General features: G+C 43.2%; 6 protein-coding genes across 14 annotated transcripts in view; 4 read left to right on the top strand and 2 right to left on the bottom strand.

Moving 5' to 3' along the window:
* Nucleotides 1-7,785, top strand: part of LONRF3 (LON peptidase N-terminal domain and ring finger 3) — a 21,612-nt gene extending 13,827 nt beyond the window's left edge. For both annotated transcript variants that reach the window (XM_054996817.1, XM_054996816.1), the window contains 5 exons: nucleotides 776-897; nucleotides 2,183-2,341; nucleotides 3,913-4,075; nucleotides 5,144-5,293; nucleotides 6,466-7,785. In XM_054996817.1, the coding sequence (XP_054852792.1) occupies nucleotides 776-897; nucleotides 2,183-2,341; nucleotides 3,913-4,075; nucleotides 5,144-5,293; nucleotides 6,466-6,624 (753 nt within the window). In that variant the 3' untranslated portion in view covers nucleotides 6,625-7,785. The remainder of the gene's footprint in view (nucleotides 1-775; nucleotides 898-2,182; nucleotides 2,342-3,912; nucleotides 4,076-5,143; nucleotides 5,294-6,465) is intronic.
* A 17,081-nt stretch (nucleotides 7,786-24,866) lies between these two features.
* On the bottom strand, nucleotides 24,867-72,827 carry KIAA1210 (KIAA1210 ortholog). 6 transcript variants are annotated; one of them, XM_054995757.1, is made up of 12 exons: nucleotides 72,746-72,827; nucleotides 47,792-47,868; nucleotides 45,145-45,319; nucleotides 43,027-43,153; nucleotides 40,101-40,259; nucleotides 38,439-38,504; nucleotides 36,007-36,216; nucleotides 34,591-34,696; nucleotides 32,902-34,437; nucleotides 31,163-31,347; nucleotides 28,742-28,847; nucleotides 24,867-26,867 (listed from the first exon to the last, which is right to left on the bottom strand). In XM_054995757.1, the coding sequence occupies exons 2-12, from the start codon at nucleotides 47,856-47,858 to the stop codon at nucleotides 26,704-26,706; spliced, it is 2,901 nt and encodes a 966-aa protein (XP_054851732.1). In that variant the 5' UTR covers nucleotides 47,859-47,868; nucleotides 72,746-72,827; the 3' UTR covers nucleotides 24,867-26,703. The 6 variants fall into 6 exon arrangements, with proteins under 6 accessions (XP_054851732.1, XP_054851734.1, XP_054851733.1 ...); XM_054995759.1 differs by having other exon boundaries at nucleotides 47,807-47,868; XM_054995758.1 differs by lacking the exon at nucleotides 72,746-72,827 and adding an exon at nucleotides 72,358-72,510.
* Nucleotides 72,828-83,232: 10,405 nt separating this feature from the next.
* On the top strand, nucleotides 83,233-92,086 carry PGRMC1 (progesterone receptor membrane component 1). Its single transcript, XM_054996365.1, has 3 exons — nucleotides 83,233-83,644; nucleotides 88,693-88,848; nucleotides 89,740-92,086. Exons 1-3 carry the CDS (start codon nucleotides 83,329-83,331, stop codon nucleotides 89,841-89,843), a joined length of 576 nt encoding a protein of 191 aa, XP_054852340.1. The 5' UTR covers nucleotides 83,233-83,328; the 3' UTR covers nucleotides 89,844-92,086.
* A 2,615-nt stretch (nucleotides 92,087-94,701) lies between these two features.
* LOC129341253 (A-kinase anchor protein 17B-like) lies at nucleotides 94,702-110,155 on the bottom strand. Of its 2 annotated transcripts, none has more exons than XM_054996363.1 (7): nucleotides 109,885-110,155; nucleotides 107,627-107,739; nucleotides 104,700-105,480; nucleotides 103,293-103,423; nucleotides 100,582-100,828; nucleotides 97,830-99,363; nucleotides 94,702-97,545 (listed from the first exon to the last, which is right to left on the bottom strand). In XM_054996363.1, exons 3-7 carry the CDS (start codon nucleotides 105,465-105,467, stop codon nucleotides 97,418-97,420), a joined length of 2,808 nt encoding a protein of 935 aa, XP_054852338.1. In that variant the 5' UTR covers nucleotides 105,468-105,480; nucleotides 107,627-107,739; nucleotides 109,885-110,155; the 3' UTR covers nucleotides 94,702-97,417. The 2 variants fall into 2 exon arrangements, with proteins under 2 accessions (XP_054852338.1, XP_054852339.1); XM_054996364.1 differs by lacking the exon at nucleotides 109,885-110,155 and adding an exon at nucleotides 109,793-109,852.
* A 3,558-nt stretch (nucleotides 110,156-113,713) lies between these two features.
* SLC25A43 (solute carrier family 25 member 43) lies at nucleotides 113,714-135,629 on the top strand. 2 transcript variants are annotated; one of them, XM_054997025.1, is made up of 5 exons: nucleotides 113,714-114,094; nucleotides 117,679-117,920; nucleotides 118,422-118,594; nucleotides 133,717-133,851; nucleotides 134,486-135,629. In XM_054997025.1, exons 1-5 carry the CDS (start codon nucleotides 113,823-113,825, stop codon nucleotides 134,660-134,662), a joined length of 999 nt encoding a protein of 332 aa, XP_054853000.1. In that variant the 5' UTR covers nucleotides 113,714-113,822; the 3' UTR covers nucleotides 134,663-135,629. The 2 variants fall into 2 exon arrangements, with proteins under 2 accessions (XP_054853000.1, XP_054853002.1); XM_054997027.1 differs by having other exon boundaries at nucleotides 134,407-134,493.
* Nucleotides 135,630-136,894: 1,265 nt separating this feature from the next.
* SLC25A5 (solute carrier family 25 member 5) lies at nucleotides 136,895-141,857 on the top strand. The gene is made up of 4 exons (XM_054996422.1): nucleotides 136,895-137,127; nucleotides 139,348-139,834; nucleotides 139,943-140,083; nucleotides 141,467-141,857. The coding sequence occupies exons 1-4, from the start codon at nucleotides 137,017-137,019 to the stop codon at nucleotides 141,622-141,624; spliced, it is 897 nt and encodes a 298-aa protein (XP_054852397.1). The 5' UTR covers nucleotides 136,895-137,016; the 3' UTR covers nucleotides 141,625-141,857.
* The last annotated feature ends 868 nt before the right edge of the window (nucleotides 141,858-142,725 follow it).

Genomic DNA, 142,725 nt, shown 5'->3' with positions numbered 1-142,725 from the left:
ATGGAAGGCAGATGCTAAAGGCAAGAAATTGAGTGACTAGTGGAAGTGTATATGCTTGGACTGTGATATAACGACTGCCAGGATGAAGAGATGAAACGGGCAGATTGCTGGCTTCCCGTCACACATATATATGCTATAAATTTGATTGAATTATAACAGAAACATTTATCAGTTAGATTTCACGGCTTGTTTGCTTATTTTCTCTTTGAAAAAAGTATACAGGTTCCTGGCATGTTGCCTTTATTGTGTTTCCCCTCCCCTTGTATCTTCAAAAAGCATCGAATGATTCACCACTGTTACAATTGCATTGTTTGATCTGATGGCCAAAGTCAGGGGTGGGTGAAGTGAAGATGAACTTTAGCCTGGCAGGCCCTTTTTGTCCCCAAACTGTTGACTGCCAGGTGTAAGACTGTGGGGGCTAAGGAGTGAGACAGGTTGGACACTTGTCAGCTTCCCTCAAGTTTTGATGGGAAATGTAGGCAGCTTGGCGGAATGTTGGACAACTGACAGTTGAAAAGTCCATTGGACAGCAGTTGGAGAGCCAAGCTGCAAGACCAGGACACCTACATTTCCCATCAAAACTTGAGGGAAGCTGACAAGTGTCCAACCTGTGTCAGGCATCACTTGTAGCTTGGCTCTCAGAAGAGCCTTGTATCACCAGCCCCAGTGATCCAGTAGTTATGAGAACAAATCGCAATGCTGAAGTTTTTTTTTATGGGAGGGGGGACTTCCATTGCCGAACCTGTGCCTGAGAGAGATGCCATTTGTTTTTCAGTGCTTGGCAATGAGGAGGCACTGTAAAACTGTGCTGATGGAAGAATTAATTGCAAAATACCTCCCTGATGAACTCACTGAACGGAGAAAGCTTCACGAAGAGGAAATTGCTGAACTTTCCAAGTAGGTTGTTGCCATGAGATGATTCTCCCTATTCCCAACTCCACCACTATTTAATTCTTCACCCTTTTGAGGAATTAGGAAAAATTCTGTTACAGAATTAACCCTGCACAGTTCAGGAAGGGCAGAAGTTTGCAAGGCTGGCTTTGAGGAAGTCTTGCCTTTAGATTCGGCCCTGGAGGGGAGGGTGCCTGCTGCTAATACAGAGCTATGCTGAGTAATGTTCTCTCTGTAGCCAGACCCAGTCTTATTTCCTGAGCATGCCGCTGGCAAAGACCTCCTGCCCTCAGGAGATGGGAAGCTAATGGAGCTGTTCTTGCATTGCATTGCATTCTGTGTTGGAAAGATAAGGGTGCTTTACAGTGGCTGCTTATGTAAATGATTTTTATAATGAGGATAGCAAAAAGAATTTCCAGAAGAGTAGACAGGTTAGTCTGCAGCAGCCAAAATAAGGAGTCTTGTAGCACCTCAAAGGCTAATGGACTTACTGTGGCATAGCTAGGCTCTGTGAACAGTCACTTGCACAAAGGGACGTTAGTTGGCAGCCATGGCCATTGAGAAAATAGTAAATTAGGGAGTTCAAAAGGCCATGAGATGCAAGAGGCCTTACCTGTGACAAAACTCAGATGTGTACAAATAAGCACAGTGACCGTTGTGGCAAATAACCCAATTTTTGCTTTTGCAAAACTTTGTTAAGCAAATTTAGCACCTTAAATGGATGAGATAATATTTGACTCAAATGAGTCCTTTTTATTATCATTTTATCATTACCATTGTTTACTTCATTTATACCCCACCTTCTCCCCAAAGGGGGCTCAAAGTGGCTTACATCATTTTCTTTATTTTATTCTCCCTACAACCCTGTGAGGTAAGCTAGGCTGGGAGTGTGACTGGCCCAAGGTCACTCAGTGAGCTTCCATGATAGAGCAGGGATTCAGCCCTGGGCCTCCCAGAGCCTAGGCCGACACTCTAGCCACTACACACCACTGGCTCTCTAATTCAATAACTTCACACTCAAATGTCTTTCTGAATAAGTGGTTTTTTTTTTTTTTTTTACATTCATGGGAAAACTCATCCAAGTCATTTCCCCAGCCAAACCCTAAATCTCCTATCTAGTGAACAGACAAAATGTAGTACTAAGTACTAGAAAACCCCTTTCCCAGAAGTTATTTTCAGGTCTGAAATATCTTCTTAATATAGATCCTTTTCTGTTCTTCTTCCCTTATCTGCATTTGTAAAAATCAGTTGTGCCCTGTTCAGAGTATAATATGATGGTTTTGTTCTCCAGCTTGAATAAGAATGTTCCCATATTTGTATGCACGATGGCCTACCCTACTGTCCCGTGCCCGCTGCACATCTTTGAGCCATGCTATCGACTGATGATCCGGAGATGCATGGAGACAGGCACCAAACAGTTTGGAATGTGTATCGGAGACCCTGTCAAAGGGTGAGTGCTGTCAAAAGGCCTGCACAATGTCGTGGTTAAAGTGTTGGCCTAGAATCTGGGAGAACCAGATTCGATTCCCCGCTCTGCCATGGAAGCTTGTTGGGTGACCTTGGATCAGTCACATACTGTCAGCCTAACCTACTTCACAGGGTCATTGTTGTTGATGAAGGAGAACAGTGTAAACCAACTTGGTGCCTATTGTGGAGAACAGTGGGGTCTAAATGAAATAAAAGCTGGCTGTTGCCTCAGGCCTTCCTCTCTTATGATCCTCAATACCTTTGATCCATAACGTTGACAGCCAGTATCCCAAAGGGTCATTCCAATCCTTAACAACATGTTTGGTTAATAAAGTCTGTTTGCATAGCCCCATTACACTGGAGGTTTTAACACTGCTAGCTCATGCTGCAAAGTCAATATTCCTAGTTGCAAAGTAGCATGTGCAGAATTTAGAGGATTAAAAAAAAAATTCAGCTGTGAATGCATGCAGTGTTGTCACCTAGATTGTAGATGCTAAAGATGTGTTGCGGCAGATGCTATGTCGCTAGACTTCTCAAACATGTAAACACTTGGTTTGTCCAACACCATCCATTCAGATAAAAAATGTAAGCTGTAGATACTGAACACAGTTTCAAAATTTTCATAGTAATTTTGAGGACTGTATCCTGAATATATTTTTACAACAAAAGCTGATACTGATCCTTGTATGCTATGCCTCCAGCCTCTGAGGGTTAATTCATTGTTTAAAAATCAAATACATGCAGACCATTTCTATATGAAAGGGAGCTTGATAGATGAAGCACTCAGTTTGAAGACTGAGTCATGCAACCACTTCTTACATACAGGAGCTTTCATTTACAGTACTAATAGGTAGGGACCATGCAGCGTCTGTGGGCTGCTCAGCATGTAGAATATATAAACTAATCTACAGCAAAATTTCCATTGGAGCTAAAACATTGCCCAGTTAGTCCTCGTTATGTACTTTGTTTTGCATACAGTTTTTCTCTGGATTTTTATAATCTTTATATGAAATTGGATCCCGCCTGTAATTCCCGTGGATGGAAGGCATGACGTCGCTGCCTCCCTTTCCTCACTCTGCAGCCCCAAATACCCCTGAAATGCTTCTCCTGGGGAATGGGGGAGGGAATCAGGAAAATGCACCCCACACACATACACACAGAGGGGTGGAAATTCTAGGCAGGATCCAACCCATAAAGTAGTTACTCACCCTGAGAGACCATGGAATGTTTGGGGTTCATAGTTTAATGTAAAGTAGGGTAGAAAAGCAGAGGGGTCCCCTAGCAGCGATCCTTCTCTTTTAAAAAAATGAAGCATTTGTTTAATTCAATTAAGAATTACGGCCTGATCAATTTGCAGTGGTGATCTTGAAGTTCTATTTTTGAAAACTACTGCTACTTAGTATGCACACCCAAACAATAGAAAAAATAATTCAGATTTACAGGTGGCCATAACTGACCCTGTGAGATGTTTCTGTAATAGAATGACTCTGTCATTAGCCTTGAGAACTGCTGCTTGAAAAAAATAAACCCTGTTGCTTTTCCCTTGGTAAACAGATTTGCAGATTATGGCTGTATGTTGGAGATAAGAAATGTGGAGTTCTTTGCTGATGGCCGCTCTGTTGTTGACAGTATCGGGAAGAGGAGGTTCAAAGTGATACAGCACAGCCAGCGTGATGGATACAATACAGCTGATATTGAATACATTGAAGATCAGGCAGTGAGTTTTTATTTGATATTATCCATAGGAGGGGAGGCAATTTGGTCAGCACCAATTCAAAACCAGAAGCTGAATCTCTGGAACTAATTTGAATGTTGTTTATTTGAGGGTTGGTGCAATACTTTGCTAAAAGAAAGATCAGGGAGGTTGCTGGTTTCTCTCTGGCATCAGCCCTGTCTCTTGGTCTTTGTTTCCACCCCACTCCATTGCAGTGTGGGGGACATTGGCCTACTTTTAAAGGTCGTAAGAATTAATGAAATGATGTATGTGAACTCCATTGACTATGCAATTTGGTGTAGTGGTTAAGAGCAGCAGGACTCTAATCTGGAGACATGGGTTTGATTCCCCACTCCTCTGCTTAAAGCCAGCTGGGTGACCTTGGGTCAGTCACAGCTTCTCGGAGCTCTCTCAGCTCCACCCACCTCAGGGTGATTGCTGTGAGGATAATAATAACACACTTTGTAAACTGCTCTTGAGTACGTGTTAAGTTGTTCTGAAGGGTGGTGTATAAATTGAATATTATTATTATTAATATTGAAAGTACAAATGAATCACTAGTACAATTCAAACTAGGATGGTCATTGCAGTAAATCATAAATTAAGAAGACAATATATTAAGCATCTATGAAGTCCCGAAAATTAAAATCATTATGCCTTCTTCATAAGAGAAATATTCCAAATGAAGTTTTGTATCCTGTTACCAAAGGAAGCTTTGTTTCTTGTTATATCTTTAAAGTAATTAACTCATTATACAGTTTTTCCTGTTCATGCAATACAAATTGAGTGTGTTGGATTAGAATCTAGAAGAGTCGGGTTCAGTTCCGCACTCTGCTAGGAAGTCAGATAAGCTAACTTTCTTCCATGTATCTCAGAATAACGCAGAGATGGATTATCTAGTTTTATCCTCATGGCCACTCTATGTGGTAGGCTAATTTAGAAGGGAATTTATGGTGCTAGACTTCCAGAATCCAGCTGGTAGCTATGAAAAGAGTGGGATGTGTCTGGTTCTCCTTTAGGTTCGCAACTTAAAACTCCTTTTCCATTTTCTCAACCTCGTGCTTATTCCAGGTGCAAGGAGAAGAGTATACAGAGCTGATTGTCTTGCATGATTCTGTATACGATCAAGCCTACATGTGGTTTAATTCTCTCAAGCCGGCACTCAAGAGTCGTATCCTCAGTCATTTTGGCGCAATGCCTGCTAAGGATTCGGAGCCTCAGGTATGGGATGTTGGACCAGCTTTGATCAAATTTTGACACTGAATTAAATAAAAACAGTTTGAGATAAAAGAAAAACTTGCATTTGGAAGCCCACAGGGGAACAGCCACTTGGGCAGAGCAGAGAGGAGCTTTAGAACAGGGAAACAGCTAACTCTGCCTAGGTGCTGCTTCTGCAGGTAGCATCTGGTTGGGCCCTATTGGCAAACCTAGTGTAAATAAGACCATAGTTGTGGTTTGGTGCCCCATGATGGTACTAGGAAGCCCTGGGCAGAGCAGACTTTGCTTTGGGAGCAGAAGGTGCACAAGGCTTTTACTGCCTCTGTAGCCATGTTCATTCTGAACCGTAGAGATTGAGCACCTGTGAATTGAGGGAGTGGCAATTGGTGCATAGGCAGTTCTAGTTGCAAATTTCCAGGGCTCTTGAAATTCAACTCCCTACCCCCCCAACATGTGTAAAAGCTATTTGAGTCCTTAGCCAATTCAAACACAGACCAACATTTCTGTACTATGCTTCAGTGGTTGGACAGAGTTTATTCTAGCATGCCACTTGACATGTTTTGTTGGGGGCAGGGTGGAATTAATGCAGTAGGAGTTAGTTTTGTGCATTTGGGCATGCAGGACTTAATAAGGAGCCAGGATGTTTCTTTAAAAGCAATTGCAAATAGAGAGGAAAATGTTTTTTTCTCTATAGCTTTTTCTTTCCTTTTAACTAGAGAATGTGTTGTGTGGCTCCTTGATTGTGGGACAGACACTGCTTGGGCAGTGGTGGGGAAAAAAGCTTAAGAGTAAATTAATTATTAGAAAAAGCTGAGGGTCTCCTAATGCAGTTAGAACAGCAGGATTTGAATCCAGTGGCACTTGAGAGACGAACAAGATTTTCAGGGTACTAGAGTATATCATTCTTATAGATCTTTGATTGTTGAAAGCTTAATGCCCTGGAAATCTTGTTTGTTGCTAAGGTGCCACTAGACTCAAATCCTGCTGTTCTACTGCAGACTGACATGGTTACCTAACTAAAACTAATGTACATAGAATATCCCTTGAATCAACTTTGATTGTTGCATTCAGCTAACAGGTTCCACCTTGCAAAGGACAAGCTTGTAATGTTTCTCCACTTTACGGCACAGATCACCAGGCGTCAGAATAACCACTAGTTCTTCCTTCTCCTCCAGGCCAACCCCAATGGCCCTGCCTGGTGCTGGTGGGTGCTTGCTGTCTTACCCCTTGAGAGCCGAGCTCAGCTCCCCTTTCTTGCCATGACATCCCTGAAAGAACGCTTGGATGGAATCCAGAGAATCCTGACTTTCATGTCCCGTGCGAAATCCCGCTGAGGCCACAAAGAGTCCTGTGAATCATCTTGCAATACTTGCCTGGTGCACTTGAGTATCTGTCTGTTAACTGTGGCTGTTTTCACATTCTGAGGCTTAAATATGCTCTTGAGACTATCTCGGGGCCAGTCCAAGTTTCAGAGGACCCTTCAGCAAGATACTGTCCAGTGGACCTCTTCTCAGGCAAGGCTGTGATGTTGAGTGGACAGGCAAGTGCATGGCAGCAACTTCTTCCTATCACTGCTGCTGCGCACCCACATGGATGAACGAGCAGCTGCTGTCACTAGACATGGTGGCAACTATTCACTCACCTTCTGTTGGTTTGCAGCTGCTGGTAGCAGCCATCACTGCTTGCTTTGGCAGCTCAGTGAGTGGACAGTGCCGTGTAGCATCTACCTAATAGCTGGCGGAGAAGGATGGAAGGACGAGGAGGAGCCACGGCCTCCATTTATGGTGATGATGCGGCTTAGGGAGAAGGGTTTTTTCCAGGTGATCAATACAGTTGCTGCCATCACCTCTAATACTAGCTAGAGTTGTCGGGGGTGATTGCGTTCTGGCTACTGGAGTCCCACTTCAGAGTGAAGCAAGAGCGACTTTTAAGCCCCGTGTGTGAAAGAGCCTTGCATCTAAGCTGCAATAATGTTTGGGAGAAGGAAACCATTCCATTCCAAGTTTGTCAACACAGCAAAAAACCACACTGAGCCTTCAGCAGGTTACCATGTGCAATGTGTAATATTTGTGACGTTGGTCTTAATTGCTGCACTATTGAACTAATTGCTTAAATGTTTCGGGGGAGGGCAAGAAAGTGGAAAAAAGAAGTGAGCATGTTTGCCATAAACCTCTTGCAAGGTTTTCTAAATTTTTATTTTGCTTTGGAAATAGTTGCATTTGAAATCAGTTCAATATGAAGCAGAAAGACTAATGATATTGATGCATAATTTCAATAAATTGCAAATGTCTTATTCCAAAAGGGTTCTGATTTTACATATGTTTATATAACAGTGTTCTTAAGTTTTGTTGGATAACTTTGTTTTTTGCACTAAGATTTTTTTGTGTGTGTGTTAATTGTAAATTGTAATTATGTGTACATATTCTCCGTACTAATTTGTGGTGTTTTTATACTGAATTGGGGGAGGGAAGTAAAATAGTGCAACAGACTGGTCATTTGTGGTGGTCTAATATTTTTCTACATATCTCCAGTGTTAAATCTGCACAGATATTTCCAAGCAGCCTGCCATGAAGTCTATTTTTTTTCTTAAGTAGATTATGAATATTAAAACAGCATATATTTTTCCAGTCTGGAGCCAGATATTGTCATGTCAAACCCAACCTCTTTTTTTAGTTAGAGACCTAAAGCGAAAGCCCAGGGCATGTATGAACCACGTGTTCCTGAGTGGGGACTGCTTCATGAGGAACTCGGTTTGAGATTTCTATATTGTGCCATGTTTGTTCAACTTTCTAGCCTCCAAAATCTCTTTCAAACTGCGCAGGTAGTTAATGTCTGCTGAAATCTCTTGCAAGATATGAGGGGAGACTGGATAACATTTTGAGGGACTGGAAAACGAGCCTTGCATAGCTACTTAGCAAAACCTAAATTATGCAAGATCATAAACAGTATAATATGCAAACTAAATAATTAGACAAATATGCTCACTTAATTTATGCATGTCCTACAACATGGCTTCCCTGTTGAGTGCACAATTATGACTGGGTGCAACTTTTACTTGTGTCATGAAGCAGTTGTCGTCCTACCTGAACTGTGGCATGCATGCCACATGAGCTTCGATCAACGTCATCAGTATAGTCTGAAAGTGAAGATTGTGGAATCCACCCTTTTTTTTCTTTGCAAATTCTGAAGTCTCCAATACTGCTGCAGGTCTCCATTGATTTGCATGCACCTGATGAGTAATTCAGCCAAGAAGTCCCAGCCCCAACACAGTTTAAGTGTTTCTTGCTTCCAGTTGGATGCAGCCATTTCTGTGCCCTCTGATATCACCCAAACAGGAGTAGCCTCATCAAGAATAGTTGCTGTGCCTATCTCTCTCTATATCATGGTCCTGCCACATAAATCACTACTTTCAGATGTGAACAGGGAACAAAGGGAAGGTATTTAATCTAGGTTTCAAAGCGATGTACCCATAGAGATAGGAAAACAGCTCAAGGTGAAACAATCCTCCCTGTTGCTTCCTAACTAGATGATTTTGTTCATGGGGTTTTTTTGTTCACATGACCATGTTTACCATTGAATAAAGTGCAGGTAATGGCTTGGTTATGGGAAAAGGCCATTGCTGGTGGATTTTTTCTTTTTTTTTTTGTCCCATAGATGACTTCAAGTAATAAGCTTGATTACTGCCCTTTAGCTAATTGTGTGGATTGGTTTGTCTTGACTGAGGGCACCACATGGCCTTCCTAGTAGTTTTCTACATATGTAATATGAGCACCACACTCCTCCTGCTTAGATTGGTGACAGTTGGAAACCAGGCCTTGTTTCTAAGGTAGGGCTCTTGGAAGCCTTTAGGTAGTAAGAATAAACAGTACTGGTTCATCTATGTGAAGATTTAAGGAGATTCCTGTCTCTGTGTGTCTGTGGGTGTTTTAAGAGAGAGAGCTGCTGTGAAAATCTATGCTTTTTGGATTTAATGACCTAATTATGGTTTTGCCTGTGTAGAACTCCAGGGGCCATTCACAGTGGGTATGTAATATTTTTTCAGTTGAAAGTATTTTAAAAGCTCACTCACAATGGGGTGTGAGAAAGGGAAGACATTTTGTTTTCCAGTCTGGAGTCACAGAGGAAACCTTTCTGGAGGGGGGCAGCATCTTAGTTTATGAAAGTCCCACAGAAAATTCTTAATTTACCTCCAAGGAACTGTTGGTTATCCGTGTGTGTGTGTGGGGGGGGTATCCATTTGAAAATGGGTTCAGTATTTGTGCTTCAAGAGCTTTACATTAAAGCTATTAGATTGAAAATGCTTGTTGTTAAAGCAGTTTAATTAAAGCCATTGAAAAAGTGCTCTAATTGCCTTAGTAGGAATATATTATTTCTCTCCATCCACCCAAGTTTAATCTATGAAGCATATTTGTTTCTCATACACTCCAGTTTCTATATTTTTTTCCCTTTAAGGTACAAATTCCTACTCCCAAGTTTTGTATTTCTCTTTCCTACCCACAGTCAAGTCTCTGAGTTCCTTGGTAGCTTTTGTTTTAAAAGCCAGTGGTTTTTAAACTTCAGAAACATCTTTCCACAGCAATCTGTCTGCCAAGGAACATACACATTTTTGTGTTGAACTTCTGTGCATTGTTAAGAATGCTGGGATGTCAAGTCCATACTGCACATGCTCGGTTCATGAATGCTGGCTAGATATGGTGATAGATCCAGAGGAGTTAGCCGTGTTAGTCTGTAGTAGCAAAATCAAAAAGAGTCCAAAGGTGCTACTGGACTCTTTTAGATATGGTGAGGCTCTCTGTTAACTTCTAGGGAATCTCAAAGTTTTATGAAATAACTGGTTTAAATGGAGAAATATCAAAAGGGAAGGGGATTTGTTGTGTTTTCTGCATCTTTTGAGGGTCTGATGAAACCTGTTTGTGTTGACTTCTAATTTTTGCAATATTGTGTTTTATTTAAGGGTGAATAATGTTACTGATAAAGGATTGTGCTTTTTTTTTTTAGTTTTTGAAAAGTTGTGACTTTTCCTTGGTTATACTGTGATCCAGGAAGTGCTGTAAATTCTTTCTAAATTTTAATGAAAATTCAGAATGAATTGAATAATGTCTTGGACTCTTTTTTCCTGTAAAATTTTCTGCTCTCTCATTTGCAAATCTAATACAGACTTATCCCCAAAAAAATGTGCTGTAGCAATGTGGGAAATTTTAAAAGAACCTCTTGTTGGTCATATTCTTCTTGTGAGCAAAATGTACAGATAACCTCCCTCCAAAACATATTTTCACGACAGACTTATGGCAGCCCTAGCAAGGGGATTTCAAGGCAAGTGGGCAGAGATGGTTTGCCATTGCCTTCCTCTGCAGTCTTCCTTGGTGGACACCCATCCAAGTACCAACCCTGCTTAGCTTCCAAGATCTGATGAGACTGGGTCATACCATGCAGCCTTCTTTCCCTCCAAAACAGTGCTTAAAAAAAAAGGAGATGGTGATCAAGTGTATTAATTGGTTAACTATCCTTTCTTTTTTTAACTCAATCAAATAAACACAAGATTGTGTTATGCAGGTTTTACAGAAACCTCTCTACACACGTGTACTATTGACAGACTATTTACATTTTCTGAAATATGCCCCAAAGAGACCAGATTACAATCTGAAATGTACTGAATTTATCTAATTTTGTGGAATCTGAATTATTGTAAGAAAAATGGCTGACGCCTTGTGTGGCCCTTTGTGTACTGAAAGTGAGCCTTGTGCTTTGTACAAGACAAATGGTATTTATGTTTTGAAATACTAGTGGTAGAGGGCACAGTAAGGGCAGGGTGTGATATTTCTGGTGATGACAGAAAGGCAGCATATAAATTCTGTAAATAAAATAATAAACTGAAGCTCTTTCCCCAGCTAAAAAAAAAATCTGCCGCCATGCCTAGTCATCCAAGCCTTACTCATAAAGATAGTGTCATAAAACTAGGTCAAGCATTTTTAAAAAGTGAATTCATTCCAATTACATTACCAGATGAACAATGTGCAAAACTAATAGTGTCAAATCTTAAAGGGGAAAGATAGGTCCAAACCATTTCTGTGTTAGATACATCACTATTTTTCCATTGAAGGTACAAATTCTTATCTCCAAAGGCCACAATCTACTTGTGTTCTGTGCCTTCTAAAGCAGTTTCAGTTGGATATCCGTGTTGTTCTGCCGTCAAAGAGCAAGACCACCTGAAACTATTTTCATTGAAGGCACCACATTCAGCCTACTGGAATGGAATCAAAGATAGTGCTCTTCTCCTAAAGCCGAGGCTTTCTCAGTTATGTGTTAAATCTCTTCTTACTTCCCAAGCTGGAAGAAATACTTAGCTACTTGTGTCAGATCCAGGGAAGAATTTTAAGCTTATTAAAATTTAAGTGCATATCAAGCAAGGTTGATGAAACATAATATCCCAAATAGTTCAGTTGATGAAACTAAAAATTCTTTTCATGCATTAAAAAGGTAGTCCTCAGTTTGATAAGAGAGCAGATTTTAAACATGTTTAAGCATTTGTAATATAAGGACTTCCACAACTGCTGGTGGTGGGTGGCATTTTAGAAGAGGCATTCCCCTTCTCCATTACATTCACACAAAGCATGTAAACACCGCTCCTCCACCATCAATGCCTCTTTTAACTTATATATATGCAACTAAAAAAAGATCCTTGTTTCATTAGTGTGACTCATCATATGCAACTTTCATTGACTAAAAATCTTGCTTGATTTATATGCATCTTAATCAGGTGTCACAGTCTCACAGTCAACTTGACAGAATATGCAGTTGTTCCAGTGATGAGTGGAGAGGATTCCTTATTGTCTTTACAATAAAACTAAGGGTACAATACTTGATTGTGAATATGTCCTATTGACTAAAGTGGGTGAACTCTTGTAGGGTTGGGCTGCATATCCTCAGGGAATGCAGAACTCAAGCAAGTTTGGCAAATTAGGAGCCTATTCTCAAGCAACACCAACTGGAGAAGCCCAGTGGTTACAAAGTTGTCCCATGTTACGAGGCTCTTTGCAGTGAAGAAACTTACCTTCCTGTGGATGAACGCTACAAAGATTGCCTTGCTTTCTCAAAGTTCCTTGGTTTTGAGTCATTTTTAACCTGCAAGTTTCTGTAATATGTGAACACAGCGTCAGATCAAAGTGCCTATAACCTGACTGCCACTTCTATATTTCCCAGAATCTTAGTCTCTCTATACATTTTACACTTGTTCTCGCATTGTGGTGACATGTGCACTGCTAGGCAGACAGTGTACACTGGAATGTAAGACCACACAAAGTCACTTGAGCATCCCTGTGTAAGATGTCTTGTGTAGAGAGACTCTTAGCTGTAGATGTAGATTTTTATTGGAACATGAAAAAGGAAAGTATCCTAATGCTGAATTTTTGAGAAACAAACGTTTACAAAGCCCTGTGGCAAAAATTAGGTAATAGTTTTACCAGTTTTCTGGCAAGGCCAGAACATCAACATGCCATTTTTTAAAATGCCCTGTGAATGTGGCATACAATGCTCCTTCTGTATAAATCTATCTATTACCTAGTGCCAGAAATACATCATGGCCCCACAACATTTCAAAATAACCAACTTTTTATAGGTTTGCATATTCCATTTCTAATAACATCCATTTTTTAAAAAAATCTTCACAACGAACTTGAAGTGAAATTGAGTTAAACTTTTATCATTGTTCACTACCTCTTTTTTTCAGTAAAATTAATTTTTCTCCAGTGTATACATCTCATTGGAGATACATGTATTTCATGGTCTTGTAAAACCTGTATGTGTATTTACATGTACTTCTAATAACATTATTGGACTGACAGCTGGTGTAACTGGTAGTTTGCTAATTAAAAGTTGTTTTATCTTGACTGTAAACCAGCCATAATCCATAGTGGTGGTGTGTATTTACTTTGCGAACTGAGATCTCATTCATTGACACCAGCAAACACTTATCGTTTGTTGCTCAGCCAGTACTGGGCACTTGGCAAAACTTCTCTACTGGCCCTTAGTTAATATGGAAATTAAGATGCAACTACACAAAACATGAAAAGTCCATGACTGGATCTCGAAATATATTTTTATGGCTCCTTCTCTTATGCTTCTTTGCCTAATGGTTAGGAGAGCGAGATGTGCTACCTGCAACCTCTTTCCATCTGAGCCTAGATTGATGACAGCTAGAATGTTTTATATACCTTTCCTTTTCTAGTACGCATTTCCTTGAAGCAACCAACCTCATGTGAGACCTCATGCTGTGCACGAACCAGCTCTAAGCCAAAAGACTTGAGAGGAGAGGAAAGGCATCTCTTTGCCTTACAGAATGAGAAGGGGTAAAGCAAGCAGGCACGCTAGAAGTGCTGCAGCAGCAGTCAAAAACCAACTTGTCCTTGGCACTCTACTTCCAAACCCTTGGCTTTGGCCTGCTTTACTGGTGATCCTGCCTCCTGCTCATCCCCCATTATGCCTGGTTGGTCTGACCTGTACCCTTACCAGAGCTCCTCTGTCAACACTCAAGGTCAGCGGTGTGTGAGAGACTATCAGACTGGTGCGAGAGAAATGCCATCCTGGGATGTTGTGACATAATGATTGCTTATCCAGAAGTGACCTCACCATGTCAAGGGATGCTGTAGGATTCACTCTGAGACTCTATGGTTTTAACCTGTAGCATCCCACAATGTGGTGATATCATTTTGGCTATGCAACTGGAAGTGATGTTGCAGGATGCCATTGGGGTGAGCTTCACACTGGCCAGTCTCCCAGGGGTTGCTAGCCAAGGGAGAATAGGGCTGGCAACTCTATTTTCTAAGTATTGGTACTTATATATAAAGTTGCACTGATTTCCACCAATTCCCCCCTCAGGACATGGGAGAGCCTCCCAAAGTTGCTGGTACTCAGTACCAGTGAGTACCACCACACCGTCCAAAACTTTGATACATAAAGGTTCTCATCATTTGATCATCTCAGTAACCAGGGTTCATTTTGAGCAGGAACGTGCAGGAATGCAGTTCCGGCAGTTCCCCAAAGAGATCACATGTCAAGTGGCCCCGCCCACCTTACTCTCGGCCATTTAGGCCCATTTCAGCCTGGATTGCTGAAACGGCCCAGATCGGGCCTCTGATGGGTGGTGGATCACTCTCCCGCTCAGCAGCAGCCTGATCTTGACCATTTTGGGCCCCTTTTCGGGCATTTTCAGCCCCTTTTTGCCATTTTGGGCACAATTTTGGCCCTGAATGACCAGGATTGGGTCCAAAACAGCCAGGATAGGTGATGTCAGGGGGTGTGGCATATGCAAATTGGTTATGCTAATGACACACTTCTGGTGATGTCAAGGGGCAAGGCATATGCTTAATGAGTTATGCTAATGAGTTCCTCCAGCTCTTTTTCTACCAAATGACCCCTGCCAGTAACCCTTGTAATTGCTGTGAGAGAGAGTACCTCTTGTCCAACATTTCTTCTGAGGGCCAAGCTACAAGTGATGAATGACACTTGAACGGCAAGTGTATTTCTCCCTGTTCACTTGCCCTCCACTCAATCCACTTGCTGTTCAAGTGTCATTCGTCACTTGTAGCTTGGCCCTGAGTTTCAGAGGGTTTTGAACTGAGGTAAATTGAGCACTCTTACCCACTGTTTCAGGCTGAGTCCAGAATCTATGGAACAAAATGTATGTTCTGAGCCTCAGTAGTATCAGTCAACACTGCTGCAATGCTTCCTGAACTTCAGCTCTGTTCAGAGGTTGTTGGTTTTCAAATGCCCTTTTGGTTTATGTTGTCTATCCAACTTGGAATAACTGGGTCAGTAGAGTAAATGCTACTTTGTAAGTTAACAAATAACACCTTTCATAACTCATGAAATCACTGCACAGTAGACAATCAAAAGTGGGTCAGAGGACAACACTGGTGTGAGGGAGAGGTGGCCCAGTTACATAATATGGGTAACTAAAGGGTAAAGAGGCCAGTTGAAAACAAACCTTTCCCCCCAGAAATAATACAACTTAAAATACCCAGCCTTGCCAAAGGCTGCCTTCTCAGCAGTTGCATGGATTTTTCTGGTTAGTTAAGAAACCAATTCCAAAGAGAACTTGAAGCATTAGAACTATGAACTATGGAAATTCAATATACAAAGAGAGAGCATACAAAAGCAATATTATCTACCACAAATACAGGTATAAGCTTTCTTTTTTAAAGAACTCAGTGACAGGATTATAATCTTCATAAATCATCCTAACTAAACTATGAAGCTGTTTTTTATTTTTAAAAAAAGTTTTAGATTTCCTTAAACAATTTAGAAGAATGGTTCCTGAACATTGCATGGAAAGGACTCAGGATGAAGAATGTAAACCATCTGACAAAGGGGGCTCTTGGCTATGCACATTTGTGCAATAAATATTTCAGGCATCAATACTTCTGTATATACTGAAGCACCAGGAATTCTAGTCCATCAAAAATATGCAAAGCACAGGGATAGGAAGTGATGCGTTTATTGGTGTTAGAAACAGGAACTTCTCACTTTTATTGCTGATCAGGACAGGAAACAAAACATAAATTCTTTCAACTTGCAAGACACCTGCATTCAATGTAGCACAAGGAGTGCAGTTGTAAAGCAAAATGGGCAACCATTCCCCCTGCAAGCAGAACTGCTGTATGGGGCAGTTGGATTCCAGTTTATATAGAAGTTTGAAGTGTTTTGTTTCCCTTGGGCTAAGCAAAACAGGCAGGCAAAAAAAGAAAGCATCACAGTTGTAATAGTTTGGTGTAGTGGTTAAGAGCGCGGGACTCTAATCTGGAGAGCCGGGTTTGATTTACCACTCCTCTACTTGAAGCCAGCTGGGTGACCTTGGGCGAGTCACAGTTCTCCGGAGCTCTCTCAGCCCCACCCACCTCACAGGGTGTTTTGTTGTAGGGATAATAATGACATATTTATATCTACTCAGGAAGGTGGGGTTGGGCTGAGTCATCCTGTAAGCTGAGTCATCCTTACAGGATGACTCAGCCCAACCCCACCTTCCTGAGTAGATATAAATTACCTGCCAACATCTTTTCCATACTGTGACACTGAGAGATCTCTGTCTTTTGGTGCTACACCTCTGAAGACGCCAATCACAGCTGTTGGTGAAACGTCAGGAACTACAATGCCAAGACCGCAGCTATACAGCCCGGAAAATCCACAACCATCATTCTCCGGCCGTGAAAGCCTTCGACAATACATCAATAATGACATACTTTGTAAACCACTCTGAGTGGGCATTGAGTTTTCCTGAAGAGCGGTATATAAATTGAATGTTATTATTAATAGTACCTAGCATTTACATAGTGTTTTCACTGTTCAAAGCATTTTACAGTATCTTTTATAATCCTTACAACAGCCCTGTCAGGAAGAAAGATGAGTATTATCACAGATAGGGGGCAGAGGCTGAGGGGAGTGGCTTGTCTAAGGTCACCTAGTAAACTAATGACAGAGATGGGATTTGAATCAAAGATCTTCACAGAGCACATCGTTTTTGCCACTGAGGTACACCAGCTTGCAGTAGGATGGGTGGGAAGAGAGAGTAATTCTGTTACTGAATGCTGGTAAGTTAGAATGGCTTCAGATGCTTGGAGAACAGGCAGTGCTTGTTCTTTGCTGTTTTCTAAAATGGCGGCTAGTTTATGGAATCAGCAAAAATGAGAAATTTTTTCCTGGAGTGTACTATTTAAGAATATAAGAGCCCTGCTGAATCAGACCAAAAGTCCATCAAGTCCAACATCCTGTCTCACACATTGGCTAACCAGTTACTATGGAGGATCAACAACAGAACAGAGAAACTGAGGGCTTCCCCTGAAGTTGTCTCCAGGCACTGGTATTCAGAAGTTCACTACCTCTGAATGTGGATGGAGATTCCCTTTGGTCACCATGGCTAGTGGTCACTGATAGACCTATCCTACATGACCATCGAAACCCCTTTAAAGCTGTCGATACTTGTGGCCATCACTACATCCTATGGCATAATTTTATAAACCTGATCATGCCCCCCCCCATTTAGTCTTCTCTAAACTGTAAAGTCTCAGACTCTTCATCCTTTCCTCATAGGAAAGGTATCCCAACCCCCTAATCATCATGGCTGCCCTCTTTTGTACTTTTTCCAGCTCTGCAAAATCCTTTTTGAGATACAGTGACCAGAACTGCACATAGTATTCCAAATGAGGCCACATTAATCTATACAAGGGCATTAGAATATTGGCAGTTTTATTTTCAATCCCTTTCCTAATAATCCCCAGTATCGTGTTTGACTTTTCCACTGCTGCGACAAATTGGGTTTACGTTTTCTCTGAGGTGTCCACTGTGATCTGATCCTTGCTGGCTGAATATCCAGAAAACCCGCTGTAAAGTTGAGCATGCAGAAGAGAGCACCGTCTCCGAAACTTCGGGCCCCGTTAGTATACATTTGAAGCTGGGATTTTTTTTGTTCCAAAGTGCATCACCTTATACTTGCCTACATTGAAAGTAGGGATGCCAGGTCCTTTGACCCTCCCAGTGGGAGGACAGGGGACCTGGTGTTTACCTCTTCATCATCCTCAGGTGCTCCTTCCGGAAAGTGACATCATCACGCAGGTGTGGGAGCACACACTTCTCAGAAGGCAGATTTGGACCCCAAACGGGCCTGTTTGGAGCCAAAATTGGCCTGCTGAGAAGCGCAGGAGTGTTCTCAGGAGTGGCGCGATGACATCACTCCTGGAGGTGACATCATCATGCTGCCCCAGGAGCGCACCTGTGGCAGCGTTTCCCCCCCATTTCCTCCCCCACCAGCCAAGTTAGTAGAGATGGGGAGGCAGAGGGTGGGAGCAGGAGATAATGGCATCCCTAATAGAACATGATTGTTGCCCACTAACCCAATTTGTGGAGATCCTCCTGGAGCTCTTCACTGTTGGCCATGGGTTTTCACCATCCTGAATAATTTTGTGACATTTGCAAACTTGGCCACTACACTGCTTACCTCCAGTTCCAGATAATTTATGAACAAATTAAATAGTACAGGCCTCAATACTGATCCTTGTGTGACCCCACTGCTTACATATCTCCATGTTCTCTCTCCATTTCCAGCTGCAGGTGTGTAGAGGTGTACATTTTTTAATTATCCATGGGGGGATCTTTGCAGATTGAAAAGAAATGAAAATATCAAAGGGAAAGCAAAAGCTGACTTTTCTCCCAGACACGCTAGCTTCCTGTTCAGGGTACCTGTTCAAGGCACATGTAAGTATCGACTGAGCTGGAAGTGGCACAATCCAAGCAAAAATGTTTTTGATTCTGCTACTTGTATAGACTGACCTTATTTCTCATTTGCTCCTCCAGTGAGATATAAGTGTGTTGTTCTCTCTCTTAATTAGCAATTGCTAATAATAATTACTTTAATAACTAGGACATCTATACTTTGCCAAGTTATAGAACGTTCTCCCTCTCAGGTTAACTTTTTCACTAGGCCACTCCCAGCTGCCTCATTTATTCCTTCTCCCTCTCTACAGCCCCAACAACCAAGATTGAACAAATCCTAAACCCTCTCGTACCTGCACTGATGTAAACTGGGCTTCCTTCAAAGCAATTTCCCTTTCCAAACCCAAGCGATCCATTAAGAGCTCTCTCAGATTCTCACACCTGCTCTGGCCCTGAGGGATAACACTGTAATTTCTTAAAAGAAACAACAGCAGATTAACAGGATTTTTTTTTCTTTCATAAATATTCCATTTCAAGGCCCTGAGGATCTGCATGCCACATGTAGTCAACCTGCAACATGCTTTGATTTGGAGAAGAAAAAACAGAACCAGGATTAATTCCACCTACTTTCCTTAAATCGTTAATGGGTACGGTCACAGCTGATCACACCTGAACAGCTGTTTTGGGCTGGAGGGAGAAGCGATCCTGTAAGAATCACTTGGCTTAAGATGCTCCACCCAGAACGCCAGACTTCCCCCCCCTCCTCCTGCCCCGCTATTCTGCACAAGAGCTAGTCAAGCATGGGGATCTGTCCAAGAGTACTACACAAATGCAAAAATGATTGCTCTTGCAATAGAAAAATCTCTCTTTACTTCACTTATATCCCACATTTCTTGCTGACATTCAAGGTGAATTATACAATTAACAACAATGCAGTAAACACAACGCAAAACATACAACCTCTGTGAGATTCTATCTACTGCCCTTTCTCCTAAGGGGTTCCGGATCGCATACATAGTCATGTCCCTTTTAATAAAGTATTTAGCCTCTCCCAAAGGACTTGGCCCAATAACATTAAATTTACCACATTCTTAGATCTGAGAATCTGAGATTTAAAATGATGCCTGGTAGGAAATTCTTGGCGCAATAGTTAAAGCAAAAGAGATCAGCAAAGAGGCAAAAGCAAAAGAGGTCATCTAGAAACTACTTTGCACAGTGAACAACATTTCACATGGACTCTGATGCTTAACATGTGACACTAACTAGCCAAACCTTGTTAGCTTGACTTGTAAAATGGGCGGGGAGAAGGACAAAATGGGAGGGGAGGAGAGAAGGACAAAATCAAACTGCTGAAGTAGTGTTTTGATTTGCAACATATAGGGGATTATAGTGATATCCTGTATGGATGGAGGGAAGATTTTCAAAGGTTAGTATTTCTGTCTACTAGGTTACTCAACAAGTCTCTATAATTGTTCTCTTCCCAGAGAAATACCCTGGATCAGTTCTAAGTCCCAAAAACCCTGTTCTAATTTCAGATCCAGTATTAATTTTAATTAATAATTCCTCTCCTCTGCCCACCTTTCTGGGTTGTTTTGGTCACTGGCTTACAGAGCATGATCATATCTAACCTACTTTCAGTCCTGAGTTCCTTATTTAGTTCAAGAGCTTCCCTCCCCCTCATTGTAACCAATTTGTAGTTGATGCTTGTTACACTATATTTGATTGTTGTTTTCTAGGTCATGTCGCATTGGGAACTGTAGTGAGATAACCTGTGTGTATGTAGGGAAGATTTTCAAAGATTAGTAAGTTACTCAACAAGTCTCTATAATTGTTCTCTTTCCAGAGAAATACCCTGGATCAATTCTAAGTCCAAAAAACCCCGTTCTAATTTCAGATCCAGTATTAATTTTCATTAATAATTCCTCTCTCCTGCCCACCTTCTGGGCTGTTTGGTCACTGGGTTACACTGCAGGATCATATCTAACCTACTTCCATTCAAGAGTTCCTTATTTAGTTCAAGATGTTCCTTCCTCCTCCTCACTATATCTGCCTTGAAGTTGATTCTTGTTGCAATCAATTCGAGTTTTGTTTTCTAGGTCAAATCTCATCTTGTTTTTTCATGCATATGGGCTAGTCTCTAAAACCCTCAGGCACCAAGTCTCCATTTACAAACAGTTCAAAAGTTCATGGATTTAACTTTCTGCCACCCAACAACATGAAATGAAAACTGGAGGCAGAGGAAGGAGGCAAAGTGACATAAATTCCCTTCAGAAATGGCCTGGAGAGGGGAGAGAATACAAGCTGGTATGTTGCAGCTGTTACGATGTTGAACTGTAACTTGGAAGTGCCAGGTTCAAATTCTACCATGAAGCTCATGTGGCCATTCTGAGCCACATGAGCTTCATGTGGCTCATAGATTTATTTAATCCATGTTTATGTTGCCCTTGCTTTGAGGAGCCGGGGGCGGGGGGGAGTGTACATGGTTCTCCCCTCCTCCATTTTATCATCACAACAACCCTGTGAGGTAGGTTAGGCTGAGTATGTGTAAGTGGCCCAAGGTCACCCAATAAGAAGGAAGAGTAGGAGAAAAATGTGATTGTTACAAATGTGCTTGTTGTTAAACTGATAAGGAAGCAAACAGAGGTAAAAATAAATGCCAGAGAAGTTAGGCTGGTGCCCTTGGAACAGGGAGGCTTGTGTTCAAATTCCTCATAAAAATGAAGCTATTTAGCAGCATGTCATACCTCACAGGGTTGTTGGGAGGATAAAAATCCTCATGTATGCCACACTCAGCAAGAAGGGTGGGATAGAAATGAATCCTCCTGTAAACTAGCTCCTGATGACCACTGCATGATCAAGGTCACAGAGGGGATGTGTGTGTTAATGAGCGGCACTGGCTAGCTTTTGACTTCATGTTTCTGGCCTGATTTTTCTACATAGGTTTCAAGAAGAGCTAAACACACACACAAAACCCTGCTGGGATAGTATTTCCTCTGCACTGTTGTTTGAATACAGCAATGCTACGTTTTTCTCAAGCACAAAACACATTTCTCAAATGAAGCCCTTGAGATGGTCACAACATAAACAGAAACATTCACTGGATCTGGAAATGTGTACTTCAATATAGATCACGTAAGCCTTTTGGATCAGCAATAACAGGTTTTATAACTGTATTATGTAATCCTGTTTTTGGAGCTGGCAGCACAGCAGCCCCGGACTCAGAGAGAGGGCAGCATTGCCTTTTCCAGCTTTCAATACGGCTTTTCTGTTTTGCTGTCTTTGCATGAGAATGCATTTTATTTTGCTGCTTTGAAGGTTTTAAGCTTTGGGTTAATGTGTGCTTTTGTTAAGTTTAAGAGTAGAGAACAGCTGAAATCTGGAAGCAAAAGATCTAAATGGGAATGACAACCCAGCTCAAGGACAGAGGATCCAAAAATGGTGGGTGAGCAACGGACAATACCAGGGCCAGTTAGTAAGTCTCTGTAGAGCCTCAAGCCACATGATCTGCAAATTTCCAAGGGCAAGCCTCTTCCCCCCACCCCCACCCCCGCGCCCCATCAGGACTGTAGTTTACATCCACTCTCTTTAATCTAGTCACTCTACCTGGAAAACAGCAAAATAGCAATTAGGGCACATGCTTAAAAGTTGCCAAGTTTTAAACTAGTTCCTCTAGCCATCCCTTTAATACCAGTTCAGTCTTCAAGCAATGATGAGATCTTACGATTTAACTTTGTTTGTGCCAAGAGAGTCTTTAACTGCCCATTTCCACACACTGAGCCTCTTGTTAAAAGGAGAGCTCCTCCAACTCTGTCCAGTTGGCAACCACCTTACTCATGCTGGAATGAACATTTGCTTTGGAGTACCTTCAGCTGACTCCATGACCCATGCTGGCAAAAGAAGTTCACCATCTAATGGGGCAGGCCAATCTCCACAAAAGGGTTACTATCTGTTAGTATTACCCAAGCTTGGCCCAATGCAGTCTGAAGCCCAAATTTGCCCACTGTTACCCTTTGGCAAGAAACCATTTCTATGGTTCCCCAGTATGGCTCACAGCACCATAAGCCATACAAATGCAAGCCACTATGAGAGATAGTGCACTACAGTGAATAGCAATGTGGTCTAGGGTCCAAAAGAAAGGTCACCCTTCGGCCATGAATCTCATTGGACGACATCAGGCTAGTCAACTTCTCTCAGCACAACTTGCCTCACAACTGCCGCTTAAGAACAAAATGGAGGAGGAAAACTGTATGCCACCCTTAAGCTCCTTGGAGGAAGGGCAGGATAGAAGATATGCTTTTAAAACTGCCTTGAAGGTCATTGGAGTTAATCTAAACTTATGTAGCACCAATTCCATATATGCATGCTGTAGATATCCCAGCAGCCATGTGTAACTTTGACTATGCCAGACAGTCTTTTGACAGGGGCTCCAATGCCCTGCCATTTGAAAGTCATCCACTGTGGAATTTGAAAATTGGTTCAGGATTTTACAGATTGGCCAGGCCTAAACAAAGCCATAAAGTTCCCAAGATACATGAGTTGGGGATGCTGTTGGCATCCCTATAAAATATCAATTTAGACCACAGCAGCAACTGAGATCTCTGTTGACTCCGGATTAAATATTATCAAATAAGTATACGCAGGACTGAAGCCTGATACCATGCATTTTTACACTCAAGCAAGTCCCAGTGGGGCTTTCTGGTTGGTACTTGGGATTGCAGTTTGTACGGATACCAGTGGATGAACAAGGCTCAAGTCAGGTTGTTTAAGGAATTATGCTGGCTGTGGGGAAAGAATCCTGGGGAATGAAACTTCTAGTTCAGATCCTTGGCTAAGGTTCTATCGCCCTCTGCTGGCAGACAAAAAACAAGAGCCCACAGCATGAATGGGGTGCGCATGGGAAAAAAATATTGTTTTAATTCCATACTGAAATTTAAGAAAGGGAAGTTGTATTGGTTTTAAGAACTCTTGGAAACGTTGTACCATGAAGACTCACTGTAGGCAGTAACACCCTCCCCCCCCCCAAAAAACCCTCCACCCTACAATGAAAAACAAGAAACAAACTCCTCAGAAGCACAAAAAAAGACAGATAATCAAAACAAACCAAATATTAAACAGTTCAGAACTATGACTGCCAGTCCCCCGGTGGTAGTTGGGTATCCCTCGCTTCCAGCCTCGGCCACCCGTTTCCACTCACCTGTCCAGTGAGGGGAGAAAGGCACGGAGAACAGGCCCAGGAAGCAAAGCACCTCCTTGGCAAACCCACAGCTGGTGCACTCCCAGCAGGGCGTGATAACATCACTTCCAGAAGTGATGTCATCACACAGGCCATGGGAATGCTCTCATGCTTTGCTTGGCGCTTCTTTGGGTCCCAAATGGGCCAGTTCTTAAAGGGTATTCCCAGTGCAATAGCATCATTTCCAGAAGTGACGTCAGTGCATCAGCACCAGGAGCGCATGCACACGAGGACCTTCCAGGTAAGTGCCAGGTCCCCCACTCCCATCAAGAGGGTAAGGGGACGCAGCAACCCTACTCAGAACCCAAAACAATACATCTCCCAAAATCCCTCCCCCAAGGGAAAAGGTTGCAGGAAAAGCTAACTAGTATTAATAATAAATAAACCAGACCAGTCCATAGAGAAGTGCCATCCAACAAGATCTGTCCGTCTGGCATTGAGGCAAGGTGTCTCTCCCAACACACAAAGAGCAGTAAGTGTAGCTCATATGTTTTAAACGATCAATGCAGTGGATGGCTGCAGTTTAAAATTTCCCTCCCTTTCAAGGAAGACTGATTGGCCAAGGTCACTCACCTGACTGGTCCCAGGGCTAAGATTGGCTGGGGAAAATGCTATTTCTGGGGAGGAGGGGGGTTGTTATGGTACTGATACTGAGTACTGGCGCCTTTTTTCAGGGCTCTCCAAAGTGCTGAGGGGGAAATTGGAAGAAATCGGCACAACCTGATATATGAGTACTGGCAACTTTTTGTTTACAAAAAAGCACTATTATTTCCACCAGAACAGGGAGAAACATTAGCAAAATGGCAGACTGGCTTTGTTAAAAATTCTGACAATTCATTCATGACATTAAGGGATCTGGGAGTCATTTCGGGAAGTTTTTGACTGCCTTGGATATGGCCTTCTTGATCTGATGCCAGGAAAGTTGAACTTTTGGGATCAGCAGTATCCAATTGCACACTTCTAACTATGAATTCTGTATGAAGGAAGAAGCCATTTGATGTGTTTTGGTGGGAAAAACCCCTAGGTGATATATTTGTTGATGTAACAAATGCCACCATTAAAGGTATTTGATTTTAAAAAAGGGATGCACACTCTCCATCGCCTCAAACACACCAGAATTCCTTTATGACAATAGCATTTAATAGTAAACAAAATACGGGAGCGAAATACAAAAAGGGGGTTACTGAAATGTGAGGATTACAAAAACGTATATACATACTATACGTTTAAAAGGTATTTAGAGACAAATATATATATATATATAAAGGAATGCACTGCTTTTGGTGTCCTTTGCAGAGCCAAAGGGGATTAAGAGTTAGGACAGCAATCCAGATTAAGTTATGCCGATGGAAGACTTGCACAGCACCAGCTGGGGTGATTTCCAAGTTAGAATGGCACTGCTGCTTCCTTAGATTAGGGATCAAAAGGCCATTAGGAACCGCGGAGTGCTGGAGCAATGAGGGGGAGGGAGATTCAAGTAAGAAAAGTTGCATGGTGAAGTTTTCTAACTTTCCAGAGGCTAGGCCACCAAGACTGCTCTCAGGTTCAAAGGATACCCAAAGAGAGACAAATCAAAGAAAGGCTTCCAGCATCCCTTCAGCACCGGGGGGTGGGGTGTTCTTTTCACAGTGGATGAACTCCAGGGCCTTTAGTGCTAGAACATGTCTGTACAGTTCCCCGTTCCCAGTGAAGTCCACTGGGTTACAGGCAACAGTGGATTTTATACCTCTCTTTGGGTATCTTCCAAATCTGAGAGCGTAGTCTGGCTGGCCAGGCCTTGACAATAAAACAGAAGTTTTCCATGTAGGAAACAGAATCCTCACCCTTCATCACTTTGGTCAATGGTGAGGGTACAAGATGCAAAAAACATTGGTGGAGCTGCAGCACTTGTCCAGGACTGGGGCGCTCAGCTAGCACATCATATAACATCTATGGGATTTATAACTGCTCTGACATTTATACTGCACAGCCCACACAACCAGCTGCATGTGAAGATCTTTAGATAGTACTGGCCAACCATCACGACTCTGAGCCTGATGTTCTTTTTAAATGATGAATGACTAAGACAAGCAATACACAGAGGAACTCATGATGTTTCGTGGGAGAAAATCATGCACAGCTCACGCATGCACATTGTTTAAAGGGGTGCCGCCATCCAACCATCTGCACAGGTACAATCACACCTGCACGGCTGGACAGGGCTATAAAAAGAGAAAGAATCCTATTGTGCATTTGACTGCCCGGCCATTTTTGGGTTCTAAGTTAGCAAAAGTAGCAAAAAGGGGCACGAGTGAAATTACTACAAGTTGTTGCTGTAGCAACTCCTCCCCTTTTTATACAATTAGCTCCTTGGACTGACTTAAAGCCTGGAAGCTTCTGGATGAACTGGCACAAGGCTGCCCACGGCACTGCCGTCTCCTGTACAACAGGAGAGAAAGAAGAGGTGTGTTTGGTCATAAGCACCTGACGTATGAATGGCAGCTACCTGCCATGGCATCATCTTCACTGTTGCTCCAATTTAAAAGAAGAGCCACCCCCAACCAACCAGTCTCGCCTTCAGCCGCCAGAGACCCAATGGCAACACAAAGGGAGGGAGATGCAGAACCCCCCTGCAGATCTCCCAGGCTGTGCCTTCCACCGTGCAGAAATACTGTTTTAGATGCAGATTAAGCTTCTTTTTGCAGGGAAAAGCGGAAGGTTCTTGTCACAGTCTTTGACCACCCCAAATATTCATAGAAAGCGTGAGCAAAGTTTCCTGGAGCATTTAATGTCTTACAGTGAAAAGCACTCAGTGTATTAATACTAATGGCTGCCGCAGCTTAAACACTTTGTTGAAACTTCGTCTTCAAGTTCAAAGGCGCCTTCCCTGACTCTCCCATCCTTTCCTTTCAAACCACTAAAAATGCTCACAGTGGACACATTATTAAATGCTATTAATACAGCTATTGGTAGTGTGGACCACACCTCTGGAAGAGCTTTGCTACTGAACCATCTGAGGCATTTCGCTCCATGCTTTAGCCTTTTTCTTGGCCAGAGACAGCCAGGGTGGTTCTGCAGGGCTGCACGTGGATATTGGCAGGCTCGGCAATGCCCTCTTTTCCTTTTCCACACAAGCAGTTTCCTGAGGGACCATTCTGATTGGTGCTGTCAAAAGACAAAAACACTGTAGTGAGCAGAAAGGCAGGAGGTACAGAAATGTCACAGAATTCTCATCCCATTCCTCCTGATGAAGCATTAAGACGGCTCTTGCTTTAAGAACAGCTTTGCAGCAACCAAACAGAACAGGACTGTAATCCCATCTGCTTCTATTAACTTGCTCTTACCATGTCGTTTTCTCCTTTTGTAATTCCATTTTTCACACTTCTGTTGACATATATCTGATACTATGTTGTTGCATTGTTTCTAATTTGTGTAATCCTAGTCCTATTGCATTGTTTACTGGATGTCTCATGTTATTTGATTGCGTTATTTTACATTGTATAATCTCTCCAGAGTCTCAGCGAGAAAGGTGGGACATAAATAACTATTCAGGAATAAAATAGGAACCATTAAATGGATTGCTGAATTTTAGAAAATTCTCTACATTACGATGTACAGAAATATCTACAGAAAGCTGTTACTGAGTATCACATTGTCCTTTGATCTGTCACTCATTGATTTGTTTGGCATTTACCTGACTGGTGCACTGCACTATACAGAGGTGCACAATTAACCAGCTTATCTAGTAATCAGAGCTGCAGTCATGTGCTACAATGCCACAGGAGCCCCCACAAAGGAAATAATAATAATAATAACTGTGCTTATATACCGCTTTTCTAGACAGATTAATGCCCCACTCAGAGCAGTGAAGAAAGCCAGTGTTATTATTATCCCCACAATGCAGCTGGGGAGCTGGGGCTGAAAGAGCTTACCTAAGGCCACCTGTTGAGCTCATGGCAATAGCAGGATTTGAACCAGCAGAGAGCTCATTCACATCCCAACCACTTAACCACTGTGCTACAGCAGCTCTCTGGTATCAGATTCAGGGCCTCCTCTTGTGCTGTTTCCCTAGAACAGCTGCACTCTATACGCAGAATGTCCTGAAAGTGCTACCATGCAAAAAGGTAAAATGGGCAGCTGCCCATTCATGCGCATTATCTGGGGGGGGGCACAGTGGAACAGCTTGCCTGAGGCTATCAGGAAGGCCCCCCATACTTTTGTCATTTCACAGAATGTGTAAAACAGAAATATTCAGGAAGGAATTCTTACAAAGAAATCAGAGCTATAGTATAATAAATCAGCTCTGGCAATTGCTTTTATAAGTATTATAGCACATTGCAATGTTTATTGTATATTTCACTCCCCGCCCCCCCTTTTACTGCAGATTAATGTTTCCTACCCTGAAACCTCTCTTAAGTATGGTATCTCAAACCAGATAATATTGTTGCCTCATACAGGTTTTTTGTTCGCTTGCATTGTTTTCCAGTGCTTCAATTCTAGCCCCGCCGCATTGTTTTGTTTATTAGGATTCTTTGATGTTTGATTGAATTTTGGTGTAATGGTTAAGAGCAGCAGGACTCTAATCTGGAGAGCCAGGTTTGATTCCCCACTCCTCCACTTGAAGCCAGCTGGGCACTCTTGGGTTAGTCACAGCTCTCTCAAGGTTCTCTGAGCCCACCCACCCCCCGCCCACATCTCACAAGGAGATTGTTATGAGGATAACAACAACAACAACCGCTCTGAGCGGGGGTTAAGTTGTCCTGAAGGGACAATCTGCCTTGAAACTCAATGAGGAAGGAAGGCTACAAATGTAATTAATAATAGTAATCATCATCATCATTCAGATTCCAGCTTCCTGAGTTATAATTTGAAGCCTGCGAGCCCTGTGAAGTTTGTTCTAAGATATCAATGCGGGTCCCTGATTTCTGACCAAACAGGATATGATATGAAAAGGTAAACAGCCCAGCACGTTAGCTGTGCTTGCAAAAAAAAAAAAAAATAGTAACACCCCCCCCCCCTTCCTTCTCGCTTTCCAGTACCAGTTGGAGAGGATGCGGGCATCTCCTGTTGTACTTTATTCTCACGGGCACATGCAGTAGGAGTGCTGCTGTTTTTTAGCAAGTTCTCACTAGGAGCATCTGGTTGCTAAAAAGCAAAAAGAAAAGACTATAATTTATACAATGCATAAGGAATGAAGAAGAATCCTGCAGCAGCAGGCCAACTGCCTATCTAATCCAACATCCTGTTTCTCACAGTGGCCAACCAGATGCCCTGGCAAGGCCTTCAAGCAGACTGTGGAGCCCAAAGCTTTCTCCCAACTGAAATTCAACCACTACGGATAATAGCCATTGAGGGATCTTTCCTTAATGAACTTAGGAGTCAAAACACTAGATGTGGTCTCCTGATGGAGGCGGAAGGAGAACTGAGGCCAGCAGGCACCTCTCCCTCATGGCACATGACCGTTTCAGCGGGAAACCATGCTGGGGGAGGGGCACCATGGGAGCCTTCTAGAAGTCAGAAAAATCTCTCTGTGGCTAGTCTGCACCTGTGCAGTCCCAACGTGACTGTTACAATGTGTCCCAATGTTATTTATTTATTTAATCGCATTTCTAGACCACCCTCCCCGTCAGACGGGCTCAGGGTGGTTTAACAACAGCTTAAAACAATAAAAACATTATAAAAACATTAAAACATCATATCAAACAATGAAAATTGGCGGGTATGAAATATTAAAATACAGCATTGTCCTGCATGGGTGGTGGAAGGTCTTCAGTGGTATGGCCGGTGAGAGGACAGCCTAGCCCCCACCAAATGCCTGGTGGAACATCTCCGTCTTGCAGGCCCGGCAGAAAGATAACAAATCCTGCCGGGCCCTAGTTTCCTCAGACAGAGAGTTCCACCAGGTTGGAGCCAGAACTGAGAAGGCCCTGGCTCTGGTAGAGGCCAGGCGGACCTCCCTGGGGCCAGGGACCATCAGCAAGTGCTTAGTGGCTGATCGAAGCGACCTCCGGGAACATATGGGGAGAGGCAGTCCCGAAGGTATGCTGGGCCCAGTCTGCATAGGGCTTTATAGGTCAACACCAAAACCTTGAACCGGACCCGGTACTCAACCGGTAACCAGTGCAGCTGACGGAGGATGGGTGTTATATGAGCCATGACTGGTGTTCTGGCAACCACCCGTGCAGCTGCATTCTGAACCAGCTGCAGTTTCCGGATCAAGCCCAAGGGAAGCCCTGCGTAGAATGAGTTGCAGTAGTCTAATCTGGAGGTGACCGTTGCCTGGATCACTGTTGTAAGGTCATGGGTCAATAGATAGGGGACAAGTTGTCGAGCCTGTCTTAGATAGAAGAAAGAGGATCTAACAACCACTGCAACGGGTGCCTCCATAGACAGGGAAGCATCCAGGACCACCCCCAGGCTCCTCACTCTCAACACCAGCGTAAGTGGCACTCCGTCGAGAGCAGGGAGCCGGAGTCCCGCACCCATGGACCCTAGACCCACATGCAGGACCTCCGTCTTCAAGCCACCCAGGCTATTGGCCATTATAGTATCAGGTGACAGTCAGTCCAGCAAGTTAATTATGCATTGCCTCAACAAGTACTTTCTTTTTCCTATCTTATTGTCAACTTCACTGGGTTCCAGAGAGTTCTAGTATATGGGAGAGATAGAAAAAGTTGTCTCTCCATATCATGCATTATCATTTAAAACTCTGCCGTGTTCTTTCCCGTTTCTTTTCAAGTGAAAATCCTGTCCCCCCCATCATTGCTTTTCCTCCAACAGTCACATGTAAGACACAAGAGATTTTTCTCATCTTTCATAAACTGATCTGTTTGAAATCTTTTGTATCATGATAAGAGATAAGAGATTATGCTTTTGCATGAACGGCTGTTGGCCAGAACGTAGGGTTTTTCATCCCTCTTGCTGAGGTAAAGATTACATGCAATCCAGAACATGTGGGTGTATATCTTACAGCAAATGAAACTGTGTGGAGAAATACTCTCCACCCTAAAATCCACTTTGATATATTATCAATTGGGGCTACATCTACATATGTTCCAGAGATTGCAATGTTGGTAAAACACTGGCAAGGGGGGAAACTACAGGAGATTAGTATCATGCCATCTCTTATTTATGCAAATAGATCTGGCTGTAGTAAGAACAATAGGATTACTATCTCACACTTAAAGTGGGCAGAGATTGGGACAGCCAATCAATTACTCCCTCGTCCCTTTCCAAATGCAATTTCATCCTATTAATCCTGATCTTCATCTCCTTTGCTGCTTTCTCACTGTTAAATTTTGCACTGTAAGCACCCTTGGGACACAGCCTGTCTGTCTGAACTTGGCAAACTGTACATGGAAAACACTCTAAAACAACATTTTAAGAAAACCCAAAATCCAAATCTACATGGGTCAAGATCCCTCACTGCAGCGACCTGCTGGTTGTCACACGTCCCTTACCTTTTCGAGCTTCGAATTACCCACATTCTTCTCCTCCCCTGGCTCAGCTTGGGCCAAGGCGTTCTCTTCATTTTTTGGTTCTTTGGAAAAAGGGAGATCCTGGAAGCCCCTCTGCTTGAGTTTTGCCATTGATATCCAAGCTGGTTCAGAGGACCGAGTTTCCAAATAGGTCGGTGGAATTTTCTCTAGGAGAAAGAGGTGGCAAAAAATTTATCAGGGCTTAAATCTATTTGTCTGCACCTTAGGGTGCAAACTGCACATCATGGAAGGGATTCAGGAAGTGATCTGCCTGGAGGCTTTAATTTTTTACTTAAAAGTTACTGCACCGAGTGGTAGTGGGAAGAGGAGGACTTAACTCTTTTCTCCTTGGACTATTTTCTCCATGTCAGTTGTAACATGGCAGCCAAAGCTGCTATTAGCCCTACAGGGGGGAAACTATTCAGGAACTTGCAATTAAAACTGGTATGCTCTATACCTTTCTTCCCCCGCTGTCTTTTCTTCCCCCACTTCTGGAGTCAGCCATGTTATTAATAATAATAACATTAGATTTATATACAGCCCTTTGGGATGACTTAACACCCACTCAGAGCATTTTACAAAGTATGTTATCGTTATCCCCACAACAACAATCACCCTGTGAGTTGGGTGGGGCGGAGAGATCTCCTAGAAGCGGTGACTGACACAAGGTCACCCTGCTGGCTACAAGTGGAGGAGTGGGGAATCAAACCCGGTTCTCCAGATTAGAGTCCCACGCTCTTAACCACTATACCAAACTGGCTCTCACCCCACTAGATGATACACAGTAGTCCCCCTCAGGTGGTAGACTTCAGATGTACCATTAAGGAACAGGAAATTGTCAATGATTTTAGCACAATGTGAGATTTTTACCACAATGTGATGATATATTTTGATTTCCCACCTCAAGTTCTTAAATGTCTTGAGTTGCTAGCACCTACTGCATCTTAATTTCCCACCCCACCTCTTACCTGATCCTCTCCAACATTCATAACAACATTTGATTTATATACCGCCCTTCAGGACAACTTAACGCCCACTCAGTGCGATTTTCAAATTGTGTTATTATCCTCAGGACAATCACCCTGCGAGGTGGGCGAGACTGAGAGAGCTCTGAGAGATCAGTGACTGACCCAAGGTCACACAGCTGGGAATCAAACCAGGTTCTCCAGATTAGACTCCTGCCACTCTTAACCACTACACCAAACAAGAGAGCTGCACCCCCAAATTAAAGCAACAGGGTAGAGGGGGTATTCCTGGGGCCCAACCAAGAAAAAGAGTTTTGTGGAATGATCAGTTTACATCACTGTCCATATCAACAGCACATACTTAAGTTGGTTTAACATTCATTCCCTCTATTCAGGGAACTGTAGTTCTGTAAGTGGGAGGAGGGGAGAAGAAATCTAGGATTCTCTATACCTACCTCCAAACTCCAGTTCTCAAGATTGTTTGGGGAGAAGCCACAAAACCATCATAATAATCTATATGTGATAACATAGCTACAACTTAAAAGGCTATGCAGGATTCTTGGATACATGTACATGCAACACGCATGCAACACAAATGTGTTACTTCCCCATGTACATGTTACATATTTGTTGCAAGAAATACTAATTCATTGCTAGCACAGTTATAACATGCCTGGAGTTTCCCCCCTTCCAGGTTTCTGTGCACACACAAGAGAACAAAAGCTACTCATCTGAACCAGCCTCTTTGTGTGATACCTGGAAGTCTGCTCGTCTGCTGCTTGGCTGTCTCTTCTTCTGATTTAGGCTTGCTGGCATTTTTCTCTTCCTGGAAGCTGGATTTCATCACCAATGATTTAGCACTGCTGCTAAGATCTTGTGGCGCCTTCCTGAGCTCAGGCAACTTTGGCTCATCCTTGGCAGAGGAGATATTTGAAGCAGCTGGTGGACCTGGCTTTGGGAGCTCACGATGTTGCTGTTCAGTTTGATATTTTAGCAATGAGGATGTTCTTCTCAGCTTAATTCCAAATGGGCGCTCACGGCTCTGTGGCTCCTCCTTCGTCCCCTCCATGGCAGCAGCATTTCTATTATTTCCACTGAACCTTTCCAGGCTGTTTGGGGTACATCCTGGTGTGGCTGTATCTGGTATTCCTTCAAAGAACTCTGATTTTACTGGTGAGGATGGGGAGCTTCTAGGGCACGAACCATCTAAGGAATTTGAACCCCCAGAGAGAGACCTTTGCCAGGCAGGTGCAATGGTGAACCTGACGGGTTTAGTAGAACTGGACTTTAGCTGGATCTTGACAACCTCGTCTGATGATTTGCTTTCTTCTTTTACTTTCATACCATCTGATGGATCTTCTCTGGCATCCTCATTAGGAGGAGTGCTTTCAGAAGCAACCTCAGAATATCTACAGCTTATTTCGTCTTTCACAGTAGAGTCACATGCTTTTTTGAGGAGCTCTGTCTCTTGACTGCCCAGAGCGTTGTTCAGAGCAGAGCAGCAAAGTTCTGCTGGGAAACACAGCTTTTCATCCTTTGTGCTGTCTAAACTGATGTCCAACATGGCCAATTCTTCCTGCGGGGACACTGTTGGCTTCAGGCAGTCTGCCAAAGACTGAGATTCCAGATCTGCTGCATCATCTTTGATGGATGGGCTCTTTTCAAGCGATGGGACTATGGACTTCCCCACTTCTGAGGGAGTCTCTGAAGCAGATGGAGAAAACTGTGGAATGTACAACTGAGAATCCAATCCAAGGGCAACACAACTGCATCCACCGTCAGGCCTTACTTGTGCTGTTGCATTGCTGCCATTCCCAAAGCCTTTTGCTTTTTGATCTACATGTTTTGGGCACTGCGCATGGATACGTTGTGCTGGCGAATCAAAGTCCTTCTCCCTGCCGTTACTGTGCAAGGCAGGAAGTAATACATCACAAAGCACTACAGTTTCTGTTTCTGTCTGTAAAGGTTCAGAAATCTCAAACTCTTCTTTCCGATTTTGCTTGAGGCCATCAGTTTGACACTGAGCTTGACACCGAGACATTTTTACTCCTTCCTCCTCCATTTTTAGTTCAGTCTCTGTAAGTGAAGTCTCTACATTCGGACAGGGCACTGCTATGTTGTCATCTTGGAAATCCGTCTCTATAACGCAGCCCTCTGATGTAGAGATACAAATCCCACCTGGACCAGGGAGAAAATTCCAAGAGTAACGCAAAGGATTGGAGGTCTTTGGCTTGGGCACTGCGCTGTTAATTTGACTCTCATTTAAGTGATTTGTATTCTGGATTGATGAGCCTATGCAGAAAAAGGAGGGAAATAACAAGATAATGGCGTATGGTTTTCAACACAGATACACTTGTCTTCCTCCTACATCTTTTCCCTTTATTTCTTTTTTTCTCACCGCCCTCTGCCCTCCCCTCCGCCCCGCCCAAACCCTGCTGCCATTACCTTCCCAAGCCTTTTCTGGATGGTTCGCATCTTCAAGTAATTTTGGATGGCTTGCTTTGCCTGCAGCAGTTTTGAGAAGACACTGCTCCTTCTCCAGCTTTTCCACCTGGCATGATATAGAAAGACCATCTTTAGAATTTGCCAAGGACAGGCTGCTTTTTGAAAAATTTAAACATAGAAATAACAAGAAGTCCAATAGATGTATCTGATGAAGACAGCTGTGGTTCTCGAAAGCTTATGCCTCAATAAAGTTGGTTAGACTTAAAGGTGCTACTGGACTTTTTACTATTTTGCAACTACAGATTAACATGGCTAACTCCTCTAGATCTATGACCACAGAAATAACAGTGTCCAACCAATGAAAGGAGCTGTAATTGATCAACCAAATACGACCAAAAATCACAAATCTTTCACAATAGTGAAGGATATATTCAGGATTACAATAGCTTGGATCCAAAATGTAAAGTAAAACCCAAAGAGGTCCTCCTGCTCATGAAAGGGGCCCACCTGCTTGTAAAAGGAATCTTTGGGTTCTGACCCTGATCATTTAGCTCTTACTCAAAGAAAAGCCCCTTTTCACGTTTTCATTTTATTCCCATTTCATTTCACCGGAAATCCATAAAAGCCTCAAAAGACAAGCCAATGATCTATTAATTAAGAATTAAAATAGACTCTCAAAGAGTCTTCCTTGTTTCCCATAGCAGCATCATTTTGTGAAGAAACCTTCACAGCATCTAAAGAAAATGTTGCTGATGGATTGAGGGGAAAGAGGAAATGTATCTGTGTGCACACTTGATTATTATTTAAAATCTCTCTCACTTTTGTCCCACCCTTTGACTTACTTGTCTTAAAATTGGAAATGCAGAACAGAAACAGTGACATAAAACTAATCAGTACAAAACCAACAGTTACCCATTGCTCCAAAGGCCAAAAGCTTTTCTGCACATTTTAACATTCAACAAAGGATTTGCCTTGTGGAAATCCTGAATGACAGCACCGCAAGGAAGTTGGAAGGCATTTTTGGACTCTAGCCTAAGGCTGGATCTACACAGGCAGCACAAGGTAGGAAACCCTCGAGTTCAAAGAAGAGATTCTATCACTTCAGACTGCTTGGGGGAGGGGGGAAATCATTTTTAAAACTCTCCCTGCAAGTAGAAAACTAGCACAGAAAAGTGGCTAGTTTTCTACTTGCGGGGAGGTTTCAGAATGTTCTGTTGTGTCAACCATGTCCCCACCACCCTGCTGCAATCTAAAGTTCAGTCTTCCTTCTCAGCACTGGACCAGCTCATTGCATTACATGTATAGATCAGATCTTACTTCTGAAGGAGAATGCGGTTAGAGCCGAGTCTTATGCACAGGTTGTAATGAACGGGGAAGGTCATAAGAGAGAACCACCATCCTTCAGGAGATACTTACAGCCAAAGTCTGAGTTCTGTTGTTAAAGGCTTTCTGCTTCCGTGGATTAAGTGCAATCTTGTGCCTGGCTGCTGAGGTGTCCAGGCAGCCCACCGGAGTAGCTGGAGTGTTGAAATCAACAGATAGCAAGTGGCACGTTGGTGAGATGGGGCTCATGAGGACACTGGAAGAGAGTGGGCTAACAGGCCTGGAGGATGCTTCCGAGGGCACCTGGAAAATGCAGGCAGGCAAGTCAATTTACCATGAGCTCCCCTGACATTGGGGAATCGTTGTGCACAATCAAACTGTTATAGACAGTTTTGACATCAAAATGTTCAAACACAAACATGTAACATTATGAGCAAAAGACCCTCTGGATTTTCTCTTAACAGGTTTAACTCTGGTTCGTGTGCAAGCTATGCCCCTTCCAGAGAAAACCTGATCTTGACACTGCTAACCATATTTTGATTTACTATCTAAGAAGGCTTGGTTCAAACACGTAGGAAAACGAGGTGGCAGAATGGCTGTGCCTCTTTCCTGGCAGGGGATTTCAGCTCTGAATGTTCCTTCTTATTTAAAAGAAACTCCATAGGAAAAAAAATAGCACAGCAAGCAGAAAGGATCTGCTCTCACTCTTTGCTTTTGTGCTGATTTTCTGCTTGCAGGAACTTTTTCCACACTGGGAAGCATTCTCAAATGTGATCATTCACCAGCTGCCTGAAGTGATGCGGTCCATGATGTTACCACAATTTTGTTTTGTTTATTCTTAAAAGATCTTCACTGGCTACCAGTTTGCTAGAAACTGGGACTTTTCCCTGGTAGTACCCATATTTTGGAGTGCCAATCTCCCTAGATACATTTCTCAAGTGACAACTGAAAACATTTTTATTACCCAGATGATATCTGATGGCTACTTTTAACAACTTTCAGCTCTCTCCCCCCTCCCCCTTTTTATGTCAACGGACTTTAAAAAAAAAAGTCATAAGCCACCTTGCAGGGGGTCCAGCCTGGATGGAAAGAGAGCCAGTTTGGTGTAGTGGTTAAGAGCGGCAGGACTCTAATCTGGAGAACCGGGTTTGACTCCCCACTCCTCCACTTGAAGCCATCTGGATGACCCTGGGTCAGTCACAGCTTCTCAAAGCTCTCTCAGCCCCACCCACCTCACAGGGTGATTATCGTGAGGATAATAACAACACATTTTGTAAACCGCTCAGTGGCGTTAAGTTGCCCTCAAGTGCAGTATATAAATAAAATGTTATATGTTTAAAAGGTAAGAATGTACATTTTTCATTAAAAAGGGAACAAGTTATTCTCCAAAGCGCTAATTTTTATTTTACTCTGCCTTATTGTGTCTCAGGAGCAAAACAAGGGGGAAAGTCATAGCGAAGGAGAAAATGCAGGAGAGGAGCATTGAGTAAAGATAGCCAGTGTGATGTAGTGGAGTTATCTGTATCGTCGCTTATATTTCTGCTACTGTTTTATCGTTTGCAATGGCCTTTGGCCCAATGCAATAAATCTTGAACTTGAACTTGATGTAGTGGAGTTGGAACAGGAAGAGTTGGGTCAAATTCCTGTCCCTACTTAGGAAGCTGAAGGCTCAGAGGAGATGAAGACAATACATCTCAGTCCATAAAATGCACTTGGCAGGCTTGCCAAACTTTAATTTACCATAGGACGTTCAGGGAAAGGGGAGGGATTAACTCTTCAACCTGCAATCAGTTTTGAGCAAAACCAACTCCCCCATTCTGTGATTAGTATTTTAACAGCAGAGCAAAAGAGCCGGTTTCAAAGAGCCAAAACCAAGCAGAGGCTGAAAGGCTACCCCTGCACAGTCCTAGGGCAGTGTACACATTAAAACTGCACATGCAACACAGTTAGAAAATCAGGACAACAACATCACAAGTATACACATTAAGAACAACAATGTAAAATGAGCCACATAACCAGACAGCTGAAAGGCGGAGTGTTTTTACTTTTGTTACATTCAAATTCAGCTCACAAGAGGATACAGTGACTTTATTAGCCAAAGTATCCCTACGCATAGATCAGAGCTACCAAAAACTTTAATTTCTGGAGACTTTTTGATTTCATGTAATGGTTACATTTCTTCTCCTTGCTCAGGATGACTTCAGACACATTTCTCTTTTTTGCAAGTGTTTCACCCACCAAGATGTTTAATGGCAGTGTCTTTTTCTATACAGGAAAATAATGCCAAAACTTATGGCCTTAGTAAACCCTTCAAAGGCCCATAACCTGGTGACAGAGCATAAGCTTTGCACACGGAGGAGTTTCCCCAATTCTACATCAGATCCTGGGGAGCCACTGCTAGCTCCAGTATAAAGCACGTTCACTTAGCATTAAGTCCCATTTTACTCCTGGATAATACAGGATTACAGCTTCAGTACAGCAAGCTCTGTATGTTTATTTCAGCAGCAGGAGAAGCAGCCATTTACCTGGTCATCTTCACTGTCTGTCCCACCTAAACTCAAAGAGCTATGTCGCTGGACGGGGTTGGAGGACTGCGGGATGAAATAAGGGAAGAGGGTAAGTCAAGGGAAGCACAGCAGACAGCCTTTCAAGGTGGCAGATACAAGGAGAGTCATAAGAAAAAGACAAGAGGAAAACAGGAAGGGTCCACACAACATCTCTCTCTACTACACACGCATTCACAACATTCATTTGTACCAGCAAAATGATCTCCATTATGATGGAGGGGGGGTGGGCTGTACACCAAGCCTGAGCAGTAAATGTAAGAGTTAAACTTGTAGATCTGTCATTGAGGCTTCTCCCACAACACTAGTGTGGCATGTCAAAATGACTGACCCACTTGGTTGAGGATTACAGGAATTATTGTTGCAGTGGAAGTTCCCAAACAATGGAAACAGTGACTACAGTGCAGATGTAGATCTGAAATTGTCCTGCAGATATAAACATGCAATGCAACAGAAATCCGCAAGAGTTTTCACAATGGGCCTGTGGATGCTGCCATTCCAGGGAAGCCCAGAATGTGGCATTGGCTGTCGATGGCATCTTTAAGTATCTGTGGGATATTTAAAAGTCTGGTTTTGCTCTTGCGAAATTTGGGTTACTTTGGTACAAATTTCTTCCGTTTTTAATGCAGAGTATAAAGGGCCCTGATTATTGCTTTCAGTTCTTATTGGATACACTAGAAATGTAGCCAGGTGTTTCTTTACAGTTTCATAAGGCAGGCATCTCCAAGTCAGGCTTGCAGTAAGAAAGAAGAAAGGGCACAGGAAGTTATAAGCCTCGGCTCTGGAAAATCGAGTTGGTCTTTAAAGTGCTACTGGACCTGAATCTTGGTCTAGTTAAACAGCTATTATTTTTCTACTCCAGTCCATTCTGAATGGGAAAAAGGCCACTTCCAACACAGAAGTGGGAAATGTCACCCCTGCTGTGGAAGCAGCAGCAAGTAGGGTGAAGGTGCATGGGGACTATTCTCCCTGCTCCTCCCTCCCTCTTGTGATCTGTCAGGTCAGCACATTAGCACTGACCGTGACAACAATTGCATGCCCCCTCTTCCAGGCACTCCCCCCTTCTCTCTTCACAGCTGAACTGCAGTGCTCAAAGCACCACAGCTCAACTGTGAAAATAAAAAAGAGCCCGTTCAGGGGCTTAAAGAGGAACATGGAGAAAGCAGAGCTTAGCCTTTCCCCAGACTGGATTCAGGAAGAACATTCACATGGATGCTATCACCTGCACCTAACCCAGAATGGGAACAAAGAGGGTTTTTTTTGGTTGGGATAGGTTGCTTTGGCTCAAAGGGAGAAAGTATTGGAGCCCTGTGAGTTGTGCTTGGAATAAGCACAATGTTGTGTGGAAGCTCACACCCCCAAAGCAGGGGCATTAAGGTGACTCGTGGAGCAAAATCCCTGTGTGGAAGTGGCCCATTTTATGAATCTCAGATCTGTCATTTCCAAACCTAAATGGTTTGGAGAGCTGTAAGATTTTGTCCAAACAAACATTTTAAAAAAGCGACAGGAAAGAAAGAGAAGTAAACTGAGGCCTAATGTCTGTGACTGACTCACAAGCTGAGAAACCAAACAGAACAGGCAGCCTCATCACCCCCTCTCACCAGAAAGCCGTAACGTGCCTACCTTACTTGTGGAACACGTCAGAACATTATGGAGAGTGGAGATTTCAGGAGGGCTTCTGGGTAAGCCGTCATCTTCGGAAATGGCACCTGCATCTTCTGTTTTCTTGCTGGCAATCACCAGAGGTGGAGACCTCAGTTGAAGAGTATGTTGGAACTGAAGCTGTTGGGTGGCAAGAGGGAAAGGAATTAAATCCCATGGACTTAACAAAAAAAAAAACACCGGGGGGCGGGGGGGGGGGGGACACAGCCTTCTCAACAAGAACAGTTCTGCTCAGGTGGCTTCAGCTTGCCTACCATGCTTGCAAATTCATTCTTCCACCATGATGTCTGGGGAGCAGGCAAGCTATTGCCCTTTTGACCTTTAACTCCAAGAATTCCTAGCAGTAAGCAGGATCTGCTGTGCAGTCTCCCTCAAGCTCATGGGCCATCGCCTCTGCTGGCCTGCAGTCTTTGCAACCAGTAGTGTTTACACTGATTAAAAGAACCTGCACCTCTTTGGATGAATAGTGATTTAAAAGGAGGCAGAAGTGAACCAGCCCTTGTTGTAAAACTGTTTTTTCAGAGACATCCTCGAAACACATCCAGTAAGGAAATGATAAAACTTCCATAAATTGCAGGCACTCAGGAAAGTAAACTGTGTGTATGTACGGCTAGCTCTTGGGATTCTGTCTACAATGCTCTAGGGTGACAAAAAGATGAATCTGTAGATTATCTATGCTGTAATTCAGAATGTCCACAACACACTACAGGAACCAGTCTTGTTTTTTCCTAACCAAGCTCTCCCATTTTTTTTCTCCTTGCTTGGCAACTGTATTGTAAACAAGCATTCTGGATTTAAACTAGGCCTAACAAGTCCCTTGTTTGGCAGCAACGATTTAGACGGATTTATGACCTTCATGGTTTTGCTCAGAGTTGCTTGCATCACTGACAATCCTTTGAACTTCTGCCCTTGGGCTTTTAAGCCAGCTGAGCACAGCTGCTGTCAAGAAAATGATAAGGAAATTGGTCAAGGAAAGATGGGCATATGCCCTGGAGGAAGGAAAGAGCCTGTGTCCTTGCCTGATAGTGACAGAAAAGACAAGGATGTATACAGGGTTTTTTTCTGGGAAAAGAGGTGGTGGAACTCTCAAGAGGGAAATTTGAAAAAAGTACACAGGATTCTTTGAAATAATATTATTTTCACGCACTATTGCCAAGTATTTTCAAGAGGTGCTAGAACTCTGTTCCACTGCGTTCCTGCTGAAAAAAAGCCCTGGATGTATAGCCAAGACATTTATGGGCCCAGTGAATGGTTTATGCTACATACTGTAACAGTGTAATCTGGGTGGGAAACCAATGGAAGCCAGGTATAAGAACAAGATAAACCTATAAGACAGAGATGTTCCGCCAGGCATTTGGTTGAGGCCAACATTAAATCCATCAAATGAGTCTCCCTGCCGGCCTCCCACTTGTGGGGGGGGGGCCCATATGGTCACCTGCCCCCCTCGCATATGAGCAGCCGCAGGATATCAATCCACACCATCACACTTTTTATACATGATGTGCAAGTGAATTGCTGAAGTTATGTATTGTAAGATTGTGATTTTATTGTTATGCCTGTATTTCTTATTTTTGTTGTAACCTGCCCTGAGCCTGCTCACAGGGAGGACGGGCTATAAATCAAATAGTAACAGTAATAGTAATAAAGAAATATTTTAAACAAGTCAAGATAACTGTTGTAGGGCTCATAAGAAGTTACCTTGATGTATATGCATACACATTTTCCCAGATTCTATTCCTGGCATCTCACATAGAATTTATCAAGAAAGGACTATTTCTTTCAGGAGAGCCACTCCCCACTGAGTAGATAACACTAAGCAGAATGAATTGGTCTAAGGTATGTTCAAATAATGTAGACAGGTCCATGAAGAGTTCTTTGCCACTCCACATAGGAGAATCACCAATGCATAGGTTAGAGAGCAAGGCCTTCTAGAAAAGACAGGAGTTCCAACTCACCTTCTCAGCTGGGAAGTTATTATGACTCTATGGACATTTTGAGAGCGAGAGAGAAAGAGAGAGAGAATGCGATAGGGTAAACTTCCATTTCATCCATTCCCTTCCACTGGTCTTGGAAGTTCCTGGTCTTGGAAATCTTCTAGACAAATTCTTCCACTTCCTGACAAAGTTTGCTCTTGGAAAGTTCCTTTTAAACATCAGTAGCCCAAAACTACCTCTCTTGAAGATTCAAATCTACACAGCACCTCTTTTGAATTTACATGTTATTGAAACCTTATGTACACAGTGCTCCCATTTGTTAATGCGCCCAGAAAAAACGCCCATCTCATCTATTATGTATTTATCTGTTTACTGAACTGCCCTTTTACATCTGGTATTCAGAAGGTTACTGCCTCAAAATATGGATGTTCCATGTAGCAATTTCACCTACTAGGCGTTGACTGACTTAGCCTCTATGACTAGACCTTTTTAAAGCCGGCTAAACCAGAGGTCTGCCTAGGTGTGCAAGAAAACACTGGGGAGGGTATCAAAATGATACTAATTCCTTCCCCCTCGAAGCTGGCCAGAAACAAAGACCGAGCATGCAAATGCATTCACGATACTTTGCAGCCTTGATACAAGGAGCAGAACACATCCATGAGCCCTGAACCAGCAGGGACCAGGATTCAGGGTCTAAAGGGAAGGGAACTTACACTAGAAGAACCTGAACCAATTTCTACATGCACAAACATGAGGAGCCTTTCAGGGGGGAAGTACTTTGTTGCAGTAGAAGGGTTGCCTGGAAGTGCAGTGTTAATTTTCCGACGACATATTTTTAGCAGGGGAACAAAGATGTCTGGACAGACAGAGGGGCAATTTTTGTAAAACTTGTGCCAAGTGTGCCTCATAAAACAGCAAGCAAGGATCCTCATAAAACTTGAAGGTCCTTGTACCTGCAAAGCTTTCACTTTCCCAGAAAGGTTCTCCTGTGAGGATGTTTTGCCAGCTGTATCTGGAGATGATTCAGAAATGAAAACACTGTCGTGCGATAAGGCTTTATTTCCCATGCTGCTTTTGGATCTGAAAGAAAAAACTTGATTTGTAATCAGATGAAACACCTTTTTTTCTAGTACTTACAAGAAACTTGTTTATGTAGTGCTTTCTCCAAATACACGATAACCCTTATGACAGCCCTGTAAAGTAGGCCAGTCTTAACTGCACTTTGTGGATGATGGTCTGTGTGTATATGTGAATGTGTCAGAAAAAGAGAGAGAAACTGTAGCTTTCATACCTAGTCAATGAGCAGAGATTAGAACCAGCAGTGACTTAGCTCTTAGTTCATGCTTGTAACCATCACACTAGAAAAACACTGGATGAAACAAATTGCTATGGATCATATTTATGGCCTCAATTATAGTACCTGCAAGGAATCCAATCTGGTGGTGCCCTACTCTAAAGCAATTAGTCGAAGCCACTTAGGAGTATGACATACAGAGAAGCAGCTATCCAGTGGCCTAATAATTATTATGTATTTACTATTTCTGTAGTACTCTCTGTGCAGAGTAGATGTCAGATCTCCACTATGAGCAGCTTAAGGTCTAAAACTAAAGACAACATACCATATATGTACTTCATCACAAACAATATAAAAATCTCTACTCAAACAAGCCCTCCCCAATGCAGAACTATGACAATGAAGGAATGAAGCTAAGTAGGTAAGAGAACTGGCTTGATTCTCTAGGGCTCCCTTTCAGTTCTATGGAATGAAGTAAATGGGCTACAGTCAGAGACCCAGTTTAGAGAGAAAAACAGAGCTGTTGAACCAGATACAGGAGTTACTAGGGCATGTTTACACCTCACTTCAGTGGTGCCACTTTCAGTACCTTCCTTAGCAGAGTTAGACCCTTCTAAGCCTCCTCTGGTTCAAAACTCTACTCTGCCATGGAAGCTGGCTGGGAGACCTCGGGCCGAGTCACATACTCTCAGCCTAACCTACCATACAGGGCTCTTGTGAGGATAACGTGGAGGACAGGAGAACAATCTAAGTTGCTACTGTTCCTCAGTGGGGAGAAAAGCAGGGTTTAAATGAAGTAAGTAAATTTGAACCCATGTCTCCCCTACCTAAATCCAACAAGCTACCCAATATACCTCTCTGACTTTCTCATTGCTACCAAGTTGCCATCTACATTTTTACACTGCACTTCCTTCCAACGGCACATGGATCTCCCCTCCCAGGTGAGGATTTGTGATAGAGTGGGGTTTTGAGTAGCTGTATTAAGCAGCCCTCTCAAAATAAAACAGAAATCTAGTGCTACCTAAACATTCCCCGGTACAGTTTCCCATCACATATCTGAAGAAGTAGGCTGTGACCCATGAAAGCCCATACTGAAATAAACATTAGACTTTAAGGTGCCACTAATATTTTGGTTTTGTTTGGGGGAACTGGTGCCCAGTGCCACAGTATAACTGCTGCATCACACTGACTCTAATAATATGCTTCTTTGAAATATTTTTTGAAACCTCTCATATACAACAGAAGAACCAAGAGGCTCCCACACTGCAGTTTGCAAAAATACTGCACAAACAAAAGCAACGTTGTGTACATCTGCACTACTTATAAGTCTAACGCAAGCACAAAGTTTGAACTGGGAAAACGTCTTATTTATTTGGGACAAATTCTATTCGTTGAGGGGTGGGGGGAGAAGGGGGAGTTCTGAGCCTTCTCTCACAAACAGACCATGGTAGCTGCTCAGGGTATTACAGAAGTCATATTTTCATCGCTCGTGTAATAAAAAACAAAAAAACCTGCTTGCTAATTAGTACTGTCTGGACGGATTTCAAACGGTGGACAGTCAAAGCCTGTCGCTCAGCACTTCTGTGAGCTTAAACAGCCTCAGAGGGCTTTGACACCCGGCTCTCTGTCAGGAAGGCACGTTGCAAATGGAAAAAGAGGAAATTCCTGACATTCCAGCCACAGCAGTGGGATTTGTTTTTGCATCAACTTGAATGAAATATGTTGCTGTGGGACAATTCCTGCTTTTTAACCTGTTGGTACAAGATGACTACCTTACCCAGGTTCTGTCGGCAAATGCAGCATGCTGGAGTCAAGGTGAGGGGTGCTGCTGACATCGCTACTGGACTGGCTCGGTTTCAGCGTGCTCTCTGCCCCCGGTGAGGAAGGCTCTTTCTTCTTCTTCTTCTTGGCAAAGAAGTTCTTGAAAGTCTGAAACTTGGATTTTTTCTTGCCTGTGAAAGAAAAGGAAAACATACTTTGCCAAAAGAGTTTATCAACACTTATGTGAACCACTTCTGTCTGGAGTTATCAGCTACCACTGAAAAATGATTGAGAGGCCTATATTAAGTCTGAGTTGCACACGTTAGGGAACAATCCTAAGCAAGTCTACTCAGGTCTATTTAATGGGGCTTGCTCCAATGAAAGTGTCTGGAGTTATTCAGTGCAAAGTACCGATTTGTCTCTGCAAATGAGAATCAGACATTTTTCTCTAGACTTGCTTCCATTAAGTACACTTTACAGCAATGGATGTTTCTTTAAACAAGCACAGAGGGCCTTGGTAGCTACAAGCTAGCCAGGAGAGGCAGATGACTTTGCAGCTGGTTGGCAGGACCAGGTGGCGTGCTGTTTGCTTTTAGGGGGACCCCTTGGAAAATGAACATCATATTGTAGACGCTGGCCTACTCTCCCTCCTCCATGTTCAACTTGTATATCTCTAAATAAATAGATGCTATAAAGGCACTGTAAGTCTCCCAGGACGAAGCATCTGTGCTGCTATGATGCACACATCTGGGATACAAAGAAGTCCTGAGGTTAGCAGACCCTGATCTGACACACATTCTATTCTTTGCCCAATGTGCCAGCTGAACGGGAGGCAGCTGACATAATAAAGACCCACAACTGGACAACTTTGTAAACAAAGCCGCAATTCAGTGGGTATTTGTCTCCCCCGCTCCTGACAATTTTGACAGCAATGGCACAGTCTTCACTGTGCCACCATGTGTGACATGGGCAAGACGGCACCGCCATCCAATGCAAAGCAGGGCAGACAGTGCCCACTTTGAGAAAAGAACAATGACTCCAGAGTGGGACCCACTTTTTTTCTGCTCTTCTCTATGGGAGAGAGATGTCAGCCACAACCAAGGTGCTTAGTATGACTTCAGTTCATGTATTTTAATGCAGAGTGATTGCATTATGATTCCTGGACAACAAGAGACAGAAAACGAGGAAAGTGATGCCTTTCCACTGTATTGTTCATCATCATCATCATCATCATCATCATCATCATCATCATCATCATCATCATCATCATTATTATTATTATTATTATTATTTTAATTTATAGGCTGCTCTCCCCACAAGCGGACTCAGAGCGGGCTACAATCAAAGATATGCAGGCTCAGGCCAGGCTACAATTAAAAATATGCATGTTTTTGAGTTACATGGAACTCAAACTTGTAACGTATGGGTACAAGAAATGCATGTTTCTCCCAGGCAATTGGGCATCTGATGATACACTTGGGTTTCAACTGACTTTCAGATGCTGGCAGAAGAGCCAGAAAAGGCTAAAGTGGTGGAGGAAAAGCTTCTGAGAAAGCTCTTTGTTTCTGTCGGACAGCCAGTGTGGTGCAGTAGTTACAGTTGTATACTAGACTCTGGATTCGAATCCACATTCTAACATGGAAGCTTGCTGAGTGACCTTGGGGCAGTCATACAACCTCAGCCTAACCTACCCCACAGGGTTGTTATGAAAATAAAAATGGAGGAAGGGAGAACAACATAAGCTATTCTGGGTCCTCTCTGGGGAGATAAGTGGGGTATAAATGAAGTAAATCAATTAATTGAATGAAGACATTGAAAATATCTAGATTACAGATATAGTCACCACGCTACAACTACTAGGATTCTTTGAGGGAAGCCATGACACTTCGGCTGGTCTAAAATCGATGTATTTGTAGCACAGACAGGGCCTCTGGAGAGAAGGGTGAGCCAGTGGTTTATTAAGAATGAACCCTCGCCTATTTTCCAGAGTTCTGGCCAATCGATGCAAAGCCCTGGAATAACTTAATAAGCACATGGTTCTCAATTTCAAAATGTTACAAAATTAAATTTTATTTTATCCATTTTCAATTTAATCGACTAACTTTAAACATACCAAGCCGCCTTTATTTTGTTTCTGGCAATACTGCATTGACTCAAGCACACACCTTCCATACCTTAGCCCTCTCAGCACAAAATTTCTGGCAAAAAGGTCTGAGGACCAGGATCTCGTCTGGCAAGTAATTTTTAACAGGGGCCAAGTTTTGACCTGAGCAGGGGCCCTGCCCTATAATACTCCCTTGAGAGCCAAAGCACAGGGCTATTTAACCCCTTCCTCCCCACTCAGAACAGCTCCAAAAATGCTGTCAGAGCTAATAAAGATTAGCAATAAGCCAAGCTCAGAAAAAAGGCATACAGGAGTGAGGGGCCTGATGAGGGGCAACAGAGCCTGTTGCTGGCCACAACGCCTCTCTGCAGCAGCAGAGGTTTAAGCTCTTTGCTTTTATTTTACATGGGAGAAAGTCACTGAAATGAGTAACGGGGCAATTTAAGGACTATACTGGATGGTAAAGGACCTCCATTCCAGTTGCCTACCCTCCCCTGCCTACCCTCAAACTAGGATGTCTTTAAAATAGTCATATCATAGTTGTATTATATTTACTCACTTGAAAATTGCTCACCTGTTTCTTCAGCCTCAAGTGGCTCTAGGACATCTACTGGTCCAGATGCCATGATGCAATCGCTGAAAAAGCCCAAGTTTAAACAGTTGGATAGATTCAATGCAATACACTGTCTAGTCCTAGCTAGAGAAGGACTTTGAAAATCCACTAGCCAGTGGAGAAGCCGGAATAGTGACTGATGCTTTCCTTACAGAAACATCGCACATACAAAACAGGGAATGGTGGGGAGGGGGGGGGGGCAGGATTTCACAGATATTTTTGCGCTGAAGCCAAATGGATTTTTCCTCACTTTTCAACAACACCCTGTTCTCCAGCCAAAACTAACAAACAGCCTGGCTTCTCAAGAGGACACATCCCACTTCTCAGGAAGTCAGGATCAACATTTGCATTAAAGGAAAGAAGTTGCTGAATAATTAGGTGGTTGTTTTTTAAACTGCGGCTGGAAGAACCTCGTAGGTCTAAGTTTATGTTTGTACTTTAGACTCTAAAACTTAGAAGGAACCTGTGTACATTATGGGATTCTGGAAAGAGGATATGGCCTTTAACTCGCTGTGCGGCAGTTTAAATGAAGCCATAGCAATCTGAACTTTTATTATTTTTCACATTACTACGTTCGTAGCCCTCATGAATTTTAGAAAAATATGAACAAGTATATGCCTCTTCAATTAATACTATTTTAGAAATTACACTATGAAATTGTGTGAACAGTGTGGTTCTTTCCTCCACTGCCTTGCGTCTTTGCCTTCTGCACCTATGCCTCCATCCCCCACCCCCAATATTTTAAAGCCACAAATCTCCTCCCCCGTCTGTTTCTGGCAGCTCATTACAGGGTATCCATGACTTCTGTGGTTGCACAACATACAGACGGCAAATGTTTTCTTAATGAAATAAATACACTGCAATAAATAAACTGCAAATACCCAGCCGAGATAGAAAATACCAAGACTACATGAGTAGGAAATAGAACAAAAAATTGGGGTTTTTTCCCCATATGGGTCAGATGACAAAATAGTTAGCAGGTATCCAGCTGGAGAAAAAACACACTACGAATTGGTAAAAAGCCTAGGCCAATTATTTAAAAATATTATATAGGGCTATGAGTTTCTTAGCTAGTATACCCGCCAGGATCAGTAATGGATGAAGACCAAGTATCACGGTTTTGGTTCCAACAATACCCTTCAGTCCACACAGTTACAACTAGGACCTGATTCAAGGGAGTAGGAAAATCAAAAAAACAGCTTCCAACATTTCACTAGGGACAAGGCATTACAAAAGGGGCAACTTTTCAACACCCCATTTCAAACCACAGATCACCGCCTGAATCACATGAACACACACACAAGCAAACATTATAAACTGCTGAAAAGTTCTTTTCTCGGCCTGCTGTATGTTGCATTCCATTACCATGCAAAAGGTTGTTCTTAACAGATTTGACATACATGTCCTACAATAAGTTATTGGAAGTTCAAAACATATCTCGGTAACTTTAGGGTGTGAAATGGAGGGCTGTGCACTGCATCATACCTTAGTGATCATGCGCAAGTACTAACGTTCCACCTCTGTTAGTCTCTTGCTATGAAAACCTCACCAGGGGTTGCTATAAGTCAGCTATGACTTGAGAGCACTCCACCAGAAAGACAAGAGGCATCCACTTACCACTCAGAGGTTTAAGTGGATGACAGCCTGTCCTGAAGAATGACACAAAGCTAGCAAACTCCCACTCACAAAATTTTAATAAAGCATCCACAAAACACACAGCAACTGACCAGAGAGATAACACCAGAAACCAGGACTGGTCTCAGGTAAATAGGGAAAGCTGGAGTGCATGTTAACATTGGCTATTGAAGGGCTCAAGTGAGACCTCAAAGTTCCACCACAGGAACTTAATCACTAGACTAATTTCTTGCATTCGCACGCATAAACATCAGTGATTCCCAGTTGCTACATACACACAACTCATGTGCCTTCTGCTGCAGCAGCACAGAAATACACCCATGAACCTTGAATTAGCAAAGTGTGTTTTTGGAGGACCACAACAATGATATGTTGACAGGACTAGCTTGGTGACTACAATGAAGGAGCATTACAAGATTTATAGATCTCTGACAGAAACATAGATCCAGAGCAGTTAGCCGCATTTAGGGCTTTTTTTCAGCCGGAACTCCGTGGAACGGAGTTCCGGCACCTCTTGAAAATAGTCACATGGCCAGTGGCCCCGCCCCCTGATCTCCAGACAGAGGGGACTTTAGATCGCCCTCCACACCGCTGGAGCGGCATGGAGGGCTATCTAAACTCCTCTCTGTCTGGAGATCAGGGGGCGGGGCCACTGGCCATGTGACCATTTTCGCCGAGGGCAATTTAAACTTTAAAAAACTCCCCCCTTGTTCCAACTGACCCAAAGTAACATCATTGCGTGGTCCCAGAAGCGTGTGCGCACTTTGCTCGTGCGCATGTGGTACCAGGGGCACCACCTCCTGCCAGGAGTTGCCCCCTGTGCTGGCAACCCACTGAATTCCACCACCTCTTTTCCCAGAAAAAAAGCCCTGGCCGCGTTAGTCTGTAGTTGCAAAATAGTATAAAGTCCAGTAGCACCTTTAAGACTAACCAACTTTATTGAAGCATAAGCTTGTGAGAACCATGGCTCTCTTTTGTCAGATATATATCTCTGGCCAGTTTCTTCATACCTCCATGCATCTGACCAAGAGAGCTATGGTTCACAGAAACATGAGATTTTGCTTTCAAAGGAATCCAGAATGCTACTATTAATTCTATTCTCTAAAAAAATCAGTATCAAACAGATACCCTATCTTCCTCCCATGTAAGTTTTCTGCAAACAATCAGAAGTAGGGCTGGGTGAGCTCTATTTTTTTTTAAATTCATAATTGTATATGCTGTGCAAATTATTTTATTTTATTTATGTCATTTGTAGTCCGCCTTTCTCACTGAAACTCAAGGCAGATTACACAGTGTGAGATTAGTACAATCAGTATCAAGGACATTTCCATACAGTGTCAAGGATATTTCCATAAACAAAGTCATAGAATTTTACAAGGACATAGCATTAGCAAGGATCCAACATAGAGTTGAAGAACTGCTGAAACAGAACGTATTTCTAGGACTGGCATCAGACAACATGAAGCACAGGTGCTATAAAGGAGTATATATTCAAAGCAACAGATAATATACAAGACAACATAGTGGTGAAGTCTATGGTTCCTAACTCATTAGCGAAGCATCTGAAACCCCCTCCATACAATATTTCCCTCCTATCTTAATAATGCGCTTTTGCATTATTTGCGGAAAGCCAGGAGCGTGGGGGCTCTCCTGATCTCCTCAGGCAGGCCATTCCACAGGGTAGGAGCCACCACAGAGAAAGCCCATGTGCGGGTTGCTGTTGATTTTGCCCATGTGCAGGCTGGCACCTGCAAGAGACCCTGTTTGGATAAGTGAATCTGCCATGGAGGGACACAGGGAGGGAGGCAGTCCCGTAGATATGCTGGGCCAAGGCCGTGAAGAGCTTTGCATGTAATAACCAATACCTTGAACTGAGCACGGTAACTAACAGGTAGCCAATGGAGTGACTGTAGGATGGGAGTGATGTTCATGTTCCTGCTCACTCCTGCTAACACTCGAGCTGCAGCATTATGTCTCCTTTTCTTATTTTGCATGAGTTATTCTTCATTTTTAAATAGTTTATATCTTTTATACTGCCTTTGGTGATCTTGGTGAGGGGAAAAGAACTACAGGCTGACCCTTTGGCTTTTTTGACTTTACCATGTTTTGCTTACACAATTTCATCCAGAACTTTGTGATCATAAAGCTAGAAACTTTTTCCCCTTCCCAACAAAAGCTGATCTTGTTAAGAAGCCGGATTTTGCACCAGTAACTCAATCTGCAGTTTTCTCCACCAAACAACTGTAGCATGCATAAAATCCCTTACTACCGTCACATTCTGTATAGGGATAAGGTCAGGTTGCCCAACATTTCTCTTAAAAGTACAGAGAATAATAATGGTGCTGAAAAAGTTGGGCAGAGCAGCCAAGTGACATTTAATATCAATAAAAACATTCCGTCAGGATCATGACAGGGTCACATATTCCCTGAAGCCTGCTCTTTTCCAGACACCAGAATCCAAAATCTGACAGCGTTGGCTTCAATATACACATTATTATTTGCGGAAAACTGTATTGACGATGGTGTGCGATTACATAGCAGTTCACATTCAGCAAACTGTTCTGGAAATGCCTTACAGTCTTAGTGTCTTAGTGTGTGTTTGTGTGTGTGTGTAAGCAAAACAAAATCTAATGGAAAACAGCTGGCTTTGTGGGATATTCCCCCCAAAAAATGTAATGGGAGGAAATGCTTTCCATACACTTACACACAGGCTTAGTTAAGGAAGCCAGAGAGAATGAAAGAGGGGGCAAACAGCTTGAGTGAAAGAAATGAAAATATATAGGTTGGCAAGTAACACTCGAGTGAAGGGAACAAACACTTCTTTGAGCCACTGATCTTGAATTTCAGCCGAGCTGCCATGCCGACTTCGTGTGGTGCGCTGTTTCCCATATTTACACACACATCTTTATCTCCTTAATCCAAATCACCAAACAGGCATTAGGGAATCTGAGCATCACAAAGAGAAAGCCAGGTCTCTAAAAGGCACTGTCCATGCACAGAGACTAGAATGTTCTCCATTGTCAGGGATGGGGGAATCACGATGACCCTTTTGAGTCTGGTCTTTACACACCGGGAGAAGCACCTCCAGGGAGCCAGAGCTGTTGGGAGCCAAGCATAACTTTTCTGGATCTATTGCAACCTTGTAACATACTTCCTCCTCCAAATACATCACATTCAATTTTGTGAATCATGAAAGAAATATTTCTGTTTTATTTTTGAAATGTCATACGGACATCATTTGATAAATATGAGGTTGCAGCCTGGGCCCCCATCCTACAAGACTTTCAGACTTTCTTCCCCCCCACCCCCCATCTACCCATCCTTGGTCTCTGCTGCTATCTGTGGAAGGCAGCAGCGAAGTAGCAGGCAAGAGGGGACAGGAACAGCTGGAACAAGCCAGCTTTTTCACTCACTTTATTCTCCATCCCACATGCTTCTGTCCATGCAGGTCCCATGATTTCCAACACAGCCTTTCTTAGATGATCAAAGGGGACCCTCCTGCCCCTTTTACACCAGCAGAAAAGCTGGTTAGATCCAATCCAAAGAGCCAATTCCCCAGCATTATCCTGCTCCTTCCCTCTCCAGACAAAGCATGACTGTGTCCCATACAGTAGCAGTGCCTTCCTCCTTTGTCCCTGTCTACCCCTGTGTTGGGCAGGGGAAACAGGAGGTCATATGTCAGTATCTTTTTTTTCATTTTTCTTTTAAGTTTTAAATATAACAAGTCTCTTCCCTCCTTCCTGACTGATCCATCATTCCAGGAAACTTTATTGAGGATGTTTTAAGTGCTTGCCTCCTCCTCTCAGAGTCTACATGAGATGCCTTGGCATTTGTTCGTCAAGTGTAGGGAAACACAATGTTAGCAGGGAAGTATAGTTTAAAAAGACAAGAGCCGCCAACTGTGTTTGCTCCTCAGAGGGTTTGTTAATTTCATCTTTGCCTCCAAAAGATTCTGTCAATTTCACCTCTCCAGTCCAAAACTATGTGGGATTGCAACCATAGGGTAGTGAGGGATAGAAATGGGCTGGAGCTGCCTTCCAGAACCAGGCTTAGACCTGGAGAGGTTATAACGGGCTGACGTTTCCCTTCTGGCATTTCACAGTCCCTTCACACAGTTCCAGTGTATTGCAAAGCCTTTACCCTGCCGCTGGCTCTGTTTTTAAACTACCCTTCCCGGCTAACACTGCATCTCCCGACACATGTTCTTCACATGTCAGATGTCTCGTGTGGACAGACTCTACAAAGCCATCTCTCAATCCAGTTTGATTATTTTTAAATTTATTATTTAATTTAAAAAGATAATCAAAAGCAACATAGCTACTTGTTGGGTTATCCGTCCCCACCCCCAATTATACAGAGGATACAATATTGCACTTCTGGTGCTGGATCAGAGCTAAGTATAAAATACTTGGGGTTTTTCAAATTGCCAGGAAAGGCTGCGAGGTTCCCTTAGAAAGAGTCAATTATGTTTCAATTGGTAGGTTAGAAAAATAGCTCGGAGAAGAGGAGCGGGGAGCGGGAGGCAGTTTATATGGATTGAATTTCACAGGCATGCTTGATTCCAACTGGATTCAATACAGATGTTTAGTGGTCAAGGGACTTAAAGGGGTGAGGAGGGAAGGAACTCTTGACATAACTCTCCTTCCATAACTCTCGGCCATCCTGCAGTCATCGGCTTGCCAATGAAAAGTGGGTGCTGTGTCTTCAGGTGCAGCTTTACTGCTTAAACTCTATTCAGCTGACGTACAAAGAGAACAGACAACAATGTCTGCTAGCCAATACATTAAGGGAGGAGCAGTGGCTCAGTGGTAGAGCATCTGCTTTGCACACAGAATCCCAGATTCCGTGCCCAACATCTCCAGTTAAAAGGATTAGGTGATGTGAGATATCTCTACCTGAGACCCTGGACAGCTGCTGCCAGGCGGAGGAGGAGGAGGAGGAGGAGGATGCCTTTCTCACGGAGATCCAAGATGGATTACACACACTGCCAGCGCCAGGGTTTCTGGCGCCTGCGGCAACCCCCCTGCGCGATGACGTCATCGTGCAGCACAAGCCGGGGGCATTCGCCGGCGGATGGCTGGGGTAGCGGGCGGAGGCAGGCTGCTTCGCGCTCCACACGCCGCCCCGGCAGCAGTTCATGGCTGCTGCGCCCGGTTGGGTCATGTGGCGGCGGCAGCAACACAGGGCTGGCTGGCTGCAGCAGCTGCAGGCCAGCCACGCCAGCTCCGTGGCGCGCGCCTCCGCCCCCGACACCCCCTCCGGTGCCTCTCCAGTGCCCTCGCGCCTGAGGCCACCGCCTACCTGGCCTCTATGGGCGCACCGGCCCTGACGTGAAAATACAATATAATCAACAGCTAGGACATTCACTGAGCAAAGTACAACAATGAACTGTTAGGGCATGCAGTGAAAGAAATGCAATATGGTATGGCAGCAGAAAATTTGAAAACAAGCATAAAGCCAAGCACAGAGATGAAATCTTTCTGAAACAAAGCATAACTAATTTACATGGCATGTTTAGCAACGTGGAAAACTCCCTAGTAGGCACATGTCTATATGAGCAGACTGTAGCCAACAGAGTAGCGTGTCGTCCCTGTCTGCATCCCTCTGAGCTATTTCTTATGACACAGCCTTATAATCTGGGTAGAAAGCCCTCCTGAATAATTCAGTTTTGCATAGTTGTAGAAAGCCAGGAGAGCAGGAGTTTTCCTGACTTCCCCAGGCAGGCCATTCCATAAGGTGGTGACTACCACAGAGAAAGCATGTGTGCAGGCTGCTGTCGACTTTGCCCAACTGCAGGGCGGGGGCTCACTCCAATGTAGGGAAAACACAGAGAAACACTGAGCAGTAACTATCTGTGGCTGTTTTAAAGAGAGAACGAACAAACCATGGTTAATGGTTGTTATGGATTTTCCGGGCTGTATCGCCATGGCCTTGGCATTGTAGTTCCTGACATGACACTGAGAGATCTCTGTCTTTCGGTGCTACACCTCTGAAGATGCCAGTCACAGCTGCTGGCGAAACGTCAGGAACTACAATGCCAAGACCACGGCAAAACAGCCTGGAAAATCCACAACCATCGTTCTCTGGCCGTGAAAGCCTTCGACAATATATTAAACCATGGTTGTTTTCTAAGCTGCTTACTTCAAGGTAACACAATGGAGAGGGATTTGGAACAAAGGCATTACATTTTCCCGCCCCCCCCCCTGTATTTTGTAGTCTGTCCATAAAGTATTGCATTGCTTGCCACGCCCATTCTGAAAATGCCTCTGTAGGATAACAAAGGGACAATAATTACCACTAGCACTAGAACTCTGGGTGAGAATGGATCCTATTAACTTTTCTGCTTACCCTTTCCTGATCTCCTTCCTCACCTCAGCTCCCATCCTACATGGCTGTTATCCACACATTCCACAATCTCCAGCATATGTTTTCTGGTGGTCAGAAGGGGTCTCCCTCTTCTTTTTTCACCAGCTGAAAATCTTTTAAGACCCAACCCTTTGAGCTTAATAATTGAAGTAACTAGCATGATGACACTAGATGTTCATGATGATTACACTGTGGGTAAAATAAGCCCTCTGATGTTGTCTTGCTTTGCACCAGCAGTGTGGTGAATGATTGGGCAGTCCATAATTTGCAAAGTTAAAATGATGAGGGGAAAGACTTTGGGTGGAAATATAGTTATAGCATGTTATTCCAAGTGTCATTTCTCAGTCTGCTGAAAGGCCCACGTCCCAAGTATTTTGTGTAACTTCCAACATGCTATATTTGTCTTTGAAAATTAGCAGTTTCTGTAGAGAATCAACAATACCTGAATAGCTGTGTCATGTTTGAAATGATAGTCTATATATTTAGTTGTACTGAATGCTCAAAAAAGACAGGAGATATGGGAGGCCAAGTTTGAAAAGTTTGTATAAATTGCTGTTTTCTAGAAAGAAGAGTGGGGGGAAATGATATTGTAATGGTTTTCCCAACTTTTTGCTAGTACAGAAATGTGCCAGCTTTGTAGTTAAACAGATCTCTTCAACAGGCAGAAGAAAGATCTTCTGAGTGATGAGACTATTCAACTCCAAAGACTGCACACATATACACCAATATAATATTGATCCAATTGGAAAACTTTCATCTCACCTATTTTAACTCCTCACAGAACATGACTTGAAACTAGGATTGCTGAATTGCAACCCAGAAAATGCGCATGTGATTTTAAATACTCCAACCCAGCCATGGTGTCTGCTGTCCATTCCATTCTTGTCAACCCCCTCCCCTGCTACGTGCTGTAACAAGCAGGACTCCAGGTGTTCAGTAATAGCTACAACAAACCTAGTGTCGGGTCTCTCTGGATTTCAAACACCACTTTTGAGCAAAGGAGTCATTAGAAAAATAAGAACAGCTACCTGATTACTCCAAATCTAACTCCTTATGTCATCATCACTGTTTGTTCATTTTGTATTTGTGTTCTATACAAGGATAAACGTTTCTGGCAATCAACAGGTTATATACGAACATGAAACTTATCTTCTTGTGAGTTATTCATTTATAGATTCATCTAGACCACTGTTGGCTCTCCAGTATCTCACACAAAAGCCATTCTCCGATCTACCAGAGATTCTTTTTATATGGAGATGCCAGAGACTGAAACTGGGGCCTTGTACAAGCAAAGCATGTTCTCTACCGCTGAGCCATAACCCATCCTCAGAGATAAGAAGGACCACCTATTCCCTTATTAACCTTTCCCTCCACTATGATCATCTTCCTAGGCCCTGTTTTGGGTTCCACTGGCTTCTGAGATTAGATGGGTGGTAAGGGCCTTCTTGCCTTGGTCATGAAACTAAATTTCTGGAACTTTCTCCCCAAGAAAACTTGTCTGTCCTCTTCTGTTGCTGTCTTCCACAAACAGGTGAAGACTTTTGTTTTGTCTGTTGTTCTCTCAGTGATCCCTCCTTTTGACCCTATGTTATTTTTATGTTTTTGTATGTGTTTTAGCTTGCTTTAATATTTATTTATTTATGACATTTATAGTCCGCCTTTCTCACTGAGACTCAAGGCGGATTACATAGTGTGAGATTCGTACAATCAATATCAAGAACATTTCCATACAGTATCAAGGATATTTCCATACAGTGTCAAGGACAAGGACATTTCCATAAACATTATCACAGGGTTTTACAAAGACCATAGCATTAGCAAGAATCCAATACAGAGTTGGAGAACTGCTGAAACAGAACATAATCAATTCTAGGACTGACATTAGATAACACGAAGCACAGGTTGTATATAGGAGTTCATATTCAAAGCAACAGATAATATGCAAGGCAACACAGTGGTGAAGTCTATGGTCCTTAACTCATTAGCAAAGCTAATGAGACCCCCCTCCCTACAATACTTCCCTCCTATCCAGGGCTTTTTTTCAGGGGGAACGCGGGGGAACGGAGTTCCGGAACCTCTTGAAAATGGTCACATGGCTGGTGGCCCCACCCCCTGATCTCCAGACAGAGGGGAGTTTAGATTGCCTTCCGAGGGCAATCTAAACTCCCCTCTGTCTGGAAATCAAGGGGCGGGGCCACCAGCCATGTGACCATTTTCTCCGAGGGCAACCCACTGAGTTCTGCCACCTCTTTTCCCAGAAAAAAAGCCCTGCTCCTATCTGAGTAAAATCCTATCTGAGTAATGATGTGTTTTTGTTTGGTCTTGATGGTTTTAAGACACATTCTAAAGGTAGGTAAAGGTAGTCCTCTGTGCAAGCACCAAGTCAAGCCCTTCCCCAGTCATCTACACTTTACCCCCAGGAAACTGGGTAACTCATTTTACCGACCTTGGAAGGATGGAAGGCTGAGTCAACCTTGAGCTGGATATGTGAACCCGGCTTCCGCCAGGATCGAACTCAGGTCGTGAGTAGAGCTTGGACTGCAGTACTGCAGCTTACCACTCTGCGCCATGGGGCCCTAACTCATTAGCAAAGAATCTGAGACACACACCCCCTACAGTACTTCCCTCCTATCTGAGTAATGATGGGTTTTTGTTTGGGCTTAATGGTTTTAAGACACATTTTATTATGTATATTTTTAATTTGTTATCTGCATTAGTGGCCCTGATGATGACAGAAAGCTGGGGTATAAATCTTGTAAATAAATAAATATGTAACATGTTACATATTTATGTTACAGTTCACTATATATATATAAATCAATTCCCTTCATTATAGTGCTGGAAAAAGAACAGATCATCTTCATTTTTGTTACTTAACAAACAGCACAGACATCGCAGGGATTGTGTTGAAACGAAGGGAAGATAAGAGAGTAGCAAACCAAAAAATATAATATGCTAAGTTATTTAACACTAATTTTATTTAGTTGACAAGTAAGTTCTAAAATTAATATCAATTTTTAAAATAGCACAAATATCACCCTTTTTTCAGTGGGCTACATGGATTCCATCACCAGAGCACCCACAAAAATAAACAAAAACTATTTAATTTAAAATTAGAAAGGACTGTTACATAGCATGGCACTCACTTTTTGAAAAACCTTCCTTCTTTCTACAAGCAACGCAGCCACGTTTTTAAGAAGATCCAACATTTAAAATGCATCTGATTTAAATCATTAACATTCTCTCTGTATTCCATCTACCAATCCCTGAACAGCTTAACTCATCCAAACATCTTTTCTTTCAAATTAAACAAGCTGAATAAAAACACACATAAAACTATAAAAGCACAATCTTCAAATTTCATAAAGATCAATCTACTGCAAGCCTCAATGACTATTACCCATTTCTTTGGGAATAGCAGCATATTTCACAAGGTGGTTCATCTCCTCCACAATTTACTATGCTTTTCAAGCACCTGGGTGCTATTCGTGCAAAGCATAAGCAACATCCACAGACCTTGCCCGCAGATTTACAGTCTAAACCAGTCTGTAAAGGACAGCAGTTCTCTATTCCTGCATGTATCACAGCGCAATATTTAACAGTAAAACAAAGAGAACAAAGTCAAATTTTGAGTTTATATTTAGCTCCATCTAAAGCTAACTCCTTTTTTTAAAAAAGGAGGTAAGAAAGAAGGCTTATAATTAAAACCACTTACTTATTACTCTTCAGACAACTGTAGAAGCCTGCCATAATCTCTCATGTACACTGTACATCAATTTAATGGTTCCTCGTATGTCTATAAAGGATGTTTCCTTCCATCAGGGCTGCAAACTCAGAGTCTGACTTGCCAGTTGCCCCACACCAACGCGTGCACAAAAGCCAGCGTGCCGATGCGATTACTAGCCAGATAAAGTTCCTGATCTGAGGCCCACAGACACTGCTGAACGAGATCCAAAGAAGGTTGTGCTTGTTCCATACATGGGTATGAATTGTTCACTCCCCCTTTTCCTGTCTCTCTCCAGCCCTGCAAAACCACAGTATCTCAAGCCCCCAAAATACCATCTGTTTGTCTCCTTTGCAAGGCTAATAAGGAACTCTGTTGTCATTTGGATAAACGAAGAAGCTACAAAAAGGCTCTCTTTTAAATTATCATGATTAGTGCTGGGGACAAAGAAAGGACACGAAGAGGAAACGGTGACTTTTTCCAGCACTCCTAGGAAAGTTACTTCCTCTAGCAATTAGGGGCCCTAACAAATACATAATACAGGACTGAACATCACTTGAGGTGCCAAGCTGTTTGCTGAACTTTTCTTTTTTTAATTCTTTGGGGGCTAGACACTTTCCCTTCCATGCGGGCTGGATCACACATCTCCCCAAATGCTTACTTGTAGCAGGCTTTTCCCCCACAACAAAACTCTCGCTCTGCCGAGCTTCCCTTCCAACAGACATCATGCAAAGGTGAGATTCAGCAGCAGTGGTGCTATATTAGAATTATTGCAAGAGTAAAAACTTCTGCTCGGAGGGGGAAGGAAGATATCTGGAATTGCTCCGTCTGTAGCAGCAAGGGAAAAAAAGAAATGGTACTTTAGAAAATAAGGGTCTAGATAATAATGTCACTTGGGGAATGAGGATTGTTGTATTGGTGCTATCATCCATCTCGTCTCCTTGGCGTGGGGTTGGATTCTTTAATGTAGATCACAAATTCAGTGAGCTAGTCTTATACCAAGTCAGCCATTTGTTCATTGGTTTATTTAGAACAGTACTGTCAAGCAGCTGTCCAAGATCACAGGCAAAGATGAGTCTTTCACAACACTGACCAATGAAGATTCTGCTACCTGAGTATGAAGCTGGTACTTTCTACAAGTCTACCTCACCAGGAGTGAATAGATTAGGGTGTTCACTCTGGAAAATCAAGAATGACCAACTACACTAAAGCAGTATCTCTTACTGGTCTTTGTGACCAAGAAGATTTAGCTGGGAAGTCCCTGGTTCAAATATCACATCAGCCCTAAAAAAAAATCACACAGTAGTCTTAGGCAAGCCACAATTTCTCATTCTAAGCCATCATCTGCAATACAGGGGTCATACTAGCTTATTACTGTAAAGATTACAGAGATAACTAGTTGGATCCAGACTAAACTGGCAATTCTCACCAATTCCCCCTTCTGGCTGCAGACCCCCCACCCCCATGCCATGCCTCAAGATTCTTCTATCCAACCAGGAGCAGTGTTTTGTAGAGGAGTGGGCTGCAATGGGAGGAAGGAGACATGAAAATCCCATTCTGCCCTTGGGAAATTTAGAATGGGTACAATCCAACATGTGAAACTCATTAAATGCCCTCAAGCACCATGTAAATAATAAAACATCACAATCCATACTGGTACTGCCTGCCAACATTCAATGTATTTCTCTTTCCTTCTCTCTTGCCACACAGTGCCCTTATCTGCTCCAAAGCATGAGCGCATCTCTTAAAGACCCTTTCTTCATTAACCTCTATAGTATTGTGTGAGGATAGTCACAGACAGAGTTCCAGTTTGGAGGGGACATCATTTATTTACAACATTTCTATGCTAACTTTTGACCCGACTTAAGGTCGAAATACATATATATATGATATTTTAAACAATTAAACAAACACACATATATAAACACACATATGACACAGCGTGCTTGGTAGGAGCCATAGTTATACTCAGGGGTCATTTCGTAGAAAAAGAGCTGAAGGAACTCATTAGAGTAACTCATTAGCATATGCCACACCCTTGACATCACCAGAAGTGTGTCATTAGCATGATTGATTTGCATAAGCCACGCCCCCTGACATCACCTATCCTGGCTGTTTTGGACCCAATCCTGGCCATTCAGGGCCAAAATTGGGCCCAAAATGGCAAAAAGGGACTGAAAATGGCCGAAAATGGGCCCAAAATGGTCAGGATTGGGCTGCTGCTGAGCGGGAGAGTGATCCACCACCCGTCAGAGGCCTGATCCGGGCCATTTCAGCCCCAATCCAGACTGAAACAGGCCCAAATGGCAGAGAGTCAGGTGGGCGGGGCCACCTGACATGTGACCTCTTTCGGGAACTGCTGGAACTGTGTTCCTGCGCATTCCCCCTCAAAATGAGCCCTGGCTGTACTCATCACATATGCGCACCAGCCTTACATGCAAGTCACACATTTCATCACATTTTTCACACAGTCGCCCAAAAGCTTTCCCCACCAGCTTACTATCCTAAGACCATAAAGATCGGCCACGCTGAATCAAACCAGTATCCCACGTAGGCCAGCATTCTGTTGTTTCACAAATCAAGAAGTCCCAAGTTTAAGTCTCACTCCCACCACAAACTTGATAGGTGGTCACAGACAAGACACACTCTCTGAGCCTCAGCCCTCCCATGTGAAACACAGGGATAATAATACTAGCCTACCTTAGAGGGGTGTTGTAAAGATTACAGTAAGACACTGTAAGTGAGGCACTTTGAACACTTAAAACTTCTGTCCCATTCTACATATTATTTGTAACTGAACAATCCTGAGGCAAAAAAATAATAACAACAACCCTAGGAAAGTTTCAGATCGATGAGCAGAATTAACATTTCAGTTGGCATGATGCCATGCTGAACTTCTGGTGCAATCATGAAGGGAGTAAGACAGCAATCCCCTCCACTATGCAATGGGCTAAGTCCACCCAACAGGAAGACGAAATCAGAACTGAAGCCATAAAGTTTAACATCAATCATGAAGGAATTCTTAAGGATTACTATTATTTGCAGGCTTATTGTATGAAACTCGGGTCCTAAATCCTTCTGGCATTTGAACAGGAGAAAACTGCCAACTGTAACACTGCCAACAGTGAAAGAGGATTAATATGGGAAACCTCATAAAAATACACATTTAAACTCAAGAAAAAAGAGGGATTTTATATATGTCTGTGCGTGACGGCAGGGCCAAATCCTTCTCCCCACTGCATTTCTTTTCCCATGGCCTAGCTGGCTTTGCATAACAGCCCGGGACTGCGGCTATCACCTAACTAGATTAATATTCCTTCTTGTCATTCGCCCCTCAAAGTGCAATTTTCTTCCCTTTTTGTATTCTGATTTTTATGTTCAGGGATGGGACCAATAGTACAGCTGCACTAACTTAACTGGCCCTGTAATGCTATGTGTATTGGTTCTGGTATCTGCTAAATTCTTCCATTATTTTGGCATTGCATTGCACTTCTTTGGCTGACCCAATGCAGCCTGTGATGCAGAAGAACATAAGAAGAGCCCTGCTGGATCAGACCAGTGGTCCCTCTAATCCAGCATCCTGCTTCGCACGGTAGCCAGTCAGTTGCCCTGGAGGGCCAACAACAGGCCTTGGCCCTCTCAGATGCTGCTTCCTCGCATTGGGTTACAATGACCATTTCTAAATGTGGAGGTTCCCGTAACTCACCGTGGCTAGCAGCCATTGACAGACCTGTCTTCATGGCAGGCCCGTTTCCTTGTGTGATGCTTCTGCAGTATCTGTTCATTTACAAACACTTACAAAGCAAGTGGGAGCAGGGAGGCACCCACATAGTGCCAGACTGCAGAGCATCAGAGCTCTCAAAAGCAAAGAGCGTCCATTTGAAAATAGGGGCATCCCTCCCCCAAACTCCTTCATCTACCCAGCTGCAAAATTCCAACCTTTGTCTCGCCTTTATTGGACATATTGCAAATGCTGCCTGTTTCTTCAGTGACCACCCCCGAATAAATATGTGGAATGTGTCCTAGGTCTTTACTTACCAGCTATTAGCCACTGAAGGACCACCTCTCCCCATACAAAAACAACATGCCAACCCGAGTCTGCTTGTTAAGCCTTGCTTACTGTATTCCCCATTTGGGAAATTCACTGGATCTGTTTCGGATGATTTTTCTTGGACTGGGTACTCCTCCTGCAGGTTTTATTGTGATGCTACTGGATTATTCCCTGGGTTCTATTTTAATATGTTTAGGGCCTATCGAATGGCGCACTGAATGTCGGAAAGGTCTTTAAGGAAACATCTCCTGGCTTGTTCAAAAGCTTCTGGAAATACAACACACACACACACACACACACACACACACACACACACACACACACACACCAACTTTAAATATATGCTGACAGGGTCTGAACTTGCCAGGATTGAAAAGGAAAGAAATCCTGAGGTTGTAAGGCATAGTTCAATGAAAATACCGACTCATGAAAAAAGCTAAACTTCACACTGTGTGGATTATTAGGAAAGGAATTCTAAATAAAGCAGCCAGTTGTATAATGCCCCTATATAGATCTTCGGTGTGGCCTCTTCTGCAATACTGAGTACAGTTCTGTTAGTCGTAGCTTTAAAAAATGATTATGGCAGAGCAGGGGAAAGTGCAGAAGAGGGCAGACAAAATGATGGAGAAGTTGGAGCGCTTTTCCTACAAAGGGAGGCTAAAGAGTCTGAAAATTCCCAGTTCAGAAAAAAGACAACTAAGGTGAGACATGATAGGGATTTTAAGAATTATGCATGGGGTAACTTTCCCTCCTCTCCCATAACACCAGAATTCAGAAGCAGGGAATTTGATGAGCAAACAGATTCAGGACAAAAAGAAACACTTCTTCACACAGTGAGTAATTTAATTATGGCATACACTGCCTTTGGACATTTATTTATTTGGAAAATTTGTATGCCACCTCTCCAGACCTGCTTAAGGCAGCTTGAGACAATAAAACAATACCAAGCAGACAACAAAAACATCAGTGAAACAATCCGTCAGTATTTTAAAACATGCTAATTAAGACCACCAATAAAAACAAGTCAGGGTATAAAAGCACATAAAACGAAGCAGACTGAAAGAATATTAATAAAAAACAGTCCTCAGGCTAGGAGAAGACCACAAAACAGCTAAAATGGATGGGACTCATTAGTTAAAAGGGATGGCCGCTAGCATAGATGACTTCAAGAGGGGACTAGACAGATTCACAGAGGACAAATCCATCCATGGCTACTACACTGAAGGAAGCCTCCATCTACAGAGGCAGCCAAGCCCTGCATACCAGTGCTAGGAGGCAATGTCAGACAGACCTTGGCCCCACACATTCTTTATGGGCCCTCCAGGGTAACTGGTTGGAACTGAATGCAACAGGATGCTGGAGCAGATGGACCACTGGTCTGATCCCATAAAGGCTCATACGTTCTTCAGCTAGCCACAGAAATGGCAGCTGAGCCCCACCGCTCTTCAGTTTAAACAAAAGATGATAGTCTCCACACAGGCATTGTTGTTTGTCTTAGAGAGACAAAAGGCAGGACTCTGCCTCATGGGTACTGTTGCTTCTCCAACATCTGCCCCGGACACTATCATGCTGCCTGCTGCATAGATGCCAAGAACCATCACTGCATTGTCTCCTTGCATCTGGGGCTGAAAGGACAAGTCTGAGTTGGCAACCTGCCCAGCTGAGGCTCCTCTCCAAAAAGGTAGCTTATAGGGCCCTGGCATAGTGTTGCTCTCCATGCCCAGTCACCAAAAAAACAAAACAAAACAAAAACAGATTTACAAGGAGTTGCTTTTGTACTGCCTGAATCCCCAGGGAAGAAAAAAAGGCAAGTTCAGACAAAGCCCCAGCTTATCAGAGGTGGTTAAGAGGGACGATTGTCAGTAACAAGAAGAATATCTGGGCTCAAAGCAGATCTGTACACATCAGCAGCATACAAAGCACCTGGTATAGGTTCTTGAAGTCGTCTAACACAGACTGACGGCTGAGGGATAACTACAGGTTATCCCTTCATGCTCCATTCTGAAGTCAGGTACCGGTACCAGGTTCACAATACTTGCCTTACTAATGCAACCTTGTGCAGCGTTAGTCCTGCAGCAAGCCCCTTGGTCTTAGAGTAACTCTGCACAGGATTGTGTTGTTAATCCTCTAATCCATGTGTGGGCAGGTAATCGCTCGCCAAGCCATTCGAAGCAGCCCTTAGCCTTTCCTCCTGTAGCTCTGCAATCATGTTATTTTCTTTTAAAACAGCATCTTCTCTCCTCCTCCTCTTTTGCGTAAAGCAAAAAAGGCACACAAACACACGTGCCTTTGCTCTGGATGGGCCCCAGCATCTTTTCCCATCCACCTGTCCTCCATTCATGCACACACACACCTTTGCTCTGGACAGGAAAGGAGCATGCTGTTGACTCTTTCCCCCTGCATCAATGTTGTTATTTGCCTCTTCTGGGGAAAACATAGAGGTAACTATCTATTTTTTCCCTTGCAGAGCAAATTACAGTGAAGGGCGGCGTTTTGCTTTTGGAAAACAGCAGAGAAAGGTTTCCCCACCCGAGCACTGCAGCCCTACTCTGAAACGCTGCCATTTTTGCACAAGCTGCCATTTGGTGACTGGCTCCATCCACCAAGCCACCATTCTGTGGCTCCTAAAGCTCTTTAAAGCTCCCGGAAACATAAACTCTGCCCTCTCATGCTCCTAGAACCTCTCATGAAACTGAGTTTATTTGATCTCACCAGTGGTAGCTACTGATGAGGAAAAGGGATAAGAATATGCAGATCATGTTAAGATTCATGACGCGTGATGGGCGTTTTCAGGATAACCTGACACAGGAAATGAAGTTTTCTGCGACAGCTTCAGTTACTCGCACCTGCGGAAACACTGTTTCAGATTCATCCCACAGCATGTGGATTTTGAGCAAGAAGGGAAGCTTAGTTAGTTGCTTACTAGAGGCTTTAGCTATGTAGAATCCTGGAGTAGATGTTAAGGACTCCAGGAAACATTAATGGGTAATTAACCCCAACCTTCTCATCGAAGAAGAAGAAACCCCAGGTCTCCCCCGTACCAATTTTACTATAATATTTATTTCACTATGCAATAACACATTTTATGCTTTTAGGGTGGAAAGGATGAGTACATAATTTTGGATGGACAAAGCACAAACGCACAGGAAATATGCAAACATTAATGCAGCGGCAACACCAGTCAAACGTTTGACACGGACACAAGTTCAGGAGCTCCCTAAGTAAGGTCAGTTGCATTTTCTAACAGGGTGGATAGAAGACAGAGTGTAATCTAATGGCAGACTGATCACCCAGCACCTGCTCTTTATTGAGCTTCTTGCAGAAAATGCCGAACTGGGTGGATCACCAAATATAGATCAGTGTATGTGCACGGTGAGAAGGCAGAAGTCCTTATAGATTAGTTATGCCTTCATTGTGCGTTCTGTGAAGAAGACAAAAGTCCTTAAAATCAGTACCAAAGAAGCAGCAGATCTGAGCTATCAGCAGGTGCAACTCCCCCTCAAAATTTTCAAATTTATTAAGGGGGGGGGGCTCCACCATTCTGGAAAGCATGCTTTTTTGCCCCAGAATCGTTTATGTTCAACATTTGATCCAGCCCTAAAAGAAACTATGCATGTGAGAACCAGGCCTTAGATAGATGGCACTCACACACACTTGTGTCTGTTGCTTTTTTTAACTGCTCGTCGTCCACATTATGTAACTAATGATGTGACAGCCAACCATGTGGCCTACACAGCATCTGTACTACAAAGCTTAACAACAGAGTAGAGGAGACAGGGCAAAAGAACTGGCCTGCTAGGCCTGCTTACTGGAGCCCGGGTAGATTTTTCTCCATCTAAATGCATCCAATTAAACAGTGGTGCTCAGACCTGGAATATTTACATACAAGAATGTCAAAACGTGCCATTTGACCGGCATGCAAAATATTTAAAGCATTCATTTAGTAGAACTGTACCATGGAGAGATTTCACACCAGTTATCAAAACCGAAATTGCTGTGAAAAACAACACAATTAGATTCTGAATTGTCGTATTCATTTATGTTGGTCATTCGCAGCATTAGGAAAGCACAAATAAGTAGATGGGAATTACAAGGCAAAGATCAAACGCCACTGCCGGCGGGCCTGCTGCAGGTTTCCTACCCCTGTTCTAATCCAAGCTGTTTCAGTGCCAAAGGAAGAAAGCTCCAAGAGGAACCACCCTTTTCTGCACAAAGGAGCAGGTGGCACTATCTACCATGATATTCTCCTGCACAAGTTTTGCTGAAATTGACGGCTGCACCAAAGGATGGTAATGCTCTTCTGTAGCTCTTGTCCTGTTCATTTCACTGGAGGTTAACAGAAGACGCTGGTGAAGCACGTTAGCAAAGAGACAGTGTCATCCTAAGCAGAGCTAAATCCTTCAAAGCTCATTCACTTCAATGGATTTAGAAAGGTGTAACTCTGCTTGGGATGGCACTATCAGCTAGGAACCAGCAAGCCTGCTACACGAGGCTCACCTCTGCTGGGAATTTGCCAGACAGGAGGCTGAGAGAGAGAGAGGCACAAGGATAATAATATTCATCTACCTTACAGGGTTGTTGTAAGGATAACAACAATAACATATACAAAGAGACAAAATAGTGTGGTGGGCAGACGGCTGGTCCAGGCCTGGGGAGACCAAAGTTCCAATCCCCAACCACCCTATTTTGCTAGGCTTTAAAGGGGCACTTGACTCTGGTCTTAACTCTCTTGTCTAACCTACTTCGCAGGGTTACTGTGATAAGAAAATGGAAGAAGAGAGCGCTGTGAATGGGCCCTGTACATCAAACGCAGAGCACTTTGGACATTCTAAAGCACTCAGTAGCAGCAGCCGCATTATCTGGCCCCTTGGCCCTGTTTCCCATTCTGCAATTCTTTCTGGTATACAAAATCTGCCATGGTGGAAGCAGACGTATCAAAGCAAAGGACTTCCAAAGTGTTTGTTCCTGGCCTGTGCTTATTCCGTAGCACTTCTTCCTCAAAGGGAATAAGAACGATCTAGATAAACCCTTCACAACTATTCCTGTGATGGTACAGCCACTAGCACAGTGGGGGGTTTCATGGCAGACTTTCGCCTGCTGCTAGAATATACACAACCACAGCTGATTTTATTACAGTGATAGCCCTCCTTTCTTCCATCATGGAAATCAAAGTGACACTCATGTGGGGGGCATTCCCAGGAGGTCTCCCATCCAGGCACTGACGAGATGCAGACCTGGGCTACATCAGCACAGCAGGGATTCTCCATTTCCTTGTCATCACCACTGCCAATGTAAAGGCATTTGCGCTGACACCAGAGCACCAACACGGGAGCTTTGTGAGCACTTGCCTGTTATCGTTATAATGTTATAAGGCAGTGATGGTGAACCTATGGCATGTGTGCCACAGCTGGTATGCAGAGCCCTCTCTGTGGGCACACAAGCCAAGTCACCGGATCACTAGTTCCAGGGCTCATTTAGAGGGGCAACGCCTGGAACGGCGTTCTGAGCAGAGATCACATGGGTTTTGGCTCTTCCCACGTGATTCCTATTCCTCAGTGCTGCCTCCCTGCTGCCCGTCTCTTTAGCAGCAGGAAGCAGAGGCAGCAGCTGGGCTGCTGGGGCTGGCTTTCTAAAGAAGAGTAAGCTGCTTTGATTTAACTTGCTTTACTTTCAGTCATGGCTCTTGAGCGAGAGAGAGCAAGCGAGCGAGAGCTTGCAAGCAGGGCTGCTGGTCTAAAGAAGGGCAATCTGCTTACTTTCAGTCATGGCTCTTGAGTGAGTGAGAGGGAGAGAGAGTGCTTGCAAGCAGGGCTGCTGGTCTAAAGAAGGGCAAACTGCTTTAACTTGCTTTACTTTCATTCGTGGCTCCTGAGTGAGTGAGTGAGTGAGTGAGTGAGTGAGTGAGTGAGTGAGTGTGAGAGAGAGAGAGAGAGAGAGAGAGAGAGAGAGAGAGAGAGAGAGAGAGAGAGAGAGAGAGAGAGAAAGAGAGATGTTAATTAGTTGGGACAACTGTATGAGTTGTTTTTTTTAACTAAGACCTCAGTATTCGGGTTTGATTGCAGTGCTGGCACTTTGAAATAAATAAATTGGTTTTGTGTTGCAGTTTGGGCACTCGGGGTCAAAAAGGTTCGCCATCACTGTTAAAGGGTGACAACCTTATAAAGCTATGGCAATCTAGCAAATACTGATTTATTTTAAAAGCCAGAAAGTGTCCTCCATTGCATGGGTGGAGATGATGGCTGTGGGGGTTAATGAGACAAGGAATATAGTGTCAATGTGAGTTGTATCTTCAAAAATGCACACTTTCCCATCCGCACAGTGGGCAAACATGTTTGGACTGCAATCTTTCCAAAAAGATTGTATCAGATCAGGGGAAAATCCTTAACATGTAGATGCTTAAAAAAAAAAACCCTGCTCCACTGTGGATGCCACATCAGAGCAAAACTTCCATGGGGGAGCCACCCTGCTTAGCTGCCATAAGGTTATTATGTTCCTCCCAAGCGTACACAGAGCTGCTGAGAAGATCATACAAGGGAGGAATACAGACAGGGTTTGCTATTTGAAATCGGTGCAGTGACTCAAAGCGTGCTAGTAAATTAACAGCAGCCATGTCCGGGGGCAATCAAATCCACACAAATGACAGAGAGAGAAAGGAGGGGCAGGCAGAGAAAATTAGAAAGCATATGGTTGCACGCTTGGATGTATAACTAGCCGGCTTCACTAATCTCTCCGCCTCTCCATACTCTTAAAATAGACAGATGGAGCCTTTTGACATCTTGAGTACTTGACATTCTCGCCTGCATCAGCACCCCTGGCCTCAAAGATTAAATCCCAAAGGCTGGGACGGGAATCGTCCCCCTTCCCACGCATGCCAGAGGAAGAGAATTCAGGCTTTTCGTTTTGTGTTCCTACATTTGTTGCATTGCCTGGTCTATACTGGGGACTCAGGAAAAAGAGCACACTTTGTTCTAAAACCTTGGTTGGAACCAGAATAGCGTTTCTTAATCAGTGATACATGTACCACCAGTGGGACGCAAAAATAGTCTAGGTAGGATGCAGGGTTTTCATAACAACTATTCAAAATTCTCTCTCCCTCAATCTCCATAGCTGCCTGCAAACATGACGTGTCATCTCCTGCTGACCTTACCTGCCACTATGGATTATCCATCTGTGACCTTTCAGCATGCTAGCAGCAACCTTGGACACTCTGTGTTTCTCCTAATCCCCTGTTCCACTTGCCCACCAGCAAGCATCTTTGATATGCCTGACAACCCAATCTGCCAGGCATTATCCATTGTGCTGCTTTAGTTTTCTTTTTAATGTCCTTAAAACTTATCATAAATTATAACTGTCTAAGAGAATGCCTGCAAACATATAAATGTCCTTCTCAGGAAAAAGTGGACTTTCTTTTTCTGTCGCAATGGAGCTCTGATAGAACGACTGGTGGAGCGTAGGCTATGAAAGGATAAGAACCACCGAACTTGAGTACCTGAGAAGGTGTAACTAATTCATGGAGGATACCTTATTAAACAAAATGGCTAAATGGAGCCTCCATGTTCAAAGACTGTATGCTCCCCAGTACAGGAGAAGGCTTTGGCATCCAGGTACAGACCTCCCAGGTGGCATCTCTGGAAAACAGGATATTGGACCAGATGGCCCACTGGCCTGATCTAGAAGCCTTCTTCTTATGTCATGAAAGGTCACTAGGAGAATGGAATCAGGGACAAAAACAAGTCTGCCAACTTCCACCTGCCAAAGCAGCTCAGCCTCACCTGCAAAAAATGTTTTGCCACAAATCCCAGTCCTGTTCTTTTGCCTCTACGTTGCCAACTGGGCAGGGCCGGTGCCAGAGTTTATGGTGCCTGAGGCCGGGGGCAGCTTCAGGGCTGTTGCTGCCCCCACACGTGTGCATGCACCTGGACTGCACGATGACATCACTGCGTGTGACATCATCACACAGCATGCCACTGCGAGCTGGCCCCGTTAGTGCAGCAGGCAGCTGGGATGGTGCATGGGTGGTCTCCCAGCCCTCCTGCTCAGTTGCCCTGCGCTGCCCACCATGCCTGGCCCACAGCTGTGTGCAGGCGGCGGCAGCACAGGGCGACTGAGCAGGAGGGCTGGGAGGCTGCCCACTCACACTGCCCCATGCTGCTGCTGCCACCACACGCTCCCGGCCAGGAGCAGCAGCTGCGAGCCAGGGGCGGCACGCAGGTGGCTTCCCAGCTCTCCCACTCAGCCGCCAACGCTGCTGCTGCTAGCTCCGCGGTGCGCGCCCCCGCCCCCGACGCCCCCTCCGGCACCTCAGCACTCGAGGCGGCTGCTAGACCCATCTCCATGGACATGCCGGCCCTGCAATTGAGGAAGAGGAGAAAACTGGTATACTTCCATGGGACCAAATTTTAAAATGACACCATCTTTCTTTTGAAGAGGAGAGTATTGCTGGTTTTGAAAAAGCATTAATGGTGCATACACATATCAAAATGACAGGTGAATAACATTTTAGGATTCTTGGCACCCCAGTCCTCCACATTTGATTAGAAGAGTCCTTCCTCATCATTCCAGCACACTCCTCCTAGCCTATTAACAACTCATGTGCAAGCATCTATTTAAAGGTGCAGCCCACCCTTTCCCAAACGCTTGTGATGAGCCTCTGAATTCAAAACCCACAACAAAATAAGGTGTAAACAATTATGCAAAACAAACACAGACCAAACCAAAGATAACATTCAGACACACCTTCCATTTCCTTTGTGCCAGGATTCAGTCTAGGACAGCGTGGCGTGAAATTAGCGGCGGGATAACAAAGCATGCCCTGGGAGCATGTGCAGAGTGTATTTCCCTCCCCAATGGACAACCAGAGCGGCTCCGCGAGGGCATTCCTTCGCCTCTCTGCTCCGCAAGCCCCAGCCTTCCGGCCCCGGCTCCAGCCTCCTGTTCTGAGCCTTCTAAATGAGGATTTGGGGGACGGGCTCCCTTGGGGCACCCCTGAGCCCCCGGCAGGATCTCACAGCCTGGCCAGATCCCCGGCTCTATGCGCCTTCCCGCGGCTCCCAATCGCCCCTCGCTCAGCTTTACCGCCCTCTGGAGGGCGGCGCCCTGGAGGGGCTCGCCCACCTTCCCTTACCCGACGCCGCTATGGCCACGTCCCGAGCATCCAGGTGGTGCGTCCAGCCCAGCCCTCCCGCGGCGCCTCCAGCGGCTCCCGGAGCTCCTCCCTGCCGGCCAGCCGGGCCGCTCGAACAGCCAGTTGCCGCCCACAGGCCTCCTCGCCGTCGAGCGGGCGGAGCCGCTAGGCGCGCGCAGCCAGCCGCTCGGCGCGCTCCTCCTACGGTTGCTTCGGAACCGGCCTGGAAGAGCGCCCGGCCGTGGGACGAGAGGGCCTCGGGGCATGTGCAGAGCGTCTTGCTTGATGTGCGCGCTCCAGGGGCGTGGAGAGTCCCTCTTGGAGCCGAAGAAGGAGGGGGCTACAGAGCTGCCAACTCTGGGCCGGGAAATTTCTGGAGATTTGGGAATGGAGCTTAGAGGAGGCGGGGTTTGGAGGGAGGGGCTTCAGCAGGGTATAATGCCCTAGAGACCACCCTTCATAGCAGCCATTTTCTCTGTAGCCTAGAGATCAGTTGTAATTCCGGGAGGTCTCCAGGCCCTACCTGGAGGTTGGCAACCTTCTAAATTCCAGAACGGGGGCGGGCCGACCGTTCCTTTGTTAGGCTGGTCTGAAGGCGAACTTGTGTGTTGCTGACAATTATGCCCAGTCCTGTTTAGCGTCAGCAAGGGTACTGCTGGATTGCAGCTCCACCTTGGGCTTGATGATCGCTTGAGGTTTCAGCAATGGCAGCTGCTAGTTAACAACTCTTGTCTTCAAAAGAGACTCACACGAGAAACTGCTGAATTGGGTTTAGCCAAGGGCTAAACGGGTCTGATGATTTTCTCAGCCTCTGTAAACTGCTTAACTGTAGCCAAAGAGTCTGTGTTGTCACAGACTGCATAGGGTTGCCAAACTGGAATTCTCCCAGACTACAGAGTTGACTTCCCCTGGAGAAAATGGTCTCTTTGGAGGGTGGAACCCATGGTATTATGCCCCACTGAGGTCCCTCCACTCCCTAAATCTGGCCCTCCTCATGCGCCACCCCCAGATCTCCAGGAATTTCCCAATCCAGAATTGGCAAGCCTAATTGTGCATATTTTTTGAATTGTTATCACTATGCTTTCCAGTTTTGAACCCCACAAACCAGGCCTTTTAACTCAGTCTGCACATTCGTTTTACTTTTTCTGTGTAATATCACACACACACCCCTAAAAAGTGTGCAAACTTTTGAGTTCTCTAGAGCTCCTCCTCGGGTTGGATGTTCAGCACACCAAAAAAATCCAAAAAGGATGTTGGGGAATAAGTTGTTTCAAGGCTTGTGGCTGCTGAAGTCTGGAAATTAGAAACAGGATGTGGTGCAGACTAAAGAGGGTCAGTTTAGATAGTGGTGTATACAAAGCTAGTTATCAAGTTGCACCATGTTTCTGGGACAAAGGAGAGGAAAAAATTATTCTTCCTTTTAAAGTATGAAAGGCAGTCAGAAATTTGTACGTGTCACATCTTCAACAGCAGAGGTCTGCAACCCATATGGCTTAGTACAGACGAAAATGTGGCTCTTTTAAAAAGAAAATTAAATCTTTTAAGTTAGGGTATATTGGAGGAGTAGGTTAGATGCTAGAATAACCAGTATATGAAGGGAATGGGAAGCAAAGATTGGACTAAAAATGATGCTTTACAGGAAGGGAAATTATACAGATAGTTGCCAATAATCCAAGTGCAAACCATGCACAGGTTTATGGCAATGCAATAAAATACACAGGGTGCTCATGTGTATATTTATTACTTATTGTGAGACCATGTGTGTGCCACTTTCTAATAAAGAACATGCAACAACTGGGCTGCAGAAAAATTACGGAATATTAATCAATGTGTCAGTTACCAGTAGTGTTAAGTTGCATATTTTCAGTTATGCGTATGGGCTGTCTTTTGCTGGCTCTTTGTTGATCTCTTGCGCTGAATGTTGACAAAGTTTGGCTCTCTAATTGTAACAAGCTGCAACTGCCTGTTCTACAGCGATTGCTTTCCATGTGAGATATTGATGACATATTTCTAGTCATCCAGATATCCCAAATGGATCATGTCCTCTTTCATAAAACCACAACACTAAGTCGAGTGCATTTGTTTTCTTTGTCTCTGCATTGTTCTGGGCAGAACTGCCGGATAGGCAGAGATGTTGCAATTTCAGACAAGTTTCAGCTTGCCTGAAGTTGGAATGTATCTGCCTCTCTAGGCCAGGCATAGCAAAATTTGGCAGCTATCTTTCCAAATGACCTGCTTCTCGGAGTCTGCTATGCATACGATATCTTATTCTTCAGCGGCAGAAAAATTATATACAGTCAGTGTGCTTGGCCACCCGCATGGGTCATCCAAAACCTTCAACATGCCACAGTCTCTCATCCCTGAAACACCATCCATCTCTCCCTACCAAAAGCAGCAAAGTATGAGTTAGCTTTCAAAAAGGCCACAGGATATACTATTTGTAATTACTACATTCATCCCTCCAGAGGAAGCAAAATATGCCAGTGTTGCTCTCAGGGGTTCTCCAATTGCAGCATGTCAGGGTGTCATTCATAAAGCACACTTTGGCTGATTCACAGCAAAACAGATTTTTTAAAAAGCTGCCTGGGCTTCTGCCTGTATGCTGGCACCTTCTTCACTAAATACATGGTAAAATTATATGTGGTATGCTTGCACCATGCTCATAAATGCTGAGTAACAGCTACTCCTCAGAATTTTGAACAGTAGCTGCCCCTCTGTTCAAAGTATGGTGACAGAACATCTGCCTCTTCTACTCCCAGTTGTAAGTAGGGTTTTTTTTCAGCGGGGACGCAGTGGAATGGAGTTCCGGAACCTCTTGAAAATGGTCACATGGCCGGTGGCCCCACCCCCGATCTCCAGACAGAGGGGAGTTTAGATTGCCCTGTGTCTGGAGTCTCCCCTCTGTCTGGAGATCAGGGGGCGGGGCCACCGGCCATGTGACCATTTTCTCCGAGGGCAACCCACTGAGTTCCACCACCCCTTTTCCAGAAAAAAAGCTCTGGTTGTAAGTAAAGCAACATGGGGGGGGGGAATAAAGTGAGGCACTTGGAGATAACAAGGAAAATGAGAAGAAAACTTGCCCATTGTCCCTGGCAATGGACGGCCAGTTGGGAAGCCCATGAGGGTAGTGGGTGAAATGTGTCTCATTGGACAATGTCCTCGCACATCCTGGCCAGCGTAATGATGGACATTAATAATCCATGACAAACTGAGAATGTAAGAAAAATGCCAAGATGCCTGTCTGATGGAGTACTGCAAGAAATGGGTGTTGGGGGGGGGGGCAGATGTTAGGAAGAAAAAGCTTTTCCCATCCCACTGAGTTATCACAGTCAACCCACACCAGAATTCAACAGAGCAGAGCTTCCAAGACAAAAAGATGCAACTTCTAACCCTGCCATGTCACTTCGATTGAAAAGCAGTGTGTGTCAAAAGTCATTGAAAAGAATGAAAGTTCTGTCAACATAATTATATCTGTATACTCCAGTTCATACTCAGGTCCTTACATGCCCAGTAGTCGTGTAAAAAAATAATGCCTTGTATTTGCACTTGTGAACAAACAGAAAATTCATAAAAGAAGTCTGTCCTTATAACAAGTTAAAGCAGCTGCAAAAAATGCTTTCTACAACCTCACTCTAGCCTGGAAGATGGCTTCTTACCTCAACATGGTTGACCTGGCCACCTGGATCCATGCTATGGTAACATCAGGACTTGACTACTGTAATGCACTATGCATAGGTCTCCCATCTAAGTTAACTAGAAGACTCCAATTGGTGCAAAACGCTGCGGCCCAACTGTTATCAGGAGCGAGAAGGAGCATGAACATCACCCCCATTCTGCGGTCTCCATGGCAACTTTGCTCATCTGAACAGGGTCACCTGCAGGTGCCACCCTGCACATGGGTGAAATCAACAGCAGCCTGTACACGGGCTTTCTCTATGGTGGCCCCTTCCCTGTGGTGGCCCCCTGTGCCTGAGGAGGTCAGGAGAGCCCCTACGCTCCTAGCTTTCCGCAAATGATGCAAAACCAAATTATTCAAAAAGGCTTTTGTATTGTAGGGAGAGGTCTCAGATGTTCCACTAATGAGTTAGGGATCATAGATTTCACCCATAGACTTTACCAATATGTTGCCTTACCATGTATATAACTTGCTTTAAATGTGTGTTCCTATGTCAGCCCTAGAATTGCTTATGCTCTGTTTCAGCATTTCTTCAACTCTGTGTTGGGTTCTTGCTAATGCCATGTCTATGTAAACTTGTGTTTATTTACCCTATGGCATTGTTTATGAAATTGTCCTTGATACTGACTGTACTAATCTCACACTGTGTAATCTGCCTTGAGTCTTAGTGAGAAAGGTGGACTATAAATGACATAAATAATAATAAAATTAACATTATAGGTTAGTTTATTATACATCCTTCAGAATTTCAGAAAGGCACCTGTAGTAAGATTTTTGCATTACATTTTTAGTTGATTAATCTCTTCAAATGAATCAACAAGAAACAAAACTTCAGTTAGGCTAATTGACAGAAACAGCAGGCTTTGTACAGTCCTGAAATACTGTGGAAATCAGAAGGTGAACCCGGGAGATCAGGTTTTGCAGAATCTTCATCTTCAGGATTAGAAATCTCTTCTTCTTTGATGGGTAATCCTTGTATAAGCACTCCCCCACATGGTGAAAGACAGAATAAAAAATTACAGATATTAAAAACAGGAACAATAAATAAAAACCTAAGTCTTGCTCCTTAAAGCTTCACCCTTTCCTTCAGCAGGAATTTGTGTGGACTACACCTGACTTTAGTGGATCCTTAATATGCAGTCATAAGATCAAGGGGTCATAAAGTGCAAGACGAACAGGATGAAATTTAATTATGTCAAACTGAAATCTAATTATGTAAAATGCAGAGGACGTTCATTAATATAATTAAATCCAAACCTCAAATGAGTGAGAAAACATTGCAGGTTTGTTGGACCATGAAAAATAATCTCCATCATGTACAAATTAACCACCTTTCCTTGAGGATCAACCATATTGTCACAAAGGAGTATTTGTATTCCCAAGAACTCTTCATCTCATTCTCTATCAGTCTTATAATTTTTATCCCACACTTTCTCCAAGAAGCACCCTCTCGTAACAATTTTGCCCTCGCAATCGCAATAACCCAGTGAGGTAGGTTAGGCTGATTTGGTGGTGACTGCCTCATAGTCACACAGCAAGTGTCATGGTTGAATAAGGCTTTAAATTTGGATCTCTCAAGTCACTATATAACTAGTATTCCACACACAGTCTGGGTGAAGGAAACTGTAAGAGGGAGAGAGTTACGCTTATTTGTTTTAGTACTACAGTCCTCATTGGCTTCAGGCCCCGCTAGGGCTAGAATTATCAGGGTAAACCATGGGAGAGCCAGTCTGAGATACTCAAGCCTAACTTGTACTTTGTCCTTCAGTAGGTGGCCTTTGTGATATAAATGCTTATTATTATAGATGTGCTGAATGCTTGGCATCAGGGCTCATTTCGAGGGGGAATGTGCAGGAACGCAGTTCCAGAAGTTCCCCAAAGAGGTCACATATCAGGTGGCCCTGCCCACCTGACTCTTGGCCATTTTGGGCACGTTTCGTCCTGGATTGGGGCCAAAACGGCCTCGATCGGGCCTCTGGCGGGTGGTGGATCACTCTCCCAATCAGCAGCGGCCTGATCCTGACCATTTTGGGCCCCTTTTTGGCATTTTGGGCCCAATTTTGGTCCTGAATGGCCAGGATTGCGTCCAAAACAGCCAGGATAGGTGATGTCAGGGGGTGTGACATATGCAAATCAGTTATGCTAATGACACGTTTCTGGTGATGTCAAGGGGTGTGGCATATGCTAATGAGTTATGCTAATGAGTTCATCCAGTTCTTTTTCTATGAAATGACCCCTGCTTGACATTCACTTTAATTTAAACTAAGTATTAGGCTTTAAAGTAACCAAATGCTTAGTACAGTTTTCAGTTGAATCCCACCTTGTAAAAATTCTAATTTATTCTAATCTTGTTTTCACGATAGAGACGAGAAAGTGAAACAAACTCCCAATAAAAAGACCTTAAGCCAGTATTGGAGCGTGTTGTTATTAAAGTTCTTAAAAGTAACTAGAGCAACTGGTGTTTGGTGATAAATAGATTAGAATTTTAGAACATGAAATTAGAGATAACTGGATGAGCCAGGTTCGGAATTTTGTTTGAAGTCCTTGTGAAAGAAGCATCTTGCCATACCTGTTTCTGCTTAAGCAAACTAAAAAGCATGATTGCAACAACCTTATTACAAATGCCCTGGGGAGAAGGAACCATTGCTTCTGCCCTATATTCGAAACCTTTGCACCTGTTACAGTCAGGGCTTTTTTTCAGGGGGAACGCGAGGGAACGGAGTTCCGGAACCCATTTTCTCTGAGGGCAACCCACTGAGTTCCACCACCTCTTTTCCCAGAAAAAAAGCCCTGGTTACAGTGAAAGCTGTGCACCCAATTGTTGTTGTTATCAGCATATGAACTGTTTTTGTATATATTGTCTCACTGTCCATGCAATCCAAAATATGCTTTCCTGGGAGTAAACGGCATTGAATAGACTTGAATAGGATTCTGAACAGACCTTCCTAGGATTGCTCTCCCAGAGCTAATGTTTCCATAGCTAGAGGGTTACAACCCCCTAAAAGCCAATTTGTTTATTTAGAAAATGTATCTTGAGATATGATCTAGGCGGCTCACAATACTATAAACTCATAAAACAAGTCCAGGCATAAAATCAGCATAGAACAATATTTAGCAGCCAAAAACAGTATCTATAAAATAGTCCTCGGACTAAAAGCACTTTTTAAAAAGAAGCATTTGGCAACTGTAGCTGGAGAAATTCCCAGCGATTTGGGGCAGTGCCTGAAGAAGGTGGAATTTGGGTAGGGGAAGAAACTCAGCAGTGATGTGATGCAATAGATTCCATCCCTCCAAAGCTGCCATTTCCTACAGGGGAACTGATCTCTGTAGTCTGGAGACCAGCTGTAATTCTTGGAGAACTCTAAGCCCCGCCTGAAGGTTGGCAACCCTATTAAAGGATGGAACCCCTGAGTTAAAATCCCAGTTTCAAAAAAAGTTTTCAGCCTGGTGCTGAACATATAGTAAAGCAGGTACCTGGTGAGTGTCAAAGGAGAGAGTATTCCAAAGGTGCCACCACTGGAAAAGCCATGTCTTGGTCACCTTGCCACCTGCCTCTTACATACTTGGCAATATTCCACAGATGAAAATAGGAACATGCTTATAACTTTAAGCTTTCTATTTTCATAACTAAGATTCCTGTTAAAGCCCTACCCTCATTCCAACAAAATTACACACGGTTGAAAGTTTTACACAACTGGCTGTATTCTGTGGATTAAGGTCTAGATGGTCTTTCTTTTTTTGTTAAAGATAACGAAGTTCTCTTTTGTTAAAGATAAATAAGCCTATAAAAATCATTCAAAATACTGAGTATGGAGTTCAAGGTTGCATAAATTGAGTCCCCGGATACTCTCCAGTCCAGACCTTGACCAGACCCAAAACCATTAAAATGGCAGGCTGCGCACTTGCATGGTGTCACATTTACATTCAGGATTGGTCCACATTTTGCAAAGGTTATACTATTACTGTGAGTTCATCACCAGTTTCCCACATCAACCAGTACCATGAGATTGGCGCACAGACCTGTTGATATAATGGCCTGACCCAGCACAAATTTCAGGATTTCCAGGCAATACACATAAATATATTGTCGAACGGAGAATGGCCGGCGAACGATGGTTGTTGTGGATTTTCCGGGCTGTATTGCCGTGGTCTTGGCATTGTAGTTCCTGACGTTTCGCCAGCAGCTGTGACTGGCATCTTCAGAGGTGTAGCACCAAAAGACAGAGATCTCTCAGTGTCACTATACAGCCCAGAAAATCCACAACAACCAATACACATAAACATCTAAAGACATAGGAATGGCACCCATCTCTTATGTTTGCTATGGGAAATACCAGCATGTCCTTAGCCATCACTGTTGTTTTGTCACGTAATACACTCTCAAGAAGGGATTTCAGGCAGGCTGCCTTAGGCCTCTATTTATGTTAGGCTCCAGACAAAAATGGATGCCACCATCAGCTTCCTCCTTCTCTGCCTTCTTTAACTGAACTAAAGTCCTCTCCTTTCTGAAAGATGTGCCTGGTTTTAAAGTGGCAGTAACAGAAGTCTACATGACTGGAAAAAAATATGGAGCCACCTTCAGGGGGCCTTGAGAACAAGCCCAAATTTCCACACACAGCAATCAATCTCATGGGACACTGACCTCTTCCCTCCCTCTCGTGAGAGAGTAGACTCTGTGGGGCAAGAGTTTGCCTTTTTTCTTATACTGTGAAGTGTCATATAGCAAAGACCTTTTAAGCACTTTCAGCATTCCAAATGCTGTGTATTCAATAAATTGATAGCAGTAACATCGCAGGACTCCACCTCCTCACTCCCCTGTAGAAGGCTGCCTGGTTTACAGTTGCAGCAAAAATGAAGTGGTAAGAATGTGTTTAGAGTGTAGGAGGTGGATGCTAGCTTTAAACAGTTCCTTTGCACAAAAAACGCCAGGCAAATAGAAAACTAGCCCAACAGGGAAGAACAATCAGTTTCCTCTCTTTGATTGCTATGCTTTTTTTCTATTTGCAGAGATTTTTTAAAATAGCATTCTAAATATTGGTCCTCTATCAATAACCTGATAAGGCGGTTAGGGTTGCCAGACTGCCGGTAAAGAAAAAAACTGGGCAGACCCTACCTCTGAAGACTTAAATTCAGGGAGTGAGGCCAGCCCACTGCTTCTATTCCCTGGCACAGAGGAGGATGGACAGGTATGCTGGCCACTCTCCCAGCATGCAGGACTCAGGGGAGGGGGGGGGCAGCACAGGAAGTTCTGCTGGCGCTGCCTCCAGTTCCTGCACACTAATGGCCAACCACTGCCCCCCGCCTCAAATACCTGACATTTATATGTCCGGTAATTTAACTGTTTTCCCCAGACACTCCAAGAAAAAACAGGACTGACCGGGGAATAACTGGACACCTGGCAACTCTAAGTGCAGTCTTTTCCACAACCTCATTTCCTGGTCTGAACCAGGCCTGATAGCAGTTGCATATGTATAGATCATGGGGGGAAATGCCTTTTTTGCTTCAAAAGTATTATTTTATTTGCATGCAAATAAATAAGATACATGTCAGCTGGGTTTGCCAACTTCTAGGTGGGGCCTGGAGATCTGGAATTACAACTGATCTCCAGACTACAAAAATCAGTTTGCCTGGAGAAAATGGCAGCTTTGGAAAGTGGTCTCTATTGTATCACAATCCCATCCTTCCATGGTTCCATCCTCAAATCTCCAGGAATTTTCCAGCCTGGATTTGGCAACCCATCAGCCCTAGTAATCTTTCAGAAGGAGCCAATAGTACAAACTTTTTATTCAGATAGGAGGGCTGTATTGTAAGGCAGGGGTCGATGCTTTGCTAATGAGTTAGGGACCTTGAACTTCACCACTGTGTTGCATTATGTACTATCTGTTGCTTTAAATATGTGCTCCTATGAACTACCTGTTTCATGTTGTCTAATGTCAGTCCTAGAATATGCTTATCCTGTTTCAGCATTTCTTCAACTCTTTATTGGATTCTTGCTAATGCCATGTCTTTGTAAACTTATGTCTATTTACCCCATGGCATTGTTTATGGAAATATCCTTGATACTGACTGTACTAATCTCACACTGTGTAATCTGCCTTGCATCTCAGCGAGAAAGGTGGACTAGAAATAAATACCTGGAGAAACCTGAGTTTGAATCCCTGTTGTCAATGAAGCTTCCTTACTGGGTAACCTTGGTGATGTGGTTAGTCCTACTTTTTAAAAAGTCTGGTGGCATCTTAAAAATCACCGACAGACAGAATTACGATGTAAACTTTTGTTGACTGGAGCCCCTATTTCATCAGGTGCATGAGGTAGTTGACATTACACACAATAAAGCAAGCGCCCAGTATCCTCTTCGAGACTAATAGCATTTATTCCGGCCTAAACTTTCGTAAACCAGAGCTCACGCGAGACTGCAAGGAAACCGTTGCAAACAGCAGGGCCGACGGGCCACGAAACGCAGGAAAAGTTAATAAAGGGCTAACCGTAATTGTGGCCAATTCGGAGCAATCGAGAGCAAAGTGCAGGCGCCACTTACAGCAGCAGCGCTAGCTGGTTGGTGTTTTAATCTGTTTACTGGGCAATCCTAAACAGACTTTCTCCGTTCTAAACAAATCTGGCTTCGACCGGAGAAACTTCATTTAGGATTACACTGCGAACAGACAGACACAAGCCAACCGCCGGCCACCCGAGCGACGCAAACGGGCCTTCCCAGCCGCGGAGGCAGGCTTGCAGCATCGCAGGAACGCGCCCGGCTGCCTCCGCCCCGTCTCCGCCCCGCCCACTTCCCCCTCTCCGGTTCCAACTCCCGCCCCGCCCCGCCTCCCTCCTCCGCAGCGTTGCTGGGCCTGGACTCTTGTACCGGACCCTGCGGAGCGAGGACCGGGTTTTCCAGCTGCGAGCAACCATGGCGCAAGAAGACGTGGCCAGCGAGACGGCCGAGGCGAGCAGCCCGGGCCTGCTGCTGGAGATCGTGAGCTCCCCGCTCAACCTCAGCCTGCTGGGCCTCTGCCTCTTTCTCCTCTACCAAATCGTGCGCGGCGATCGGCCCCGGGCCCAGCCCGACGGCGAGGAGGAGCCCCCGCCGCCGCCCAAGCTCAAGCGCCGCGACTTCACGCGGGCCGAGCTGCGCCCCTACGACGGCGTCCAGAACCCGCGCATCCTGATGGCCATCAACGGGAAGGTCTTCGACGTGAGCCGCGGCAGGAAGTTCTACGGGCCGGGTGAGAGATGCCAGCAGGGAGGCCGACGGGGCCGGGGCAGTGGGCATCGAGGCATGCAGGTTTGCAAGGTTGCCAGCTGTGGCCTGGGAAATTCTTGGCGCTTGGGGAGCAGAGCCCGGGGAGGCATTACTGCGAGTCTAATACCACAGAGTCCCCCTTCCAAAGTAACCATTTTCTCCCGGGCAATTGATCGCTGTAGCTTAGAAGATCTCCAGGCAGCCCTACGTGCAAGCCTTCCGCAAGCAAACCCTGGCTTCGCTGCAATTTTCCCGGTGCAGGAGCCCCTCCCCCCCGGGTGTTATTTGGGGTGTAAAGATCCTTTGCAGTTACGCAAAGCTTTCCAAGAGTTCGGATCGCTAGTATTTATACTGCGCCATTGGTGCACATGGCGCTTTACAAGGGGGTGTGCGCGTGCCTGCCCGCCCCGTGGAGTTTACGAATCTGCCGCAAAGGAGAACAAAACAAGGCAGGGGGAGGGGTGACAAACGGAGGAAGGAATGTGTAGTAATCCGTGTGAGCGAATCCAGTATTCCCTGTATTGCAAGTGAATCAGTTGCTGCCTTGCCTGAGGCCAGCGGGCGGTTGGGTGGCTGTTTTGAAGTGGGATTTTGACAGCTCCCAAGTTCACATGCCTGGAGCCCCAAATTAACTTCACTGGGACTTGCTCCAGGGAAAGCGTGCATTAGATCAGCTTTGCCATAATTCCCTGTTGAGCTACGACAGTCACTACCACCCGTGCACCTGTTACTTTTCACAACAGATCCATTATTGGGGCTCCCCCTCATTTCATCCACTGATGTGATGTGAAAAACTCAACTGCCCTGCCCTTCTAATACCGCCGATTCTGGTAGCGGCCTTAAAAAGATTATGCCATTTCGTGGTAATGAATTCACTCTCCGTGGTGCCTTACCAACACCTAGTCACGTTGTTAATTAAGATTAGAATCACCATTCTGCCTATAAACGATCTTAAATCCAGTTCTGTTCATTGTTATTCTAGTGTAAACACAATGCTATGCAGTGGAAATCCAATCTAAATATAATCTTGTGCAGTGATACTCCTCCAATGTAAACAATCTAAATGTAATCCTGCGCAGTGTAATTGCTGTCTAAATGCAACCCTGTGCTGTGTTACTCCAATCTAAACAATTTAAATGCAATATTGCACAGTGTTACTCCAATGGAAATGCAGTCCTGTGTAGCAGTACTTCTATCTAACAATCTAAATGTAAATCTGTGCAGCGTTATGCTTATCTAAATGCAACCCTGTGCAGTGGTTCTCCAGTCTAAACAATTTAAATGCAGTGTTACTCCAGTTGAAACGATCAAAATGCAACCCTGTGCAGTGTTACACCAATCGAAACCATTTTAACTGCAATCCTGCACAGTATTACTCCAATTGAAATGCAATCCTGGGTAGTGTTACTTTTAATCCCATTGAAATTAAGTAGATTGAAGGATGTAAAGTGGTTTGTCCTGCTCTTTCTAGTTCATATTCACACAGTAGAGAGTGGACAGACATTGAAGGAATGCGTTGCAAAATAACAGTATTCAGTATGGTGGGAAAGCAGGGCTAGCTGCAGAAAAGCATTGACTGGCTGGTGGTTAAAGGCCCCTGGTGTAGAAGTACTGGTTAATGGAATCGACCCAAGACAGCTGACCCTTTGCTTTACCATGTAGTCTTTCTGATGGTGTATATCAAGCGTGATGGGAGTTTAATTGTGCTAAAGGGTAACTAGTAAGCAAATAAAGAATGTCCCTGCCTTGAGGAGATTGATCATGGTTGCCTGAATTGTGATAGTGGGCTTGAAGGATAGTAGAGGGGGACCTATTTCTGCTTGCACTTCTGTGCATGAAGGGGGGGGTGCAAAAAGGACGCACACTAGCTATGGTCTACACATGTTGAAGAGAATTAAAAGATGAGACATAAATCTTATAATCAGTGTAATGGAGAGGTGAGAAGGGGCAGGCACAAGGGAGACATGTGCACTGGAACAGAGGGCACCTCCCAACCCCCCTTCCACCGTGCTTCCCTGCCCAACCAGCCCATCTTGTTTGTAAAGGGGATTATACCCTAGGCACTGAAAGAGGGAGGAGATGGCCTGGTTATGCTTTGTCTGTGGCCCAGCCTCTCCTCCTAGCTAGATTGCAAAGGATTGCATTGCTTTGCATTGCATGCAATCTGTGTGGGAGAGGTTTTATGGTTACAGATGCTTCTCAAAGCCGAGGGAGGTTCCCCCTCCCATTATTTGGCAGGGTCAAAGACTAGAACAGAGAGACTTGTGTGGAGTCACACATGCACTCAATCCTATGTGTGGCTACTTAAACATACAGTTTCTCTGGCACAGCTTTCTCTTTATCTCTGACTCTTCAGATTTTAGTCCCAATCTTCCTTCAGGAACTTGAGGCCAAGTGACATATTTTGTGCAATTTGCTTGATGCACAGAGGAAAAGTGGGTTGGGGAAAGGAAATAAGTGTGCCTGGCTTTGTTCCCTACCACACTGTCTGTTCTACAACATAGTCATACAGAAATATGTATCACTGGGAAACACACACCTGAAACACACTTTCTGGGAACGAAGCAGTTTGGAAGTAGAGCAGAAAAGTGGCAAGACTGGGGAACAGGAGTGTGTCCTGCCCCCGGTGCAGCGAGTTGCCCATTTATCATGCTCCCGTGCAGTGAAGAAGTGGCTACATGGGTGTTTTGTCATATGTGTTTATGTTACAACATGTGTAAATGTGCAGTTTGGTACTCAGGATAGTGACCTTAGGGTTTGCCCATTTTACCTTCACAACAAGCCTGTGAGGTAGGTTGGGTTAAGAGATAGTAACTGGGCCAAGGTCATCTCAGCTTTGTGACCAAGCAGATATTTGAACTGAGGTCTCCTAGGCTAAGGTCCGATACTGTTCCATTACAGTGTACTGGTCCAGCAAGGAGTCTTGACACTTTTCTCTTTTCTGTGAGCCCCTGAAATCTTTCTGTCTCCAGTCTGGCAGTTCTACACATGCCTTATACTTGTTCTGATGCTGTTGAGTGTTATTTAGCATCTACTTTGCATGGCTTTTCCAATGTTGTCTTACCCTACCACTTGTTTATTTTTAGCAGTATCCTGATACAGTCTCCATTCCCTCTCTCTTCTACATGCTTCATGTGCCAGTATTTGAAAATATCTTGGTAAATCAGATTTAAATTCATGATCCTGTGAATCTTGCAAGAATATCACACAAATGCAGTCTGGTGTTTATCATCTTGAAAATCTAAACATTCATTTTTTTAAAAGTTTCCTGTCCAGAAAAAATGTGTTGGGGAGAAGCTCTCAAAATGGGGATTGGGCAAGACTTCTGTTTGTTGGCAAAGGTTTGCTACAGGAATTTAAAAATATTTAATATTCCTTTGCTGCAGCAGCTGTTAGTAGGAGGCAGGGAGTGACAAGCTAAATAAAGTTACTGATTTACTTCATGTTTTTGCTGTCTAAAGTCCTTGGAGAAGCCCAGTTGTAGGAAAGAGATAGGAGCTTTGCCTAAAACAAATCTGCTGTCTCATGATTTCATAGAAGTGACCTAAACAAACAGAGGAAGTGCTGTTCTCTAAAGGCTATTACTGATAAAATACTAAACTCTGGTTTAGGAATAATTTATTTCTTTCCATCTTGTATGCAGACCTACTTTGTCCTTGCTGAGCTTGGTGCTGGAGTACAGTTGACCAACACTAAATTGTGGTAAAGGCTGCTCCTAAATTTCTTTCAGGACACTGATTTAAACCATTGTGCTGTATTTAATAACAACTGCGCTTATATACCACTCTTCTAGAGAGATTAGTGCCTCGCCTAGAGCAGTGAACAAGTTAATGTTATTATTATCTCCACAATGCAGCTGGGGAGCTGGGGCTGAGAGGAGTGGCTTACCCAAGGCCACCTACTGAGCTCATAGCAGTAGTGAGATTCAAACCTGTGGAGTGCTGATTTGCAGCTGAACCTCTTAACCACTGAATTTAGGAGCACTCTTAATCACAGTAACAAAAGTCAGATTTAATACCAAGCTGTGTGGGTGGGTGACTAACGTGTAGAACAGGGGGGGGGGGCAGAGGACTTGGTGGTGTCTGAGCTCATGGCCTGCTACCAATCCCTAAATCGAGGTTACCATGATATCTGCACCAGAACTAAATGCTGCTTCTCCCAGAGTACTCCCATACGTTTTACACCATCATAAACTACATGTGGGAATGTGTGGGGCTACTCAGAGAACTTAAAACTGCCATCATGCGTGGGATCATCTTTTCTTAATTCTCTTTATTTCACCATTGTCTGTTCAGCAAAGAATGGGGGTTTCTTTCTGTAGGGCTCTGATTCTCAGACTGGGTTTGGCTGACCAAGGAATGCCATTATTTCCTGTTTGCTGGGGTAACATGCCTGGGACCATATGGAAGTTTGTTGTGACTTCTCTCACATGAGCTCAAGCTTCTCATGTTTTTCCCCACACTGCTTGGGAAGGAATGGCATTCTGCTCCTTCCATATGGACTGGATTCCAACCTTGCCTTCATCTTTGTCTAAGTAAATAATGTAGTGTGTGTAGTCAGTGGGCATTTTGGAGGTCAACAATTGCAGTGGCTGTCCCAATCACTTAATGTTTTTAGCTAGTGAGAATTTTAGCACAAATCATACTTCTGTGAGTATCGTTGCTGGCCTGTGTTTCGGGTTTGGGGGAGGGGGCTGTTTCTTCTCCTGCCCCTTTATTCACCTCCTACTACTATGCCTTCTTCCCCTCTTTTCCTTAAACCAGTCAGCTTGTGCTAAAAAGCCAAAGTTAGAAACCAAGTACAGCAACATTTGGCAGAGATGTGCATGCAGGGAACGGGACGTACAACTCTTGAAAGAATGCCACCTCTATAAAGCGTTACTCGAAAGACACTTGAAAGCAGTGAAGCCAAATGGAAGGTCTTTTTACCCAAGCTTTGGGAAAGTAGGGATTTAGCACAGCATGTATTCTTGATCTTATCAAGTTCTCAAACTTAAGATACTGTTCTGATAGCTAATATTTTTTTCTTAAGATGGCCCTTATGGTATTTTTGCTGGAAGAGACGCATCCAGAGGCCTTGCTACTTTCTGCCTGGATAAAGAGGCGCTGAAGGATGAACATGACGATCTTTCTGATCTCGACGCCACACAGAGAGAGACCTTGAACGATTGGGAACAACAGTTTATGTGTAAGCATTCCTAATGTGTTGCCTGTGACTTCATAACAGTTCATTTGTATACCACTTTTCTGGATGGATTAGTGCCCCCTCTGAGTGGTGAACAAAGTCAGAGTTATTACCCTCCCCCCCCCCCCCCCCGTAAAGCTGGAGCTGAGCGGCTGGCCCAAGGCCACCTGCTGAGTTCCTGGCAATAGTGAGATTCAAACCAGCAGTGTGTTGCATCACATCTCAGTTATTAAACCTCTATGCAACACCAGCTCTTCGTACAAAATCTTTCTACAAAATCACATCCATGTACTCATTACATGTTAGGACTTGAACCTGTTTCATTCACGTATATAACAAGCTGAATTATGTTCTTGCCTGTGGCACTAAATGAGGGATGTGACAAATTTCATGGCAACTCTGCTTCGATTCCAAAATTTCTTTTGTAGTTTCTCCCGGGAGTTGTACTTTTACCTGAACCATATTAATTTGCCAAAAATGCATTTTTGCATCCGTTGTATTCAAATAATGTATAAGAGGGGTGCATATAAAAATGGAATTACAAAACCAAATAAAATAGGGAATCTTACAAAGAAAACAGGTAGGATGAAAACAGTTTTCTCACCAATGCAAAAAAAAAAAAGTTTTAAAATATTTGTGCTTCCCTAATAAAACAGCAGTACTATTAGGCACAATCTGTTAGTTCACTTCTGTGGGTCTCACTAAAATCTTACACAATTCTTTGAATAAGAAACACTACTTACATTTTTCTTTGAAGACAGGCTAACTCCAGATTTTCTTACAAAACCTAAATAGAAGTCATTTTTGACTGGCTTTGGTGTTAGTGAAGTATAACTTTAAATAAACCTATTTAGAAAAATAATTATCTTGTTTTTCCTTTCTTGTCACATTCAGTTAAATACCACCACGTAGGCAAACTGCTGAAAGATGGTGAAGAGCCCACTGTCTATTCAGATGAAGAAGAAACAAAAGATCCTGAACAACGCAAGAAAGATTAGCAAGCACCTAGAAGAAAAATCTGGAGAGTTTTTGGATTTTTCAAGGACCCTTTGTCACATTCCAGTTCTATTTTAACCAATTTGAACATCAGCCCTGTTTTAGAAATGGTAAGCGCTTATAGGTGATTTGGTGGTCATTAAACACGTTTTAATCAACATTCCCAAGAAAATTGCCAGACAACACTGAGTTGCTTAAATCCAGACTGCATGATCCAAATTGGAATTGCAGCTAAAACTACCCAATACTGTATGTTGACTAAGAAAGTACATTTGCCCAAGCCCCTATGCTCTGCCAATCATTTGCTGGTACTTGGTAAAGGGGCTTCTGCATAAGTCCCATTAAAGAATCACTGCAAATCTAGATGGCACCCAAACAAGCACATTCCTCTATAGGATGTGAATTTATGGAGGTCAGCTTTCCTGAAATATCTTGGACCACAATTAGCATCTCTTTACAACAGTAATGTGTAAAAAAGTTGGCCCTGGACCAGCTGCTGTTACATCCTCCCCCTACTTACAATAACTTTTAAATGAATTCTGTCTGTCCTTTTGAAATTTCTATGCTTCAAGTAGAGTTCAGATCATTGTAAATATAGTGGTGAAGGGACAGTATGGCTTATTCATAATGTACAAAATGAGTATGGAATGTATTTTTTTTAAACTTGCCTTTTTTCTATAGCTATTTACATCCAAGCATATAATTAGTATAGTCAACCAGACTGGTTTTAAACTTTTCCGCTTAATGAAGTTAAATGCCTTCTGATTCTGAGAGCCATGCAAACCAAACAGAGACTGACAACTTCATTTATTTTGAACATACTTGTCACTGACTTATAAGACCTTATAACAGGTGATTACTAAAGGAGTGGATACACACAGCCAAATCAGATATTTATACTTGGAAAAGGGTGTGGGCAGCCGTAGAGCAGTCAGCCTTCTAAAATCAACCTTTTAAAATGGTCTCACTTAAAAGTGATAGACAGCAGGTGCTCCATCCAAAGATGGTACATTAGAGAGAAATGCTAAGAAGGGTCTGTGTCTGTTTTTGCTGCTAGCAATTGGCTTTTGCTTGCCACCATTTTCAAACACACTACATACAAGAAAAGACTAAAGGAAGCAAATGAGTTGTGCCTTGGGGAAAAAGAAATAAAAAATGAGAACAATGGTATAGCAAGACACCTTCTCTTTATCAGGCAAGCATGGTTACCCGTCTGGAATTTGACAATGCCTGTTTTGTATCAGATTGAAAGTTAAATCCTTGCACCAGAATTTTTTGACTCCCATAAGCTAAGTGGCCATTGGACATGTGGAAATCCACTAGGGAGGGATGTTAACAAATTCTGAAGCTTGGGAGGAAGGGCAGAATGGAGAAATAAACTTTCAGTAGGAACAGTTCAGGTTGGATGGAAGAACATCTTCCTAGCTGAGAACTAGTTGGGCAACGGAAGAGGTTGCCAGGGTAAGTTGTAGAACATGCTTTCTTGTAGCTGAATCATCTGGGTAACCACTGATTACATATGATTTAAATCTAGGATAGCAGTGTCCAAATAGCATTGATTTCAGAACTTGAAAGCTTACTCTTCATTTAAAAGAATAATTCAGACAAGTTTTACCAAAAGACAACTTGTTCTCTATCATTGGATTTTGGCCTGTAATGTGAAATTGCAGAGCAAACTGCACAAGTCAGCACATTAAGGCAAGGTTACATGTGCACTCTGGTACCCTTTTGCAATGTGCAGAGGTTTGTCAGATGGCAAATGAGGGGAATTCCTACAGTGGAAACAGTTGGATTAAGTGACTTCAGTTGCTATGAAATGTTGCAAGGTTGGTATAGCAATAAGCTGTGTTGTTTTAATGGGTCCTTTTCCTTTCTCTCCCCAGTTTCTTCACACAAAGCAATAGTACTGTTGCATTTTTAAAATAAGTTTCACTGCTCAGAAAGTTTGTCTGATGATAAAAGCAGTGTTCAGAACCACTCAACAGCCCATCCTTAATGTGAGAAATACCTTATATAAAAAAAAATTCTTTTTGCCTGTTAGTAACACTGCACCGTAAAGAGATTTTTGTTGGCTGAAGTGTTATGACCTACCTCTGGAAGTCCTAGACTAATAAAACATTCAAGCATTGCTGCGTTCCTCCTTTAAAAGTCACTTGTGATCCTTGCAAAACTTTGAATGACAGTTCCAAAGCAGGGACAAAAAGCTTGTACTTGATTTTAAAAAATAAACCAATCTTCCTAAACATATGGCGCCTCTTTGCTTGAGCTAGAAACAAAATGTAGTATTTTTGCATTCCTCCAAAGGCATGCAAGCAAAATGTTAATAATGTTCTCTCACTTTGTATCTTTGCACTACCACCTCCACCGATAGCGAAATACCTGTTTATTATTAGGAAGCCTTTGATCATTTTAGACTTCATACATGCTGAGGATGAACCTAACAAGGCTGAAGTGTGTTCACAGGTAGGGAGCCCAAGATAAGCTATATAAACAAGACTGGGGTATCATGGGAATAAGCTACACGTCTGTCTGCAAATGGAGAGAGAATACTTAAGTGCTATATTGTGTCGTCATAACCCTTTGCAGCTCGGGGGTTGGGAAGAGATTAAGGCTGCTAGCTGGTTCTACTATTAGGCAAAGGGAAATCCAGGTGGCAGACTGCAGCAACATTAAACTCTACCCCAATATTTTTTTTTACTAAGGGGGGATTTTCTTGCTCAGGCATTCACACACATTGTACTGCATCAGGGGAATGCTCACTGACTAGTCTTAAGGTCTGACACTCCCTAGGACAGAACCAGCAACCTACAGGGACATTTTATTGCACCTGCTTTCATCCCAAGACAACTTCCGGATAAGTTTTGTGTTGACTTCTCAACATTTTACTCTGAATACTTCTGGAGCAGCAAACAAGAAATTCTGTCATGCACTTCATGACTTGTACTTTTTGGTCTTTTCCATAATAAGTCATAGCTATGGAAATTGGGGACAAGTAACTAAGCAGTTTAGGAACTCTTGATAGATTCAGGACCATCAGATCCGCTATCAGTATTTCAGGGACTTGCCCAGTATGTAGAAAACGTGTAAATTTTATGGAGGAAAAAACACTATGAAAGGTCCAATAAAAACAGCCTGTTCATTGTCCTTCAAAAGCCATGGAATAGTGAGTCAATTGGAAAGAGATGAGGGGAAGGTAAAAATGACCCATTAAGAGTCCCTGTTAGTATACTGGAGGCATGATTCAAAGCCTGAGATGCATATGTATGCCTTAACTCCCTCTGGTTGAAGATAAATTGTTTCATGCCCCTTTGCAGGTAAGGAGTTTGGGAAAGATTAAACTCAATCGGTTGACCATCCTCCACAAAGATTCATTTATGAGGGAGGCAGAGAACCCCAACTGCTTATTTTGGAATGGTGGAAGGAGAAGCAGGTTGAAACAGGATTGGATGGCACAAAGTAAATATAAGCACCTCCTGCCTCCAGTTCTTTTACTCCTCTACATCATATTGTTCAAATTCAAGGTGTTCAGCAACTTTGTTTTGAAAGAAAGAACGTTTGCACTTGATTTAAACAAAAAAATCTTTGCTTAGTCTTTCATTAGTGTAAGATGGGAAACATGCTATATTACATTTTTATTCTGCTTGTCCTCCAAGGGGTTCAGGACAAGTGTACATTTTCACAACCACCCTGTGAAGTAAGATTAAGACCAGCTGGCCCACAGTCACCCACTGAGCTTTACGGCAAGTGGTGATTGCTCTCAGGTTGCCTGGTTCTAGTCTACTGACACCCTATAGTGCAAGACTGCTGAGGGTCAAGATTAGGAGAGCAAAGAACTATTCAGTCCTTAGTCTCATGCAATTGTTTCTCCTCACCATTCTCCACTTTTTCATAGCTCCCCGATTTGTAGAGTTCTATAGTAATTTTGTTCTTAGTGGTTTCCGTAACGGAAATAGCCCTATGCTAGGTGTGGAAGCCTCTTGTCTTGCCTGGAACTCCAGTGGCAAATAAGTTCCTTGGTTCCACTAACATCCTAATTGAAAGCCATTTGGAAGATATAATGAAACATCCAGGAACTTAAATCCACCTTCTTTCAGTTGTCTGTAACCAGCTGTTATATAAACGGTCTCTACAGGAATGTGGATTTTAGTATATTTATGTAAGCAGTTGCAAAGTGAAGGGCTGAACAATCCCCACACAGCAGCTCATGAACAAATACGGGTTTCCTGCATTCTGCAAAATACCTTTGAAAAATTATCCTGTCTCGATACCTTGCGATGTTTAGTAAAGATGTGTGAGTTCTGTTCAAGCACAGTTCAGCGTTTGAAGGAATTAGTTTCAAAGGAATTAGTTTCAAAGCCAGAGCTTGGTTTGAGAACAGGCAAGAGATCAGATAATGTATCTGAATAAATGCAGAGTGGACTTTCCACTATGACAGCAAACCTCACACATCAGGGAACAGGGCTTTTGAATCAAAGTTGTGCTGTCTCCAGGAATAACAGGGCTCAGACATCTCTTTATTGAGAATCAACTACCTGTTGGGTTTCACTGCAGACTCAAATGTTATTTAAAAATGAAAATAAGTTTGCAGAAAAGAGTTCTCTCCCCCCGTCGCTTGTGCTGGACCCAGCCACTCTATATGAAGCCTAGGTAAGAAGAATTCCGCAGACTCCAGAACTGCCCGAGCCAATTGAATATTAAAATTTATGATAAACTTACCTCCATCCATTTTGCAGATCCTCCCCAATCATGATTCTCAATGGCAAAAATTTAAGAGACAAGCTTAATTCCAAAATTATTAACCAGGAGGCTATTACTTGTCAGTTTAATACATCATAAATTAACATTTAAACAATTTTACATAAAATAAATACATTTTATTTCTTCATAATTGAGTCACTTTTTTTCTGAGCAGTACAAGTTGAATCAGAAACATGTCTACAAACTTGGCTTTTCAAAAATTTGAGAAGGCTTACTAGAAACATCTATAATTTTTTCACAAATCTATTCATGTGAATTTGACCAATCAGTTTTTTTAAAAAAACTTACTATGCTGCCAGTTCTTACGCATAAGTTATTCAAGGAAAGAAAGCCTGGGGAAAATGTCATTTAATGAGACAAATCCAGACTCCCAAATCACTGAAATTTTAAAAAATCGTCAGCTCTAACTGGACAATATTGTGCCCCAGATTTGGACCTTGGGAAAGAATAGTTTCATTCGCGTGTTCTGTACTTCTGTTAGGAGAAGTGAGGAAATGAAGTAGGGAGATTTCATTTATATAAATACAAGATCTCCCTCACCCGTCATCAAATTTATAATGAAATGAGCCCGAGTCCCACTCTCTTTTTCTTCCTATATACAATTGCAGGATGAAATAGGGTCATGGGGTGTTGAAGGCCATGACAAATTTATCTGAGCATCTCTTCAAGGGGCAAGGGTTAGCTTTTCTGATTTGGTAGGGTCCTGGACTTTTCCAAGGCAGTTTCCTCCCACATTTCTCCCTTCACACTATGGGGAAAACTCACTCCCATGTGATGCAAAGCATGGACTGCAGAATTACAGTGAGGCCTTGAATGGCTGTACACAAAGTACCATTAAGTTTGAATCCATATTCCAGAGGGTCAAGTTCACATGCTGTCCAGAGAGTAGGGCTACGGCATTTTCCCAGTTCTGCATTTCTTGCTTACTGCTATGAAATGAATACAAGGCTCTTTACAGGCAGGATGGAATACTGCACCTTTAAGCATGAACATTTTGAGATGATACATATATGCACACATGCACAAACTGGTTTAAAATAATGCAAAAAGGCCCAGAGGAAAGGGACTTTTGTCCCTGTGAGAACTAAAAGTTGGTGGTACATATTGTTAAAATTACTGAAAGGGTTTTCCTATAAGACGGCTGTGTTCATACCTAAGTAAACATTTAAATATTCCAAACCAAAAAGCAACCAAATGCAAAAAAGAGAGGTTATTCCCAGATCAAAACATTTTGCTGCTACGTTGGGAAAAAGCATTTAAAAAGAATCATTTTGAAGTAGGAATGACCTCTAAGCCCTTGGGACTTTTGACATTCAACACAGAAAATGCCTGCATATTTGGTTCATTACTACTTTATTAGAGCAGATGTTAACAAAACATGGATGGTATGCAAGGGAATGTGCATCATGTGGAAAGTTACTGTGACACATGTAATAAATAAAGGGTGTTCAAACAAAAACATACCGTGCAGAGTTTAATTTTTAACTAAAATACGTTGCTGTTCCCCTCTTCATATGGAATAGCATTCCACAGCACAGCTGGCCATCTGGCAAGGTAACAGAGCACGGCTTCTGGGTGTCAGTACTACCTTGTCTTGAGTAGTCCTGGTCAGTAAAGGTTACTTTCAAAGTATAGCCGCGGATTGTATCAGCATCATCATACTTCTTTCCAGGCTTTCGTACAAGCAAACTGAATAAGACAATTTCTGTGGCTCAGACAATCTAGTTGTAATTCAGAAGGTCACTTACTCAAAGATCAAAGTACTAACCAGCACTAAAAATTTCAAACCTTCTCACTGTTCTAAAGTTTGTTCAGGACCATTCCCATTTAGCATTCCGGAACTATTAAAGCTAATGGAAGCAGAGCAAAATAATCACTAGCCTGTCAAGATGTGGAGTTCCTCCATTTTTTTAGACCTAATTGGAAGAGGAGTAATCCATTCTATATTTGTGAACCACATGAGCATGGGAATCTTTTGGCAAACGGGTGAGGCTTTCACTGGTTTTCATCAAATGGAATATACACTAACTGTAACTGTAGATAACCTCTACTCAGTTTTCAGAAAAAAAACACCCACCTTCTTGACAATGACTTAGCTGTATACCAACAGGCTACAGACTTGGATGGATTAACAGGGGAGCTCAGCATTGGAACCATGGTACCTGTTTGGGCCTACACACATACCCTATTCGAAAAATCCCAATGGAGGCTGGCAAGAACAGGGCTGGACCAACAAAACATCTGGCACAAGTCATATATTATCCAACCTAGTGTGTGTTTCAAATGACAAACCAGAGTTAATTATAAATATGTTCCTTTCATGTTTTTTCTCCTCTACCATCAGCCTTTTCCTCTTAGTAAGGCAGCAACTCCTTGAATCTTTTAAGCTAAGCTTTACTCAGCTGGCCTACAATTTGTTTATGTAAAGTTTCTCTAACTGTACAGTGGACAAGACAGCAGAACCCAGAGATTCCCAGGCTTCTGATAAACTCAGTGGAGACTGTTCTATTTGCTCAGCTCAGACTTCTAGCAAATTCTTGAAAACAGTTTACATCGTGCACTTCAATAACGTGTTTTGGGTCCTTAGTTGTAGACATCGAAACCACCAAGACAAGATTTTTACCACCCATTTCACCAGCCAGGTTGTTTAAAGCTATCCTAGCCTTCCCAGCATGCAAACAAAGGGGCCCAAGCAAACACCTCTATCACCATATCTCTAGCTTTAAAGTAAAGTTTTTTTAAGAGTTGTATAAAAAGGACCTATCTTGAGCTTCCATCACAGTTTCAAGATCCCCATTGTCCTCCAGAACCGGTGAAATTAGCATTCTCCTCCAAGTTCTGCTCCACAGAAAGAGTCAGGGTATGGATTTGTCTGAATTATTTCAACAGGAAACAAAGGCCATTCATCAGAATCTGCTTCCACCTCTCTTCTTAACAGCAAGTTCCCTGGAGACGAGGAAAGAGTTGCAGCAGAATCTCAAGACTCAGGAATGCCCAAGTTACAGTAGCTGCTCATAACTCCAAAAAGTGCTTGCAGGACTGAAAGCTGTTTCACCCTTACACGCCCAGTGTCTTGCGTTACCATAATTTACTTGTGCGTTCCACTATTTCTACCACCTCCCTGAACTCACTCAACAATTACCTTTTTACTCTGACTTTGCAAGCTCTCAGCTGCCCCTCGGTTTCACACCATCTCTCACCCATCACACTGAGGTCTGCTTTCCCCTTACCTGCCTCTTGGTGGGGTTCTCGAAGTAGAGAGGCATCCAAATGGACAACATCTTTTGCCTTTACCTCTTCTGTCATGGCATGGAATGCTTTACATTTCATTTTGTGGTGGAAAATTTTGCTACATTTTCTCTGTATCTTGCTGAGGGACTCCAGCTCTCCACAATGGTTTGCTTCCAGATAGTGGGACTCGTCATGCAAAGAGTTACCAGATGACCTTCTCTTCTTTCTCTTCTTCTTCCTGCTAGCTTCTTGCTCCTCTTCACTGGACAGCCACTTGAATTTTTGCCCTTCGTGCCTTAATTTACTGCTGGATCTCTTGAATGTTGTCTTAACCCTTTGCTTGGGACGCTTTGCCAAATCACAGCAGTCAGAGTTTGCACAGAAACTGCGTTTGCTGCAATCACCATTTTGGACACAGATCAGCAATTCTCTTGTTCTTCCTCGGCTGAGAGGCCACGACTTGCAGGTACTTTTGCAGCCCCCATTTCTTCTCTCCATTTTGCTTTGTGACTCGCTGAACGTCTCACTAAAATATTCAGAATCACTGCTGATCTCTTCCAATAAATCCTTCAATTTATAAACATGGCCAAATGGCTTGAGTGGAGGTAAAACTTTCATTCCTGTATTCTCTTCTTGGGATCTATTATCACAATTAGTACTGGTGCTTACTAGATAAGGATTATTCAGTTCATCACATGGTACTCTATGACTGATTTCACCCAATGAATCCCCACACCATACCAAACACTGATTGGTGAACTCTCTAGTACAGGCCTGGCCTTTGTGGAAAACCTCTATAGGCTCAGATTCCTCATCTATTACTTCCCATTTGTAACTATCAGCCTCTTGAAAGTCTCTCTCATGGACGTCTGGTACAAAACTCATTTCCGTGAAACACTGTCCATCTTTGTTTTTCAGGCTGACCTGGAAGCCATTCCCATTATGGGACACTACCCTCTGCCACCAGGACTCAGTTCCTGTGTTTTGTGTTACTGGACAGATTCGTGCATATTGTGGGGTTTGGTAGTAGTTTAGTAAATAGTGTATGAATTCCTCTGTTTCATAAACCTTCTGTTTCTTGCAGTTCCCTGCTCTAGGGACTCTCGGGAAGCATCCCAAATTCAGATTTGGACAGTCTTCTCTGTCAGGAGATTTTTTAACTCTGCAGTCTTGACTGACTGTAACTTGCAACAAGCCACAGTCCTGATAGCAGTCTGGAGCCTTGTCTGTTAAGCATTTACTACTAACTGCTCTTGCAGCAGGCTCATTCAAAATAGTTCTCACAAGGTGACAAGGCGATGCTGGCAAGCCAACGGCAATGTACTGTTCCTCTTCCTCGTTAGAGGTATTATTTAATTGGTCCAACTGATGCAGGGATTCTCTCTCATCCTTTACTTCTTTACACCTAAGTCTATGAGAGCCGGACTTCCTTTTTTGTGCATTTTGTAACTTAGGTGCAGGAAAGCAATCCTCCCTTTCATTTCCACTTTCCAACAAAGGTTCCCCTATTTGCCTGGATGACAGCACAAAATCCTTCAAAATAAAATTGGAGACACAATATTACAGAAAAAACTGAACAAGTGACGCCAGCAGATAACGAACAGAGAAGTCTAACTATAAATTTGCAATTTGGGGTTAGCCCCAAGATCTTTTGGTGCCAGAGGCCGAAAATCTAAATGGCACAACTCCCCAATTAACAGAGAGAGCACTATTCACTGAGAAGTTCAAAGCCTTTAAAAAGAAAACTTGGCCAACAGGAGCTGTGTAAAAGTACAGCTGTGCTCAAGCATACTCCTAGTCCTCCCTTTTCTTCCTCTTTCACCCCAAACAGGCTTGTAAAAGAAAACTTCCCAGTGTTGTGCCCCATAGATCAATGTCTCCTATTCTAATGCTTGTGACTGGCCCCAATATACACAGCCTGAGACAACAAACTGAAGCTTCCTGTATGGTAGAACAACCTTTGGGAGCGGCTTTTTCAGGTAGCCCAATTTCTCTGTTAGGATTTGCCTTTTTATTGCCAGTTCACTTTAAAAGAACAATATTTAAAAGCTCATGAAATCATACTGTATAACTTGGGTCGCTTTCTAAGAGCTGTGGTTTTGCAGCTTTTAGTGCATATAAAAATTATAAATTTCAACAGCAGGTTTCCATGACTATGGATTGTTATCCTGACATCATGAATCCTAATCTGGGTACCAAGTTCCCTGTTCCCTGGATGGCTCAGGCTAGCCTGATCTCATCACATCTTGGAAGCTAAGTAGGGTTGCCATTGGTTAGTACTTGGATGGGAGACCACCAAGGAAGACCAGGGGCACTATGCAGGGGAAGGTAATGGTGACCCATCTTTGTTAGTCTCTTGCCTTGAATCCCCAGCAGGGGTTGCCATAAGTAATGCTAGAACTTGACAGCACTTTATAAGCATAAGTTCCCTAAAGAAATGGGAACTCTGTTAATCAGAAGAAAAAAGTTTCTATGATCACTTATCGCAAGATATAAGAGAGAGAGGAGAGAGGTGAATCAAAAGCTTCTGATCTTGACAAGGGCTCGCTAGCAATGCCTTTTGATCTTCTATTTAAATATTGAACATGTGGTTCCACCCCAAGTTGGCACAGGCCAGCCTATCAAAATGAGGTGCTTTGGATGTGGAAACGGGAGATTCTTGACAGTCTCTCTTTATATATGCCTAAATAATTGTCTAAGTCCTACGACACAGATATTTAGAACTTAGAATATTTTAAAAAATATTCTTACTTTTATTTGGTTTAACAGCACTGTAAGCAGCCTGATAGACTCCACTCTTCTCTGAGCTAGAAGGTATTTCCTCTCTTCCCATTCAGGCATATTCTCTGGCCACAGCTCTTCTTCAGCTGTTACCTTCTGTTGCTTTCTTGGGCGTTTTTCATCCCGATCTATCTGTCTTTTTTCTCGTCTCTTGATCTTAGATTTCCTCTTTCCTTCTCCAACTTTTTTTTCATCACCACCATCATCACGTCTTTTTCTAGACAATTATTAATATGTGACAATTTATATGAAGTCATTTTAGATTTTTTTTAACCCTTGGAGGGTAGGAGGGATGATTTTTTTTAAAGGAATCAATGATAAATATGTTCGCTCTCAGAATCCATTTGCTACTACAGACAAGAAGCTATCAGTTCCTAGAAATGTCTATTTTGACTCAACGCTTATCTCATATTTCCAGGAAGATGGAAAATATTTATGATCTCTGAATTTCTCTCTCTGGAAATGTCTTGTATTCCTAAAACATTCAGAATATTAGATCTAAAGTCATGCCCTGCAGCAGCAACCTAACTCACAGTTACATGAACGTTAAGTCCCAACACTATTAATGGGACTTGAACACAGCTGTGGTTAGACTGCAGTGAATATAGAATTTAACTCTTCCCAGACAAGCTAGAGAAGCAATTTTTTCACTTGGGTTTCACAATCAAACATGGGTCTTAATGTGCACGTGACACATAAGTCTCCTATATTTTATTTTTAGCTCATTTATGCACTTCTAGGCAGGTTTGGCCTTGTAAACTTCTTGGGAGGGAAATCTTCTAGGTACCACATTTAAGCAGTTCTCTTCTGAAGAACAAGAAGGAATAAATGTGATCATTTCCAATTCAAAAGACCAATAACCACTAACATGAGCTGAAGTACACTATTATTATTTGAGAGAACTGCTAGTGTACAATAAACAACTACCTCAAAGTACCTACCTAGAGGAGGCTGCCTGCTGTACCTCTGTATGATTTAGTGTTCTGGTGTCCTCTGCTGGGAGCAGGTAATTCTCAGGGGATGATTTAATCATTCTGACACTTCTTAGATAGAGAGACAGCAGAACTACCAATTCACAAAGCAAGCTGTCAATTACATTCCTGCACAAGTCACTGCTCTGAGATAGTCACCTTCCAATCAGCAATTAGTGCAGAAACGTCAAGAATGAGATCTTCTGATATTAGATAATTACTACTCTTATACACTCTAAAAGTAAACCTTCCAGAGTGCATGAGTTTTAATTCAGAAAGAAGTGTATTTCAGCTATAAAAAGTCTGGAAGTATTGCAATAGGGATTTTACCCATGGTAAGGTTTCTATGGAAACAGGGAAAATCCTGAAGAATAAATACTATGTTCCTATTTGCAGGAAGACAAAGATTTCATAGCTCTATTTATTTTTCAGGAGGTAATTAGAGTATGCAACCACTACCACCTTAAGTAGCCACCTAGAATTTCCAGGGCTATAAGGGTCTGCATTTATGCACAAAATGGTTTAAGGAAGAATGGTGAAAGAAAATCCTGCAGGTACATTGTTACATTTGTTGAAAGATTTTTTAAAAAAAATCTAGAGTTACAATGTCTTTAGCATAACAACGTTTGTTCTAAATATAACAGAGTAGGTGGAGCCCGGACCTCCCAGTAGAACTAAAACATATTGGCTCAGGTGTACTTGGTGCTCAGGTGTACTCTGGCACTGAAGAAGCTCTCTTGAGAACTAAGGAAGGCTGAAAAAAATAATTAGGAACAGATATTTACATTTGAACTCAGCAGCCAACACTGGGACCCAATCTACAACACGTACTTTCTCAGAAATTAACTTTGCTTGAAGTAGACATAATACTGCCTTACCCAATTGCAGCAGTGAGTAACAAAGCAAACTGCAAACAAGATCTTAAGGAGCTACACTCTTCCCATTCATCTTCAGCATATGTCCATATTTATAATCAATCGCCTTCTCAGTTAGAGCTTAGTGATAAAAGATATACTGCCCTTTTACCAAAAGCAGGTGCTTGTTGGATAATGGCAGAAGCCACTGACAAATTTGAGTTCTGCCATACTATACAGTAAATTACAGGGACAACAGTTAAAATGTTAACAAGGCCTCATTACAGCACTGTTTAGGATAGATATAGTCAGGATATAGATAGACAGGACAGAACCAAAGCACAATCTGAAGCCCGCTAGCTTTTCAAAACCTAGTTCTGGCTATCTCACAAAAAACTGTTTTGATTAGCATAGCCAGACCAGTAAGAAGCAGCCAGAAGGCAACCCTACATCCAAACCAAACAGAATTTACTTCTGAGTGCAGGAGTCAGACCCTTGAAAGCTTCCTAACAAAAAAAGCAGCACATTTCTAGTCCTTGTGGCTGCAAAAGTATGCTGTGTGTGGGACAATCTGCCAGAATCTCAGAAGCTAGCAAGCAGGCTAAGAAAGTTTCAGATGTTGGAAGCAAGGCTTCAGTGCCCTGTAGATCTCACTGCCCTTCTCAAGGACTAGCAAGCCCAACACAAATTTTGCAAAGCAGCAAAATAGAGAAATTATGCACATTTATTCAATTCACCTTGTCTTGGCATAGCATTTGAACATAAAATTTTACTTTTTTCCTTCTATGTGAAATTCATGCATCCTAGGACAAATTCTTCTTCTTTCAGTCAACTTTTAAGAAATCAAGTTTCTCACCTCTCATTGCCTCTTTTCCCTCTGTTTTCCTCCCTCTTTCTTTCTCGCTCTAGCCCTTGCAGCGTTAGTCTTTCTAGGTTCCTCTGGTTTATAGCACTCTCACTGAAATGATTGGTAGTATCAGACGTCACCTGTTTCAAAATGAAGAGAACAAAAACGTAGTATTGCTCACTCACTCAGATAAAACACACAAAGTCTCCAGACCCAACCTTAAGGTTGTAAGCACAGAGGTCTTTCAAGCCATTTTGGCTCAGCTATATTCAGTACAGACTTTTTCACGAAGCCCAGCATAGATAGTATGACTAACTGCAGGCAGATTCATTCTCTTCTTCCATACAATTCTACCAAAACACTAAAATCCAGCTGCTTTCAATAGAGTCCCACCAAGAAATAAATGACAATGACCATGACACAGCAATGACATATGCATGGATCCAAGTGATAGCATGGTCCAGCCCAAGTGCCTCGACCCATTTCATCCTCAGAGGATCCCTATACCAAACTGCAAATCACCATTTACTGGGGGATGGAAGAGACAGATTTAAAAGGCAGTTTAAATATTCAGTTGGAAACAGAAAAGAATATAGATGGCCAGTGCTTTAAAAATGATTATTTTCCCTTGCATTCTAAATAATAATCTTCAGGATGTTTGTCCCCATTAGCTCAGAGGTCTCTTGTGAATTCAAAACTGTATTTAACTAACTTTTATGTAATGAATTGTACAAAAATTTTTTAAAAAACAGCTTTTCATGATATGCCTGAAACCTCCTTCTTGAGACTGCCAGGCAACTAACCCACATTCATTAAACAATAAAAATCCCAGCAATTCAGGTAGCATTCACATGAACAAACGGTCTTAACCACCCCTGTGGAGTCATTTGTGCCCTGAGAACCATTTTAAAACTTTTTTTAAAAGTGTTAATCTATAATCAATAATAAATGTAATTTTCGTGCTGTCTATCTTGGATTATATATTTCCTCGGAACAAGGAACGTCTATGTTGCCTATGTCATTCTGCAAGGCACTATGTATACTGATACAGTATAAAAATAATTTTACAATAAAAAAAGACAAATAATTCAAATAATTAAATATGACTATCATATTGGAAAGCATACTGATTGAGTTAGTTAAAGTGACCGCATAATACAAGAATAATTTCCAAAAACCAATCATAAACTTTCAATACACAGGAGCAGACACCCCCTGCAAGGAAGACTAAATTCAGTATATGATTATAAGAGTGTGGTATCAACCAAGAGTCTCATGCCAGACTTTCTCACTTCCATCTGAGAAAGTGTAACTCTAATCCACAAAAACTTGTGCTCCAATAAATCTTTTAGCCTTTAAGGTGACACCAGACATTGCAAAAAACTATCCCACTGGCGCCTGCATGATGCTTCTTACCTTAATATTACATGCCAGAGCTTTTCCATCATCCCCTTTAAACATCAGCTTCATTCCCTTAAGTGTCTCCATAGCTTTTGCAAAAGCTGTGGACTCTTGGTACTGGACATAAGCGTCAAATGTCCGCAGGCCACGAAAAATGAAATTATTCACGTTTCCTCCCACCATTTCTTCCCTATAAGGATCAAGCATGGGAATATCTACGTTCTTGATCTTTCCAAAGCTTTCAAACACTGCTCTCAAGATATCTTCGCTTGGTGTTTCACTATCTGAGCCTCTTAGAGCAAACCATTTGCATGGCAATCCTTCCAAATGGATGCAATTGGGAACATCACAATTTTGCTCAGCAAGATCTTCTGCCATCAATTCTCTATCATTCAAAATGGCTTCTGACTCCTGAAGAGTTGGTATATCAGGAGACGCCTCTGTAGCAACCACTTGCAAGTCATCTTTAAAACCATTCAGTTTTATCATCTTGCCATGGAGCTTTTCCTTAAGGCTACATACCAAACGCTTGGTTTCTGCCTCTCCCTCAAACCGAATGAAACCTTTAGTGCTTTTTGAAACCTTAACACTGGTGAACTGGTCTGGACAAATCATATTCTTCAGCTTGTCCATCACTTCCCATTTAGAGAACGCCCGGGTAGATCTCGTATGTTCTGGAAGCACCACACTGATAGTTAATTTCGCTACTGGCTTAAGATAGAGTTGCTGAGAGGCACAGAGCTCCATAGCTTCCGAAGGATCACATACTAGAGTGACAGTCATGGTGTCCAATGCCCTTTAGAAAAACAATTAAAAGGAAGTTATGCTAAAGAGCAAATAAAGCATGCTCCTTATATCCTACATCCAGGAACAGCTGCTTGCTCCAGACAAGGATATATTCACTTCTAATGTGACAATTAGCTAAGCTGCCATTTATGCTATCGATCTTTGAGGATGGAGAAAAGTCCATTTCAGAGTTTCTCAAACTTTTGATAGGTGAAGCGTAGTTTTTTCCAGATTAAAACTGAAGGCACCGTTCTCTCTTACGCATGAAGAGGTTCACTTTTCAAGCCTGAGCTTCTGTTTACCCAGAAATAAGTTTCTCTTATTTCAATGGGACTTACTGCCATGTAAAGTGCACATAGGATTCCAACCTTTTCAAATTACCTTAAAATAAGCTTCTAAATAGTAAATATGTCTTTTAAATTACAGGCACCTATCATGAGGGCTAAAAAAAAGATTTTCTTCTATATTATCTTAACACCTGTAGAATCACCATTGAATAAAGAAAGAGGGCCTGAAGTTAAATTTAAACTCACAGCAAGCAGTGTCCTAAATAATATTAACAAATAATATTGACAAAAATACTGAAAAATACAGCACAGGCAGATAAATCACTATGTATGCCATGGAATACCACCCAACAACTGTTTCAAAAGCCTCTGAACAACAGCAAAACAAAATAATATATATTTAAAACTTCAAAGACCATGAAAGCAATTTAACTAATGTACCTAAGCACTCCTAAAAACAAGCTGCACAAAAATCCATTTCCAAAAGTTGAGCCTTCTGCAACGGGATAAACTTATAAATTCCAGATATTTCAGAAAGAACCTCAACATATAACTGAATTATTTCCAAAACTTGAAAATATATGAACAGCACAAATCAAACATCTTTACTTTTGAAAAGCATGTTTGCTTAGGATAAACAGAGCTACATTATCACAATGCTTTCCAATAACAGAAATATAAAAGTAATGGATGGATAAATTCATTGTTCATTAATATGGAATAGAAGCAGTTATATAATTCACCCACAACTACATTAAGCTCCAAGACAAACACTTGTATTTCTTGCTTCACAGTTAAAGAGCAGAAAACAATATCTATGCTAAACATAAACCAGGAGGTTAGCACAACCAATTCTTCAAAGCACATGCAGTAATTATACATTTACGCACCTTGGAATACAGTACACTGTCAGAGACAATCAAAGTGGGTGGTGAAAATTCTGGCTACTTTAAGAGTCTTGACATTTTCTGGCTCTTCTGAATCAGTCATGAATCCTGTTCCTCTGTGCTTTAGCATGCTTCCCTCCTCCCCTGGTCTTCCAATTTCATCTTCAAGCTCTGTATTAGCTATGATATTCCAATTTGTATATTTAAATTTTCCCCCAAAACACCATGTTTCTCAGCAGTATGTTTTGCGCACAAGCCAACAGGTAACAAAATACTTCTCTGCCTAGCATTTTCACTGTATTAATAGAGAAAGGTGTATGGCAGGTTCTAGAAAACTCCCTCCTGAGACCTTGTGGCCCAAATTGCAGAACTCAAGGGAGACTGAAGTAAATAATAAAATAAAGCCGCAGGCAAAACCATCACCTGTTTCCTTCCACCTCTTACAAAACAGCTTGATCCCAAATGTGCATCCACAAGATGTCCTGCTGATGAAGAATTACTTTTCTTTTGTTAGGCTCTTTCTTGATAAACAATCAAGCGCGATGAATACTCTCAAGTTCAAATAAAGAGCACTGCATCTTAAAAACTAAAGGCATACAAAAAAGCCATATTGGGGCACATCTACAGAAGATCTTGAGTTCTGAGTGAGCTGTCAAGTATCCAGCAATTGAAAATATTCAGCTATAGCACTAAGCAGAGCTCTTCTGTGAATTCTCATAGGCAAACTTAGCTTGATAAGCCTCGATATTGAGACTCAAAGTAGATAACTAATCAAAGGAAAAGTTCTGATGAAGCCTCAAAGCGGCACAAGCTACTCTTTACAAGTATATCAGAGAATGAAAATGGACCACAGGGTGGGATGGGGAACAATGGTGACTGGTTAAAGCTACATATCAGGCACTACCACAATCATGTAATTCTCATGTAGTGATTGGCATGTTATACAAGGTCACCAGGATCTGGGAGATACAGGTTCAGTTACCTTTACTGTCATGAAGCTCAATAGGTGACTTGGTCCAGTCACTCCTTTTCCGTCTAACCTACCTCACAGGAATGTTGTGAGGATAAAACGAGGGAGAGAAGAGCCCTGAGTTCCTGGGGAAAAGGGTGAAATAAAAAATGTAACTTATAGAGATAGAGACAGGTTCAATCCTACTCACAGGGTAACAATACAACGGCCCTATTCAGTTTTGGCACAGCATGACACAACTGATGCAACCATTAAAGCCAAAAGTGAGTAGGGAAACTGCATCATCACACCACCACCGATGGGTGGAACTACAATCCAACTGTTTCTTCCCAAACACAGACTACAGCCTATTTTGCTTCCCGTTTCAATTCCCTTCACTCAAGAGGTTTGTGACAGCCCAAGCCTACATGCCCTCCAGAAATGCTGCAAGCCCTTCTTGTTTCAGCTGACTTTTAATGGTTGAAGTTATATCTATATTTTGTTGTCCTTACAAGCTCTGAGCAGAGTAGAGTTTTAGAATTTTACTATCACAATATCCCTAAGAAGTAGGTTAAACTGACATAAGTAGGTATACTTGGAGTTTTATGGAGCAGCAGCAATGAAACCGCCTTCATGCCAGATGCCGACAGAACCCAAGGTTACTTCATGGCTGTCCAGGGATCTCAACAAGTCTCCCTGCAACACCCCACTGATTTGTCTTGGAATTTAAATCAATGTTTGAACAGTAAGTAATAGGATAATTCCCTCTGTCTAAGCCCCCTATTTCTTCCTATTTGCTTTTCCCCTGTTCATCTCATAAACCCCTCCTCTTTATTCACTTCCGTGCCTAAATCCATCCCACAGGCATGCCCTCTCCTCCGAGATGAGCCTCTGTTGGCCTCCACCAATCCCTACATTACTCTCATGGTGTTTTCCCAGCTCTGCCACCTAATGGCCTTCATAACATCTCTTCTTTCTCCCCACTCCCATCTCAAGCTCACTCATTCCAGGGAAAGACCCTTCACCACCAAAGGCAGGCCCCATAGGTAGACTTCTGACAGTTTCCTGCAATTAACATGAAGGTGCCATATTGAATCCAGCCATTGGGCAATCTGGCTCAGTATCACATATTCTAGCTTGTCACTGCTCTTCATGGGCTTAGGCAAAAAGAGTCCCCCCCCCCAACCCTGATGTCCAAAACCCTTTAAATATATGTCAGAATTAGGTATGTCAGAACTGGTCAAAAATAAGTCCTCAGATCTTTGCCTGTCCCACAGAAAGCTGCCAGGTACTCCCTGCTCCTTATCTCCCCCTCCATCCCACCCCAGAGAGCTCTCTCACCCCATGAAGAGGCCTCAGACCAACACACTTTCTGCCCCTCTATATTACTGTACACATAACTGCCCCTTCAAACAGCCCTGAGTTCTGACTCCCCAAAGTTAAAAAGCATTCATTTTTAAAGTGTCACAGGACTCCTGCTTTATTTTTTCTCCCCACCTTCAAGGTGCGACACAGGCACCTCTAACCCACCACAAACCCCTCGGAAAGACACTTTGCACCCAGCCTTTCCCTCACCCCACAGTCACACTGCATCCTCAGCTTCTCCCAATGCCCCTCCCAGAGTTGCCAACTCTGAATTAGGAAATTCCTGGAGATTTGGGGGGGAGTAGAGCCAGGCGAGGGCAAGGTTTGGGGAAGGGAAGGTCCTCAGCGGGTCATAGTGGCATTGCGTCCACCCTCCGAAGCAGCCATTTCTTCCAGGGAAAACGATCTCTGTTGTCTGGAGATCAGCTGTAGTTCTGGGAGATTAGCAGGCCCCAGTTGGGGGTTGGCCACGCTATCGCCTCTCCGAAAGAGCCCAGTTTCCGCATAGGAACAACCCCATCGCGACCTCCACACAAGTCGGGGCCTCTGATTCCCTCAGCTCGACTCACGCCGCGCTGACCACCCCCCCCCCCCGGTCATGCCTTTCAGAGCCGCCTTCCTCCTCACCCCACGGGGCTTCGGCACACAGGCTTCCTCGCGCAGCCTTCCCACGTACTGACCCCCCGTGCCTTTCCTGGCGCCCTCACCCCAAGCAGGACCCCACCCCACAAGCAGGCCTCGCCCCCATCCCCGTAAGCAACGTGCAACGCTCGACAACCCCTCCGCCCCCCAAAAAGAACCCCCGCCACGGCCTGCGAGAGCTCCCGAGCTCACCTAACGCACCAGCCCTCCCTCAGCCCACCAGCCAGCGGCCCCGGCCGGGCCTTGCTGGCGACGAACAGCCCTCCGAGCCCTGCCTCTCTTACCGCTCAGGCCGCGGCTCCGGTAGCCCCCGCCGTCCACACACGCTTCCTGGTCCGGCCTCCCCGGGGCGGAGCACGTCAGACCTAGCCGCCCCCGACGGAGGAGCCGCTGCGGGACCCTCCGGCCTTCCTTTTCTGTTTTGGGCCTGCTTTCCGTTCCCGTCTCCCCTTTCTACCCCGCTCCCTTAGGCATGTTTACTCCGAAGGCAATCTCAGAGGGGTCAAGGGATTGACTCCCGGGTTGGGATCCTGGAGTATGTTTACCCGGAACGGAGTCCCTCTTGTAGACCCTTGCGGCGTTTAGGGCTGACCCCGCCTCCCGTGTGTCTGTTTTCTCGGAAGTAAATCCCGCTGCGTCCAGTGGGACTTGCTCCCAGGTTAAAGGCAGCCTTATTCTGTCGCTTCTTTAATAGGGGTTCCTCATCTTTTTCTTTCCTGACGAGTCTGGAAGTTGAAATATGGTACACAACCCTGTCGGCTAGGCTAGAGGATCTTTCTTCCAGATAGATCCAGATGGGTAGCCGTGTTAGTCTGTCTGTAGCAGTAGAAAAAAGCAAGAGCCCAGTAGTAGCTGAAGAAGTGAGCTGTAGCTCACGAAAGCTCATCCCTGCCGCAAATTTCGTTACTAGGCTCTTGCTCTTTTCTATTTCTTCCAGATGTGCTGGCGATTTTTGTTAGTGTAAGGAAGGTTGTTTTTCTGTTTGCTGTACAGGAAGGAGCAGTCGAACAATGGAGAATTTTTCTTGAATTGCTCAATATACGGTGAATTGGTTTTGTAATATCTTTTATTGAAAATCTAATAAACAAAGATACTCTGAATAAAAATTGTTTATAAATGAGATGCATGAACTGAAGGCATGCTCCATACATGTGATAAAGCAGGTTCTAGTCTACAACAGCTTCTGTCACAACTGTGCAATTCTATGCACAACTAAAATCAATGGGTGAAGACTGAGCAATTCTGCATAGGATTGCACTGTTAGTTTTTAAAGCATCATAAGCTTTTTGTTTTTTTCTCTGAATAGTGTGGTAGAAAATATTTCTGATGACAAAGTTTTTGGTACAAATCTCAGCTGCTTCAGTGTTACAGGCAGCATGAATTAGTACATAAACTCTGACTTCAAAATATGAAACTGATAAACTTTTAATTTTTCAAGTTATGGCTTGGTTTTGATATAAGGGTGCAATGGCGCATAATAGAGGTTTCAGTGGCCCTGTCTCAACAAGTCAAGGGAATAATTCAGAAGGCAAACTTCAAAATATTCAACACATTCTCAGTAATGATTGTTGTGGATTTTCCGGGCTGTTACATTCTCAGTAATATTTACAACAACGGTGTAAGGTAGGCCAATATTACCGTGCATATATTTTGAGTTTCAGCATTCATAAACAGTGGTTTTGTTCTGCCCTGTGTGATTAATATTGAGAATGTTGACCCAGAGACTTACCAACTCTCAAGCATTCTCTGTATACCATCTTACTGGAGAGAGTAGGGCAGCCCTCAAAGATTCAGCAGCTAAATAAATGTTTGGGATGTGTATGGATAAAAATACAAATGTATTCACATTATATAATGCTAAGTACTAACAGCATCAGCAGATTACAGCTGGACTGTCTTAAAGGTTACAGAGTAGAAGCAGATGCCCTGTTTGAAACCATGGATTTTAGAGCAATCCTCTTCTGATTTGGGCTTAACTTTTCCCTGAATGTAGCAAAGGATTTTGATACAGGAAGCAGGTTATATAAACTCTTAACTGGTAGATTCTGTTTTGGTGGAGCAATTCCTTTCTCTGCTTTGCAAATCATCCCCTTTGATGGAGTAAGGATAGTACACAAAGCAATTACACTTCCTTACAGGTTGGAGTACACTGTTCATCTTTGGCAATTCATCAGGGATGGGAGTAGTCCACATTCATGCTGACTTGTTTACCCTTTTGATAAGATTCTGTTCTCATCTGTGGTCTGCAAAGTAACACAACAATGTCCTTTTCTCCATCCCACACATTGCAGTAGCATTTTACATTTAGAGGCACTTGTGACCTCTGCTCAGAATGTCCCCCCCCCCCAAGATTATGTCCTTGTCTATATATTTCTACCAAAGGAACATTTATGCATCTCACAAAGTGGGCTTTAGCTAAAAAAAAAAATGACTTAGTCTTTAAGGTGCCACAATATGCTTTGTTGTTTTATCAGCAATCAAGCTATGCACTTCTGTAAAAAGTGCAGATACACTGAAGCGAACAAGGAGCCTTGGATTAGGAATGCAGATTCTGCAAAAGAGAATTATTTTAATGCTGAAGTTCCAACTGGAGTAAACTGCTGTGATTTGAGAAACAGCCCCTGATTGTTTCTGTTTTCCAGTGCTCTGGGCACTTGGCTACCCACACTATTGCAGCCTTTTCTATCTACGGGCAAGAGCTAAAATCTATATGTAGGGCTTCCACTCACTGCTTTTTCTTTAGATATGCTCCAGTACCTTTATCACGAAAACTGTGATAAGAAATGTCTTGCTGGATCAAACCAAATCAGTCTTTGGTCTCAAACTTTTGGACTCAAATAGAAAGGTGATTATCCACCCCCCCCCCACATTGTTTTCCCCCTAATGCCTAATTATCTCTGAACATGATGGTTCTTGCAACCATCAAGGCTAATGGTCACCAAGAGACATAGGTCTTATTCTCACTGTGGTGGTATACCTGTGTCTGGGCAGAACTGCTTTTGTCTGCAGGTAGAGGTTGCATGTGCCACCATATTTTTAAAAATATCCCCTCAAGAATGTCAAGGAGTGGCCTAAACAAGAGCCTTTCTTCTTGATATCTGGTTTTCTCTGTTGATAAGATTCCTTTTATACTGTGAAGTGTACAGTCAAGTGAGTTCCCAATTACAGTCTGACATAGTACAGTCCATTTGGGGTTCTCCATGAGAATTAAGGCATATCCTTCACAAATAGCATTGTGGTTAATAGAATGACCCCTGAACCAGGAAGCCTAATGTTTAAATTTCATGTTTGCCCCAGGATTGCAGTCTGAAACACGACGTAGCCTCCCCACCCTACCCAGCTCTGCCATACGGGTATAACAATACTAACCTACCTTCTAGCGCTATTGTAAGAGTGTCTACACCATGCTATAGGCAATAGGGCTTTTTCTCCCAGAGTGTTGAAGGTGGCTTGAAAGAAAAGGTTGCTGTTTCAAGTGTGGACGCTCATCCACCTCTAGTAAAAAAGGGTTTGCAGGGTTTTATGTTGATTTTTTAAGCCTGCAAAACCTGTTTAGCCAGAAGTGGCTGTGGGGAAATAATATGCGTGGGCAATGCAGGCATCAAGGTGAAGTAACTGGTGCATTTGCCAGGCAAAAGGCCCACCTCCAGCTAGGTAGGCCGAGCTACTCTTCCAACGAGTGACTGGAAATAGTCGATCCAGCAGAGCGCAGTAGAATTGCCCTCTGCTGCCTCCTCCAGGCCCTCTTCCAAATTAGCCCAAAGGCTCTAGCAAGTCCGTTCCTGGGCACTAGCAGGGCTGAAAGGATTTGGATCAGGGGCACTGCCAGGGGTGGTGGTACCTGCGCCTGGGGGAGAGGAAGGAGGTGCCACGGACCCCAGAGCCCACCCAGTCCTGCCAGCAGCAGCTTTCCCACAGACTTGGCCTGCCTCGGCTTTTGCCAAGCGCTCCTCGCCAGCTGTTTCGCTCTTTGGAAGCCATCCAAAAAAGGAGTCGCTTTGCCAAGCCGCTCCCGCCGCGATCTTCCTGCCCCTCGGGCGCACTCGCCGGCCTCCTCCCTCTCCCATCCGGCCTCGCTCTGCGCGCCAGCCCTTCCTCTTTCTGTCCCGGGCAGCTAGCACCGCCTCCGACGGCGGCGCGCACAGTGGGTGAGCAGCGCCGTGCGCTTTCCGCGCCAGTCGCCCGGCCTCGGCGGGCATGGTGCAGCCGCCGGCGGGTTGGCATGGCGACTTGGAAACGGGACAGCCGGCTGACCGCGCTGCAGCGCCTGGGCTGCGCCGGAGTGGCCGGGGCGATGAGCCTCAGCGTGACGGCGCCGCTGGAGGTGCTCACAGTCCTGGCCCAAGTAGGCACTCACCACTCCCGAGGAGGGCTCGGGCAGACGGGGCGCAGCCTGTGCCGGGCGGAAGGGATCGGGGCGCTTTGGAAGGGCAACCTCACTGCCTGCTTCCGTCTCTTTCCCTACAGCGTCCTGCAACTCGCCTCCTACCGCAGGTAAACAGGGGGCAATGGTGGCATGACTGGGTGACGCCGCCAATGGCATGGCAGAGAGAGAAGAAGGGAGATTGTTCTGTGTGTCCGATCAAATCATAACCGCTTATGACTTCTTGTTATTTCATTCAGGCAAAAGACTTGGGGTGGATGGGTATAACAGTATGCTTTTTTAAATCTTTCACGTATTAGCCAATAAAGGGATGCACAGAGAAGAGAGGGGCATTCAAGAGATGCGCTTCTAATCCATGTTGTCCAGGATTTTTGTTTCATTAAGTCAGGGCCGTATTAACCCATGGCGGGCCTCTTAGGCTTTCAGGTATTCTGGGCCCCCTCCAGCACTTCAATCTTTTATCCCACTACAGCTAATAGCCTGACCCTGGTAAGGTAGATACTAACCCTATATCCATTTTGAGGACCTCCTGAAGAATTCTGTTCTTAATTTTTAATATTTTTATTGCACGAGTGGAACTCTTCAGGAAAGCACATTTTGGGGGTATAATTGTTGAAGACTAATATTTTGAAGTGAATAAAATCTTTATTATTTATTAATAAATATATAATTTATGGGTAATTGTTTTTATATAAGACAATTTGTTTCACTTCAATAAAGAAGCAGCTAATTGCCTTATTAATAGAGGGTATATAAGAGAATCAATTGTAATTTATGTGGGGGTGTGCCTCAGCAAAAAAACATGACAGGCCCCTAGTCCCTGTGGGGCCCCTCGGCTTCGGCCTAGTCAGCTTTATGAATAAAGTCTTAAGGCAACAGTAGGAAACACTAGCAGTTACTTTTTCTTCTATCTTAAATTAAGGATGATTAACCATTTAGAAAATTAAACGCAGTCCTATGGAATGTAAAGACTAACACACTTGTGGCGTATGCATTCATGGACCACTTCCTCAGTTAACAGTTGTCCTCAGTTGGGAATGGAGAACAAAATTCTAAACAGTATTGCAGCAAAATGCATGAGAGCTATGATGGTTCTATGCAAATGTATGCCAACTTTGCACTCCTCTTATTCAGAAAATGTGAAATACACACCCTTGGTCTTATTGAGAAAAATTTCAAGGAAGAATCTGAAAGGAGGAAAGTCTCTGAGCATGTGCTATTTTTGTACAAAGATATTGTGGCTGGACAGTCCTTCCCTTTTATCCACACCCTTATTTTTAAGTAGGAGCTGCATTTCATGAGAAAATACGGAAGCTGAAACTTTAAATCAGAGAGTTGCTGTTGTCAGATTTTCTGTTGTCAGATCTGTGGTGGGAGCCAAATATAGCTTCCAGGGGGAGGGACAGTAACTGGAGTCCAGTTTTATCCGATCTTGTTTATGTGGCTGAAGCATAAGGGTTTCTGCCTTGGTTGACCTTCTCACGTCGCCAAGTTTCATTTAGGAAGAAAAGACTTCCTGCTTTTGGTTCATAATCATCCATCAAAACTGAAATGCCCATTAAAAGAAAGATGCTGAGTAAAAAAAAAATCTGTTTGTATCACTATTGTTTATGTTGCTGCTTTAGCATCACTTTTGATGCACCCGCAAAACTGAGATCAGTAGGAAATCGAGGAGAGAAACTTCCTAATGGTAAAAGTGGGTGGCAACAAAACCAATTATTCGGGGGGGGGGGTGTCTCCCTTGCTGGAGATTTTCAAGCAGAGGCTGGATGGCCATCTGTTAGGAATGCCCCAGCTTTGTGTTTCCTCCATTGAGCAGGAGAGTTGGACTAGGAAGCCTTGAAAGTTCTTTCCAGTTCAAGGACTGTAACAGTGCAGTCTTGTACATAGTTACTTTAGTCTAAGCCCACTGAAAACAATGGAAGTAATTGAAGTCAGTCCACATCGTATTGTACTGCAGTGCAGTCCTATGCAAACTTACTTGTGAGTAAGCCTCATTAACCTTTTTTTTTAATAAACTTTTTATTAACTTTAAAAACAACATACAATGCGTAAACAGGAAAACAAATTACACAATGTTAAAGTCAACTATAATACAAAAAAACCCAGATAGCTTGTAATATACTACCAGTTTTCAAATGTAATATTAACAAAGGAAAAAGAAAATTTGCTTAGAGAATTGCAATATACCTAAGCAGAGAAGGAGGTTCTTTACAGTTTGTATGAAACCTAACATATTGCTCAGAAACACCATGAGACAAACAATAAATGTTGTGGAGGGTGTATATCATTGGTTAATAAGTAGTCAAAGAAAGGGAGCCATTTTGTCATAAAATCAGTTTCTTTTGGAAAATGCTGAGATATATAAATAGAATCATAAACCTTCTCCTGGATATAATAATCCCAGACTCTAGAAAACCAACTGTCGATAGATGGGATCTTGGGGGACTTCCAGTTAGCTGTCAGAAGGGAAAGCCTCATTAACCTTGATGGGACATTTCTAGGTAGTGTGGATGAGCTGCAGTGCAGTGCATGCTTACTAGGATGTAAATTCCAGGGAACTCCACCTGATTTGCTTCTGAGTAAAGATGCATAGGGTTGGCTTGTAAGGCTGCAGTCATGTGCACACCTGAGAATGTGCTCCAGTGAATGCATTGGGACCTTTTTCTAAGTAAACATACATAGGATTAAGTGCATGTTTCTCGTTTTTGTGAAGAATGGTCTTTTAATGCAGTAGCTCTTGGGACGTTATTGTAGCTTTATGTGAAAAGCATTTAAGGAGCAGATAGAATGTTAGGATCTTAAGCCAGAGTTTCCTAACAAGTTTGCTAACACCGTATCTGTTGGATTGAATAGATGTCATTGGTAGTTATCTCACCGTGGACAGTATTTCAAGGGACAGTCTGTGATTGAAATGCTATTATTTAGTTAGTTAGTTACATTATTTATAGTCTGCCTTTCTCACTAGAACTCAAGGTGGATTACACAGAGTAAGTCAATGCAGTCAACAGGATGGGACATCCAATAAACAGTGCAATAGGATTTGAATAGCGGAAATCTGAAAGAGAGCCGAAACAAAGCATAAGTATTAACACAATACATTAAATGATGCAAAATTTACATCATAGGGTCCTACTTACAGCAACAGAAATGTGAACTTTGCACAGTAGTATAGTCCAGAGTCCCTAACCCTTTACCCAGGCATCCTTCTTAGCCATTTTGTTACTGTACAGCCCTATTACCTATGTAAAATGCCTTCTTGAATAATTCAGTTTTGCATAGTTTATAAAAAGCCAGGGGAGTAGGAGCCTTCATAACTTCATCAGGCAGCCCATTCCACAAGGCAGGAGCCACAACAGAGAATAGTAAAGAATCCAGTAGCACCTTTAAGTCTAACCAACTTTACTGTAGCATAAGCTTTCAAGAACCACAGTTCTCTTCGTCAGATGCATCTGATGAAGAGAACTGTGGTTCTCGAAAGCTTATGCTACAGTAAAGTTGGTTAGTCATAAAGGTGCTACTGGACTCTTTACTATTTTGCTACTACAGATTAACACTGCTAACTCCTCTGGATCTACAACAAAGAATGTACATGTACAGGCAATTGTTGGTTTTAGAGAGGTTGAAGAGTATGGTCTTCTCATATTGTATTTCCATTGTGCATCTAATGAGTGTAACTTTCCCCTTATTCCAGGTTTGTCATGCTGTTTGTGGATGACTTGGGCCATATCTCCCAGTGGAGCTCGATCATGGCAGGTAGCCTCGCTGGCATGGTGGCAGCTGTTGCAACTTACCCAACCGAGGTCATAAAAACACGGCTCATTGTGCAGGACCGATTGAAGCCTTCCTACAAAGGAATTCTTCATGCTCTGTATCTGATTTACCATCAGGAAGGAGCTGTTGCACTTTATCGTGGAGTTTCTCTGTCTATATTAGGTATCATTGATTAGAATTCTGTTCTACAGTTTGAGAGTTGATATAATAACTAAAGGGGGAAATCAATAAGGGTTTTCTATGAGTCAGCTGTAAAAATTCATTTATATCAGTTTACTATTTGTAAAATGAATGTCTTGCTTAAGGCCACCTAATAAGTTTTTGGCTGAGATGAGACTTGAACATCCTGGCTCACTTAGCCATTGTTTTGCACCTCATCACGTTACATGCACTGTGCTGACTATACAAAAGATAGGTCTGTCATTGGCCATGCTTAGTTTTGTGCATCCTCTATTTTCCATAAAATATTCCTTTGAATATTAAATGCTGGGAATTAATGAGAATGGACAGATATTCCCATCATACTTTGCCTGCAAACATTTCTGAGGCATCTGATTAGCCACGTTTAGCAAACTGGGTTAAAAGGTTGCTGATGTGGTCCCAGTATAGAGCGTTCTTATGACCTACTGAACTCACAAGTCTGTTTTGCTTGATTTTTGACAGGGGCTATCCCATTTTCCATTGGCTCCTTCCTTGTTTACACCCATCTGGATAAAATCTGGGGTGAGCCCAGCCTCCGCTTCACTCCAATGCAAAGCTTCATCAACGGTTGTTTGGCAGCTGGCGTTGCACAGACCCTTTCTTTCCCCTTTGAAACAGTCAAGAGGAAAATGCAGGTATGCACCTTAGGGATGCCCTCACACATACCTGTCAGAGCAGAGGTGGCCAGTGTTTGGCACGGGCAACAAGGCTTTGTTGGAGCACAGTGGCTCTGACAGGGCCATCCTAAGCAAAGTTACACCCTTCTGAGCCCATTGACTTCAATGGATTTAGAAAAGTGTAACTCTGCTTACAATGGCCCTGTCAGAGAATTAGGCAAGCTATTCATTCTCAGTCCCCATTATGTAATATGGGGATGATAATCACATTGGCCTGCCTTACAGAACTGTTGTGAGGATTTATATGATACTATATAACTTATTATTATTATTAGGAGTTGGAGCATCTGCCAGTCAAGCTATGGCATAGAGTCAAGCCTACACTCTTACCCAGCTCTTCTTTATTCCACTGTTGCCAACCTGCTCAATAGACTTGTGGCAAAAACATATAGGGGGTGGAATGGGAGTCTGTGTATGTGCAGTGATGTGTACAAGAGTGGCACTAACTCATTTTTGGACTTGATTTGTGGCACCTTTACTAAATACAGTGCCTGCCTGATTTTTAGAGTGATGACCCTTATTTATTTAATCTCATTTGATTCGTACATGAGGGACGAAGTTAAAAATATAATAGAAACTGTTTTTTTAAAATTATTTTTTGGTTGCCCTGACCCAGGCTGCCCAGGCTGGCTCAATCCCGTTTGATCTTGGAAGCTAAGCAGGATCAGGCCTGGTTAATACTTGGATGGGAAACAACCAAGGAAATCCTAAGTTGATGTGCAGAGGCAGGCAATGGCAAGTCACCTCTGTTCATCTCTTGCCTTGGGCTCACCCTAAGTCGGCTGCAACTTGATGGCACTTTCCACCACCAACATTCTGTTGTTTATTTCGACTCCTGTCATTCTGTCCTGTTACGTGTTGCAGTTTGATACTGTAAAATAGCTAACCTTCCCAACATTGAGTCATATTCTAGCCTGACCAATAACAGAACCCAGGAAGATGCTATGCAGATAAGGAGGAGGAGCTATGCAAATAGGATCAAGGTTGATGTTTAAAGGACTGGGGTAACCAAGGAAAGGTCAACAAAAGTAAATTGTTGGCATTCACATCTATGATTAAAAAATAACTACTGACTTTGAGGATATTGTTGTGGGGAAAGAAAGACCTATTTCTCTACCTAGGCACTGGAGGGGCCAGCCATTATTGAGAAACCCCTATAGGGAATGCAGTGCACCCTACACACTTTTAGAACTCTTTGCTGTATACAAGTCTTTCCAGTCCACCTACATGTACTATAACGATGGGCATTTTGCAAGCAATATCATGAAAATGTGGTTTTACTATCACCTGAGTCGCTCTTGTACCTGTTGTTTCAGTAATTGTGCAATGGGCTGGAAGATGGGGGATTTCCAGATCCTCAGCAATGTCAAAAGTAATTCCAGAGGGGCAACCCTGTTGGTCTATTGCATCAAAAATAAAAAGTAATCTAACGGCAACTTTGAAGACTATTTTTTTCAATTGTAGCAGAAGCTCATGTTATCAGACTCAATGCTAACTGGCCCTTCACGGCCTGAGTTTCATGGCCCCTTGACCCTGCTGCATTTGTTTCCCCCCCATAACCCCTGTATAAAAGATCTGCCTGGTGTGAAGCCATGGCTTTGCATCTGATGAAGTGGGCTCTGGTCCATAAAAGCCTGTGGTGGAATAATTTTTATTAGTCTTTAAGGTGACACTCCTTTTTAATCCAGAGGAGTTAGCCGTGTTAGTCTGTAGTAGCAAAATCAAAAAGAGTCCAGTAGCACCTTTAAGACTAACCAATTTTATTGTAGCGTAAGCTTTCAAGAATCACAGTTCTCTTTGTCAGATGCATGGAGGGCAAAAAGAAACTGGTCAGATATAGAGGAGGAGAGGGGAGGGCGGAGTAGATAGAATCTTCCTACTACCCAAAATCCATAAACCAGGTAACCCGGGACGCCCCATTGTTTCAGGAATAGGCACTATCACAGTAGGAGTCTCAGGATACATGGACTCTATCCTCAGGCCCTATGCCACCAGCACACCCAGCTATTTACGGGACACCACTGACTTCCTCAGGAAAATACAGTCCATTGACAACCTACCAGATGACACCATCCTAGCAACCATGGATGTGGAGGCTTTATACACCAATATCCCACATGCAGATGGACTGCAAGCCATAAGGAATATTATCCCGGACAAAACCACAGCACACCTCGCCACTGAACTTTGTCACTTCGTACTCACTCACAATTACTTCGAATTTGGTGACAGCTTATATCTACAGGTTAATGGCACAGCCATGGGCACACGCATGGCACCACAATATGCTAACATATTCATGGCGGACTTGGAGCAACACTTCCTCAGCTCCCATCCACTGGAACCACTACTATACTTAAGATTTTTGGATGACATCTTCATCATTTGGACCCATGGGAAGGAAGCCCTTGAGAGATTTCATCAGGACTTCAACAACTTTCAGCTACCACCCTAAACATACCACTCGGTCAATTGTCTACAGTCAAGCCTTATGTTACAACCATATCTGCTCCAATGCTCTTGATCGGGACTCCCACTTAAGAGATTTACAACAAGCATTTTTGGGGCTACAGTACCCACCAAATGAAGTGAGGAAACAAATCAACAGGGCCAGACTAGTTCCCAGAAACAGCCTGCTCCAGGACAAACCTAAAGGAACTAACAACAGAACACCACTGGTTGTCCCCTATAGTTCCCAGCTCAAACCCATCCAACGTATCATCAGTGAGCTACAACCCATCCTGGAAAATGATACCTCTCTCAAAAGCCCTGGGTGGAAGACCTCTCCTTGCCTACAGACAGCCCCCCAACCTTAAACAACAACTCACTTACAATCATGAATCGGCTAGCAGAGTCACCACCACAGGTACCAGGCCCTGCAACAGACCCAGATGCCAGCTCTGCCCTTATATCTACTCAGGGAATACAATTACAGGACCCAGTGGCATCAACTACACTGTCTCTGGCTCTTAAAGCTGCTCATCCTCCAATGTGATATATGCCCTCATGTGCCAACAATGTACATCTGCTCTGTACATTGGATAAACCAGCCAGCCTCTACGCAAAAGAATAAATGGACACAAATCTGACATTAGAAATGGCAACGTCCAGAAACCAGTGGGAGAACACTTCAATCTACCAGGACATTCCATCAAAGACTTAAAGGTCACTGTAGTTCAACAGAAACCTTTCAAAAACAAAATCCAACGGGAAGCTGCTGAATTGGAATTCATATGTAAATTTGACTCTGTCAAGCTGGGACTGAATAGGGACTATGAATGGTTATCTCATTATCAAAAGTAACTGATTTCCTTTACAGAAGCAAACTGATCAGAAGGAGCTGTTTGCATCTCCATATCAGAAGGAGCTGTTTGCATCTACTCCGCCCTCCCCTCTCCTCCTCTATATCTGACCAGTTTCTTTTTGCCCTCCATGCATCTGACGAAGAGAACTGTGATTCTCGAAAGCTTGTACTACAATAAATTTGGTTAGTCTTAAAGGTGCTACTGGACTCTTTTTGATTTTACTCCTTTTTAAAGGTGTATGGGAGGGCCTACTTATGATATTTTAGGACAGCTGGGCAGAACAGCACAGATGCTCAAGCCTCTGGATACCAAGATGACATGGGGGGAGGAGAATTGATGGGAAAGATAGTGCTTAAACTTTCCTACACCTGCTGATTACCTCCCTTGTTCCACTCCCTTCCCATCCTTCCCACAGGAAAGCCCGTGTTAGCAAAAAAAATCTAGGATATTACTTACTGGGGAGACATTTAAGCCCATCCCCTACAATCTCTATCCCCACAGTGGACTTATAGGGCAAACACAGTCTTAAGTGGCATGTGTTTGCCTTCTAATATGTATTTCTGCCCCTTGCTATAGGTTCGATGTTCAGCCTCTAAGCTGTGTCATTTTATCTGCGAAATAGATTTCAGCTAGAGATCTCCCTAAGTCTTTTGAGAAACATTCCAGCCTTTCTTCTCCATGTTCCATGTTTTAAAAAAGTCTGAATTTCAGGTTTTACATTTAAGAGAAGGCCAAGCTCTGGGATGTGTGAAAGTAAAAATATCTTTTAAAAGCCAGATTTTAATTCTTTCAAACCTCTCTTTTTGAAAATTATTATTACAATCACAGCCACATCAAACGTCGTTCTTTTTAACCTTGATTTACCTGTGAGACTATTTAACATTAAATATAATTGCTTTCATTATTACAAAAAAAGGAAAGAAAATTTGATCTTTGTTGTTCACCCTAATTGTATCCCTTTGTTTCCCTTTTTTCCCCTTTGCTCCTGATTGACATGTTAGAGAATTAAAGGTACAGTACGCATGTTTTGGCATGGAACCTACAGATGAGAGTGAAGCGTGGAGTGGAGTTTCTTTTTGCTACTATATTACCAAACTTGAAAAGAAATGCACACAATCTCTGGGTATTTAAAACAAACCAACCAACTCCTCTTTTCATTTATAACAGATTTTCATAATAGAAGTTTCAAAAGCAGACGCTACTGTTCAAAAAGCAGAAACTACTGTGACAGACCATTGGCCCCTTAAACTTCCTATTGTCTAGCTGACTGGAGATAGCTCTCCATGGTCTCAGGCAGAGATAGAGCTTTCCCAACACATGATACCTGTGATCCTTTAACTCCAAGGTGGGAAATTATAGCTGGGAGGCACATCTGGCATATGGGAGCTTTTCTTTCATCCTTGAACTGCTAAACAATATGTCAGGAGGATCAACCCACTCAGCTGTCACCTCAGCCAGGGACCAATGTACCCGGAGAACTGTAAAGCAGTTCAAAGGCCTGGTGCCATTCAGTGTTGGAGAGTGGGCCGTATTTGGGTTTTGAGTTGCCGGAAGCAGCATCCGCTCATGGCTCTGTAGCATTGCTTTTTTTTCTGAGCTGTTGACTTATTTATTTCCTTCATTCATGGTCCCACTTTCTTGCCGAGACTCAAGGCGGATTAAATAATTAAAAACAATGCAATAAGAAAACAAACCAGGCAATGGAATAAAATAGGGTTTGAATAATGCACTAAAACGGTATAATGCATACAGGAGCGCAAGATGAGTAGATAGGAGCAACAATGCAGTAAAACGGTGTATTATGTACAACAAACGATGTCATAAATCCAAATTACAAAATTAAAGAGTATTGCAATGAAAACAGTATAACATATGCTATGAACATGGGCAAGCTGTGAATGACACGGGAGAACCGGCGCCAGAAACAGGAAAAGCCCGTCTGCCTCAAAATCCTTTTTTAAAAAGCTGAATAAATAATCATCTAATTAGTAAGTTAGAAACATTTGATAGTGGTCAGGTGGACCTGTGGCCTGAGGATTGATTGATTGTTCCAGGAAAAAGATATTAACAATGCAATCCTAAGCAGAGTTACTCCAGTATAAGTCCATTGACTTCAATTGGCTTAGACCGGAGTAACTCTGCTTAGGATTGCACTGAAAATAGCATAAAGAGGTCTCTGGTTTCTTCATGTCTTTCATCGTTCCTCTATCCAATGTGATGTAGTGGTTAGAGTGTTGGACCAGGATCTGGGAGACCCAGGTTTGAATCCCCACTCTGCTATGGAAGCTTACTAGGAGACTTTGGGCCAGTTGTACGCTCTCAGTCTTACCTACTTCACAGGTCCAGAGGAGTTAGCCATGTTAGTCTGTAGTAGCAAAATCGAAAAGAGTCCAGTAGCACCTTTAAGACTAACCAACTTTACTGTAGCATAAGCTTTCAAGAATCACAGTTCTCCTCGTCAGATGTGTGGAGGGTAAGAAGAAACCAGTTTCTTATGCTACAGTAAAGTCTTATGCTACAGTAAAGTTGGTTAGTCTTAAAGGTGCTACTGGACTCTTTTCGATTTTGCTACTTCACAGGGTTGTTTTGAGAATAAAATTACTGGGAATGATGTAAGCCCCTTTGGGTCCACATTGAGGAGAAAGGTGGGGTATAAATGAAAAAATAACTGTTTTCATCTGGTGCATCAGTTTATCCATTACCAATAGTGCAATCCTAGGAAGAGTTATACCCTTCAAACGGTACAATCCTAAACAGAGTTACTCCAGTCTAAGCCAATTGAAATCAATGGGCTTTGAATGGAGTAGATCTGTTTAGGATTGCACTATGAGTCCATTGACTGGTGAATTTAGAAGGGTGTATCTCTGTTTAGGACTGCACTTGGAATGACTCCTCCTCAGCATCTTGTAATAACTCTTCATGATAGATTTAATGGGCCTTCTCCTGCTGTTGAGAAAACTGCATGGAGGGAGTAGATGACTTTCCTTTGGCAAACAACCTGTATCCACAAATCATTCAAAAGTAAAATATATCCCTTTTTTAACAAATTCAAAATGCCTAGAACTTTTATATCAAGAGTGTACAGTTATGAGGGAATTTGTTTTTACTGTAGCAGTCTGATACAACTATGTAAATCCCATGAAGGTTACTAACTTGCAGACATGACTGTCTTCATGTATAACTGTTAACCATTTGTGGTGAACCACTAGCTGGGGGGAGGGGCAACTCTTTTTCATTTCACAAAAGCAGCCTTGACTGTTCACCTGGTGCCAATTCTTTGCTCGCCTTGCCAAGTGAATCTGTGCTGTCATAGGGGCCAATGGGGCCCCTTCTCTCCTCACACGATGCTGTGCTGCTCTCCTTCACTTTGAACCACCTTGCCAGCAGCCAGGTTTTGTGTTATTAATTATTATTAACCGGGGATTATTAGGAAAGGTATTGAAAATAAAACAGCCAATATTATAATGCCCCTGTATAGCTCTATAGTATGGCCCCACTTGGAATAATGTGTATCTCAAAGAGGACATTGCAGAGCTGGGAAAAGTACAGAAGAGGGCAACCAGGTTTATTAGGAGGTTGTAGCCCCTGTCCCATGAGGAAAGGCTGAAAAGTCTGGGATTTTTCAGTTTAGAAAAGAGACGGGGGGGGGAGTGTTATACAGGTTTATAAGATTACGAGAGAGCAACAGAGAAACGGTTTTCTCCCTTTGCCATCATACTAGATTGTGGGGGCACCTGGTGGAGTTGATGGGCAATAGATTCTGTGGGACAAAAGGAAATGCTTCTTTATTTAACAAGCAGAGTTGGCTTTAAAAGGGAATTAGACAGATTCGTGGAGGAGAGGCCTGCCCATGAATAGCTACTAGCAGGCCTCTGGATGCTAGTGCTAGGAGTCAACATCAGGTAGAAGCCCTTGGCCTCTATGCTGTTTGTTGGCCGCTGCATGAAACATGATGCTAGATTAGATAGGCCACTGATGTAATTTGGCAGGGCTCTTCTTATTCAACCTGCTGTTTCTCAGTAGCTGTGTATATTCCCAGACTCTTAAGTGTGTGTTTGACAGCTTTTCCTTTCACCAAATTCCCATTCCTCCTTGTTGCATCTCTTGCATCTTGTTGCATCTTCCCAATTCCTATTAAGATGTGCAGGTTGTTTTTAAAAATCTTAATTTTTATATAGTTATAAATTGTACGTTGCAGATAATCACATTGCAGAAGAGATCTGTTTTACCAATTAGCATGCTAAGAACACCTTTCAAATGTCTGTCCTTCACATGTTTGCTACTTTTCTTTCATCTGAGGGAATCTCTGGACTGCATCACTCTTCAGATGGTGGATTCCATTGTTTAATGTTCCTTCATACTTAAAACTCTAGAAAACAAGCACTGTAAAGAGAAACTTCTTTCTGCCCTCCCCCCTCGCTGACTGTGCTGGTTTCCTCTTTGCAGGAACTTTTTAATATAGCATTCCATGATATAATACAGCATTCTAAAATGTGATCCTGCATTCTGAAATGATGCCGTCCCATTCTGGAACCTCAGGTCTTTACCACCATTGCCATCTTACTCTCTTGCACATATGAACCAGGCCTTTGTGTGGCATTTGAAGGTCAATAATGATGGGGCAGAACAAACTTCCCTAGGGAGGGAGTTCCATGACTTTGGTACCAATGCATAAAAAGCTGTGTTACATCTGCCTGCTCTATGCACTTTCCACATTGTCTCCTTTACATAACTGCCCCATTCATGCACAAAATGGTACGTGGGGAGACAGGTCCAATCTGAAAATTGGACTTTTTGTCTAGGCCTAAAAAGCAAGGCATTTCGGGGAGGTTACTCTTCCCCGCCCCCCGGAGCTCTTCCATGCCATTATTACTGGAAGTGGCAAGGTGCAGAAGCCACACGCTAGCAATAGATTTCCCTCCAACTTCATGCAGTGTCTCAGTATAAGTGTATGAGTGGAAATCATTGGTAGGAGGGTAAACAGCGCGATCGTGTGTTTCTGCTGATGTTAGTCGCTTCTTACACCAGTGCAGTGTAGTGCAGTTGCTATCTAACAAGTCTGTACTCGGTATATTGGGAGGATAAGATGATCCAATCTCAGTACTCTGGAGAAAGAGGGAACATTCCCACCCACCTTTTTCTCCCTCCTTCCCTTCAGCTCATTAAAAAACAATACCTATGCAGATATAAATTAATTGGCGATAAAAGTATTTCTTCTGAATGTTCCTCTCTATGTAGGTTGCAGTCCTGTGCATGTATGTGTGTATTCATCTCAGTGTGGCTTGCTTTGCAGTAAAGTGCCTAAGATCAAGCCCTTCGTGTTTTTTTTATTAATTACTTCGCTGCTTCCCCCAACCCATCATATTCTTAGAACTCAGGATTCACCAGTCAAGTTGATTTGCTGAAGCAGTCTCAAAGGAACGGATTTATTTTAAATGATTACTTGTAGAAATCACTGCCACAAGATTGTGTGATGGCCACTGGTTTAGATGACTTTTTAAAAAAAAATTAGTAAACCACATTCATGGAGTAGAACATAAGCCAACTTTCTGTTAAGCAAGATAACTCAAAATGAGACCTCTGTGATCAAAATGAGACCTCTGTGATCAGTATAGCAGTATACCTAATGACAAGGACCAGCCACTGGGGAGGCCCGTTATTTTCATGCCCTGTTTGTGAGATTCCAGAGGCAGGTGGGTGGCTGTTGTGGGAGGTGGGGTACAAGACTGGATGGACCTTGGTAAAGTTATCTGTTAAACCTCTCCTATCTGATCTCCAGTACATGATTTCTGCCCATGTGTTCTTCATCCAAATCACCCAAGCAGCTGCTTGGGCAGCACAATGAGGCTGGTGCCCCCACACCACTAGGTTCGGCTTGCTCCAAACAGCCAGTAGCATGAGAGAAGATGATGGGTGCAGCCTGTTTATTTAACTGTATTAATAATCCACCTTTCTCATAGAGACTCAAGGTGAATTACACCGTGTAAATTGATGCAGCCAATAAGATGAGAGGTCTAACAAGCAATGTTCTAGAACGAAGGATTACAGAAATCTGAAACAAGAATAAAATATTAGACATGATTCAGAATGAAGATATAATGCAGAAAATTGTATTACATCCTTAGATACAATGTGGAGAAATGGTATTATGTCTGTTGAAAATAATGTAGCGACAGCAGGGTGATACCTACAGCAGGACAAGAACAATATGCAGACCGGGAAAAACAATAAATGCTCAAGGCAATAATGTACACATTTTATATATATTAAAGTGCCAGAGTGCAATAGTGTTAATAAATAATGTGCTAATAAATACAGAATAAATATTCAAATTTTACAAATATCCGCAAGCCACACAATACAAAGTCATCCAGTACAGTTTGTAATTTTCAAGAACTAATTTTGTAAACAGAGTCCATCGCTAGAGCATGAGGAGCGCAGAGCTGTGACCTACGATATAGACAAACACCAGTCCTCGGAAGAGGGGTTCTAATGCTTTTGAGCCATTTGCCGACGGGATGGTGATGCAGAGCAACTTTATCAAATTCCCGTTTCGAAAATCTTCATCTCCGGGCAAATATCTGGTGGTCTGAGTGGGTACACATATGTTTACATAACTGTTTACATAACTCATACATATTATGTAATACATAATCATCTCCCAAATAAACATTGAATAACTACTCACACAATGGTCGCCTGCGCTTTGTAAAATTTGAATATTCTGTATTTATTAGCACATTATTTATTAACACTATTGCACTCTGGCACTTTAATATATATAAAAAGTGTAAATTATTGCCTTGAGCATTTATTGTTTTTCCCGGTCTGCATATTGTTCTAGTCAGTTGGTACCGGTGAACTCCCGTGTTTTGTTTCTGGCTGTTGATACCTACAGCAGACAAATAATACGTCATACTCCCTGACCCTGGGGGAGGAGACAAGCACAGTGTGCTTGATGTGACCCCAGTCCTGCATACATTTTCAAAGTATATTTGTTATAATACCTTGATACCTGCCTATCAGAGCCTGCTCAGATGAACAGAGTATCCCACAGTGAACTAACTTGCTCCAGGATAGCTGTGTCCCTGCCAAGTGGTAAGGAGGATTATGCCACGCCTGGTAAACACGTGTAGTTAACTAGCATCCATGGAGAGTTGTTCTGTCTCATAGAAAGAGGCTGGAAGAAGTTGCTGGTAGAAGCATACATTGACAGTGCAATCCTAAGCAGAGTTACTCCATTCTAAGCCTATTGATTCCAATGGGCTTAGACTGGAGTAACTCATTTCAGGATTGCTCTGTGAGTTTAAGAATGGGGAGACAGCCAAGGATGGAGTCAGTAGATAACAGCTTGGCATTTGCTTCTGGCTGTGCACCATGAGAAACAACCCTTTGTGCTGCACAGCCTGAACAGAAAGCTAAAACTCCAAAACTTCAGCTCAGACCTGAGACTGAGCAGCCCCTAGACCTTGATCTAATCCAGCCAAGCAATTCTCATGTACTTGTGTTTTTGTCTGAACAAACCGTGATTCAGCTTTTCATATTCTATCCACCAGAGCATCCTCTTGAATAAGCCCATTCCTGTGACTAATTGGATGCTCTTGCTAAAGATTTTCTCTAGGGATGGGACGATGTCAGTTTCCCAAGCCCCTTCTTCCTTTGCATAACAGCAGTAGTGAATCTCAGAACAAAGAGAATTCCCATTTCTATCCTGGGAGCTTTGATTGAGGGATGTGGGATTTACAATTTTTTATTTCATTTGACCTAAATGTTATTTGCAAGTGTCGCTGTGTTAACCTAGCCCTAAAATAGTAGAGTCCAGTAGCACCTTTAAGACTAACCAACTTTATTATAGCATAAGCTTTTGAGAACCACAGTTCTCTTCATCATATGCATCTGATAAAGAGAGCTGTGGTTCTCAAAAGCTTATGATATAAAAAGTTGGTTAGTCTTAAAGGTGCTACTGGACTCTTTTTGCTACTACAGACTAACACAGCTAACTCCTGGATCTAGCCCTAAAAGAATTCCATGTTCTTATTTTAGATTTCAGATTAAGTGAAATGAACTCTTTGGGTTTTGCCATGTAACTTCTTTTTCTAATCCCTGATTAGCAAGATGGGATAGTTCTATTATTTCCAGCTAAAAATGTAGTGTCAAAGAATTCTTATTCTGGATGGGCTAATAAAACACATTAACACATGAAGCTGCCTTATACTGTCAGACCATTGGTTCATCAAGGTCACTATTGTCTGCTCAGACTGGCAGCAGCTCTCCAGTGTCTCAAGTTGAGGTTTTTCTCACCATTTACTATCTTATCCTTTTAAATGTTGCTGGAGATCGAACCTGGGCCCCTTTGCATACAAAGGAAATGCTTTACTACTGAGCTATGGTGCTTTCCCTACTTTATTTAAATATATTGATACTCCAGTAATTAAAATATTTCAGTGTTGCTTTTGGGGACAAAGGTGTCCCCCAAAGGAGCTTGCAAAATGCTAGAAAAACTCGATATTTAATTCAAAATACTCAAATGCCAACAAATCAGGAGGAGAGACCACAATGGAGCCCATTAAAATAGCACCAAGTGAAAAGGGTCAGATCAGCTAGCCCAGTAATCCTCTGTCACTGTATCCCAATTGCTTGCCAGAAAAGAAAAATATTTTTACCATCCTCCCAATAAGTAGGCTGCCAGACATGCCTCAAGGGGGAGGGCATTCCATTGTGTATTGCCACTGTGGAGGTTCTGTCACATATTGCCACCCGCCAAACTTCTGTGAATGGGGAGCACATAGCAGAGATAAGTCCCCTGAAGTCAGTGAGCTTAGAAGCGGGTGACTGGGCTTAGGACTGAAATGTTTTGGCTTTAAAGGTCAGAACTGAATTGGTGCAGAAACATCATTGAAAGTCACCACTGAAGATGGAGAAAAATCAATAAAACTGCAACTTATTTCAGACTTTAACCTGTCCACTGCATTTTGGATCAGTTGATGTTTCTCAGAAGTTTTCAAAGGCAGTCCCACCTAGAATGTAATCGAATACTTCTAGCCTGCAAGGGCTTACTAAAGGTTGTGCTTTGGAGGTAGCCTTTGAAAGAGGGTCCGGTTTGGTGCCTTGCAGGAGAGAAACAATCCAGGAACAACACGAAATGAAACAGGTGTGGCATTTTGTCGTAGTGTAGCGTGAATCCACTGGACATTGCTAAATTGGCATTCTTAGGGCACACAAATGTAGATCTGCTTGAAGTGGGGGGGGGGGGTTGTTCGTTTGTTTTGTTTTCAGTGGAGTTGTGTGTGTTAAGATTGGAAGAGCCCTAAAGATGTCACAGCATTGAAATGCAAACACACCAGTTTAAAAAGAGGTGTTTGTAATTTCTCATGACACAATCCAAGTATAGTTCAGCAGATTTTGATCACATTTATTTTAGTGGAACAGTTAAAATGCGCTCAAAGTTTTCCCAGTAAAAATAATGAGAATTTCAGCATGCACCACTGCTGGATGTGGGCCGTCAGGACTGCAGGGTGACAGGAGGAGATATGGAAGGTCAGGTGGAAAGAGGCTGTGTGGGTCTAGTTTGGGGCTGTGTGGGTCTAGTGGAAAACATAGAGCCACACTACATGTGATATTGGCATTCCACCGCTGGGACTCCAGATGTCTTATTTATTTAGTAGATTTATATTCTGCTTTTCTGACAGTCTTTTCTGAAAGTGGCTTACACCAATAAAGAAACAGCCCAACCATCAGGATTACAATCTAAAAAGATAAAAACCCCAATGGAAGGGCCTAAGAAGCAGACTTGGGCATGGGAGACAATATTCATCAAGGCCACAGTGCTTGAAAGTTGGTTTTTTTTCCAATCTTTGGCATTTTTCCAATCAAAATAATCTTCCCTGGGCTGCTTTAAGCCCCAACAGAAAAAAGGCAGGCATAATATGAGTACCTGTCTTTTTTCATACCAGGGCTTGAAGCAGTCCCAGAGAAGAATTTTTCAACCAAGAAACTGGCATGGAGGGAAGGATTAGCTCCATATGCCTGTTCTCAAATGCTGTAGACCTGATCCATGTATCTAGGCATGCCAAAGTCCTTTGATTTCAATGGACTTATCTCTACTTAGGATCATTGGCTTATTAAATGGAACCTTGAATGGTGTGCCATGCCTCTAGTCCCAATTGTTCCTAACAGGCTGAAGCTTCTGTTGGTGGATTGACAATGCAATCCTGTGCAGAGTTGCTTAAATCGAAGACAATTGGTTTGGACCACTGTAATTCTGCATAGGAAGGCAGCATGATGTAGTGTGATCTTGTCAGATCTCAGAAGCTAAGCAGAGTCGGTACTTGGATGGGCAACAACTAGGGAAGACTCTGTAGAGGAAGGCAATAGCAAACCACCTCTGCTTTTCAGTTGCCTTGAAAGACCCTTGCTGAGGTTGCCATAAGTTGACTACAACTTGATGGCAGATATGCACACAATTCTGCATAGGTATGTATTGTAAGTAATGAAAACTGCACAGTAAATCCCACTCAGTTTTATGAGGCTTATTTTGAAGTAAACATGGAGAGGACCAGGGCTTTTTTTCAGCAGGAACGTGGTGGAATGGAGTTCCAACACCTCTTGAAAATGGTCACATGGCTGGTGGCCCTGCCCCCTGATCCCCAGACAGAGAAGAGTTTAGATTGCCCTCCGCATCGAAGCAGTGTGGAGGACAATCTAAACTCCCGTTGTCTGTAGATTAGGGGGCAGGGCCACCAGCCATGTGACCATTTTCACCGAGGGCAATTTAAACTTTAAAAAAAACTCCCTTTGTTCCAGCTGACCCAAAGTGATGTCATTGTGCAGTCCTGGGAGCATGCGCGCACTTTGCTCATGTGCATGTGGTACCAGGGGCACTACCTCCCACCAAGAGTTGCCCCGTGCTGGCAACCCACTGAGTTCCACCACCTCTTTTCCCAGAAAAAAGCCCTGGAGACGACTGAAGCTTTAGTTGATTAATTTGGGGTGGGGGGCGGCAGCACTATTAATCCATAAAATCAAATTTAATCAATGGGGTTGAGTAAAGGGTCCGTGCTTTTATTTCATTTTTAAAATCTAGCTTGGATCCGGTATGTAATAGTAAAAAGTGGAAATTCTAACAATGAGGGATACCTTTTGCTTACTTGATTGTTAACAATCTGAAATTTCTTTCAGTAACTCAGAAAGACCATTGCATTGAAATTATGGAGATGGGAAAATGAATTGAATTTCAGCAGAGTCCCTGAATTGGTTAAAAGGCAATTGTTTAATTGGTTAGAAGTTGGGACACAGAATATGGTCTATGTAGGGCACACGATATAGCCAGCCTTGCATGCCTAGGTCAGTTAGATGGGAATTCTCCTATGCAAGCTGCCATAAGTTCCATGGTGAAAGAAAGATAGGATAAAATTTAATAATAAATTACATTTAAATCCTCGATTGCCTGCCAGCTCTGATTAAAAAGCACATCAGGTTAGCTGGATCACACTCTTGGTGTCCCATTAGCAAAGACACTGGAGCTGGCAAGAGTTTGAAATATTATAGCACAAGAATCTTACACATATCATCACAGGGCAACTATGTGGCCAAGGGGATCACTTCAGGCTTATCACCTCTCAGAAGCTGCTTGAGGCCTGATTTATGTAGGGGCAGATTCTGGAATTGACAAGATGCTCTTGCTAGTGTCCGAGGTGCGATGAAAACAGCCTCTTTTTCCCCCCAACGGAATTGATTCTATTATTTAAAAAGCTTCCTGTGTTCTCTTTGGATCAGGCCCAGAGTCCTTGCCTCCCTCAGTGTGGAGGTGTAGATGTCCATTTTGCTGGCTTGGTAGACTGTTTTAAGCAGACGGTGAAGACTAAGGGAGTGCTTGCCCTTTGGAACGGACTCACTGCCAACTTGCTCAGGGTACGTATTACAGCAGTTTCACTTGATTGACACTTGACGACAGATCCATGGCACTCATGACTGGACTAGTTTTTTTTTTTACCTTTCTTACATTTAAGTGTGAATGAATTGTTTGAATCATTCACTATATGTGACCATTTTCTTCCAAAACCCATGTGTGCATCTAATTTTGCCATTGGGTGGGTAAAATCCAGCCATAAACTGAAGAGGACCAAATCAACCCAATGAGTATGTCTTGGTGGATTTTCTTAAAGAGTTCTTGGCATGTTCTTGAAATTTTCTTTCCAGTGAAATTTTAATAGATTTGCATATTACCATTTTTTTTAAATATTGGTGGTAGTGCAAGACAACATAAAAGAAGTAGTCATTGTTAGTAGAGAAGTCCATTTCCATATTTTAATGCCATATTTTAATGCCATTTTACTGTAACACACTAGAACCACAACAGCTTGAAATTGTAATTAAAATGTACCCTTTACTCTCAGCCTCCCAGACCCTCCTGATTAATAGCTGATTTGATGTACAAATTAAAAGTTGTAACCTTTGTTTTCACAGATCAAGTAGTAGCCTTGAAGCTTCAAGAGTCAGAGAGTAACATCAATAATTTGGGGGTTTTGTTCTGTTTTAAAAACAGGTTGTCCCTTATTTTGGGGTTATGTTCAGCACTTTTGAATTCTGCAAGCGGGTTTGCCTGTATCAAAATGGTTACATTGATTCGCCTTTAAGCTACAAGCTAACACCAGGTGTGGACCAGAGTTTACAACCCCGAGAGCTGCAAGAATTAAAGCTTCTTGGAAGAAGAAACGTTTAAGTCCAGAAAAGCATTCTCTGGAACTTTGGCTGAGGCAAAATGGACGCTGGTTTATGACCAGTCTTCAGTGGGGAGCAGAAAGGAAGATCCTGCTACTGAATTAATGACACTGGCTTAAAACCACTTCTTTTTGTAAAACTAGACAACTGGTTCCACAACCAGTGATCCAGCTGCTCAACAATCCAGATGCTGCTCAACAGCCACAAATCATGGCCTGCCAGGAGCTGGGCTCACTCCCGCTTCTGTCCTTACAGTCCCAACTAGGAGGCTAAAATGAAGGGTTGTAAATCTCTGACTGGCAATAGTATGTGGCTGCTGGCCTGTATTCAGTTGCATAGAGTATGCAGATCATTGTGCATATTGTGTACCTGTTGTCATAAAAGGTGCATCAGTCTTACCTGAAGAAAAAGCCAGGTCTAAAGGTTGTTTCTAGAAACATTAGAACAGGAAATCAAGTATTTATTACCTTGCCTTGAAAATAAAACTGTTAATTAAAAAATGTTATTTAAAAAAAAAAGCACACACAAAGGATAACAAAAAACAAAACCTGCAAATGTGTTTGGAACTTCCTATCTCTGAGAACATCGTGTCCAAATTAAAAACAATTTTACAAATGTTGATTTTTAAAGGCTGAATACGTTTGTTTTTTTTGGGGGGGGATGCTGTAATTTTAAATGCATTGCAAAGAGCAGGAAACTTGCTTGTTGCAGCTTTCTGGATTTTAAATTTAGGACTTTCAAAATGAGAGACTGTGCATTTTCAATTAAAATACTGAAATGTACAATAAAAGAATTCCATTTCCCTCTGGTGTGTGCAACATTTGTGCACATGTATCCATGATTCAGTATAAAGAAAAAATGTAACTTTGTATACTTCTATCATTCAGTTTGTGAGTATGTGTAATGTTGTCAACAAATGCACTTCCAGTCCTTGTAATACATTTTGCATTTTATTTTGGTATTAAATGTATCTTTTCTAGATGACAAATCATGTAGTTATTACAAGTTAACACCATTTCTCATAGTGCATATCTCTAAAAGAAGAACACGACTGGTTTGGTCACAGTAGCCAGCCAGATGCTTTAAGGATGCCCACAAAATCATACATGAAAGTGCTTTTGAATTTGGCATATTGTGCAAGGAAGTGAAAAGTTCCCAGTGCTGAAATGAAAGAGGTACAAGGAAGGGCTTTTCCCTTCTTTGTATCTTTTCAGTCAAGTCAGAGAGAAGGAGCTGTCCTTGACTCTCATGGACTCTTGCAGTAGAATTGGAGCTTGTGCACCAAGATTCTAGGCACACATGCTTTCAAATAAGTCCCAATGAGGTTTAAGGGAGGGTATCTCACCAGCAAGTGTGCATAGGATTTTGCAGCCTCAGTATCTCAGTATCTTTCATTTCAATGTCTTGGAATGAAAAACAACAGAGCCAGGGCCCTTACTGTGAAAGATCTGGGACATTGGCTAGGGCTACAGAGAAGGAGGTGGACAGATCTAACCTATGCAGCAAAAGCCTCTTGGAAATGCAAGGGCACAATTGTGAGTGTTCATTCATTTTAAGGAGGCTCAGAAAGGATATTTCCTGCTGGATTGCACTATGCTTGTTAACGGGAGCTCCATTTGGGTTTTCTCCTTCATGCATCAAGAAACAGACTTGGCGAGTGCTACAGAACAGAGCTGGGTCTCTGATCAGAAAAAGAAATTCCAATTTAGTGTGTGTGTGTGCGGGGGGAATCGCTGATTCTGTACCGCTGCTGTCAATCTGAGAGTACATTTAAGGACAGAGAATGTTCCTTTCTGGGGTTGCCTTAGGAACACCCTGTGTGTGTCACTGAGCGTCACACAGGTGCAAACACACACCACATCCGTGTCACAGACCAGCCCTGCCTTCTCTCTGCACCCTCCCCAAGGTTACAGCCGCTTCCCTTTCCTCTTTTTTGCCTCTGGGCGCTCCCTGGTCAACCATCTACCCGCCACAAAGTTGTGTCGCGGAGATTCGGGGCTTCCTTGCATTACAATGGGTCTCCTCGCCTGATAAAAATCACAATCCCAGACGCGAGGGATTGCAGGGGAGACATAGATCCCCTATTGTTTCCCACTGCAGTTCTCCCTTCGGTCCCGCCCTTCCTCTAGCAGCCAATCAGGGCAATGGGAAGTGGCTGTGCGTAGATGCCCACGTTCCCTTCCCTCCCTCCGTTCTCACGTTCAAGCCTCCGAGGCTGTATAAAAACCGGCCATTTCAGTCGCTCGGTCTCAGTGAGCCGGCAGTCTCCATCAACGGCAGAGCCCTGCGGTTTTGGCCCCCCTTGCCATCGGAGCGAAGTGATTCTTTTGCGCGCCCCGCTTCCTTGCCAGCATCATGACCGACGCGGCCGTTTCTTTCCTGAAAGATTTCCTGGCGGGCGGAGTGGCCGCCGCCATCTCCAAAACGGCGGTGGCCCCCATCGAGAGGGTCAAGCTGCTTCTGCAGGTGGGAAAACGCGGAGCCGTAACGGGGGTGGCGAGAGGCAGAGGTTTGGGTGAAGGACGGGTTGGTTTCGGGCGACTCGGCGCGGCGATTGGGAGAGGGCGGGGGAGAGAAGCGAGGGCGTTCGTGAAAGGAATCTCGTGTGGGCTTCGGAGCTGTCCGGGGATCCCGGGTGGGATCGGTAGAAGGTCAGTGGGGAGCAGCGATAGGTCTGCAAACCCGTCGAGGGCACATTTCGTTCGGCCCGCTGGGCGCCTCGTGCGCTAAGGCGCGCCGCTCTCGGCCTTTGTCTGCGCTGGGGAAACGCGGCCTCGTGGCGCATCCTGGCGCCGAGGAGATGCAGGGGAGCCGTGTGAGCCGTCGCCAAGGTCGCCCCAAGGAGAAGGCGCCCGGGCATCGCCTTTATTCAAGAAGGAGCAAAGCCCTTTCTCGCCGGTTCCCGGTCTGGCCGGCGTTTCTTTCCGCCCAAGGAGACTGTCTCCTTGAAGGACGGGGTCCCCTGGGGGGGGGGGAGGACGGCGGGGCCTTTGGCTCGGACTTAAGCGCTCAGGCTTGGGGGCGGTGAAGGGAGTTTGTTTCCTTGCCCAGGCGGCCCTCACAGGCGCTGGGTCGTGGGGCGAGCGCTGGGCTGGGGCCTCGAACCTGCTGCTTAAAATGCCGGTCTGAGGCGGAAGCCACGCGCTCGCAATTGTGGAGCGGCCGGAGAGAACGAGTTCCGCTTATGCAAATCCTGGCTGGGCGCTGGATTAGTGCACGGGGGAGGAGGAAGGGGGCGGGCGAGCGAGCGCGGCCTTTTTCCGCAGAGCGGGACCTAAAGGGGCCGCCGCCTGTCACTTTCTGAGGCGAGCTGCCACTTTGGCAGCCGCCGCGCCTCCTGAAAGCATCTCCGTGCTCGCCTGAGGCCGGCGTTCTTCAGTCAAAAGGCTTCCCGAGACAGTCGAAGTCCTCGGAGAGTCGTGAGTGACTGGAGACTCCTTTTCTGTGTAAACAGCATAGGGACATTTAGTGTGTAAAGCGCCCCAGGAGGGGAAAATAATACTCGGTGCCAACGTTTAAATTCTGATACCTTGAGTGGCGCTTCTATTGAAAAGCAGCCGGCCAAAAAGGAAGAAAACAGTAGCCAGTGACCTTGAAAGGTAAAGGCCATCTGAGAAAGCTAGCTGCCCTTTCAGGTGACCGTTCTGAACTTGTCTTATTTAGGTATGCCTGATCTGTTGCAAGCTCAGCATTGAACAGTGATTGGTTCCTACTAGGTGGTGTGTGGAAATATCAAGTGTATTTAAGCTCCCCCTTAGACCACTAAGAAGGCCTTTCAAGGTCACGTTTCTCAGAAGGTGTTGATGACCTCTGGTCGGTGACAGGAGGCATCTGGGTCAAAGCCAGTCACGTGAGGATTACCTGTAATGGGCCAGTTGCCAATCCAGGAGGAAGAGGAATGTAGGGAGGGCGCTGTGGCTGTGTCAGGGACACTTGTTAGTCTGTTTGGAGATGGCCTTGGCCTGTTGCTTTTCAGTCTTGCTGACCAAGGAGCTCTCTGGCCCTTAATTCTACCTGACCTGGAGACATCTTGAAAAGGTGGACAGTGAATGGGGTCACCTTGCTGTATAGCTGTGCCAAGGAGAGGGACTTCACCTTGAAATGACTTGTCTGATAGTCACTATCAACAGGGAAGCTTCCATGGTCATAAAATAGAGGTCTTAAATCCAAGCTTTGATCTTACTTTTATTGCTCTCCCTGGGAGTCTGTTGTCTTACTGGGGAGTTGATTTCCAGTTCAGAGTAGCCATCTTGATTTTCATGCTTCAAGGGCATTTAATGAGACTTTGCATTTAAAAGTAGATATGCCAACTGCTGCTCTTGGAGATCTGTGCCAGATTTATACAGGCAGAAAGGAAGAGCGTTTAAGGTGTCTTTTCTACATAGCAAGGCCAGAAGGAAGAAACTGAAACCTAATCCTCTGTTGCTCAATTTAGGCAATTTTCCAGTATGTAAGCCAGCAGTTCTTTAGTAGACTCTGATTGGATAACTCAAGTCAGTAGTTAAAAGTGCAACTTCTGGGCCTTGTACTGATGAGTACTTTTAAAAATCTTTTTTATATACTACTGCCCCAATTGGTCTTCTCTTATTCAGTTAGCTTTAGTGAAAACTTGGGTTATCTGAGCATCAAACTACACTTCTGGGGCATATGTTGCCAAACTGAATTTCTCTTTTTACCTCTCAATAGGTGCAACATGCAAGCAAGCAGATCGCAGCAGATAAGCAGTACAAGGGTATCATTGACTGTGTGGTCCGGATCCCCAAGGAGCAGGGCTTCGTGTCTTTCTGGCGTGGCAACTTGGCCAACGTTATCAGATACTTCCCCACTCAGGCCCTCAACTTTGCTTTCAAAGACAAATACAAGCAGATCTTCTTGGGTGGAGTCGACAAAAGAACCCAGTTTTGGCGTTATTTTGCTGGCAACTTGGCATCTGGTGGTGCTGCTGGTGCTACCTCCCTATGCTTCGTCTACCCTCTTGACTTTGCCCGAACACGTCTGGCAGCTGATGTGGGGAAAGCTGGGGCTGACCGTGAATTCAAGGGGCTTGGAGACTGCCTGGTCAAGATCTTCAAGTCTGATGGCCTTCGGGGGCTGTACCAAGGCTTCAATGTGTCTGTCCAGGGCATCATTATCTACAGAGCAGCTTATTTTGGCATCTATGATACCGCAAAGGGTAAGTTTTGCTTTTGGGGCTATTTCTGATTACTCTCAGCTTCCCCAGATGAAACTGGAAGTTGCTGTGACTAAGCTGGTTCTTTCTCTCCAATTCTTGTGCTTGCAGGGATGCTTCCTGATCCAAAGAATACCCACATCTTGATCAGCTGGATGATTGCTCAGACGGTTACTGCTGTTGCTGGCCTGACCTCCTATCCCTTTGATACAGTCCGGCGGCGTATGATGATGCAGTCTGGGCGCAAAGGTGGTACGTATCTAACTCTAGAAAGGAATAGGGACGGTTCCACTGCCAGGAATGTTTGGCTTTAGATCAGCTTCTGGCATACAGGCAAGTTTCAGTCTTTTTATATACAGAGGATTTAGAAAGGGAGATCTAGGCAGTAAGTCCTTGAAATCCATCGGTTAATGATGTTAAATATTGAGGGCTTTTGTGTGTGTGCATATTACTTATGTCTCAGGTACGTATGTTAAATTGGACCAACTGTCTTTCTAGCTGTTATGATTGGTCCTACCTGTCACACACCTGGTAGAATCCATATTTGTCTTGTTAGTCTGCACTTAAGAAACTATTATCTAGGACTTGATTGATCTGATCAAAGAATATGGACTAGAGCTAAAGTTGCAGTAAAGTCCTAAGCACAGTTACACTATTCCAAGTCTGCTGAAGTCAGTGGGCATAGAAGAGAATAACTGTTTAGGATTACATTGTAAATCAAACAATGATTAGTCCAAGCACAATCTATTTATCAACTACGGCACTGATCAGACAGTTGCAGCCAAGGTAAGTACCAAGGTAAGTATTTCTAAGTCCAGTGAGGCTGCTTAAAAGCATACTTTGAGGAGTCAAGATTATGTCCTTTAGCCCCTTTTCCAAAGCAATCTTTAGGCAAGTACTTATTCTTTATCATATTTGTAGGGTCATCTAGATGACCTTCATGTGCTTTCAGAGTCTCTGAACATTCTATTCATAGCTCAGTTTGGGCATCTATTAAAACCTAGCCTAATAGGCTTGTCCATATCTTTCTACAGTAAATTCTTCCCAGGTTAAGCAAGGATTTAATCTTTCAATATATTTAATAAATAGGCAGCTAACAAGCTAAAGGGGTTTTTTGACGTAATACCAGATAAACTGACTTAAGCACAGTAGCAAAACAGTCTTCAATTATAACACCATAAGTGACACTTTACCATCATCAATATATTTAATATAAACTTGCAGCAGCAGTCTAGCACATTTCCCTGCCGTTATTTCATTGAGCAGACACTCCAGCTCCATTAGGGTGTTCATCTATCTGAATGCATGTTAAAATCTGTAACTTCCTAGTGAAAGAATAATTGGTGCAGATTGTTTTTAGTAATGGTTTTGGATGAATGTGCTTATATACACCTTATTTTAAACACTTTGATTATTCTCATCGGTCACATTTCTGCTGTCTTCCTTAGTTGATAGCTATTCAGAAGAGGGCACTTAGCTTAATCTTTCTCGGTTCCCTCCAGATACTTTAGCCCTTACTCCAAAATAAAATGGGATGCAGCACTGCTGGATTGGAAGCAAAACTGGGCTTTAGGGCTGCAGTGAACATCAAGAGTTCTTTGCTCTGTGTGCCTAACTTTTCAATTTATTTTCCAGCTGACATCATGTATTCTGGTACGATTGACTGCTGGCGGAAGATTGCCCGTGACGAAGGGTCAAAAGCTTTCTTCAAGGGTGCATGGTCCAATGTCCTCAGAGGAATGGGGGGTGCTTTTGTCCTAGTCTTGTATGATGAAATCAAGAAATACACATAAGCTATTTCCTGCTATGGATGGCGCCTATTGTGTAACATTCATGGACTATATCAAAACTATTTATCCGTCTCCCACCAAGGTTTATACTGGTTGGTAAAGGGGCCACAGTTCTGCTTGCCTGACCTGTTAACAAGTCATTCCCCTGACAATGGGACTCAAACTTTATTTTTATTCAGCCACTCCTGTTTAAATAAGTTTGAGGAAAATAAAACACCAAAAAACATGGAACAATGTCTTGCTTGTATTATGGTTTCTTTTTCCTGTCTTGAGTAACTTTGCACGCACATGAAATTGCTTTATATGGAGTCATGCCACTGGTCTGTCAAGGTCTGTATTGTCTACGGTGGCAGTGGTTCCCCAAGGTCTCGGAGAGAGGTCAGTCACATCACCCACTATCAGATCATTTTAGCTGGAGATGCCAGGGACTGAACCCGAGAAGTTTTGCATGTGAAGCAGCTTCTCTGCTGCTGAACCAGTGTTCTCCTAACCGTATGCTGTGCAACCAACAGGTTAATAAAAGGTTTGCCGTATTTTGTTTTCTAGGGTGGACTTTAATCTTATGACTCTATTTTAACGAATTATGTCCCTAAATCATAGGGTATTCCCATTGTATTCCATCCAAGAGAAACTCATTTTTGTAACATTTGTATAGTACGGTGGTCATTTTCTTAATATGCACAGAAATAGGATGACCCAGGAGGAGATCCTTTTATGCCCCTCCCCCTTTCTAGACCTTTGTGTATCCCATGACTACAGATTAGAGACTCACCTGATCTACAGGGGATTGGGTTGGGGGGCGGGAGTGGTTGGCCCTAAAAGATCTGCAAGTTTAGCAGAAAAATCTTGCTGTAGTTGCAACAGGATTACTAAGTCTTGTCTATGTACATGTCACAAAAGTGAATCCTAGCCCTTTCTCTTCTACATAATTCTCTTTGGGGGTTAACATGCTCTGCAAAGAGGATATTTTTTCTCTTTACTTGGAATGTAGCTTGTCTGCTTACCCCACAGGTGGGGCATAAACGTCTCGATAGGACCACGTGCAAAAGGGAAACCTGTACTGGAGAAGAAATGGCACTAGATTCTATTCTATGCTATCCTTTT

This window comes from Eublepharis macularius, chromosome 13 (genome assembly GCF_028583425.1).
Source record: "Eublepharis macularius isolate TG4126 chromosome 13, MPM_Emac_v1.0, whole genome shotgun sequence".
Taxonomy (NCBI): Eukaryota; Metazoa; Chordata; class Lepidosauria; order Squamata; family Eublepharidae; genus Eublepharis; species Eublepharis macularius.
The sequence above is the reverse complement of the archived record's forward strand: the minus strand, read 5'-3'. Positions and strand labels throughout refer to the sequence as shown.

What these genes read in the sequence shown, in the direction of transcription:
- LOC129341253 (XM_054996363.1), bottom strand. Translation starts at nt 105,467, where the DNA reads ATGACTGTCACTCTAGTATGTGATCCTTCGGAAGCTATGGAGCTCTGT. An exon ending in CTCTGGCATGTAATATTAAG is followed by an intron (nt 103,424 to 104,699) that starts GTAAGAAGCATC and finishes ATTTTGAAACAG; the next exon opens with GTGACGTCTGATACTACCAA. An exon ending in TGCTGTTAAACCAAATAAAA is followed by an intron (nt 99,364 to 100,581) that starts GTAAGAATATTT and finishes TTTATTTTGAAG; the next exon opens with GATTTTGTGCTGTCATCCAG.
- KIAA1210 (XM_054995755.1), bottom strand. Translation starts at nt 59,596, where the DNA reads ATGGCAGGCTTCTACAGTTGTCTGAAGAGTAATAA. An exon ending in CATTTGCCGACAGAACCTGG is followed by an intron (nt 43,154 to 45,144) that starts GTAAGGTAGTCA and finishes TTTTTCTTTCAG; the next exon opens with ATCCAAAAGCAGCATGGGAA. An exon ending in GGAAAGTGAAAGCTTTGCAG is followed by an intron (nt 40,260 to 43,026) that starts GTACAAGGACCT and finishes GCCACCCAACAG; the next exon opens with CTTCAGTTCCAACATACTCT.
- PGRMC1 (XM_054996365.1), top strand. Translation starts at nt 83,329, where the DNA reads ATGGCGCAAGAAGACGTGGCCAGCGAGACGGCCGAGGCGAGCAGCCCG. An exon ending in CAGGAAGTTCTACGGGCCGG is followed by an intron (nt 83,645 to 88,692) that starts GTGAGAGATGCC and finishes TTTTTTCTTAAG; the next exon opens with ATGGCCCTTATGGTATTTTT. An exon ending in TTGGGAACAACAGTTTATGT is followed by an intron (nt 88,849 to 89,739) that starts GTAAGCATTCCT and finishes TGTCACATTCAG; the next exon opens with TTAAATACCACCACGTAGGC.
- SLC25A43 (XM_054997025.1), top strand. Translation starts at nt 113,823, where the DNA reads ATGGCGACTTGGAAACGGGACAGCCGGCTGACCGCGCTGCAGCGCCTG. An exon ending in CAGTCAAGAGGAAAATGCAG is followed by an intron (nt 118,595 to 133,716) that starts GTATGCACCTTA and finishes TCTTTGGATCAG; the next exon opens with GCCCAGAGTCCTTGCCTCCC. An exon ending in TCACTGCCAACTTGCTCAGG is followed by an intron (nt 133,852 to 134,485) that starts GTACGTATTACA and finishes TTTTAAAAACAG; the next exon opens with GTTGTCCCTTATTTTGGGGT.
- SLC25A5 (XM_054996422.1), top strand. Translation starts at nt 137,017, where the DNA reads ATGACCGACGCGGCCGTTTCTTTCCTGAAAGATTTCCTGGCGGGCGGA. An exon ending in GGGTCAAGCTGCTTCTGCAG is followed by an intron (nt 137,128 to 139,347) that starts GTGGGAAAACGC and finishes ACCTCTCAATAG; the next exon opens with GTGCAACATGCAAGCAAGCA. An exon ending in CATCTATGATACCGCAAAGG is followed by an intron (nt 139,835 to 139,942) that starts GTAAGTTTTGCT and finishes TTGTGCTTGCAG; the next exon opens with GGATGCTTCCTGATCCAAAG.